General features: G+C 38.1%; 2 protein-coding genes across 10 annotated transcripts; one reads left to right on the plus strand and one right to left on the minus strand.

Moving 5' to 3' along the window:
* Positions 1–3,581: 3,581 nt before the first annotated feature.
* ATG12 (autophagy related 12) lies at positions 3,582–22,539 on the minus strand. 2 transcript variants are annotated; one of them, XM_065873136.1, is made up of 4 exons: positions 22,192–22,539; positions 13,841–13,977; positions 5,398–5,460; positions 3,582–4,743 (listed from the first exon to the last, which is right to left on the minus strand). In XM_065873136.1, the coding sequence occupies exons 1-4, from the start codon at positions 22,352–22,354 to the stop codon at positions 4,684–4,686; spliced, it is 423 nt and encodes a 140-aa protein (XP_065729208.1). In that variant the 5' UTR covers positions 22,355–22,539; the 3' UTR covers positions 3,582–4,683. The 2 variants fall into 2 exon arrangements, with proteins under 2 accessions (XP_065729208.1, XP_065729209.1); XM_065873137.1 differs by lacking the exons at positions 3,582–4,743; positions 13,841–13,977 and having other exon boundaries at positions 5,399–5,460; positions 22,192–22,354.
* Positions 22,540–22,695: 156 nt separating this feature from the next.
* On the plus strand, positions 22,696–93,190 carry AP3S1 (adaptor related protein complex 3 subunit sigma 1). 8 transcript variants are annotated; one of them, XM_065873128.1, is made up of 7 exons: positions 22,858–22,926; positions 47,728–47,819; positions 51,164–51,275; positions 67,404–67,475; positions 82,949–83,056; positions 90,734–90,781; positions 92,473–92,601. In XM_065873128.1, exons 1-7 carry the CDS (start codon positions 22,858–22,860, stop codon positions 92,599–92,601), a joined length of 630 nt encoding a protein of 209 aa, XP_065729200.1. The 8 variants fall into 8 exon arrangements, with proteins under 8 accessions (XP_065729201.1, XP_065729202.1, XP_065729200.1 ...); XM_065873129.1 differs by lacking the exon at positions 90,734–90,781 and having other exon boundaries at positions 22,696–22,926; positions 92,473–93,190; XM_065873131.1 differs by lacking the exons at positions 90,734–90,781; positions 92,473–92,601 and adding an exon at positions 86,198–86,233.
* The last annotated feature ends 50,989 nt before the right edge of the window (positions 93,191–144,179 follow it).

Consider the following 144,179-nt stretch of genomic DNA (forward strand, 5'->3'; position numbering starts at 1 on the left):
GAGGAGGTGTCATGGGATAGTTGAACAGGGACTGAAGGATGTTAGTGAGAAATGTAATTGTCTGGGGGAAGTTTCCAGATGGAGGAAATGGTAAGCACAAAAGCCCTGGGATGGGATCAAGTCTAGTGTTTGGATAATAACACAGATGAACACGGAGGTGGGTGGTAAGCTGTAGAAATGGGGACTGCAGATCACATAGGACAATGAAAGTCTTCAACTTTTACTCTGATATGGGAAGCCACTTGGGGATTTTGGCCAGGGAGCAGATAAAGGGAAGCCAATTAGCTGGCTATTACAGTTCAAGTGAAAGATAATGGTGGCTTGGCTAGAGTGGGAAAATAGATGAAAAATGGTTGGATTCTGAACATGTTTTGGTAAAGATGTCAGGATTTGCTGATAGACTGGAAGTGGGTTAGAGAGGGATTAATAATTAGTTGAGCAATTGGAAGGAATGGATTTGCCATGATTAATTTAGTAGAAGACTTGGGAGAACTGAGGTGGGAAAGGGGGAAAAGATATGCCTCATTGATCTAGATATATAATAGAACTGGGAAGAAATAGTTTTAGGAGGAAGGCAGAGGGAAGAGAGTTCTATAAAGAATAAATCCACCTCAAAATGGATAGGGCTTTCCTTATGGCTATCAGTAACCAATAAGTTTCAGGTATATCTGCTCCATATGAGAACATAGAAAGAACTATGGTTTATAAGGTTTCCTCTAACTCAAGATTCTAATCACACTCAATATACATACATGTTTTATCCTTCCTTCATCCATATCATATAAGAAAATACAGGAAATTCCCTGGCGGTTCAGTGGCTAGGACTCCGCGCTCTCACTGCCGAGAGCTTGGGTTCAATCACTGGTCAGGGAACTAAGATTCCACAAGCCGTGCAGCGCGGGCAAAAAAAAAAAAAGACAGGTAAATCTAATATTTGGTATCAAATTTTATCTTTTTACTATTATTTCAAAAAATCAACTTAAAGTTTCAAGAATTATTTAAATTCGTACCTGACAATCTACCTTCCAATCAGAATGAAAGTTCCAGGAGAACAGGAATCTTATGTCTTATTCCAATGCTGAGGACATAGTAGGCACTCTATGTGAATAAACAAATGGAAATTTATAGTTTCAAGGCTTTTGAAAGAGATTGCCAAAATGTCCCCTAAACTTGTAGTACCAATTCACATTACATTCACCAAGAATATGACAGGACTTATTTCCCCACAATGATGCCAATACTGACAATTGTTTTAACTATTGATACTATGAAAGGTGATACTCAGCATTTCGTAGTTTTTACTTGTATTTTTTTTTTTTTTTTTTGCGGTACGCGGGCCTCTCACTGTTATGGCCTCTCCCGTTGCGGAGCACAGGCTCCGGACGCGCAGGCTCAGCGGCCATGGCTCACGGGCCTAGCCACTCCGCAGCATGTGGGATCTTCCCGGACCGGGGCAAGAACCCGTGTCCCCTGCATCGGCAGGCGGACTCTCAACCACTGCGCCACCAGGGAAGCCCTACCTGTACTTTTTATAACTAATGATGTTCAGCACTTTTCATGTTTTATTAGCCATCTATATTTTTATTTTTTGGAATTACATTTTAATGTATTGTGCCCATTTTTCAGACGGTCTTTTTTCTTATCAACTGAAATGAGCTCTTCAATTATTGGACATCAAAACCCTGTCATATGTTGCAAACATTTTCATCTTCTGCCATACAAAAATTAAAAACATGCAAATTTCCTTTATTGCTGCTTTAAATCATTCTGCAAACCACATCATACTCAATATATAATGAATTCCTGATTATATGTGCATAAGGAAATGTACTAAGTATTATGTGTGTGAGTACCAAATAAAAAACCCCCAAACATCCTATTTTCAGGGATATTACAATGATGAAAGGGTGTTGGGCATGCTTATAAGGGAGTAAGCGCAGTAACTGCTGTAATAGTGGTAGTTTGCTGTGTTCTTATGAGGGAGAGAGTATCTCCTCCTTGAGATTCAGATAAGCTTTAAGGAAGTTAAAAAATGAATTAGGCAGAGAGGTAGGATTTGAAGGGGTGGAGGTGTAGGAAACAGAAAAACAAACAAACAATGCACGTTCAGGAAACAGCGAATAATCCAGTGTGGGTTGGACAATTTTGAAGGAGAATAGTATTTGTAAAAGTAAACCTGCTGAACTGTTTTCTGAATACTTTCCTTCCATTATGTGGTCTGTAGCTGAATTCCCTTAGTCCAGAAGCTTACTAAGTATATTACAATCCTTGAAAAATGAAGCAGAAGCTGCACAAAAGGTGATTTTCATTATCATACCTCTGAACACTGTACTTTCCCGCTTTGGGTTACACACAACTAAACTGGTTGACTAATGCTATATAATTTAAAAGCATGGTCTGCACTTCTCTTTGAGTTTTCTAATCTTATCAGAGTAGATGATATTAAATGTCCCTTCAGGGTTAAAACTTCTACAGAAATCATAGATTCCAGGAAGTATTCAATCTTATTTTGATTCCAGATAAACATTCTTAGCTTACCTTACACCCTAAATATGGGGAACTCACTGTGAAGGCCTCGGCATAGGCAGCTTCAAAGACGCAAAGCACACTATTCTAACATTATATACACTGTATGTAGAATGGGTCATCTTTGCACAGTAAGATAAAGCGTGGCATTACTGATGTTGATTTTCTCATTCATAAATATGGAAAACTTAAAATATAACCTGAGGGTTTAGTCCCCCCCCCAAGCTCATTTAAACCAGACATGTGCAAAAATATTTTGTGAATTGCGTTCTAGGTTCTAATAACCAAATAACTTATGGGATCCAGGCTTATGAGTAAATGTTATATAGTCAGCACAGAATAATGTAAATACGGTTTTAAAAAGTGTAAAGCCCTACATATTCTTAAAGGTTGTGAGTGAAAAAATCAAAGTATACATATTTAGCTAACCTCAGATTGAGTAAGTTAGTAAATTATTTAGATCAGAAAAGAATAATTAAGTTGATGACACAAACTCAAGTAGTTTTGACTGTTAAGGTAATAGTATATCATTTGAAACCTTAGCAGCAAACATAAGATACACATAGGTTAAACACATTTTTCCCATCTGTTAAATATATATGCATATAAATATATTCATATCCTTCAGTAAACTGAAAGAGCACAAAACTAGAGAACAGATCCTTTCCATATTCAACTTATTTGACCTGAAAACAACATTCTTTCCAGCTTTCAACATACATACTAATTTCTTACTTAGCCTTTACACAATTCAACCTGAATTATTTCAGTGTTAATACTAGCTGCATTAATTTATTAAACAGGGACATCATTATAAGGGGACTCAGGAATTTGTTCTCGGGCAGAAAATGTGAACTGAACAGTGATTTCATCACCTTAAACGGAATTGTTCCTTAGCATCCCTTAATGATAATGTATGGCAGATCATTAACCATAAAGTACATTCTGGGACTTAAAGGACATAAATGTAGTTCAAAGTCCTTTGACAAAATCATACCATTCTCATCACCTTTGAAAATAAACACTTAGAATTCTTGTATACACCTTAGATCCTGTTTGAACATTCCATTCAATTTATTGGAATTAAAAAAAAATGTTGCATTATAAATACAATACAGAATGAAGAAAAAAGGCTGAATTTTATTTAAAGCAATTATCAGTTTAACAGCATCAGTAAAAAATGGTACTTTTAGTCATGGCATGAAATACACATAAAATCTAGCTATTTTCCAATTATTCTTTGAGCATTTTCAAGCTGGAAAATACATTATAAAAAACTGAAAGATGCTGCCTCGTTTACTCATTGAGTGCTTTTGACACTGTAAAAATAAGAGAGAGTTTCATACCACAGTTATAACCACTGGGACTCAAGAATCATTAAATGATAAGATTGAAAAGAGTCAGATGACTCATTTGTCCAAAATTTGTAAAATTCCTTGTTTCCCAATAAAACAGTTAAACCGAAACCACGAATTTTCTCTAAAGCAATCTTCCAGTGTGTCAACATGTGTGCTCTCTTGGCTAGATGTTTGCTAGAGATTAGCAGGAATAGCTATTGTCTTCTGGCAAAGAGGTAAAACCAAACTGCCTAACTCTTTCTGTCAGCTGGGTTGCCCTCTACTGGACTATGCAAGGTAATAAAGCCAGAAGGTCAATGCAACTTTGTTTCACAAGGTAACACTGTAGATAGAAATGTAAATGAGAAAAGGCAAAACACATACCTCAAACAAATTGCACTCCCCTGAATAAGCCCCAAAAGAATCCTTTAGTAAATTGACTTTTAAGTGGGGGGGGGGGAATCAGCAGAGTGCTAATTTTTCAAGTAAACAGTTTCAGTCATTTTGAGAAGTGGTACAAAAGCAGCTTTATATAATCTTAGTCTCCTTTTCAACACTTTGGAGGCAGCTCTGAAGCAATAGTTGTAGTAATGGGTAAACCCTAATGTCAATCTTTTATGCTGATTTGTGTTTTAATACAAATCACATTTTTGTGAGTCCATCTACTCTGTGGATATTTTAAATGTATAGACATGGGTCACAGTAGATGCATGCTGAAGAGATCACATCCACAAGTCTCTTGCCACAAGATCAAAACTTTTCAGAGCTGTTTGCTTTGTGAAGATTCATTTTAAGTTATCAATATCTTTTCCTCTGTAGCTCATCCCCATGCCTGAGATTTGCAGTAATGCAGGACCAGTTTACCATCACTGCCAAAACACTACAAAAAGAAAAACGGCAATGAATTAAACTCAATTTTTGTTATTCTTAGATGAAACTAAGAAAAAAAATGTTATACTGATCATAAACATCCTCATACATGTACATGTATCTATAAGGCTAGTTCTTTCAACAGATGCAAGCTACTATTGGACACATTAGTAATCATAAATGTTTAATAAAACTTGTCCTTTAAGCACCTTAAGCATAGATAAGCAGACATTTTAACCTTGTCCCTTCTCTACATCTGACTATAATGTATGTACTATTTTCTAGTAATGATGCTGTAAGAATGCTGAATAAAGTCATTCCTACATAGTCTCCTTTTCAATTTCTTGGAGGGAGATCTGGATTACTGATTATAAAAACAATGTAGAAGATACTACATGTAGGTAAAAAAGGAGATCTTACTTTCTGGTCATATTTCATAGTCATCTTCTGTTTGTGTTATTCATTATTTAATTCTTCAATCACTGTATACTGAGATCCAACTAAGTTCAAGGTGTTAGAGATATAACAGAGAACAAGAAAGTAATCTCTTTTCTTGATAGACAATTAAGAATGGCTTATCATCTCTTTAAATGATGTGAGTTAATGATCATACTATACACAGATGAGCATATTCCATGAAGAAAATAAAGCAGTAATGTTTTACCTCATAGAGGGTTCCAACTTCCTGGTCTGGGGAGGGGGCAAAGGACTGATTCACATAAATAAACTGCAAGAAAGAAGAAAATTATGGTGATTCAGTTTTAATGGTATCCAGATTAATCTGCATTTTTCTGGGTGCCAATCAGCCAGCTATTTCAAATTATTTGTCTTCAGAACTGAAGAAAACTTCCCTAAACCCCTTCTTTCTAATTCTCATAAATTAGTCAATTAGTGAGAACTTTATGAAGAGCATGTCTTTCCTCTGGAGGAATAACAAAATTTTTGTTCCCAGCTTTTTATAACTAAGAAACTTTTGTTTTTACAAACAGCTTTTGAAGGTTTATCCAAGAAATGACATAAGTAAAAATATCAAGTTTCTCATTTATTCATAATTAAAGACAGAATTTCTCCTAACAAAATTTTACACACACAGCCTCAAATAAAAACATCTAATAATTGAGATAGTTGGTGCATTTTTCTTGAGTAAATGACATGCACGGTTGGATTTTTTTGACCATTACCACCTCTGAAAACTCTCAGAAGTACTGAATTTCAGGCTGGGTGAGACCTCTGTAAAGTCACTTGCAGCCAAATGAAGTAGCAAAAATGTAGCATAATTGAAACCTAATGTCCTTACAACCTTGTTTATTAAAGGATTCATTGTTCAATATTTCAGTTTAGTCTGTTTCTACTGAAACATTTTTAGTACTTAAAAAATTCCTGAAGATACTGAAACAAAAGATCAGTGTCCAAGTGACTTCTGATAGTTTTCTTTTTAGAAAACAAAACATTACTTGCAGGTTAACATATTCAATTTTCCTTGTCTACAATCAAATTTTAAGACAAATTTCCTGGGCTTCACATAGACCTTAAAAATATCTATCAGAATAGTTAGGTGATAGATACTATTTGGGACACCAGCTAGAACAGGAATAAATATCACTTATATTTCTCCTTCAGGCAATACAGTGTGGTAATTAAGAGTAGGGGCTCTACTGAGATCTAGGTTTGAATTTCGGCTATAAATACAAATAACTTTTCTCACACTGTGTCCTTGTTTGTAAATACAGAAAATAACAGGACCTATACTTCTTGAAGCTGCTGGGAAAAATAAAATGAGACAGTACACATCAAGTGTAAGTGCTTGATATACGTACTCAATAGACATTAGTTAGACTTATTAAATTATTTAAAAATAGTTCATGCTGGTGGCACTTCCCTGGTGGCGCAGTGGTTGACAGTCCGCCTGCCGATGCAGGGGACACGGGTTCGTGCCCCAGTCCGGGAAGATCCCACATGCTGCGGAGCGGCTGGGCCCGTGAGCCATGGCCGCTGAGCATGCGTGTCCGGAGTCTGTGCTCCGCAACAGGAGAGGCCACAACAGTGAGAGGCCCGCGTACCACACACACAAAAAAGTTCATGCTTAAATATCAACTCATTATTAAGGCTGAGTAAGGTTCTAACATAATTTCAGAAACAACAGAAATCAGTGTGCATTTTAATGTGAATTTCCTGTGATAAGGATATAATAATTTGTGTTTAGCTCCTGACAGTTTAACTATGAGTGAACATAGATTTTACTCTTTGGAACATTTTAAATTAGGAAAAGGGCTCTGGACAACAATTTAGTTTATTTCAGCAAACAATCCCTGAGTGTCTATTATGTGCTAGGAAATGCACAAGGTGTGCAATTATGAAGATTAATATGATCTCTCCTCTCAATAAGCAAACATACCTGAATAGATAAGAATATAGATGGGGAAAATGCATCTGACAAGGTCTGTAGCACAAAGATGGGGCATTAGTTTAGCCTAGCCTTTTGGTCAGGAGAGGCTTTCTGGAAAAAAAAAATGAGGAACAAATTAGGACTTAACTAGGTGCAGAGAGTACTGATTAGGACTCTGCAGGCAAAAGAAACAAAAATAAGATGTGAGTGTTGAGGGGACAGTACAGCAGATACAGTAGAGAACTATAAGAACCTGATGTAATTCTGTAACAGGAGTTAGCAACTGAAAGTGACTTTAATTTAAAAAAAGTAATTAAGGTAGTTTAAATGGAAGTTCCATGGAGGTAAAAATTTCAAAACACAATCTTTAGCTAAATGCTAGAGCTTAGGAGGATAAAATTTTAAAGAATAATGATTTCTTTTTAAATCACCAGTCTTTATATAGATGTCTCTTTAGTTACTTTGGTTGTTATAAACTTGAGATTTTGTAGGGAGGGTTCGTGGGAACAGCATTCTCTTGAGTTCTTGCACACTGCTAACAGTTTTGTGCCCTGATTAAATATCAGTTTTGTAGTAAATAAAATCCTTATCTCACACTTTCTTTGTATCTTTGCTGCTCAACTTTGATGGTAACCTAATTTCCTAAGCCATGTCCTTTCTCCCCTAGATGTCCAAAGGATTTTTCTTTTTATTTCACATCCAGTAATCTTACCAGAATGTGTCTCGGTGATTATTACACTGGGTTGGTATTCTCAGGATCTTGGTACATTTTTTTAATACGTAGTTTCAAATCTTTTTAGAAGAAATTTCCCTTGAATTATAATTTTAAGTATTTGTTTTGTTCCTTTGCTTTGGTTTTCTTCTTCAGGGACTCCTATTTCTATGTTTACTCTCCTTTGTTTATACTCAGCATTTGTCATTTTCTCAAATTCTTTTTACATTTCATTCTACCTCCCGTCCCATCCCCAAGCCTGAGCAACCAGATGCTGTTTAACATTTTTTTTTAAGTTAAAAAAATTTTTACACAATTTTTAAAGGTTACTTTCCATTTACAGTTATTACTAAATATTGGCTATATTCCCCATGTTGTACAACACATCCTTCAGCCTATCTTGCATCTTTCAGTCTGTATATCCCACTCCTCCACCCCGCAATTGTCCTCCCGCCTCCAAACTGGAAACCACTAGTTTGTTCCCTATATCTGTGAGTCTGCTTCTTTTCTGTTATATTCACTAGTTTGTTGTATTTTTTAGATTCCGTGTAAAGTTATATCACACAGTATTTGTCTTTCTCTAACTCATTTCACTTAGCATAATGCCCTCCAAGTCCATCTATGTTGCTGCAAACGGCAAAATTTCTTTCTTTTTTATGGCTGAGTAGTATTACATTGTGTGTGTGTGTGTGTACGTACACATCTTCTATGCATTTATCTGTTGATGGATACTTAAGTTGCTTCCATATCTTGGCAGCTGTAAATAATGCTGCTATGAACACAGGGGTGCACGTATCTTTTCAAACAAGTTTTTTTGTTTTCTTCAGATGTATACCCAGGAGTGGAATTGCTGGGTCATAAGGTAGTTCTATCTTTAGTTTTTTGAGAAACCTCCATATTGTTTTCCATAGTGGCTGCACCAATTTACATTCCTACCAACAGTATACAAGGGTTCCCTTTTCTCCACATCCTTGCCAATATTTGTTATTTGTGTTCTTTTTGATGACAGCCATTCTGACAGGTGTGAGGTGACACCTCACTGTGGTTTCTGATTTGCATTTCCCTGATGATTACTGATGTTGAGGATCTTTTCATGTGCCTGTTGGCCATCTGCACTTCCTCTTTGGAAAAATGTCTTTTCAGTTCTTCTGCCCACCTTACAATTGGGTTGTTAGTTTTTTTGAAGTTGAGTTGTATGAGCTGTTTAAATATGTTGGATATTAATCCCTTATTGGTTATACCGTTTGCAAATATATTCTCCCATTCAGTAGGTTGTATTTTTGTTTTGTGGATGGTTTTCTTTGCTATGCAAAAGCTTTTAAGTTTAATTAGGTCCCATTTGTTTATTTTTGCTTTTATTTCCTTTATTCTAGAAGACTGACCCAAAAAAATATTGCTGCAATTTATGTCAAAGAGTGTTCTGCCTATGTTTTCCTCTAGGAATTTTATAGTATCTGGTCTTACATTTAGGTCTTTAATATATTTTGAGTTTATTTTTGTGTATGGTGTTAGTGAATGTTCTAATTTCATTCTTTTACATGTAGCTGTCCAGTTTTCCCAGCACCACCTACTGAAGACACTGTCTTTTCTCCATTGTATATTCTTGTCCCCTTTGTAGTAGACTGCTTGACATAAGTGCGTGGGTTTATTTCTGGGCTCTCTATCCTGTTCCATTGATCTATGTATCTGTTTTTGTGCAATACCGTACTGTTTTGACGACTGTAGCTTCACAGTATAGTCTGAAGGCAGGGAGTGTGATTCCTCCAGCTCTGTTCTTCTTTCTCAAGATTGTTTTGGCTATTCAGGGTCTTTTATGTTTCCATACAGAATTTAAAAATATTTGTTTTAGTTCTGTGAAAAATGCCATTGGAAATTTTACAGAGATTGCATTGAATCTGTAGATTGCCCTGGGTAGCATAGTCATTTGAACAACACTGATTATTCCAATCCAAGAACACAGTATATCTTTCTGTTTGTGTTGTCTTCAATTTCTTTCATTGGTTTCTTATAGTTTTCAGAATATAAGTCTTTTACCTCCTTAGGTATGTTTATTCCTAGGTATATCTTTTTGATTTTGAAAATTCTCCTTTTTTCCTTCTATTTTTCTTCAGCCATTACCTGTTGTTTATTTGCTCTTATATTCCATCTAGTTTAGTCTCCATTTCTGAAATTTAACCTGTAATTCTTTTCCTGAGCTCTGTCACTTCGAGTTTTACTATTGCTGATTTATGTTGTTCTTTCGTGTCTTGTATCATCTTTCTTTTGACACTTGTTTTGACATAATAAATCAGTTACTGACCTGCTTGTAGGCACATTTTTCTCTGGCATGCTTTCATTGTCTTTAGGGATGTTACTCTGTTTATTTTGCTTCCTTATAACACTGTGCAGGATTTGACCTTGATACTTCTCTGTTGCTTACTTGTATATGAAATCAGTTTTCCTCAACTTTTAGAATGAAATGAGTTAGTGTAGTTTTGCTAACTCCACAGCGCTCCCTCTACTGTTGTTTTTTGTATAGTGTTGAACAATATGGAGGTCTGCTTGCTTTCTTTATTTTTATTATTATTATTTTTTTTGCGGTACACGGGCCTCTCGCTGTTGTGGCCTCTTGCGTTGTGGAACACAGGCTCCGGACATGCAGGCTCAGCGGCCATGGCTCACGGGCACAGCCGCTCCGCAGCATGTGGGATCTTCCCAGACTGGGGCACGAACCTGCGTCCCCTGCATCGGCAGGGGGACTCTCAACCACTGCGCCACCAGGGAAGCCCCTCTTTCTTTTTTTTAACAATTAACATTTTATTTATTTATGGCTGCACTGGGTCTTCGTTGCTGCACGTGGGCTTTCTCTAGTTGCGGAGTAGAGGCTCTAGGCATGCGGGCTTCAGTAGTTGTGGCGCATGGCCTCAGTAGTTGTGGCTCACGAGCTCTAGAGCACAGGCTCAGTAGTTGTGGTGCATGGGCTTAGTTGCTCTGTGGCATGTGGGATCTTTCCGGACCAGGGCTCAAAGCCATGTCCCCTGCACTGGCAGGCGGATTCTTAACCACTGCGCCACCAGGGAAGTGCCGGAGGTCTGCTTTCAGAGCTTTCCAGGTTGTTCCTCTCCATTTTGACCTGGTCCTTCTTTTTCCTTCCTTTCCCTGCTTAAATGTGTTTCACTTCCAGAAGTTCCTCTTCAGTGTGGGATCTTGTCTTGGAAGGGAGCCTGAGTCTGTTTTGAGAGTTCTCAGGGGCTAGACTGCTCCAGTCCCTTAAGTCCTCCTTATGCAGATATATTGTAATTGCCTGCTATTGGAGAGAATCAAACACTCTCAATTTCAGCTACTATTCTTAAATTGGCCCACTGTACTTTCCAGTGAATACCTGTTAGCTATTTCCAGGTTCTCCCTTTCTCAGTGCTATCAGATGCCAATCCTACTGTTTATTTTTTTCAGCACATTTGCTAATACAACGCAGATCCTGTGGTCATTGGTGGGTATTCCCACCAACTTGAATCTTAGGTTTCAGGATCCTTGTCATCTAAGTTCTTTTGTAAGTATACTGATCATGGGGTTTTGGTTTTGCTTTCTAGTTGACTACATTTTTGTGGGAATTCATGCCTTCTGACACCACTGCTATCTTCCCAGAATCCCCAGCATTACTTTTTCTTTTGACATTTATTTTGTGAAAATAAGGTAGGGTACAGCTCTATGAAGCCAGAAGATGTGAGTTCTAGTTTAATCAGGAAAAGTGACAAAACGACTACTTTTGTTTATGTTTCCTATTGCTTAAATGGGAAGAGTTAATCAGATTTGCTACAAAGCTTTAAAGTTGGACCATGTGAAATTGCTGAGTTTTTTTGGTTAAAATGATTGATTGATGGCAGTTTTACATGGTTCAACCTAATATATATTGACATCAACCAAGTCCTTTCAGATTACTGAATATAAGCAATACAAAATGTCAAAACTCTAACATTAACATAGAACACAGCATTCTTTCAACTTTTCTTCTATCCACAAATTTATATAAGTAATGCCTTAATTACTTGGTACTCCTCTGGTTACCTACCTCTCCAACTCTTCATGGTAGACCGTTAGTAGAGATAACCTCTGCTCATTTCTCTTAAGTGTATGTCCTCATTACCCTAACTTTTCCATTTAGACTTGGACTCTAGGCAAGGTCCTCTGCTCCTCAGGTTTTAGCTACCATATGCAAGTGGATGACACTATAATATCCTTGCCCATCTCTGAAATTTAATTAAATTCTATACGGCACTCTTATAAAACAGATCTTTTCTCGTTCCGAGTGATCACAAACAGAGATGTTCACCTGTAAAACTCAAAAATCCCCATCACTTTCCCCTTACAACTTCCTTTGGAGGAATCCCTGGTTCTATGCTATCCTTACCTCAAATAAATTCTAGTGATTAACCTATCTTGCACTTACTTTTGTAGCCATGACATGACACTTTTGTGAAAGCCACTTACGACCAAAATCTTAGATCAGAGTCATTTCCACCTCTTCATTGACAAAAAGAAATAAATTCCAACACACCTCACTTTCATAAATAATAAATTCCAACACACCTCACTTTCATAAATAATAAATTCCAACACACCTCACTTTCATAAATAATCACCCAATCCTTACACATAACTGTATTTAAAAAATACTTAGTGATTCTTCAATTATCTATCCACATATACATTACCTGAGTTAACAATGACCAAAATTGTGGTCTGAAGATAAAGGCGTTCTATGTATTAACATAACATGTGACAAAATGTCAAATACATGTAGACATTTAAATTTCTGTGGCCAAATACCAAATTAAGGGGCTTCCCTGGTGGCGCAGTGGTCAAGAGTCTGCCTGCCGATGCATGGGGCAAGGGTTCGTGCCCTGGTCCGGGAGGATCCCACATGCCGCGGAGCGGCTAGGCCTGTGAGCCATGGCCACTGAGCCTGCGCATCTGGAGCCTGTGCTCTGCAACAGGAGAGGCCACAACAGTGAGAGGCCCACATACCGCAAAAAAAAAAAAAAACCAAATTAAAAACCTGTGGCATTTAAATTTTTAATCCTAACAACTCACCATGAAATGCTTAACAGGTATCATAATATGAAATAAGTACACCTGAACCTTAAAAATGAGGGGGTTGGGGCGCCCACACTGCACAGTCAAATATCTGTGTATACAAGGCAGATTCAACCAACTGCAGGTTGTGTAGTAGTATAGTATGTATTTACTAAAAAAAATCCACAGATAAGTGGACTGCTGCAGTTCAAACTCATGTTGTTCAAGGGTCAACTGTATACCTCTTAGTTCTTCTACAGCACATGGCAAAGGTATATTGATTACCTTGAGAATGGGAAGGAAGCAACATTAATACCAAAACAAAGAAAACCCCAAAACTTTCTATACCGATATTCTATGATAGATCTTTCTGCATGGGCATTCAGTGACTTTTTGAGGAAAACAACCAATACGGTAGGTTAAAAAAAAAAAGTCAGTCCACACTTAAAAGCAAATCTAAAATTCATTTCTTTTCAGGGTTCTCCAGAGAATCCTTCAATAAAGCACAGAAATTCCACTAACAAAAGAAATAAAAGGACATTACTGAAGTAACATATGTGGTTCCATATATATTTCTATATACAACAGTTATTCATTGTTGCCTAGGAACTACAATACCCCCTCCATATCTATGGGTTCTGCATCCTCCCTCAGATTCATCCAAATGTGATGGAAAATATTTGGAGAAAAAAATTCCAGAAAGTTCCAAAAAGCAAAACTTTAATTTGCCGTGTACCAGCAACTATTTATGTAGCATTTACATTGTGTTAGGTATCATAAATGATCTAGAAATGATTTAAAGTATAAGGGAGAATGTGTACAGATTATACACAAATATGCCATTTTATATAAGGAACCTGAGCATCTGCAAAGGATGCTCCTGAAATCCCCCTTGAATACTGAGAGACAAATGTTTTGTGAATTTTTGTAGGGAAATGATCACCATTGTTTTCTTACCAACTGTTCTGAAGCCACCAGTTTAAGGAACTTTTTGATGAAGTCAATGAGTCCTTGAATGGTTCGGGTTCGCTCTACAGCCCATTTCTTTGTTTTCATTATAGGAGTGTCTCCCACAGCCTTTAGCAGGATGTCAACTGTAAAGGAAAAAGAAATACAGTTGACACAATCAAAACAGGAATTAGGGGCATCCATGTCCACACAGTCGAAAATCCACCTATAACTTTACATTCAGCCCTCTGGATCCACAGTTCTATATCGCGGATTCAACCTACAACAGATTATATAGTATTCTAGTACGTATTTATTGATAACAGTCCATGTGTAAGTAGACCTGCTTAGTTCAAACCCATGTTGTTCAATGGTAAACTATACTAACAAGTACACTGAAACATCTAAAGAGAATGTGATATAAAATACTTCAGAAAAGTTAAACCTTCAATTAACATACAGTTTATGTATTTATGACACTGGAGGTATGCCTGAGATGATAAATGGAAGATATGAAAAGATTCACTTAGAAGAATTTCACCTTCATCAAAACATTTATTTTTATTGAAAAAAAAAAAAAGGTAAACCTAAATTTCCAACAAAGATGTTTAGCGGAGATTGGTTAAGTAAAGGATATTATACTCTATGGTAGGATGTATATACTGTAGTAAAGATATAAAGCACACACTCTGAACTCCCTGGGTTCAAAATCCTGGCTCTGCCACTTGCTAGGTATGTACACATATATATAGATAAGCTCTTTAATCTCTCTGTACCACAGTTTCTTCACTTGTAAAATGAGGATAATAGCAGCAACCTGATAAGACTGTTATGAAGATTAAGTGAATACATGAAAGTGTTTAGAACAGTACCAGATCATAACTCACTTATTAAACCTTAAGATAATTAAGCTACCATTAAAGATACTATAAAAGCATATTTAATAGTATGAAAAAATTATCAAAAAATACTAAATATAAAGCAGCATAAGATTTCAATTTCATTAAAACCATCACAGGCACATATTCACATAAATGTGGAATATGCACCAAAATGATATTTCCCAGTAGGGATATTATAGGTGATAATCACTTGATTTTACTTGTGCTTTTTGTAACCACCAAGTTTTCTACAATAAACTTTTAACTAAAGGAAAACAATAAAAATTATTAAAGAAAATACAAAAACTAGGGGCCAAAAAGGTTTCTGAGAAATCAAAGGTTTCAATAATTCAAAATACAAAGATGCAAACAGAAAGACTATGAATCTATCTCCTGAAGTTACTTCATTAAAAAGAATTAGAAAATATAAAGAATAACCAAATGGAATTGAAGAATACAATAACTGAAAAGTGCACTAGAAGGAATCAACATTAAACTAAATGAGGCAGAAGAATGTATTAGTTCTTCTGACAAAATACTGAAAATCACTGCCGTCAAACAGAATAAAGAAAATAGAATGAAAAGAAATGAGGACAGTTTAAGAGACTCCTGGGACAACATCAAATGTGGTAATATTCACATTATATCCCAGAAGGAGAAGAGAGAGAGATCGGGCCTGAGAAAATACTTGAAGAGATAATAGCTGAAAATTTCCCTAACCTAGGGAAGCAGTCACCCAAGTCCAGGAAGTGCAGAGTCTCATACAGGATTGACCCACAGAGAAATACACCATGACACATTGTAATCAAAATGACAAAAATTAAAGGTAAAGAGAAAATATGAAAAGCAATATACAAGGGAACTCCCATTAGGCTATCAGCTGATTTTTCAGCAGAAACTCTTCATGTCAGAAGGGAGTGGCATGATATACTTAAAGTGATGAAAGAGAAAAACTTACAACCAAGAACACTCTACCCACCAAGGCTCTTGTTCAGATTTGATGGAGAAATCAAAAGCTTTACAGACAAGCAAAAGCTAGAAGAATTCAGCAACACCAAACCAACTTTATAACAAATGCTAAAAGAACTTCTGTAGGTGGAAAATAAAAGGCCACAACTAGAAATGAGAAAATTATGATATGGAAAAGCTCACTGGTAAAGGCAAACATATAATAAAGGCAGGAAATCAGCCACGCACAAAGCTAGTAGGGAAGTTAAAATTCGTAAAATCATCTATATCCATAATAGTCAGTTAAAGGATACACAAAACAATTAGATGTAAAATATAGTATCAAAACAGTAATCATGATAGGAGAAGAGTACAAATGCAGGGTATCTAAAGTGCATTTGAAATTAAGAGATCAGCAACTTAAAACAAGCACGTACAGATATAGGCTCCTATACAAAAACCTCATGTTAACTGCAAAACAAAAATCTATAATAGACACACACACAAAAATGAAAAATTAATCCAAACATAATACTAAAGACAGTCGTCAAGTCATAAGAGAAGAGAATAAAAGGGGGAAAAAAAGACCTACAAAGATAAATCCAAAATAATTAACAAAATGGCAATAGGAACATACATATCGATAATTACCTTAAGTGAAAACAGACTAAATGCTCCAACCAAAGGCAGACTGGCTGAATGGATACAAAAACAAGACTCATATATTTGCTGCCTACCAGAGACACATTTCGGACCTAGACACACATACAGACAGAAAGTGTGGAGATGGAAAAAAGGTATTCCACACAAATGGAACTCCAAAGAAAGCCACAGTTGCAATATTTATATCAGACAAAATAGACTTTTAAATAAAGACTGTTACAAGAGACAAAGAAGGACACTATATAATAATGAAAGGATCAATCGAAGAAGATATAACAATTGTAAATATATATGCACCCAACACAGGAGCACCTCAATATATAAGGCAAATGTTAACAAACATAAAAGGAGTAACTGACAGTAACACAACAATAGTGGGGGACTTTAACACCCCACTTACATCAATGGACAGATTATCCAGACAGAAAATCAATAAGGAAATACAGGCCTTAAACAACACATTAGGTTAGACAGTCTTAACTGATAGTTATAGAGCATTCCAACCAAAAGCAGCAGAATACACATTCTTTTCAAGTACACATGGAACATTCTCTAGGATAGATCACATGCTGCAACACAAAGCTAGCCTTGGTAAATTTAAGAAAACTGAATTCATATCAAGCATCTTCTCCGACCACAACATTACAAGGCTAGAAATCAACTACTAGAAAAAAAACTGCAAAAAACACAAACATGTGGAAGCTAAACAATATGCTACTAAACAACCAATGGCTCACTGAAGAAATCAAAGAGGTAATTAAAAATACCCAGAGACAAATGAAACCAAACACACAATGATCTAAAACCTGTGGAACACAGCAAAAGCAGTTCTAAAAGGAAAGTTCATAGTGATACAAGTTTACCTCAGGAAAGAAGAAAAATCTCAGACAACTTAACCTTACACCTAAAGCAACTAGAGAAAGAACAAACAAAACCCAAAGTTAGTAGGAGGAAAGAAATCATAAAGATTAGAGCAGAAATAAATGAAATAGAGATGAAGAAAACAACAGAAAAGATCAAAGAAACTAAAACCTGATTCTTTGAAAAGATAAACAAAATTGATAAACCTTTAGTCAGACTCATCAAGAAAAAAAGGGAGAGGGCCCAAATTAATAAAATGAGAAATGAAAAAGTAGAAGTTACAACGGACACCACAGAAATACAAAGGATCATAAGAGACTACTTTGAGCAACTATATGCTAATAAAATGGACAAACTAGAAGAAATGGACAAATTCTTAGAAAGCTACAATCTTCCAAGACTGAACCAGGAAGGAATAGAAAATATGAACAGACCAATTACCAATACTAAAATTGAATCAGTAATTTAAAAACTGCCAATAAACAGAAGTCCAGGACCAGATGGCTTCACAGGTGAATTCTACCAAATACTTAGAGAAGAATTAACATGTATCCTTCTGAAACTATTCCAAAAAATTTCAGAGGAAGGAACACTTTCTAACTCATTCTATGAGGCCATCATCACCCTGATACCAAAACCAGAAAAAGACATCACAAAAAAAGAAAATTGTAGGCCAGTATCACCAATGAACATAGATGCAAAAGTCCTCAACAAAATACTAGCAAACTGATCCCTACAATACATGAAAAGGATCACACATCATGATCAAGTGGGATTTATCCCAGGGATGTAAGGAGTTTTCAATGTCTGCAAATCAATCAATGTGATACAAAACTACTAGAACTCTTCAATGAATTCAGTTAAGTTGTTCAACACAAAATTAATGTACAGTAATCTGTTGCATTTCCTTTTTTTTTTTTTAGGCTGCACTGTGAGGGATGTGGGATCTTAGTTCCCTGGCCAGGGATCAAACTTGTGCTCCAGCACTGGGAGTGCAGAGCCTTAACCACTGGACCGCCAGGGAAGTCCCATCTGTTGCATTTCTACACACTAACAACAAAATATCAGAAAGAGAAATCAAGGAAATAATCTCATTTACCATTGCATGAAAAAGAATAAATTACCTAGGAATAAACATACCTAAGGAGGCAAAAGACCTGTATTCCAAAAACTATAAGACACTGATGAAAGAAATTGAAGACAACACAAACAGATAGAAAGATATACTGGGTTCTTGGATTGGAATAATCAGTGTTGTTCAAATGACTATGCTACCCAAGGCAATCTACAGATTCAATGCAATCTCTATAAAATTTCCAATGGCATTTTTCACAGAATTAAAACAAATATTTTAAAATTTTATATGGAAACATAAAAGACCTTGAATAGCCAAAACAATCTTGAGAAAGAAGAACAGAGCTGGAAGAATCACACTCCCTGCCTTCAGACTATACTGTGAAGCTACAGTCATCAAAACAGTACAGTACTGGCACAAAAACAGATACACAGATCAATGGAACAGGATAGAGAGCCCAGAAATAAACCCACGCACTTATGTCAAGCAGTCTACTACAAAGGGGACAAGAATATACAATGGAGAAAAGACAGTGTCTCCAGTAGGTGGTACTGGGAAAACTGGACAGCTACATGTAAAAGAATGAAATTAGAACATTCACTAACACCATACACAAAAATAAACTCAAAATATATTAAAGACCTAAATGTAAGACCGGATACTATAAAATTCCTAGACGAAAACACAGGCAGAACACTCTTTGACATAAATTGCAGCGATATATATGTATATATTTTTTTGGATTAGTGTCCTGGAGTTATGGAAATAAAAGTATATGTAAACAAATGGTACCTAATGAAAGTTAAAAGCTTTGGCACAGTGAAAGAAACCATAAACAAAATGAAGAGACTGGGAGAAAATATTTGCAAATGATGCAACAGACAAGGGATTAATTTCCAAAATATACAAAGAGCTCTTACAGCTTAATATCAAAAAACAAACAACCCAAACAAAAAATGGGCAGAAGTCCTAAATAGACATTTCTCCAAAGAAGATATAGACAGCCAAAAGACATAGGAAAGATGCTCAATATTGTTAATTATTAGAGAAACGCAAATCAAAACTACAATGAAATATCACCTCACACCAGTCAGAATGGCCATCATTTAAAAGTCTACAAATAATAAACGCTGGAGAGGGTGTGGAGAGAAAGGAAGCCTCCTACACTGTTGGTGGGAATGTAAATTGCAGCCACTATGGAGAACAGTATGGAGGTTCCTTCTCCTGGCCATATATCTGGAGAAAACCATGATCGAAAAGATATATGCACCTGAATGTTCATAGCAGTACTATTTACAACAGCCAAGGCATGGAAGAAACCTAAGTATCCATCAACAGATGAATGGGTAAAGAGGATGTGGAATATCATTCAGCCATAAAAAGAATGAAATAATGCCACTGGCAGCAACATGGATGGACCTAGAGATCATCATATTAAGTGAAGTCAGAGAAAAACAATTACCATATGATATTACTTATATGTGGAATCTAAAAAATGGTACAAATGAACTCATTTACATAACAGAAATAGAGTCACAAACAGAAAACAAACTTATGGGGGGGATTGGGGGATAGATTAGGAGTTTGGTATTTATATATACACACTACTATATATAAAATAGGTAAACAGCAAGGACCTGCTTATAGCACAGAGAACTATACTCACTATCTTGTAATAACGTATAATGGAAAAGAATCTGATTAAGAAAATATACACGTATGTATAACTGAATCACTTTGCCATACACTTGAAACTAACATAACATTGTAAATTAACTATACTTCAATTTAAAAAAATTTAAAAAAAAGACATCCACAATCAAAGGAAACACTGAAAGCAGAGGTGTTCTGCTGCCCCCTAAAGTCAACTCTATTCTATTACAACCTTCCTGTCCCATTCCTTGGTATTAAAAATTGGGTCCCAATGAGGTTACTGAGATCAATTTACTGAAGTTTACCCCTGGAATGAAGCCATCTAGAACACATAATGCACAGTTTATCTTCCTACTAAAGTTTATCTTCCTTCTTCCATTTAGTAATCCTACCCTCAGTTATCTAAGCAAAAGAGATGAACTGGGAGATAGCTAAGGAGATTTTGGTTAACTCACCTTCCATACCTCCCTGTCCCTGTTCCTTCAATCCCCTGGGGCTATCAATCAGTCAACTGCAACTGGGCATTGCAAGAAAGTGAAGAAGAAAATAGTGAGTTGTACTACTGAAGAAGAGAGCGACAGCAAGAAGCTACTCGAAGGAAAAATATTTATTATGATTATAGCTGTACTTTATTACTAATTTTTTTAATTCTAAAGGTGATTTGTTTGTAGTTCTCCACTCTAGCTACACAGGAGACTCAACTGGGGGAACATGTATAAGAAAACAGATGTCTACATCAACTAAATCAGAATCTTCTGGAAATAGGGCCTCGGCACTGCTATGTTTAAAAGCTCCCTCAGGTGATCCTAAAGTGCCGCCATAACTAACAAGCTTGGTCAGCTTCAGTAATATGTAGATTAAACCAAAGGTGGAGCATATGAAATAGTTAAGCTTTTTCCATGAGAAAAGGTCCTCAAAAAAGGATGACAACTTCAGGGTAGACATTAAATAGCTAGAAAGTAAGTTTTCTATCACAGAGGCTAACTCAAATGCTCACAGGAGCCAGAAGATGAAAATTCGATTTTTAAATGATAGTTAAAAATCATAAATTGTGCAGACTCAAGAAAACATGCCATATAACCTCAGGCCATATCTGGGAATGTGGGCCTTATTTTTTAGCCACAGTATTACACAGCAATCTTCAGGGTCAAGTACGTAGTTAATTGTTGACTAAGACTGCTAGATATTAAGACAAACTCTTTGAAAGTCTGTTTCTGCTTATAGTAAATTGCAAGGGAAAAAAGGGAACAACAGTACTGATTCACTTCGCTGTACAGCAGAAACTAACACAACATTGTTAATCAATTATACTCCAATAAGAAAGAAAAAGAATCTCAAACTCATGGGATTCATCTGAAGAACGAGTCTAGTGGTTACCTACAGAAATAATTATAGTTTTTTTGTTTATCTATTGGTGAATAATGTGGAAATGACAGAAAAGATTTCCCCCAAATGTAGAGGCAGTCTGACTTAAAAGGGGGACAGTGCTGGGAGAGACCATTATCCTCCACAGCAGCAGAAAGTGAAGATGGATGAAAGGGCATGATATCACTGAGCACAACATGAGAAAACGAATTCCTGATTTTCTCATAGGCAACTCTACATAGAGTGCTCCACTTAGGAATTACTGTATTTTACAATGGCGAATTAATTCTCAAGAAATAAAGGGTTGAGGACTAATTCTCAAGCAATAAAGGGTCCAGTTTAAGCAACGAAATGATTCATTTACAAAGATTCCAAAACAGTGTTTTTGTTTTTTTTTTTAAAAAAGGCGATGCCTCTGCCTTTAGTTTTCCCTTAGCAGTCTTCATACTGGGTAAAACCCCAGTTTTTTGGTCCAAGGTGTGAATTCACACTCATTTGGTATAAAAAACAGCGACCTAGTCGGAAGGTGTGGATGCTAATTCAGATTTGCCACAGACCATCCTTATCAGCTAAAATCATTATAAGTACTTGGAACTATCCAGATCCCACAGAGTTCCCACCTTCAAAGAGCTCTCAGTCTGGTCATTTCAAAGGAAGATAAGAGTACAGCGTAATAAATGCCGTGACATTCAAAAACTGGGTACCACACCGCGAAGGTGCGTCCAGAGATAGCTTTCTTTCGAGGCACTTAACCCAAACGTCTTAAAAGCCTCTCTCCTCTCTCCTGACTGGTCAAAAACCTCGTCTGGAACCGGCCCTCCTCTAAATTTTGTTTCTTTATTAGCCGCCATCCCTATTCGAAGACAACCTCAACCTCCCGTCTCTGCCCAGAGTGAAACTGCTCTGAAAATTACTTTTCTTCTTGGTGTCACCGGCAGGTTCTTCTGTTCCCGGAGAGACTGCAGCGGAAGAAGGGGGCTCCGGAGTGGCTGTTTCTGGGGAGACCTCCGTGGGTCCTTCACCTTCAGCAGCAATTGAGGGAGGAAGCTGCAGCGAAGACTCCGGTTCCTCAGCCATCTTGCTTGGAGGGAGGTGAGGGCGGAAGTGGTGGCTCAGCGCATACAGTGGGCGTGCTTTGCGCCGAAGAGCGGCGCTAGGGAGGTGCCGGAGTAGGGGCGGGGAGAACCCAAACCACCACTGAGAGTCGGAATTGCAGGTTGGTCCTCTGCGTCGAACCTGTTGCAGTCCCCTGACCGCTGATAGATCAACTACTGTTTCCCCGCCCCCCCAACAGCAAGTTTCCGGAAAAGGTCGGTAGGCAACGTCCCCGTGAGCCGCCGGGAGCGCAAGCGCCCCTATGCTTCGAGCTCCGGCCTGAAGCTGTTTCCGCTTCCCTCCGCGCCGACCCCGCCCAGGCCCCGCCCTATCCAAGCCCTGCCCCGCAGCTCCGGGGCGCGCGCGCGCGCGCGTGTGCGGGAGGGGGCGGGTGGGGAAGGATCGCCAGCGAGATCCCGAGGCGAGGCTCGCGCGCCCGCCCCCGCCCTGGCCCCCAGCTCCCACCCGGTCGGCCCGGCTCAGCCATGATCAAGGCGATCCTCATCTTTAACAACCACGGGAAGCCGCGGCTCTCCAAGTTCTACCAGCCCTACGTGAGTACCCCGCTGCAGCCGATTCGGGCTAGGGGGAGTCGCTGGCGGCCGGCGGCGCCCTCAGGACGACCCCCTCAAGCGCGCCGCGGCCCTTCTCGCGCCCCGGCCGTCTCGCGCTCCGGGCTGTCAGACTCCCGGTGGGTGTGCCGGGTGCCCACCTCCCGCCGCGCTCCCTTCCTCCGACGTGGCTCTGCCCAGGTGGCTCCTCCGCCTGTCTGTGAGCTGGGTGGCTTCCCGGCTGCGCGGGCGAGGCCCTGGAGACTTCCCTGTGCGGGGCCGAAGCCAGTCGGTCAGCCGCAGCCCCCCTGCGCCCGCGAGCCCACCCGGCGCTCTCGCCGATCTGCAGCCCGCGGCTTCTGTTAGCAGCCGAGGGAGACGGCGCGGAGCCGGTAGGTCTCGCAGCTCCACCTCCGTGACTCCCAGCCTTTCCTGGTGGACTTCTTTCTCTTCTCCTGTGGACGGATGGGCTACTGTTTTTCGCTGCCATCCTGTCGTCACGCAGGAACTTTGGTTTCCTGCGTTTGGAGACATGCACGCTCAGTACAGTCTCTCCAGTAGGTTGCCTTACGGGATCTACTGCCCCTGTGACTTTCAGGTGTCTCCTTTTTAACGAAAAAGATAAGTGAGGACCTAACGTTTTTATGTGGCTTTTCCCCCAGTGGCTGCAATTTATCTACTCCTGCAATAACTGGCGAGGATTGTAGTTTGACCAGTTAGAACTGTGATGCTATACCTGAAAGTTACCATTTCAGCGGCTGGTTTGGCATTTTTCTACGTAAGGGAGTTTGTCCTAATTTATAGTTTTTCTTTCTCCTTACGAAGAATAGTAATATCTGTTAAACTCTTTTAGAAGTGTAAATATTGTTGAAAAATGCAGAAGATTTTAAGGTAGTGAAGATAAGTAATTTATCAGTGTTTGAGGGAGGGTTACAGACAGATGTGCTTATCTGAGGGCAAAATTCACCACTATGTAGAACACAATATTAGGCTCTCAGTGGTGGGATTAATGTAATGTAAAGAGATAATACCTATTGCGTAGTATTGGGCATTTTGCTTAGAGCCAAAAAATGAGCTTTCAGCTAAATACTGAAAGTGTGGAAATCATTCCTGCTGTTAAAAATTAAATGTGAAATGTCACTTTGCCTAAAATGATAATGCAGTCTGTGGAGGTGTTAGCTGAAGTGAGAAATCTTGAGCTCATTCCTCATTTCCTTAAGTAGTTTTGCTTTTGCTGGCGATAAAGAATATTTTCTACTACTCCTGTTTGGTTTTAGTGTAGCATAATTTAAATACTAATGCTCTAAGAATTCTACATCATTCTTTCATCCAGGATAAAATTCTAGTTGATTCTTCGGAGTGGAAAAAATCCCCTTGACTTTATATTGCTACCCATTTGCCTAAAATATAGTACTGTGCTAGCCTTTATTGAAGGAATCTTTCTTTTAGCCATTTTGCCTGTGCCATCCATTTGCAGTGTAGAAACAGTGTGTTCCAATGGTGAAACAATTTTAAAATGTGTTTTTCCATATCTCCACTTAATAACTAAGCACTAATCAAAGTAGAAGGTTTCATGGCTATTCTTTAATATCAGTGTAACCACTTCTGTAGTGTAGAATTTAACCACGTACAGAAAAATGTATTGAATTTGGAAATCCAGGAATACATCTTTCTCTTGTCCAACGATGGCAACAGAAATATCTTTTACTTTACTCAGTAGGTAGCAGTGAAGGTTAATGTGGGAAGAGACAGTTGTTGCAGCAGTGGCAGCTCTGGTGTCATTTATGGTCATTGCTACATGACAGTGTTACGGGGGTGGGGGCAGGGAGCTGAGAGATGTAAAAAAGAAGAATCTAGTGGTTGCTGGACATGTGGAAGTGGGGATGCTAGGAACTGTTACTGGTCTTTTATAAATTGAGTTTTGCTAACTGTGTATTTACTTTTGTCATTCAGGAATAATTTAAGATAATTTATTTATTTATATATTTGCTTTCTCTGATAGATCATAACCTGTTTGAGGGCAGAAATCTTTTTCATTCAGTCAGTTCGTTTATTCACTCTTTATTCCATTTGTTTGTCAGCAAATGTTCATGTCATGCCTACCATGTGCAGGCAGTGTTTTAAAATTTGGAGGTGAACAAAGAGATAACTTCTGCTCTTTCAGCAGGGGCATAGACAAAGCTAATAAGTAGAATATATACCATGCCAGATAATAATAAGTGCTGTGGGAAAAATAGAGCAGGGAAGCGTGATAGGGAATGCAAGGATGACACTTTAAAATAGGATAGTCAGGTAAGTTTTCACTGAGAAGATGATATTTGAGCAAAGACTTGAAGGAGGTGAGAAAGGCAGCCTTGCAGGTATCTGGGGGAAGTTCTTTCCAGGCAGAGGGAGCAGCAGATGCAAAGGCCCTGAGGAGGGAATGCCTGTTTGAAGAACCTGTCTTATTGGAAGAATAGGTGCCAAGATGACTGGCAAAAGCAGACTATGTAAGGAAAGAGGAGTTGGAAATGAAGTCTGCATGTACAGGGCATCAGAGTTTATTCTATTCTCACTGCCTGGAATGTCCTTCCCTTCCACTGCCAAATGTCTAGATTCCATGCTTAACTCAAACATCACTTAAGCATCCACTGAATCCTTTTATCTTGCTTAAAGACTTCTCTTGGTTCTTAGGATTTTATTTTTATCTTTATTATGGTATAATATTCTATTTCGCATCCCAAAATTCCTTGGAGCATCATATAGATTCCTTAAAGGAAGGTATCAGGTTTTAGATATACTTGTGTTACCCCCAGCAATCAACATTCAGCTTTGAATATAAAGAACTCCATACATCTTTGCTAAATGCATTCATCAGAGTTTCCTAGCTTGAGATGGAGTGTGGATTAGAAATGATTTCCTAAGGTTCCTTCCAACTCTTTTTTTTTGGCTGCGTTTGTCTTCATTGCTGCACGCTGGTTTTCTCTAGTTGCGGTGAGCTTGGGCTACTCTTTGTTGCTGTGTGCGGGCTTCTCACTGCGGTGGCTTCTCTTGTTGAGGAGTGTGGGCTCTAGGCGCGCAGGCTTCAGTAGTTGCAGCGTGTGGGCTCAGTAATTGTGGCTCGCGGGCTCTAGAGCGCAGGCTCGGTAGTTGTGGTCCATGGGCTCAGTTGCTCCACGGCATGTGGGATCTTCCCAGATCAGGGCTCGAACCCGTGTCCCCTGCATTGGCAGGTGGATTCTTAACAACTGTGCCACCAGGAAGTCCCCCTTCCAACTCTTAAAATTCAGTCCTTTATTAACTAGAAGTTTTAAGAATCCATGCCTTTAGGACAGAAGTAATGATGAAATAGCTGTAACTGCAACTGTTTGTTTTTAGTTGAAAGAAGTCTTTAAGAAGTAGATATCCAATAATATTGACAGTTTTTAGTTTAATTTATTAAGGGATATCTAGGTGTGTGGCTGGGGTACCAGTTCTGTACTCTGATAGGATGCTGAGATTTGAGTCCAACAATATTGATTTGACACTGAGGAGTTTGAAAACTGTTTAACCATTTGCGAACCAGTTTCCCTTACTGCATTGTATTTCCATTTCTTATTTATCCTCCCTCATGATACGACAATTTATATGTTCATCTTTACCCTTTAATAGTACATATTTCCAGTTCCCGCTGTAATAGATTTTTAGGTTTGATTGTGCCTCCAACCTGCTGTTATGTGAGGGACATACGAAGTCACACCAGTTTTTCTAAACTGAAGTTTTTGATTCATTCAGCTAGAGTCAGACGTTAAGATTTCAAGGGTGGACTCAGAATGCATCCACTTTTCTTTTTTTTTTAACATCTTTATTGGAGTATAATTGCTTTACAATGGTATGTTAGTTTCTGCTTTACAACAAAGTGAATCAGTTATACATACACATATATCCCCATATCTCTTCCCTCTTGCATCTCCCTCCCTCCCACCCTCCCTATCCCACCCCTCTAGGTGGTCACAAAGCACCAAGCTGATTTCTGTGTGCTATGCGGCTGCTTCCCACTAGCTATCTATTTTATATTTGGTAGTGTATATATGTCCATGCCACTCTCTCACTTTGTCCTAGCTTACCCTTCCCCCTCCCCATATCTTCAAGTCCATTCTCTAGTAGGTCTGTGTCTTTATTCCCATCTTGCCCCTAGGTTCTTCATGACCTTTTTTTTTTTTTCCTTAGATTCCATATATATGTATTAGCATACGGTATTTGTTTTTCTCTTTCTGACTTACTTCGCTCTGTATGGCAGACTCTAGGTCCATCCACCTCGCTACAAATAACTCAATTTCGTTTCTTTTTATGGCTGAGTAATATTCCATTGTATATATGTGCCACATCTTCTTTATCCATTCATCGGTTGATGGACACTTAGGTTGCTTCTACGTCCTGGCTATTGTAAATAGAGAGGCAATAAACATTGTGGTACATGACTCTTTTTTTTTTTTTTTTTGTGCGGTACGCGGGCCTCTCACTGCCGTGGCCTCTCCCGCTGCGGAGCACAGGCTTCGGACGCGCAGGCTCAGCGGCCATGGCGCACGGGCCTAGCCACTCCGCGGCATGTGAGATCTTCCCGGACTGGGGCACGAACCCGTGTCCCCTGCATCGGCAGGCGGACTTTCAACCACTGTGCCACCAGGGAAGCTCCATGACTCTTTTTGAATTATGGTTTTCTCAGGGTATATGCCCAGTAGTGGGATTGCTGGGTCGTATGGTAGTTCTATTTTTAGTTTTTTAAGGAACCTCCATACTGTGCTCCATAGTGGCTGTATCAATTTACATTAGAATGCATCCACTTTTGTTTTTACCTTCTGTATCCTTGAGCTATGACTGCAGAAGTTCAAATGTTTTTCTTGGTTTGTTTCTTTAATTGATATTTAGCCATAGCACTTGGCAACAGTAAACTTTAGTGTTTTTATGTTTGCTTGGCAATATTTGTGTATTACTATAAATGACTAATGAGATTTATATTTCGTAAGCCAGATATATATATATATATATATATATATATATATTTTTTTTTTTTTTTGCGGTACGCGGGCCTCTCACTGCTGTGGCCCCTCCCGTTACGGAGCACAGGCTCCGGACGCGCAGGCTCAGCGGCCTTGGCTCCCAGGCCCAGCCGCTCCGCGGCATGTGGGATCCTCCGGGACCTGGGCACAAACCTGCATCCCCTGCATTGGCAGGCGAACTCTCAACCACTGCGCCACCAGGGAAGCCCCACCAGATATATTTTTACATAGCCATCAAGCAAGCAAAAAAAAAAGCTCTTGGGTTATGATTCTCATGTTATTAATGCACCATGGCATATCCTTTGGTGAATATCTGTAATAAAATAAAAGTGTTTTTTAATATTAATTATCTTAGTTGTGTCTACACATATAAAAAATTGTGTATGTATAAGCATACACACAAAGTGCAACAAGAAAGTTTTCAAACTCTTACATACACGAGTTGTCTCAATATTCTTATAAACTATGTCTGATTATTAAGTTGTTTGTCAACCAAATGCAAGCCCTAGAAGGAACTCTCAGATTGTTCTTTCCTTTTTTTTTTTGAATGTATTTACATAAAAAATATAAAGTGTAAGTATGTATAACTTTTTTTCTTTTTAAAAAATCTTTAAGAAAGATGCATTGGTGTTTACTGATGTCTTTTTTTGGCAGCTATTAAGGCAACGTGACATGGGATACTTAAACTTATTTTTATGATGGAGACGTAGTTGTCAACAGTTCTAAGTATTAATTAAGGTATTAACACATATTAAATTTGACTTTTGTTAACAAGATAATTCAAAATGATTTGATTTCCTTCCATATGCGTTAGGATGCTTTTGGCTAGTAAGTTGGGTTTTATGTAACCTGACTCAAATTTGCTTAAAAAGAACTTTGTTAGGATACAGAATAGGAAGTGCAGACTAGTAGACAAACTACAAAATTATTTGATTCAGCAAATCAATGACTTCATCATAGATCCAGTTTCTTTCTCTTTCTCTGCCCTCCTCTTCACAAAATTGATGTCCAAAGACTGATTTCCTCCTTGAAATCAGTTGTAATCAATAAAATGCACAAGGAGAGAGTGATCTGTTCCTGTAATCCTGGGCTGTGTGTTTCCCTTCAGCCTGATTAGTTCTACCCAAGACCAGTAACAGCTTATACGGATGGGGATCCATCCACCCTTGCAGCTGAGGAGGGTGGAAACATGAAGAAAATTGGTATTCTGTTGGAAAGGTGGAAGAGAAGAGTGGATGTGGGTAGGCAAAGAAGTGTCCACTATTCTCTCTTCATTAGCTCACGTTATTTCTTTTGAATAGGTAGTTTTTTCCTCTGTAATTTTAGATTGCTTCTGAGGATGTTACTATCAGGAATGGTTCTTGATAATACGTGGTTCTGAACATGTGCCACAAAAGATCTTACTTAGTTCAAGGTATTCCTTACACCAATGGATCATTGAAAAATTCAAATATAATCACAATTTTTCTGGGTAGTATGCTTGAAAACTTGCTTTAAAAAATTAAGTTTAATAAACCTGTTGAAAATTGTGTTGAAAGGAAGAAATAAAATGTTCACGATTACAGTGATTTTTTTATTGGTTTGGGGGAAAAGGTTATAAATAGGACAGTGTTATAGTTCATTCCTCTGCCTTTCAGGACTGAGAAAGGTCTTGTATAATGTGGCTGTATTATGTTTCTTTGGTAAAGTTGATTGTTCAATTATTTATTGTTTTAATTTTTAAATAAGTTTCTTTATTGTGATTACATGGAAAATATTTAAGTATTAAGTTAACTGGGGGACTTCTATGGCAGTGCAGTGGTTAAGACTCCGCGCTGCCAATGCAGGGGGCACAGGTTCGATCCCTGGTTGGAGAACTAAGATCCCGCATGCCACATGGCGTGGCCAAAAAAACAAAAGATCACTAGGGACATCCTTGATTTCACCACCCATTGATAACTATTGATAGTGTATTTCTTGTTTATTTTTTCTTAAATATTTTCTGTCAGAATATTCCGATGAAGAGTATATACCTTTTAGACATTACTAACACAAAGAATGCATTGAAGCTGTTGTTGGATTTATGGAACACTTGTGGCTTTAAGATAACCAAATATCTGGTTAATGTCTGGCTGTTCTATTGTTAAATGTTTAAAAATACAATAGTGTATGTTAATTGCACTTTAATAATTTGCATGTATTTTTTTCTCTGTGTATATCTTTTTTTTTTCCCCACATAGTTTAACTTCTGTAAGTAACCTGAGTGTATCAGGGCCCTTCCCTTTTTTGATCCAAAAGGGCAATATTTGCTAATTTTTGTTATAAAGTCAAAGAATTCATTCTTTAACACTTGGAGTTGTCTTTGTGCTTTTTGGGTTATGGATTTCTTCACTGCTGCTGCTAAGCCAAGGTGATTCTGAGTTGTAGACCACCTAGAGGAGCCAGTCCCCTTCTAGTTTCTTGTTGTGTAAAACTCTCAAATTAGGATAAATTACACATTCAGCCTTATGAGCCTTCCTCTTACCAAATCCTTTGAACTGCAATATAGATAAACAACTTTATTTACTGAAGGATCAGGCAACGCTCAAGAATACTGCAGTGTAGGAGGAGTAAAGGCCGGTATACTAGCCATCAGGTGTTAAGTTCTTAAGTCTCCAAGGGGAGGCACATATGGACCTAGTCCTTTGAAAGTAGGAGTGGCCTTTTTGGATACTATCTGACCTGTCCATTGCACTCTCTATGCTCTCTTCCTCTGCCCATATTCCTTCAACAGATATCTATTTGTTGTTTGTATGCCCCTGTTCTAAGCACTGCTAATATTGTAATGAGTAAGACTCATGTCCTTCCTGCCCTGTGAGTTTACATTCTAGTGATAGGAAATAGGCAATAAACAAATTATGTAACAACTGTGATTAGCCTATAAAAAAAATGAAAAAGTGTAGGGGGATAGAGAATGATGGAGGAGAGGCTATCTTAAATAAAATCATCAAGGAAAGCCTCTTTAAAAACGTGACATTTGAGAAGAGAACTGAATGAGGTGAGGGAGTGTTTGAGAACAGCTGAGGAAAGAATGTTTCAGGCAGAAAGAGGTTCAGGATCCCTCACATGGGTCTGAAATTTGTGTTGAGGAATAGCAAGAAGGCAAGTTGAGTGATCACAGGGAGGAGTGGCAAGAGATGAAGTCAGAGAGAAAGACAGGGACAGATCATGCCCATATGCCAAATCACACAGTCTCTTCGAATCTTTCAGTCTGATGACATCATCCCTAACATGCTCTCCACAAGAAGTGGTATTTCTCCTTGAATCCTACTTGTATTTTGCACAATTGAACAATGCCTCTGGCCTCTGCAGGAGAGTCAGTGATGCTCAGTAATGAGACTCTGCTCAATTATTTTCTTCTCTACCTGGTTTGGAGAGGTAGGAGAGCTAACACAGTGAATGAAGGTAAAAGTGAGTGCTCAATTCTGTGCAACCTCTATACTAATGAGACCAGTGGTCAAGCTGGTTTCGTTTCCTAAGTAACCTGTGAAGTAATACAACTCAAGAAAAAAAGTATTTATTTTTCCCAGACACCTCACAGCCTTGATTATAGATGAGCAAAGTTTATGTGAAGCCACTAAACCACCTCTAATATTGTGCGAAGCATCTACATCTTTCCTGCCTTGCTTTGAGCCTTGTAATTCAAAAATCAGTAGCTGTCAGTCATTGTTCCCTTTGTTACCCAGAAGGAGAGGGCTCTTTATCTGTGTGTCAGACCCACTGAATTGTTTTGATTACTATGTGCTGTCTAATTAAGTGGGTAAGATTGCTAGTGTATCCCACCACACATATATTCTTCCATTTCCTGTCATCAATATATCTTAGTGTGATTGTTACAAAATAATTTTTTATGGTGCTAAAATATATGTAATGTGAAATTTACCATTTTAGGTAGTATATATAGCTCTGTGGCATTAAGTAAATTCTCAGTGTTGTGTAACCATCACTAACCCTCCATCTTCAGAACTTTTTCATCTTCCCCACTTGAAACTTTGTACACTGTTAAACACTTAACTCCCCATTCTCCCCTTCTCCCAGACACTGGTAACCACCATTCTCCTTTCTGTCTCAATGAATTTGACTACTCCAGGAATCTCATGAAAGAGGAATTATACAATGTTTGTCCTTTTATGACTGGCTTATTTCACTTAGTATGATGTCTTCAAAAGTTTAACTATGTTGTCGAATGTGTCAAAAGTTTAACTATGTTGTCGAATGTGTCAAAATTTCATTCCTTTTTAAGGCTGAATAATATTCCATTGCATATATGTATGTGCCACACATTGTTTATCCATTTATCTGTTAGGGGATCCTTGGGTTGCTTCCACTTTCTGGCTATTGTGAATAATGCTGCTATGAACACGGGTCATAGGATACATTTCTCTACTGACTAGTAACATTGAGCATCTTCTCATGTGTTTACTGATCATTTGTATAGCTTCTTTGGAGAAATGTCTGTTTAAGTACTTTGCCCACTTTATAATCTGGCTGTTTGATTTTTTTGTTGTTGAGCTGTTCTTTATACATTCTGGATATCAATCCCTTATCAGATATATGATTTGCAAATATTTTCTCCCAATCAGTGGTTTGCTTTTTCACCCAAGGAATGGTATCCTTTTTCAAAGGATAGTGTCCTTTGATGCACAAAAGGTTTTAATTTTGGTGAGGTCCAACTTACCTTTTTTTTTTTTTCTCCTGTGCTTTTGGTGTTATATCCAGAAAATAATTTTTTAATGACCACATAATAGTTTGTTGTATAGTGTATCATAATTTATTTAACTAGACTTCTACTGTGGACTTTTATTTTGAAAAGTGTTTTTTAAATGAAGATTGAATAAGAAAATACTTATAAAACCTGATGCATAATAAAGACTCAATACTTTACCTAAATAAATAATAACTTTGATTACTACTTTTATTATTATTACTTTTATTATTACTACTTCTTTCTAATTCCTATCCTTAGTTGGAAAATTATATAACTTAGGGACTGTAGAACATTCCAGAGCTTGTTCTCAGATACTCTATTTCCTCAAAATGAATTGTAGACCTTGTTTTGGAATGAACTTCCTTCTTATTACAAAATACAAAGTCCTTCAGGATTCTTCCAGAGAAGAGTTTCATTGAGAGATGTTTTAAGGAGAAAGCTAAAAAACTTGCCCATCTTTTTTTTTTTAATTTTAAAGAATTACCTAACATTTAAAAAAAACTTTAAGATATAATTTATAATTCACATACTATAAAATTCACCCATTGAAAGTGTACAATTCAATGATTTTGTTTTTGGTAATCATGGTTGTGCAACTATCACCATAATCTAAGTTTAGAACATTTTCATCAAACCAAATGAAACCTCATACCCATTAATAGTCACTCCCCAATCTGTACTCCCCCCAGCCCCTGGCAACCACTGATCTATTTTCTGTGTCTTTAGATTTGCCTATTCTAGACATTTCATATAAATGAAATCATGAAATATGTAGTCTTTTGTGGTTGGCTTCTTTTCACTCAGCATGAAGCTTTCAAGATTCCCTCATGTCACAGCACATATCAGTACTGCATTCTTCTTTATGGCCAAGTAATATTCCATTGTATAGATATACCACATTTGTTTATCCCTTTATCAGTTGATGGATGTTTGAATTGTTTCTACTTTTTGGCTACTATGAATAGTGCTGCTGTGTACAAATTCATGTACAAATTTTTCATGTACAAATTTTTCTGTGAACATATATTTTCACATCTTTTGGGTGTGTATCTAGGAATGGAATTGCTAGGTCATACAGTAACTTTGTTTATTAATTGTTTAAAGAACTACCAGACTGTTCTCCAGACTGTCTGTTCCATTTTACATTCCCATCAGCAATGTATGAAGGTTCTAATTTCTCCATATCCTCATTAACTCTTTTTTTAAAAAAATATTTGTTTATTTATTTTGTTGTGCCAGGTCTTTATTGCAGCAGGTGGACTCCTTAGCTGCAGTTTACCGGCTCCTTAGTTGTGGCTTGCCAGCTCCTTAGTTGAAGCTCACGGGCTCCTTAGTTGCAGCATGTGAACTCTTAGTTGCAGCATGCGTGTGGGATCTAGTTCCCTGACCAAGGATTGAACCCAGGCCCCCTGCATTGGGAGCACGGAGTCTTCACCACTGCACCACCAGGGAAGTCCCTAATTAACTCTTGTTATTTTATTATATGTCTTTTTGATTCTAGCCATGCAGGTGAATGTCAAATGGTATCTCATTGTGATTTCGGTTTGTATTTTCCTAATGACACTGACAGTGAGCATCTTTTCGTGTGCTTATTGACTGTTTGCATATCTTTGGAGAGAAGTCTTTTCAAATCCTTAGCTCATTTTTAAGTTGGGTTATATGTCTTTTTGTTATCGAGTTTGTAAGAGTTCTTCATATACTCTGGATGCAAGTACCTTACAGATGTATGATTTGTAAATATTTCTTCCTGTTTTGTTGTTTTCACTTTCCTGCTGATATCATTTGCAGTGCAAAGGTTTTTAATTTTGATGTCGTCCAATTTATGTATTTTTTCCTTTGCCTGTGTTTTTTTGCACATCTAAGAAAGATTTGTCGAATCCAAGGTCATATAGGTTAGTACCTATAATTCCTTCCAAGAGTTTTGTAGTTTTCTTACACTTAGGTCTGTGATCCTTTTTGAGTAAGTTTTGTGCAGGGTGTGAGCTAGGGATTAATATTATTTTTATGCATGTGGCTATTCAGTTTTCCTAGTACCATTTGTGGAAAAGACTATCCTTTTCCCATTGAATTGTCTAGATACCTTACTCCAACTTTCCTCCCCAAATTTTACTTTGTTTTTGAGTTTTCAGACCTTTCAGCTTCCACCACTGTTCAGGCTTTCTCTTTAAATATTTCAAACTCTCAGTCTATCACCTTCTCAGCTGTTTGTTATTTAAATTAAATAATAAGGTTTTGCCACTGAAAGTGGGAAACATTTTAGTGTGGTAGATGTTAATTTTAGAGTGTTAATAATAGCTGTCATTTATTGAGTGCTTTCTTTCTTGTGCTAAGTATTTTTAACACAGTTTTATACATTGTGGGGGAAAATGCCAGAGAGTTCAAAGAAATTTAATGAAATATCTGGGCAAGTGTTAATATAATTTCTGTTGCAGGTACCCTCTTCCCTGCTTGTTGTTTGGGATTTAAGGGTAGCCCCATGATGACTGTTTTTTATACACTCAGGCTAAAGTGAAGCCTACTCACATATATCAAATCTTCAGCCAGACTTCCTACTTGGGAGAGGTCTGGCAAAAAAACCACTGAATTTTCTTTGCTGGGGCCTTCTCTTCTTCATGATTCCTAAATGTTGGAGTGCTCTGAGGCTTAGTTTTCAAACTTCTCTTCCTTTTAGGAAAAACAGTCCTCTTCCTTTTGCAAAATTAACTAATTATTATTCCTCATATATGCTGCTTGCTTTCTTGATTCCATGCTTTGGCCCAAACTTTTCCTTCTGCCTCCAATATCATGTAACTTCACATTCCCTCTTCTCTGCATTTCTGAATTCTATCTGTTCTTTAAGGCCGTTCCTAGATATCTGTCACTTTTCTTTGAAAATAATCTTACTGCTGAAAATCATTTGTTCCCCTTCTTATAGTATATTATTTGTGCTGTTCTTATGTCAGGGATTGCCCCCTTTTATTATAAAGACATCTATTTCTTTTTTGAAATATAAAAAAGGCAAGATAAAGAACACGAAATAAAAATATTAAGTAGTTATATTCATTTTATTTCTTGCTTTAAGCTCTTTGGGAAAAGAAACTTTCTCTTTCATCTTGGTAATTCTTGATATTCCAACATTCAGTGGAGTGAATGAATGCATTTTTTTTTTCTTTTATTGGCTGTATTGGGTCTTCGTTGCTGCTTGCGGGCTTTCTCTAGTTGCGGCAAATGGGGGCTACTCTTCATTGCGGTGCGCAGGCTTCTCATTGTGGTGGCTTCTTTTGTTGTGGAGCACAGGCTCTAGGTGCGCAGGCTTCAGTAGTTGTGGCATACGGGCTCTAGGCACGCAGGCTTTAGTAGTTGTGGCTCACGGACTTAGTTGCTCCGCGGCATGTGGGATCTTCCCGGACCAGGGCTCAAACTTATGTCCCCTGCATTGGCAGGTGGATTCTTAACCACTACGCCACCAGGGAAGCCCGAATGAATGCATTTTAGAAAAAATTTCTTCGTGTTTGGGAGGGAGGGAAGAGAATAATGACATATTTACTGTTTGATTAGAGGAAAGTTTGGGTTTTAAAGTTGCCTTTTATGATATATGTGTAGGAACAAGGAAGAAACATAGGAAAAGATAAGGTTTAGTGGGATACTGAATTTTTAAAATTTAATTTTCAGTATGCATTAAGAAGTATTTAAAATAATAAAAGTTGTTACCTTTATGTAACTCTAGTTGTCTTTAGACTGATGTAATCTGGGAGTTGTGACTGACTGAAATATATGTTTGTTATGAAACATAGTGTTAGGAAATCTGATCAGCCTGAGGCAAGCTCCAGGCTTCTTTATGAAAGCTGTTAAATTAAATTGATTTTTAAAGAAAGGGAAGTTGTCTTATGTAAGCAGAGACTTAATTTGTTTAATCTTAGTTTAGACTAGTTATTTGATTAAAATTTCAAGACTTCTTACCAGTATTGATTTTCTTAGTTGAGTATTGCTTGGTATTTTAAGAAAGATGATTCCAAGTAGCAGTCTTGAAGTTCATATGAGAAATTCTTTTCACTGTTAAAATAGTGAAACATAATTAAGGTTCAGCATATTTAACCTGTTATTTGTTTATAAACAATAATATAATGCAAAAAGATAACTTTCCTTAAAATAAAACTCTAAGACCTTTACACTATCATTAGAATTCTAACAAGGCCTGGAGGCAGATTTTCTAAAGTAAGTAGGTGTTAATCCATACTTATTATGTGCCAGCTGTTTTTTTTTTTTTTTTTTTTCAGTACGCAGGCCTCTCACTGTCGTGGCCTCTCCCGTTGCAGAGCACAGGCTCTGGACGCGCAGGCTCAGCGGCCATGGCTCACGGGCCCAGCCGCTCCGCGGCATGTGGTATCTTCCCAAACCGGGGCACGAACCCGTGTCCCCTGCATCGGCAGGCGGATTCTCAACCACTGTGCCACCAGGGAAGCCCCAGCTGTTGTTTTTTTGTTTTTTGTTTTTGTTTTTTTTTTGCGATACGCGGGCCTCTCACTGTTGTGGCCTTTCCCGTTGTGGAGCATAGGCTCCGGATGCGCAGGCTCAGCAGCCATGGCCCACGGGCCCAGTCGCCCCGCGGCATGTGGGATCCTCCCGGACCGGGGCATGAAGCTGCGTCCCGTGCATCGGCAGGCGTACTCTCAACCACTGCGCCACCAGGGAAGCCCCAGCTGTTGTTTTTAAGAGCTTTATATATATTAACTCAATCTTCACAACAACTCTGTGAGGTAGATACTGTTATTCTTGCTACAAATGAGGAAAACTCAGGCACAGAGAGGTTAAGTAACTTGCTCAAAGTCACCCAGTTAATACAGACCATATTCAGGAATAAACCCCGATAGTCTGGTTGCAGAATCCATACTCTCCTCCCTCCCTTTTTTATTTTTAGCTTGCTTATCAAAGTTATACATTAGCATAGGTTAAAGAATATAATAGTTCTATAAGGTTTATAATGAAAAAACAACATGGTCTCATTTCCCCCTTCCCACAGGTATGTACTTTTATTTGATAATTCAGTGATTATTACATGTCTCTAAATAACATGCTTGTTTTGTTGCCTGATTTTTCACTTGTGGGCGTGATCTGTTGACTTCTGCTATTGAAAATGATTATTTAGCTCCTTTTCCACCCCTCCCACCCAGCTTCTGTATCCTACCAGTCCTTTCATAGTTACTTCATAATTTTGATTAGATCAGTATTTGGTGTTTATATTAATTTCTTGTGTAAACATCCTCAGCTGAACCATGTTGTAAACTGTGCTTAGTTTTTCCTTTCCTGACATTTCATTTTCCTTGCAGATACAGTCGCCTTTTCCTTTGATCAAGTTTTTTATTTACTTATCACTAATTCATGTCTTTGCCAGTTGTCTCAGTCATATACATCTTCTATCAGTTTCATGTTCCTGAAGAAATCCCTCCTGGAATCCTTTGACCAAGTCCAATCTGGACCTGTTTTATGGCAGTCATATTAGGATCTTTGTTATCTTAGGTATTCCTTTTGCCTATTCCTGTGTTGGATCCCTTGTTGCTTGATTTTTTTGGTTTATTACCTTACCATGGTGGAGCTTACAGGAGTTATCCTCCAGTAACTTCTTGAGAAAGGTCATGGGAGGTAGATTATTTTTGAGATCTTGCATGTCTGAAAAGAGTATAACTTTACATTGACTGCCTGTAGAATTCTTGGTTGGAAATAACTTTTCCTCAGAATTTTGGTGGCATTGCTCTATTACCTTTTAGTTTCCAGGATTGTTATCGAAAAACCTGATGCAATTCTGATTACCTGTTCTTTGTGTATGATCTGTTTTTTTTTTGTATGATCTGTTTTTACTGTCCAGAAAATATGTAGAGTCCTGTTTGTCAGCAATTTCTAAAGTTTCATAGACCCTTGCTATGAGTCTGTTTTCATTAGTTGTGCTGGATCCTTGATGGGCTCTTTAATTCTGGAAGTTCTTGTTTTCTTTCCTTGAAAAATTTCTCAGTTTGCTCTCTTCTCTTTTTGAATCTCCTTTTATTCAGCATTCCTCTGGACTGTTGTTCTACTTTTGTTATCCTTTCTCTTCTATTTTCTGTCTTTCCACCCTTTGGTCCTATTTTTTGAATGATTTTCTCACTTTATTTTCCATCCTTTACCCCAAATTTTAAAATTTCTCTGTATATTTTTAATTTACGTGAACTCTTTAAAAATTTTTTCTGAATGTTACTGTTTTGTGTTATGCTGTTCCTGTTTCCTAGTTGGATTATCTTTTCTTATCTCTCTGGTATTAATGATATATACTTAAAAATTTTCTTCTTCCTACTTGGTTTGTTTCCTCTCAGTTGCTCTTCTCCCCTACTTTTGTCCTTAGCTTTTATGTTTGAGCTGTCTTCCGATGTCCACTAATCTTTGGTTGACTTCTGTGTAAAGATAGGTTACTGAAAACTAATTGGAAACGCTGAATCCATGAGTAGAGGTTATCTATATGAGCTTTACTTGAGACAGTGTGGCTAGGCAGTTTAGCTAGGGTAACAATTGCTGTAACAACAATCCCCCCAGTCTTAGTGCCTTAACACAATAAAAGTTTATTTCTCACTCACATAAAGTATAGTATTGGTGTTTCTGATCAGCTAGAACCTTCTTTGTGGGCATTTATTTGTCATTCTTGAGATGATGTTAATGGAACTTCTGCATCTAGTTAACATGGAAGATTGTGCAGGAATTTTTATGAGTGAGGCTTAAATGGTGCATTGTTTTCTTTAATTTATTTTATTTATTTATTTTTGGCTGCATTGGGTCTTCCTTGCTGCATGCGGGCTTTCTCTAGTTGCAGCGAGCAGGGGCTACTCTTTGTTGCGGTGCGCAGGCTTCTCGCTGCAGTGGCTTCTCTTGTTGCAGGGCACAGGCTCTAGGCATGCGGACTTCAGTAGTTGTGGCATGTGGGCTCAGTAGTTGTGGCTCGCGGGCTCTAGAGCACAGGCCCAGTAGTTGTGGCACACAGGCTTAGTTCCTCCGCAGCATGTGGGATCTTCCCAGACCAGGGCTTCAACCTGTGTCCCCTGCATTGGCAGGCAGATTCTTAACCACTACGCCATCAGGGAAGCCCCTAGATGGTCTATTTTTAAAAAAAAAAAATTTATATTTTTAAAATTAAAAGAAGTTTTTTTTGACGTATAGTTGATTTACAGTGTTGTGCCAGTCTCTGCTGTACAGCGAAGTGACACAGTTAAACACATGTAGACATTCTTTTTCTTACATTCTTTTCCATTATGGTTTATCACAGGATATTGAATATAGTTCCCTGTGTTATACAGTAGGAGCTTGTTTATCCATCCTATATATAGAAGTCTATCTGCTACTAGTAGTATATCTGCTGCTAGTAGTATATCTACTAATCCCAAACTCCCAGTACTTCTCTCCCCCACCCACCTCCCCCTTGGCAACCACAGGTCTGTTCTCTATGTCTGTGAAACTATTTCTGATTTGTAGATAGGTTCATTTGTGCCATACTTTAGATTCCACATATAAGTGATATCATATGGTGATATCATTTGTCTTTCTCTTTCTGACTTCACTTAGTATGATAATCTCTATTTGCGTCCATGTTGTTACAAATCGCATTATTTCGTTCTGTTTATGGCTGAGTATTTTTCCATTGTGTATATGTACCACATCTTCTTTAGCCATTCATTTGTCTATGGACATTTAGGTTGTCTCCATGTTTGGGCTATTGTGAATAGTGCTGCTATAAACATACGGGTGCATGTATCTGTTTGAGTTATAGTTTTGTCCGGGTATATGTCCAGGAGTGGGATTGTTGGATCATATGGTAATTCTATTTTTAGTTTACTGAGGAACCGTCATACTGTTCTCCATAGTGGCTGCACCAGCTTATCAAAACATTGGTACCAACACTGTAGGAGGGTTCCTCTTTCTCCACACCCTCTCTAGCATTTGTTATTTGTAGACTTTTTAGTGATGGCCATTCTGACTGGTGTGAGGTGGTACTTCACTATAGTTTTGATTTGCATTTAAAGAAGACATACAGATGACCAGTAGGTACATGGACAGTGTATTTTTAACAACTGGCTCACCTGGGAGGAAAGAACTCTATTTTGTAGTATTGGCTACATGACGTAAGTACTCCATTATGGTCAGTTTCATGCTACCAGCATGATGTAGTGACATCATGTGACTGAATGCAGAAATGGGAAGAGATAATGCACTGTTGTTTTCAGTTGTGCCAGCTCTGGTATACCACTGCAACTGCCTACCACATCACGTTGTCCAAAACTGAGATGTATGGCTCCCTTAAATTCAAGGGAGGGTGGAAAATATTCTTGAATTGTGTGCTTGGGAAGTAGAGTTTGGTGAACAGATAACAGTTTCTGCCGAAGTTGAAACCTCCAACATCATTGACTTTAGATCTAGGTACAGTTCCTGGAGAAGTTTGTTCCAGGCTTTAGCCTGGAGGCTGATGAAGGCCTAACTGTAGGAATTCTGGGAACTGATTGAAGAAAAGGACTAGGGATTTCAACATCTGGCTTGTTGACATTTTCTTAACCCCCCCTGTTTTCAGTATGGCCTGGTATTCACTTATACTGCTGCTCTAACAAATGACCACAAACTCAGTGACTTAAAAACAACACAAATTTGCAGGCATACCTCATTTTATTGCACTTTGCTTTATTGCACTTTACAGATACTGTATTTTTTACAGATTGAAGATTTGTGGCAGCCCTGCCTCAAGCCAAGTCTATTGGCGCCATTTTTTCTAACAGCATTTGCTCACTTGTGCCTCTATGTCATATTTTGGTAATTCTCGCAATATTTCAAAAGTTTTCATTATTATTATCTTTGTGATAGTGATCTGTGATAGTGATCATTGATGTTACTGTTGTAATTGTTTTGGAATGCCACGAACCACACACATAAGAGAGCGAAACAAATGTGTGTGTTCTGACTGCTCCACTCACCAGCCAATCCCCTATCTCTCTCCCACTTCTTGGGCCTCCCTGTTCCCTGAGACACAGTTAATAATCTGACAGTGGCCTCTAAGTTCAAGTGAAAGGAGGAGTTGCATGTCTCTCACTTTAAATCAAAAGCAAGGTATGATTAAGCTTAGTGAGGAAGGCATGTTGAAAGCTAAGGTAGGCTGAAAGCTTAGCCTCTTGCACCAGTTAGCCAAGCTGTGAATGCAAAGGAAAAGTTCTTGAAGGAAATTAAAAGTGCTACTGCAGTGAGCACACGGATGATGAGAAAGTGAAACAGCCTTATTGCTGATGTGAAGAAAGTTTAGTGGTCTGAATAAAAGGTCAAACCAGCCATAACGTTCCCTTAAGCCAAAGCCTAATCCAGAGCAAGGCGCTAACTCTTCAACTCTATATGAAGGCTGAGAGAGGTGAAGATGCTACAGAAGAAAAGTTTGAAGCTAGCAGAGGTTTAAGGAAAGAAGCCGTCTCCATAACATGAAAGTGCAAGGTGAAGCAGCAAGTGCTGATGTAGAAACTACACTGAGTTATCCCGAAGATCTAACTAAAATAATGAACGAAGGTGACTGTACTAAACAACAGATTTTCAGTGTAGACAAAAGAGCCTTCTGTTGGAAGAAGATGCCATCTAGGACGCGCCTGGCTTCAACAATTCAAAGGATAGGCTGACACTTTTGTTGGGGACCAATGTAGCTGGTGACTTTGTTGAAGCCAGTGCTCATTTACCATTCCAAAAATCCTAGGGCCCTTAAGAGTTATGCTAATGTTATGCTAAAATTGTGCTACTCTCCTTGTGTTCTATAAATGGAACAACAAAGCCAGATGACAGCACATCTATTTACAACATGGTCTACTGAATTTATTTTAAGCCCACTGTTAAGACCTACAGTTCAGAAAAAAAAGATTCCCTTCAAAATATTACTGCTCATTGACAGTGCAGCTGGTTACCCAAGAGCTGTGATGGAGATATACAGTGAGATTCATGTTATTTTCATGCTTGCTAATACAGTGTCCATTCTGCAGCCTACAGATCAAGGAGTCATTTTGACTTTCAGCTCTTCTTCTTTAAGAAATACATTTTGTAAGGCTATAGCTGCCATAGATGGTGATTCCTCTGATGGATCTGAGCAAAGTCAGTTGAAAGCCTTCTGGGAAGGACTTACCATTCTAGATGCCAGTAAGAACATTATGATTCATTAGAAGAGATCATAATATCAACATTCACAGGAGTTTGGAAGAAGTTGATTCCAGCCTTCATGGATGACTTGCAGGGGAGGGATTCAAGACTTCAGTGGAGGAAGTAACTGTAGCTGTGGTGGAAATAGCAAGAGAACTAGAATTAGAAGCAGAGCCTGAAGATGTGACTGAATTGCTACAGTCTCATGATAAAAAACTTGAGTGGATGAGGAGTTGCTTCTTAAGGATGAGCAAAGAAGTGATTTCTTGAGATAGAATCTACTCCTGGTGAGGATTCTGTAAAGATTGTTGTTATGACATCAAAGGATTTAGAATAATTCATAAACTTAGTTGATAAAGTATTTGCAGGGTTTGAGAGGACTGACTCCAATTTTGAAAGAAGTTCTTCTGTGGGTAAAATGCTATCAAACAGCATTGCATGATTCCTTCTTTATGAAAGGAAGAGTCCATCAGCGAGGCAGACTTTACTGTTGTCATATTCTAAGAAATTGGCACAGTCACCCCAACCTTTAGCAGCCACCACCCTGAGGAGTCAGCAGCCACTGAGGCAAGACCCTCCACCAGCAAAAAGATTATAATTCATGGAAAGCTCAGATGATAGTTAGCAGTTTTTAACAATAAAGTATTTTTAAATTAAGGTATGTACATTTTTTTAGACGTAATGCTGTTGCACACTTAGTAGACTACTGTATAGCTTAAACATAACATATACTTGCTGGGAAACCAAAATATTCATGTGACTCCCTTTATTATAATATTTGCTTTATTATGGTCTAGAACCAAACCTTCAATATCTCCAAGGTTTGCCTTTATATACATCACATTTTATTTTCTTTACCCATCCATGGACACCGTTGGACACTTAGGTTGTTCCCATATATTGGCTATTGTGTGTAATGTCCTAATGAACATGAGAGTGTTTTTATCTTTTCAAGTTAGTATTTTCATTTTCTTCAAATAAAAACTTGGAAGTGGAATTGCGGGGTCATGTGGTAGTTCTATTTTTAATTTTTTGAGGAACGTCCATACTGGTTTTCATAGCAGCTGCACCAATTTACATTCCCACCAACGTACACAAGGGTCCCATTTTCTCCACCTCCTCGCCAATACTCATTATTTTTAGCATCTTTATAATAACCATTCTAATAGGTGTGAAGTGATACTTCATTGTGGTTTTAATTTGCATTTCCCTGATGATTAGTGGTGTTGAGCATCTTTTCATGTACCTTTTGGCCATCTGTATGTCTTCCTTGGAAAAATCTCTATTTAGATTTTCTGTCCTAATTTTTTAAATTGGATTGCTTCTGTATTTTTGCTACTGAGTTGTATAAGTTCTTTATATATTTTGGATATTAACCTCTTATCAGGTATATAATTTGCAGATATTTTCTTCCATTCAGCAGGTTACTTATTTGTTGATGGTTTTCTTTGCTATACAGAAACTTTTTAGTTTGATGTATTCCAGGTCTTACATTTTGCCAAGTCATTTTTCTATTGGGATGTTTATCTTTTTCTTACTAGCATTTAAGTGTTCTTTATGTATGCTAGCAACTATTCCTTTGTAAGTTTTTATGTATTGCAGATACGTGTGTCATGTTTGTAGCTCTCTTAATTCTTTTTTCTGGTGTCATTTGAGCATTAAAAGTGCTTACTGGGCTTCCCTGGTGGCACAGTGGTTAAGAATCCTCCTGCCAATGCAGGGGACATGGGTTTGAGCCCTGGTCCAGGAAGATCCCACATGCAGTGGAGCAACTGAAGCCTGCACGCCTAGAGCCCATGCTCCACAACAAGAGAAGCCACTGCAGTGAGAAGCCCATATACCGCAACAAAGAGTAGCCCACACTTGCTGCAACTAGAGAAAAATCCACACGCAGCAACAAAGACCCAACGCAGCCAAAAATAAAATAAATAAATAAATTTAAAAAGTTTAAAAAAAAGTGCTTACTTTTGATGTGATCAATTTTGCCAACCTTTTCCTTTATGGTTATCGTTATTTGTGTCTTATTTGAAAGTCCAACACTATTACAATGTTATAAAGATATTCTTCTGTATTATATTTTTAAATTTTTGTAGCTTCACCATTGACATTTATTTTTAATCAATCTGGGATTGATTTTTGAGTATGTGAGAGCTAGAAGTTCATTGTATTAGAACAAAAAGAAAAATTTTTATCCTGGCACCATTTATGGAAATGCCCTTCCATCCTTGCTAATCTGCAGTGAGTATTCTGTTTTAAATTAAATAACTATATTTATATGTGGGTGTGTTTCTGGTTCCATCAGTCAATTTCCCTATTTCTGCACCAATATCTTGCCTTAATTACTGTGGCTTTACAATAATTCTTAATCTGGTCAGCAGGTCCTCTTATATTCCACTTGAGAGTGTCTTGTTATTCTAGTCCTCTGATTTCATATGTAAGTCATGAGAGGAGTCACATTTGGAGTCATAATCTGGTTTTCAAGTTCTCCCCCTACACCCTTGTTGGGATTTTGATTAGAATTGCCTTAAGTCTTTGGAGCATTTTGGGGAGATTGAGCATCTTTATAATATTGAATCATTCAATCTATAAGCATTGTACATTGTTTTATTTACTTAGGTATTCTTTAATTTTTTCAGTAAAGTTTTACATTTTCTCTTGCATTTTTTTTTGTTGTTTCCTTTATTCCTAGGCACTGCATGGTTTTTGATGTTATCTTTTTAAAATTATATTTTACAACTCATACTTGCAGAAGGTTAGAATGGCAGTAGAATTATATATAATGTCTTTCTTTGTGTTCTGATTAAAACCTTTTACTAATTACAACACTTCTGTGTAAATTATGCTAGATTTTCTATGTGGAAAATCTTTTCATCTGTGACTGACAGTTTTGTTTCTTCCTTTGAAATTTGTTAATCATTTCCATGATTTTCTTTATAGTTTTATTTTTATCACCCCCAAATTTCTGTCACTACGTAAAATTTAGTTTTGCCTGTTTTTGAATTTTATACTAATGGAATGATTACATATCATTCTGGTACTTACTTTTTACCCTGCTGTAGAGTGAATTGTGTACCCCCCAGATCCACATGTTGAAGCCCTAACCCTCAATTTGATGGTGTTTGGGATTGGAACTTTGGGAGATAATTAGGTTTAGATGAGATTATGAGGGTGGGGCCCTCATGATGTGATTAGTGCCCTTACCAGAGAACCTGTTCTTGCTGTTTTTCCCCATAAGGACATGTAAGGACACAGTGAGAAGGTGGTCCAGCCAAGAAGAGATCACTCACCAGAACCCAACTATGCTGGCACCTCAGTCTTGAACCTTTAGCCTCCAGAATTGTGCAAAAATAAATTTCTGTTAGTTAAACCATCAGTCTATGGTATTTTTTTAATGGCAACTTGAGCTGTGGTAACTCCTTTTTTCCACATTAAACTTTTGAGAATCATTCATATTGATGGGTATAATATACTGATTTAATTTTTACTGCTTATAGGATTCTATTTTATAAGCATACCACAGGGACTTCCCTGTTGGCACGGTGGTTAAGAATCCACCTGCTAATGCAGGGGACATGGGTTCGAGCCCTGGTCTGGGAAGATTCCACATATCGTGGAGCAACTAAGCCCGTGCACCACAACTACTGAGCCTGCGCTCTAGAGCCCACGAGCCACAACTATGGAAGCCCGCATGCCTAGAGCCCATGCTCCACAACAAGAGAAGCCACCACAATAAGAAGCCCATGCACCGCAATGCTCGCCGCAACTAGAGAAAGCCCGCACACAGCAACGAAGACCCAATGCAGCCAAAAATTAATTAATTAATTAATTTAAAAAAAGCATGCCATAATTTATATGTCGTTGGTGGACATTTGGGTTGTTTTCAGCTTTTTGTTGTTGTTATGGTACTTTTATGAACATTCTTCTTTGTGCTTCTTGGTATACAGGTTAAGAATTTATTATATATATGTAGTTGGCCAATTTTCTATTGTTTTTGACCTTCAAAAACAACGGTTTCATATGGATTATCATTGTACCTAGGAGTGAGTGCTGGATTGTAAAACTTTTTGCCCAAGTGGTTATACCACTTACCTTCCCACTGGTAGGATGAGTTTCTTTGACTCCACATCTTTGTCAACATTTGATAGTGTCATAATTTTACATTTTTGCTAATATGGTACATGTGGAGTTATCTCATTGTTACTTTAACTTGTGTTTCACTTCATTACTAATGAGGTTTACCATCCTTTTATTTGTTTATGGACCATCATATTTTCTTTCCTGTGAAATTCCTGTTCATGATTTTCTATTTTCCAGTTTTCTATTGCAGTGTTTGAGAAGCTGACTCTTTTTTACTGGGATATGAATTGCTTGGTGAATTTAATAAATACTAGTGAATCAATTCTTGGTTTTAGGCAGCGCTTATATATAAATGAGTAAGATGGATAGACTCTTACTTCAATTTGCATTTAGTTAAACTTACTTAATTGGAAGCTCCAAACTTCTGTACTTTCTTCCATTAAAATATAGATTAGCTATGTGAATTATTTATAACTTCATCTCTTTATTTCAGTTTACTCATTTGTAAAACAATGGGCTTTGACTAGTTAATATCTAGTGTCCCTTTTACTAGTGTCTATAATTCATGTGTCTGATATTTTTCTTGTTGGTTTCTGAAGCTGAGAAATAAGTTTTAGTGAAGTGGTAAACTATAAACTGCTGATTTTTTGTTTTGTTTTTAATTTTAAAATGTTGGGTTTTGTTTCTTTTAAGGTATGATAGGTTAGTTCTCCAAGGACTGCACTCTTAGATGAATTTCCCAGACAGATACTACTACCTTTTATTTTTTTAATTCTTATAATGCTGTTAAACCTAGAAATTAGATCCTAACATATATGAATTATTCTTTCTCAGAGTGAAGATACACAACAGCAAATCATCAGGGAGACATTCCATTTGGTATCTAAGAGAGATGAAAATGTTTGTAATTTCCTAGAAGGAGGATTGTAAGTAAAGCATTTAATGGACATTTCTAATCTTTGACTATATGAGTAAAATATATACTGTTTAATCGTTTTATCTTAAAATTTCCTAATTTGATTAATTGGATTGGGGGAATTAATTGCCATTTATGTTAACTATAAATCTAACTTAAATAATTTTTTGAAGATATTTAATCTTTTTCTTTTAAAAATTTATAAAAGCATTTTATATAAAGGTAATATATTCATATGGCAAAAATTCAAACATTACATGGAAGTATAAAATGTAGACCAAGTCTTCCTCCTCCAGCTTTAGTCCTTCTTCCCAGTTTCTTGTGTATCCTTCTAGAAAATTAATTTTGCACTAACGTATAAAAGTATAACCTTAAAAATTTTTACTTACGGGATCACACATGTATGCTGGTTTTCGTGTTGCTTGTTTGCACTTATACTTTGAAAAACTCTGCATATAAACCCATCTAAAGCAAACTCATTCTTTTTAATGACTACAGAGTACTCCTTAGGGTGAATGGACCTGTTTTCATAAGAATTTAGATAACGCCCTTTATTTTATATTATGATCAATTCTGACGTCTGCTTTTCAAATATATATGTGTGTCTAGATAGACAGATTCGAATTCATCTAAGACTTCTCTATTTTTAAAATGAATAAATAAAAATTGCTTATGATTAGTTTGCCAACTATTGTAAATAGTTTTAAATTAATGGGTTTCATGAAAATAATTTGTTCTCAAATAGTTTCATAAACATTCCTTCCCATATTTATATGTTTAATTTCTTAACAAGATATTTCCTCAGTGACAATTCAAAAACTAAACTTTAGCTGAACCTCATTATGAATAATCAGAGATTAGTCTGAGAAACGTACACTTTTCTGTATTTTTAAGGTGTATGATGCATATTATGAAAAACAGTTTTCATAATACAGAATTCATTCTTACCTGACTATAAATTACTTTTTATGATGTAGAAAGTTTACTTGCGTTTCTTGAAAGGTTATGTCATGCTGCTCTTAAATTTGCAAATACACACCTATGATTTGTAAATTTTGCTGTTAACGCGAGGCCTCCAATTTAATAGTTGAGACAGATGTACTTGCTTTCTGTTTTTGTATTTTAATTGTACTTTACTTATCTCTCTTAAACTGTAGTTGAGTTGTGTTTGCCATTACCATCGTTTCCCTTTATCTCAGTTCCTTAATCTTCTAACCTCACAGGAAATTAATCACCCAGCACAGTGCAAGAAATTGATTGGTCTAACCAGGGCACTGTTTGAACTAAGAAGTATGACTTGAGTTTGTAATTATTCTTTTCCAACCTTACAAAAAGTAGAAAGCAAATATTGCATCAGAGATGAGGCTACACATCTGGTTTAGTCCTAGTTTTGTTACTAACAAGCTGGTTTTCTTGGTTAGGTCACTTAAATTCTTTGTACCTCAGTTTTCTCTTCTTATGTTAAATAAGATATTTGGACTAAGGATTTCTAAAATTCTGTAGCTTTTATGTTGTGTATTGCATTCTATACAAGAATTTGAATCAGTATTGTACTATACTGTAAAGATGAAATTATAACATAAACGTGTACTTATATTAATATTTTGTTTTCTTTTAATAACTTTAATTGCCTTTTTTTTTTTTTTTTTTTTTTTTTGCGGTATGTGGGCCTCTCACTGTTGCGGCCTCTCCTGTTGTGGAGCACAGGCTCCAGACTGCGCAGGCTCAGCGGCCATGGCTCACGGGCCTAGCCGCTCCGCGGCATGTGGGATCTTCCCGGACTGGGGCACGAACCCGTGTCCCCTGCATCGGCAGGCAGACTCTCAACCACTGCGCCACCAGGGAAGCCCTAATTGCCATTTTGCAGCTTACAGTTTTCAAAAGTTTGGTCTTCTTTTAAAGCAGATCCAAACAAAAAATTAGATAATCACTAAATTGCAGATTTAGGATGATGTAAAGTCTGCTGTTGCTGCTTTTTGTCCCTTTTAAGGAACAGTTGCAATGATAGTCTATAAATACAACTCAGAGAATCTTTAAAGTGCTTGTACATATTTTTAAATTGCATACTTTTTCTAGATAGTAGGAGTTTTTAATTCTTGTCAAAGATCATTTTCACTTTTGGTATTAGAGGATATAAAGTAATAAAAAATAATGAGTGTATATGTAGAGAAGTTGTTTCTACAAAACTTGTGAATTTAGTATTACTTTTATTGAGTGACAAATAGGGACTTCCCTGGCGGTCCAGTGGTTAAGACTCCATGCTTCCACGGCCGGGGGCATGGGTTTGATCCCTGATCGGGAACTAAGATCCTGCATGCTGCCCAGCACAGCCAAAAAAAAAAAAAGAAATAGGTGTTATTTTCCTTTGTCTTGTTTGAATGTTCAGTTAGCTCTAATTACACTTAGCCTTGATTTTTTTTATGTTTCGTTAGTGTTAAAGGGTCTTTTGAGAAGGTGAATGAATTGTTGTAAACTTAACTATGGAACAGTGAAACTGTATTTAGAAAAACGAAAGGTGTTTGTAATAATTCCTGAATTATTATTTTTAAAATGCTGAAATTCCAGTCAACATAAATAAAAATATTTGGCAAAAGGATTGAGTATCTCTTAGCTCAGTTTTCTTGCATTTATATTCCAAAACAAAATGTGTTTTTGGAGATCTTGATGGTAAATATGTCCAAAACTTATGAAGAAATGTCACTTTTTTTTCCTAGTTGATAATCAGTGTTAAGCTGTGTAACTTACTGTGACCTATGGAGTTAAATCTAGTAAGCTCTTAAAAATGCCCTATGATCTCATTTCTGCCTACTTCTCTGACCTAATTGCTTACTAATCTTTCATTGATCGCAGGCCTTTTTCTTTCTTGAACACAGATATTTCTTTCTTGATGAAATTGCCTTTTTATTAGTTTACCTTTGCCTGAAATGCTCTTCTCTAACATGGCACGTTCCTTATCATTAGATCTTAGCTTAAACATCAACTCTTTTAACACCCAATAGGAAGTAGCAAATCCATCAATGTGGCATCATCCTCTTTTGATTCTCTGAGTAGTCCCTTCCACTCTGATAATATTTTCTTTGTTTGTTTATTGCTCCTTACCCACTCTCAGTACCTGGCACATAGTAAGTACTCAGTAAATAATTGAATGAATGAATGAACTAATATTAAGCATCGGCATCTTTTACTTGACTTCTCTGAAGAAAACAACCATCTAGTTCACTTGAATGCTGTGTCATTAAATGTTACCTTTCTTTTTATAGAAGGTTTTAAACAAATTGTCAGTTTTCTTGAACTAATGAAAATGTTTTTTATTTTGTAGCTATAACATTCCAATTGTTTTGTTTTGTCATTTAGATTAATTGGAGGATCTGACAACAAACTGATTTATAGACATTATGCAACATTATATTTTGTCTTCTGTGTGGATTCTTCAGAAAGTGAACTTGGCATTTTAGATCTAATTCAAGTAAGTTAACACTTGCCTCTTTCTGTCTTAAACAACAATTTTGGCATTTCAATTTTTTAAAACTTCTGTGTTCTAAATTTTCTAAAATGATGTTTTGTTTGGTAAGAAATAAGTGTTCCATAGTAGATGCTGGGTGGATAAAAGAGGGATGAGGGATGTAGCACAGAGTCATTTAATCTAATTAAGACTAACTGCAACTAATTTCCTCATGCCCTTTTTTCCTGTTCATGTAAGTCACCACAAGAACCCCAACACTCATAGGTCTTTTACCATATGTATCCAGATCTAACCCCCAAACCCACCCCTTTCTATCTCCTGAAAATCTTTCATAATGGCCCTGGAACTCAAGGTCAGTCATCAGCAAATTTCTCCTTATCTTCAATCTCTTCTGTTAATATTATCTTCACCTTTTTGCTGTAGGTTAAATCTGGCTTCCCCGATGAAACTACCTGCCACCCTCTCAAGTAGCAGCAGTTTTCTCTTTCACTTTCTTCATACCATTGAGGCTGGAGGGTGTTCTCTTTGCTTCTCATTACATTTTCCAGACCTTTTTCTCTTCTAAAACATCTCCAGACTTTATCTCATATTCTCAAACTATACCTACTTCTACCAATCCGGTTGCAGTAATCTCTCATTCCCACTCCCTATTCATTGGAGATTTTGTCAAAAACTTTCAATAGTCTGAGATTTTACTCTATCTGCAAGCTAACAAGTTAACTACCACAGTTTCATGGATGCTGACAGAAGATGGGAGATTTCGGGGCCAGAAACAAAGGACTTTATTTCTGACAGCCAAAGCAGTAGTCAAAGTGACAGCATTTGCTTACACTGGTTACTCAAGTCCCAGTTCCTAAAGTGTGACGTGATAAGGTGCAGGTAAGACCTGCACACACAGTGGATTGAGTTATAGGAGAGGAAGCCCAAGCTTAGTGAACTGGAATCTTTTATAATGAACACGAAGCATATCTGCCCATGTCCTGGAGGAAGAGAATATCTTCCAAGCAAAGTATAGATAAACTTACCCTTTGCTTTGGAGGGAAATACTATCTATTTTCCAGGGCTGTTGGCTATACGAGCTTGCTTGAAAAGATAATCCACAATAAAGGCAGTCAGTACCTCTGTTCACATGGTGTGCAGGAATGGAACACCCATGAAGAATTGTCTCCTAACAGATTTTAGTTCTTAGTTCACTGACATTCACTCCAGTACTACTTGTGTTATAATTCTTGGTTATTTCAACGTTCATGTGGATAGTTCATTCAGTACACTGGTATCTTCAAACTGGAATTCCTCTTCTCCAATGAATTTTGCCCGTTACCCCACTTCACTGTTCATTTCTAGATCATGTCTTTATCCAGACTTAAGTCCCTCCATCATCTTAATTTCACAGTTTCCACTCTCTGCTACCATCTCTTATTTTTTCTTATCACAATTACTGTTACTCCAACAGTTCTTTGAGCCCATTGGGACCTTCAGTCCCTTTTTTGTTGGTTTTTTTTTTTTTGAGGATAAAAATTTTTATTGACAGTTTTCTAGGTATAGTTGTACATTTTTGAACTGTTCAATGTTTATTAATAGATAAATGGCAGCTTTAGAAAAATAGACATGTTTATATCCAGAATCCTGTATTCTCTTCCTGTGTTCCTTATATCTTTTCAGTGTGTCTTTGGGACCTTCTGTCTTTTAAATCTATTTTCTCACTGTCCCTGATCCTCCTGATGTCTTACTCTCCTTGCCCAGCTTAAACTCCATGGTCAATCATGATAATCATAGGCTTGTATATACTCAGCTCTTTGCCTGAATCCACACATCTGAACATATGTAGAGAAAAAAAAGATAACCATACATGCTGGCCTCACTTTAAATTCATGATCTCTGACCTCAGTGATTCCTTAATGCTACCCAGTAATCACATTATATTTCCCTGGTCATTTCACTTTCCCACACTCCTAGACAACTGCTGATACATTCTCCTTCCCTCTCAAACCTGTAGCACTTCTAATGTGTAGCTTCCAAGTTCACTAGGCAATCAGAAGCAATCAGAAGGGAACTTCTACAGACTCTGTATCTGTGTCCTTGTACTCTTTTCTATAAGAGATGAATGAACTTTGCTCTTAGCTAAGGCCAACTCACCCACTTATATACTAGTTTACTTCTTCCTCATTGCTCTAGCATTTTTCTCTCTTCAGTATCATTTTTTCCTCTCTAGATCATTCCCACTAGTCTATAATATGTTAATATGTTCTTCCATCTTAAAAAAAAAAAATTCTGTCCCTACTTCCTTCTCCAGCCACTGCCTCATTTCTTTCCCTCTCTTTATAGCAAAACACTTTAAAAACATTTTCTGTATGCAATGTCTCAAATTTTTCTTCTCCCATTCTTTCCTGAACACATTTTAATCAGGTTTTTCAGCTTTACTGTTGCTGAATCCAAAGGTTCTCATCAGTCCTCCTTTATTTGATTAAGATTGTTTATTACTCTCTTCTTCATGAAGTATCTTCTTCACTTGGCTTCTAGGATACCTGGTTTGCATGCCACTACTTCAGTTGCTTCATTTTAGTTTCTTGATCTCCCTTACGTCTTCTTCTTTGGCAAATCCTGTTGATTATGCAGAATCCACTTACTGCTCTGCACTGCCTCCACATGGGTCCACCCCACCATCAGCTCTTGCCTGGACTATGTCAGTAGTTTTCTGACTGGTCTTCCTGCTTCCACTGTCCTTTCCTTTTTGTCTTTTCTCAGTAAAACAACCGGAGTGATACTATTCAAATATGTTACATTTTATACTTTTCCATTTTGAGTTCTTCAATGGCTTCCCTTCTCACTAAGAGTAAAAGCCAAATTCCTTATAAATGACCCATGAGGCCTCACATGATCTGACTCCCCTTGCCGAACCCTACTACGTATCTTACTTCATTTTCTACTCTTTTCCCCTTTGCTCCATCGACACTGGCCTCCTTGTTGCTCAGATATACCAGCATGCTTTTACCTCAGAGCCTTTGTACTTGCTGATCTTTCTACCTAGATTGTTCTCCCCTCATCGATTATTATTTTGATGCTGTTGCTGGTCTTAATGGTTATGATAGCATGGTTGTTATGTCTTAGAAGGGAATTATATGAGGAGTTGTCAAAAAACAAATATCCTACATCATATCTGAAGTAAATTCTATCATGTATTTGTGGAAAATGGAAACTATGTCTTGTGTTTTGCAAAAGTTTTTAGCCATTATTATTTGAAATGTTGGTAATTTGTCTTGATATTAAATAAGATACAGAAAAAAGAATTTCAGGAGGATTTTCTTATTGTCCCGTTTCTAACGTAGGCTTGAACAGTTTTTATAAGAAGATCCCATTGAGTTATTACATGTTGATCTATCATGTCACAAAAAAAGAAACTTTCTGTAAGTTTTATTTTTTACCTTACAAGGATGAATTCTGTCACTACCTTGAACATGTTGGAAGTTCTGTAGTTGCTGTCTTTCCCCGGTGGTTATTACAGATCATTAAATACTTAAGAGGGAGTGCTGAGCATGCATAAGTCAGACACTTTAAAAACATTGGTTGAGTGAACAAAGATGGAAGGGAGTAGCTTATTGTTTCTGCTTCTGTTTCATGAAACAGCTATTCAGAGTTTACTTAGAACTGGTTTTCTTGCTTTGTCCATCCTCTAGTTTTGAGAAATATAATAAAAGTGGAAAATTATAAATCAAGAGAGTTTAGACCAAAGCCTCTTGGTTTTGTATTTTCTTTAGGGAATGGGTCAAGAAAACTTAGTAAACATCAACATGTGATAACTAAACACAGTTTCATTTGTTTTTTTTTTTGAATGTTTGTATTTTACTTTTATTTACATTTCTAGAACTGTTTAAAATACAGAAAAACACAAAGGATAAAACAATAAATACCTATATTCCTGTCATCCAGAATTAAAATTTTTTAAAAACTTTTTTTGAATTTTATCATTTTGGTTTTTTGAACATTAAAAATGATATAATTCAAATGATCATTAGAAGCTTATATTTTTATGCAAAGCTTTTGTGTTTCTAAGGTATGTATGTATTATCCCAGATTTGACTTTTTACCTTATATAAAATCTGAGAGAAGGAATTCTTAGTAAATTCCATGTGAGAATTATACTAGTATGTCACCAGGTTGAATAATCAGCTTCTGTTTTGTTTTCTTTTAATTCTTTGTTAGTTGGGAGAAAAAGGTGATCTTTTTTTGTTTCTGGTGTGTACTATTTTAATGTGATATTGATTACAATATAAGCTAGTTTCAGAGTTGATAGCCTTTTTTGAAGTCCTTTCTGTTATAGCATGTTGTCATTGGAAGTGTTAAAATATTTACAGAGTGAGAATAGAAGTTAATTAAATATTAATGTTGGTTGTTTGAGTTATTTATAAGCCGTCATATTGCCCTCAATTAAGTTAGTTGCCACGCTGATATGGAGGCATAAAATTTCACTAGATAATTCCAAATTTTGTAACAGTTTTCTGTATCACATGTAACAATTATATCAGCATCAGCCTTGTTCAGTTATAGTTAGGAAAAAATTGAGGACTAACAACTAAACTTATCTTTAGGTTTAGAAAGATATGTTTTGACCATGGTGTTAGAATATGTATATAAATTAGAACTGTTATGTATATAGCATTTGTCAGTACTACAGTACTGAGCGTTAGACTGAGTTTTGTGAAGTTATTTTACTTATTGCTATTAGCGTTAATTTAGTATGATACTGAGCAAGTCATTTAATGTTAATAGACCTTGCATTTTTTACCTGTAAAGTATGCCTGTTTCAGTATGCTGCCTATAGACCTCATGAGTTGTTAGAAATATCAGTGAATTAAAGCAAAGTAGTAGTGGTTAAAACCATTCAGGCCCTTCTCTATACTGGCTATATAACTTTGGGCAAATTAGTTAACCTCTTTGACCCTGATTTTGTTCATCTGCAAAGTGGAGGTAATAATAATAATACCAACTCATAGAACATGTGAAAGCATTAAAAAAAGATGGTGTATGTGAAGCCTGTCGCTAAATGACTGACCTGAAATAGTCAGTGGTTTTTAGCTAACATTATCGTTAAAGCATGTATTTTATAAGGAAGGCGTATAATTTCATCAGTACACAAACTGAATTGGGTAAAGAAGTCCTTTTATTTTTCTTTTTCATTTTTACAAGAATTTGTGAATCTATTTATCCTATATGTTCTTTGATGGCTTTGAAGGAATTCTGCATTGTGATAGAATTATGTGAAAGAATAGGCTTAATTGAGGAAACTTGTAAGCCAAGAATACTTAAGAAAGATCCCCTGATCTTTCCACTATCTCATAGGAAGCTGTGCTGATGTATATACTACTAAACATAGAATAATTTGCCAATAGAGGCCTCACCCCTCCCACTCCACATCATTGTTTTCTTTTATTACAAGAGTAGGCTCATTGAAAGCATCCTTGTCAGTGGGGTGGCATATACATTACTTAAGCTTTGAGCTATACACGTTTAGGTGCCACTTGTCTTTAAGAGTTGCCTGGGAAAACTCCCTGACCAGCTCTTGAGAACTGTGGGAAGTTGCAGCTCACCTATTGGAGGATTGAGTGGGATAAACCCCTGGTCCCATGGAGAGATGAGTTCTGGTGCAGTTCCTCCTGCTGGAGAAAGAGAGCGCCCAGACTCAATTTGTTTATTTTCCAGGCAATCCAGAGTGAATGCCCAGGATCATTTTAGGAAAATTCTATAGTGTTTACTACACCATACTGTGTTACCAGAGTATTAAAAACTTCTGTTTTTAATAATATTTGTTTCTTACATATGAAAGAAACCAAAAAATAGTTCTATAAACAATTTGAATTGGACACTGTTAGAGTGATTCAGCATTCTTTTTTTTTTAATTAATTTATTTTATTTATTTATTTTTGGTTGTATTGGGTCTTCATTGCTGCGTGTGGGCTTTCTCTAGTTGCGGCTAGCAGGGGCTACTCTTCGTTGCGGCGCGTGGTCTTCTCATTGCGGTGGCTTCTCTTGTTGCAGAGCACGAGCTCTAGGCACGCAGGCTTCGGTAGTTGTGGCACACGGGCTCAGTAGTTGTGGCTCCTGGGCTCTAGAGCACAGGCTCAGTAGTTGTGGCACATGGGCTTAGTTGCTCTGCAGCATGTGGGATCTTCCTGGACCAGGGCTCGAACCCATGTCCCCTGCATTGGCAGGTGGATTCTTAACCACTGCGCCACCAGGGAAGCCTGATTCAGCACTCTTAAAATCCTTTTCCTATCTTATTTTCATTGTTGAAAAGTCTGATTTACAGTCATTGGAAAGGTAATAATTCACTTTTCAGTTATTTACATTGCTTCTTCTTAATGATAAACCCAGGTAACAATTTGATGATACTTACCATTCTAATTTACATGTTCTTTTGACCTCTCAGCAGTCCTCTTGGGAGGCATTATTGTGTTTGGAGTTAGGTGGTATGGGTTTAAATATTGGCTATGTCATCTAACAGTTCTATATCTTTGAGCAAATTACTTAGGCTTATTCATCCCCAATTTTCTTGTCTGTAAATGTTGATATTCATACCTACCTTGCCAGCATTGTTATAAGAATTGGAGCTAATGTATATAAAGCAGTCAGCACAGGGCCTAGAAGATAGCAGACACATTGTTATTACTTACTTTATAGTGGTGAAGAAAGTATTTTGGAACTCAAGTACTTAAAGTCAGAATTTTGGAGCTAGAAGTAACTTAAAATTTATTTTTTTCCCCTTCAAAGTAGGTTTGAGAGAGTGAAAAACTCAGGTTATGTTGGTATTTTTCTTTGGTTTAAGGTGAATTCCTTATTTCTCAGTGTAGAATAGTAGGTTTCAGGGAGGGATTGGATATAGAGGAGAAGAGTTCCTTTTGAGCTTGGTTTTTCAAACATTTTTTTCTTTAAAAATTAAAAAAAAAACTTTTCACATTGAAATTATTTCAGACTTAGAAAAGTGGCAAATATAATGCAAAGAATTTTTGCATACTGTATCTTCATCCAGATTCCTCAAATTTAACATCTTCCATAACCTCAAGTAGGTAATTAAAATCAGGAAATTTACATTGATAGAATACTATTATCTAATCTGTAGATCTTATTTAAAATTTGCCAGTTGTCCCATTAATGTAATTTTTCTTGTTTAGAGTTCAATTCAGGTTACATAGAGTGTTAGTTTTCTTATCTCCTAAGTTTCCTTTACTCGGTTATAGTTCTTCATCTGTCTTCCATTCATGTCTTTCTTACCTTGATCCTTTGAAGAGTACTAGACAATTATTTTTATTTTTATTTTTTTTGCGGTACGCGGACCTCTCACTGCTGTGGCCTCTCCCGTTGTGGAGCACAGGCTCCGGACACGCAGGCTCAGCGGCCATGGCTCACGGGCCCAGCCGCTCCACGGCATGTGGGGTCCTCCCAGAGCAGGGCACGAACCCGTGTCCCTTGCACTGGCAGGCAGACTCTTAACCACTGCGCCACCAGGGAAGCCCGTAGCCAGCTATTTTGTAGAGTATTCCTCAGTTTGGATTTGATGTTTCTTAATGATTAAATTCAGATTATGTATTTTCGAATATCACAAGTGATGTTATGTCCTTCTCAGTGCATCATATTCAGGAGATACATGATATCATTTTACCCTATTACTTGTGGTATTTATTCTGATTCCTTGGTTAATGAGGTGGCTGCCAGGTTTACCTACTTAAACTTCCATTTTCCCTTTGTGCTTAGAAGTATCCTATGGGGAATAATTTTGAGTATATAAATATCCTTTTTCTAATCATAATTTGGTCATTACTTTTAGCATCTGTTGATGATTCCTGCCTGAAAGAATTATTGTGGTGTTTGCCAAATAGTGATTTTCCCATCATGATTTCTATACTTATTAGTTGCTATTCTGTAAGAAAAAGCTAAGATTTTTATTCATTTTATTTTGTTTTAAGTCTGTTCAAGATACCAATTGTACCATATTCAATTATACACAAGAGAATATCTTTCAAGGCCAAATACCATTAAAAAAATCAACTTTTGCTTGGAAGTTTAAATGGAGTTCTAACAATTGATGTCAATATGAGTTTTTTAAATGTTCTTGGAGTAGCTTCTGTGCACCAAAAGAAATAATGCAGAGGCTACTTTCATTTTCTAAATTAATATTTGATATATTAGCCTTATAAATTCAAAACCCTACTTCTTCCTTAGATGTCTAAATCCAACATACAAATCATATTAAGTCACTTTAATGGAGAGACTACAATGTAATTAAATTTCCTATAGTACAAGAAGTCTTTGCACAATACTGTTGTTAATTTGAGTGATAAAAGTATGGACAGTTAAAATTTTTGCTTTACACTTTTATGTATTTTCTAAATTTTCTGAATAATCACCTCTTACTACATTAAAAATAAAAGATGATTTTTGTTGTTGTTGGAGGGAGTATCTCTAGTGAATAAGAGTGTGGGTTCTGCCATGAGACTTTCTGGATTTTAGTGAAGACTCTCCTACCTAACTGCTAGTAGTTAGTTAACTTTGTACTTTAACTTACTCTTCTGCAGATGGTTGATAAAAAGTACCTGCCTTATGGGATTACTGTGAAGGATTAAACAAAATAATCTATTTAAAGCACTTGAAACAATAGCAGTGCCATAATAGTATATACTCAATAAGTGCTATTATCATTGTTAGCTTTTAAATTTTTAAAAAAATTTTATTTAAAAAAATAGAAAGAAATAAATCACACAATATGAATCATTGAGTTCTTTAAGAACTCTTAAAGAATCATTATGACATCAATATAGAAGACAGTCCTTTCATCAACTCTTAATTTTTTCATATTGAAGTCAAGAGTTTAATATGTCTAAATTAATTGGTACATAATAAATGCACAATAAATGTCTCTATTTTTACTGTTAGAAAAATATCCGTCCTCATGGGCACATTAGTGTCTAGGTCAGGTTTAGTGGAAATCCAGTTCAGAATCCAGTCATAGGCTAGCCCGAGTGCTACTTACACACCTTAAACACCATACATTAAAAAGATTCTGAATATTATATGCCACAGTGCTGTATTCATAGTTGTTCTTCAAAGCTAATTAATCTGATTTTAAGTTCAGTCTGTATTCCCTAGCTTTCTTGGTACATTTTTGGTGGTATTTTTTGATTCCTTACTTAAGCTAAGCCAGTATCTCTCTAGAACATCTTGCTGCTGACTGAAAAACAATTTTTTTAGATCTCATGGCATATTCCTAAATTTATGCCTTCTATTCTTGGGCTTAAGACTTTTCCTGTCTTATAACATGTCAGTTTAACATTTACGTATTTTATTTAATATTATAGATTAGAAACAGTAAGAGCAATTCCTCCTGAAATTTAACAGAATTCCCCAAACCCAGAAAAAAAAAAATTTTTTCCCCTAGAAACTCTAAAGGAGAGCCTGCCAAATAAGTGATATTGCTTAAGGATATTTTTGTGGAATTTATTTTATCTAGTGCACATTTTTATTTTTGCATCTGTGTATAGTATTATAATACTAGCTAAAATATATTGAGTACTTTTTTTGGTGAGATACTGTTCTAAGCCATTTATATTTATTATTTAATCACTAAAACAACTCTATGGCATAGGCACTATTATTATACCCAAATGAGGCTTAGAATTAAATAACTTGCCCTAGATTTCATAGTCAGAGACTAAGCTGGAATTTTAGTAGAATACTAAGTACTCTTAAGTACTAAGCTGCTTTGGAATAGATTCCTGTTACCCTTTGTGATCCAGGCATATAAATTTGTAATTAAAGGTAAAGGAAACACAAGGAAGTTTTGTTGATAGAAGGGCACAGGGAAGGGAAACTCTGTTTATATGTGGATATGGCATTTTTCTGAATATCTCTATCTTTTATATTTACTTTTGGAAAACTATGTAATTATTAAAATGAAGGAAAACTTAAAATATTATTCTTAATAAATTAAAAGTAATTTTTCTTCCACCAGCCTTTGAATTCCCAAGGCCAGAGATTAATGAGTAGCTACTTAGTAGATAACAGTTATATTGAAATTGACTTTAAACTTTTATCATTTAAAAATAAAACACAAGAGGGTGCCATGTACCATGTTACTTCTAGTTTTTTAGTCTTTTTATCTTTCTCTTTGTGAAATATAATGCAACAGCAGTTTTATTATTTTTTTGGTTGTCCTGGCTAGAACCCCCAAGGCCCATTAATTTGTTTTTCTTAATTTCTTAACTTCAGTTTGTAGATTATTAGTTTTGTATTGACCTTGTCCATGTAACGAATCAGCAGTGTATATCTACCTTGGGGCTCTAGATTCTAATTACGTTAAGTAATTCTTGCTAACTCAAAAGAAAATTAATGGAGAGTTTTTTGAAGTGGGTTTTTAAGTTTTCATCCAAACTTAGCATTTGAATGCCTTAAATCTTAAGAATTCTTTCCCTAAGTTAAGAACATGTAGTTGTAATGATATTTTGCTGCAGGGCACTTTTTTAAAAAGTATTTACATTTTTCATACTTGGTATTGTTCTGTTTTAAATATTGACAGCCTTTTTTCTTTCTAAGTTAGTAAGCAAATCCCAAAAACTTGGACACCACAGTATGTAGTTACCTTGCTTTTATATCAGTGTTTATTAGTAGAATTAGAATGTTCTCTTTCTGTTTTAATTTTGTAATCATACGTTTTGAACAGCCAGGTAAATAGTACTGGCTTTTGTTTAGTTGATGTGTTTTGGGCAGTGTTCAGCACTTTATCTAAATTATTTAACTAAATCTTTAAGATAATCCAGAAAGGTAGATAGTTGTATAACTATTTTATAGTTCTGATATTTGGAGGAGTTGAGTGACTTAGGCTCACATAGCTAGGTAGTAGCTAAGGAGGAATTTGAAGTCAGGTCTTTGTGGTTTCCTCACCGCTTTGTTATACTGCCTCTATAGACAGCTCATATTTTTTGTACATTATAGTTCACCAGTGGCACATTCAATGCTACCAAGAAATTTTTTTCTCTCTTTGTCAGATATAGTCTATGTTCAGTGGGTTCCACTGATCCTTCATAAGTAACACATAAGTGAAGGGAAACTATTCAGACAGCATTTTCACCAAGATAGTCATCTTCTGATGGTTAAGAAAGAATGGCTATAGTATATGGGTAATCAAACCAGTGGATCTGGAAAAAGTAAACATGAAAAAATAAAGCCATACTGGAAACTTTATTCTGAATAGTAAGTTTAATAATAATTTTAAATTAAGAAAGACCACTCACACCACATACGAAAATTAATTCCAGATAGATTTGGTCCAAACGTGAAAAATAAAACCATGAAGCTTTTGTTTTCTTCTGGGAGAATATCTTCCTGACCTTGCTATAGGCAAAAATTTCTTAAATTGGACCAAAAAAAAGATTAACCATAAAGGAAAAAAGCTGATAAGTTGGACTATATTGAAATTTAAAGCTTCTGTTCTTCCGAGAACATTATTAGGAGAATGAAAAGGCAAGTCAGAGTAGGAAAAGGTATCTGTAATATGTGTGTATGACAGGACTGTATCTAGCTATGTAAAGAATTTCTATACATCAATAAGAAAAAGACAGGTAATGAGCAGAAGTCTTGAACAGAAAAATGAGCAGAAGTCTTGAATAGACATCATGAAAAAGGATATCAAAATGGTAAATATGAAATGGTGGTCCATCTCTTTAGGCTTCAGGGAAATACAAATGAATATCACAATGACAGACCACCACACACCCATAAGAATGACTAAAATTAAAAGATTGACAACATACAGGGTTGACAAGGATGTGGCACTGTGGGAACTCCCATATACTATGATTTGGATTGTAAATTTTTTTTTTTAATGGCTGTGCCACACGGCTTGCAGGATCTTAGTTCCCTGAGAGGGATCAAACCCGCACCCCCTGCAGTGGAAGTGTGGAGTCTTAACCGCTGGACTGCCAAGGAAGTCCCTGGATTGTAAAGTTTTATAATTGCTTTGAAAACCTATCTGCTCCATGGCCCAGTGATTCTACTTTAGGTATACATTCAGTAGATATGTGTATATATGTTCACTAAAAGACTTATATAAGAATTAGTATCAGTACTAATTGTAATGGCCCCATGCCGGACCCGAATTTCTGTCAACCATGGAATAGATAAATACATTGTGGTATATTTCTGCAATAGCACACTGTATAACAACAAGAATGAATGAACTGTTATACTCATATTATGTAACAAAATAAATAAATCTCGCAAACAAATCAATGAATAGAAGAAGCCACTCATATGGTTCCATACTGTATGATTCCATTTAAATACACGGTTGTCCCTTGGTATGGTAGTTGGTATCTGCCGGGAATTGGTTACAGGACCTGCTGTGACCAGAATCCGTGGATGCTCAAGTCCCTTACAGTTGGCCTTCTGTATCTGTGGGTTCCACATCCCTGGATTCAGCCAACCATGGGTAGTATAGTACTATATTTATTGAAAAAAACTTGTTTCTAAGCATGCGCGCAGCATTGGACCCACACAGCTCAAGCCCAGATTGTTCAAGGGCCAATAGTAGTTCAGAAATAGACAAAATATATCTTTAATGTTAGAAAGCAGGGTAGTTACCCTTGATGTTGATAGTTGCCTAATGGAGTATGAGCGGGCTTCTACAGTGCTGGTAATAGTCTAACACCTGAATATTAAGTGCTGGTTACACAGGTGTACTTACTTTGTGAAAATTCATCAGGTTGTACATTGTTATGATTTGTGTACTTTTTTTATTATTGAGGTATACTTGGCTTACAATATTACATTGGTTTCAGGTGTACAACATAATGATTCACAATTTTTATAGACTATACTCCATTTAAAGTTATTATAAAATATTGGCTATTATAAAATATTGGCTATATTCCCTGTGCTGTATAATATATCCTTGTAGCTTACTAATTTTATACATAGTTGTTTGTACCTCTTAATCCCCTACTCCTATCTTTCCCCTCCCCCTTCCCTCTTCCCACTGGTAACCACTAGTTTGTTATCTATATCTGTGAGTCTGTTTCTGTTTTGTTATATTCATTCGTTTGTTTTATTTTTTAGATTCCACATGAAGGTGATAACAGACAGTATTTGTCTTTCTCTCTGACTTATTTCTCTATGCATAATACCCTCCATGTTGTTGGAACTGGCAAAATTTCATTCTTTTTCATGGTTGAGTAGTATTCCTCTCTCTCTCTCTCTCTCTCTCTCTCTCTCTCTCTCTGTGTGTGTGTGTGTGTGTGTGTGTGTGTGTGTGTGAGAGTGTGAGTATACCACGCCTTTATCCATTCATCTGTTGATGGACACTGAGGTTGCTTCCATATGTTGGCAGTTGTAAATAACGCTGCTATGAACATTGGGGTACATGCATCTTTTCAAGTTAGTGGGTTTTTTTTCTTCAGCTGTATACCCACCCAGGAGTGGAATTGCTGGATGATATGGTAGTTCTGTTTTTAGTTTTTTGAGGAACCTCCATACTGTTTTACACAGTGGCTGCGCCAATTTACATTCCTACGAACAGTGTGGTGTACTTTTCTGTACGTATGTTATACTTCAGTAAAAATTTACTGAAGGATAGAACTTAAATGGTTTTATTTCCTGTAACTTATTTAACTATGAGTTTATAAATGTATTCAGACCACTTCCATGTTAGAGATACTGTGTCAAAAATAAATTCATCTTTCTCAATGGGAAAATTTTCTCTTTTGGACTCCTCAAGAAGCCAGTATTTGTTAAATGCTTATTCTTTGTTCAAGCAGCGTTATCCCATTCTATCCTCATAACAAGAACGTGTTATAAGAAGAAGAAAAATGAGTCAGAATTAGAAATAGAATGAATAAAGTCATTTCATGGACCACGTCACCAAGACCTTGAGGAGAAATAGATGAAGTTGGGAGTTTGGATAGGTACTCAACAATATATATTTTCTACTTATCACACAATTGAAACAAACTAGGCACTCACTTGAGGATTACCTTTGTATGCCCCACACTTGGTCATCTTAATAACTTGCCTTGTCATAAATGAAACTATGTATAAAACTGTATATTCTTGGTTACTACTGATCTTTTATTTCTCCTGATCTAAGTCAAGGATCAACAAATTACATCCTGCAGGTCAAATTCAGCCTGCTACCTGTTTTTATAAATAAAGTTTTATTGGACTAGAGCCATGCTCATTTGCTTATGTATTGTCTGTGGCTGCTTTTGTGCTATACTGTATGGCCCACAAAGCCTAAAATTAAAATCTTTACTCTCCAGCCCTTTGCAGAGAAAGTTTGCCAACCCTTGGTCTAAGACAATGTTGATCATGGTCATATAGTTAAATACATTGTTTCACCTGTCTTATTCATCTACATTGATGCCAGGAAGGAGCCTTGGATTGTGGATCTGTGTAAATTGGCCTCAGATTGGAGTAGTTATAGCAAGAAGCCTGTTGTTTAGATTCTATTCTGTCCGGTAGGATCACCTATGAATACAGTGACCATACATTTCAGTTTGCTTGGAACAGTCCTGGTTTACATCTGTTGTTCCAGGTTATTATTATAGTACAATAACATTGCATACTGTTATTATAATATAATAATTAGTAGATGCTCTCTTTTACTCGTAATACCCCCCAGTTCGAATGATAAACTTACGGTCATTCTATCTGTGAAAATTACCACTGAGAAGGGTAGTGGATACAGAAATAGTGATAGAATCGTGACAACCATGCAAAGTGGAATTTAAGAGATTAATTTTTTTTTTTTTTTTTTTTGCGCTACGCGGGCCTCTCACTGGTGTGGCCTCTCCTGTTGTGGAGCACAGGCTCTTGACGCGCAGGCTCAGAGGCCATGGCCCACGGGCCCAGCCGCTCCATGGCATGTGGGATCCTCCTGGACTGGGGCACGAACCAGTGTCCCCTGCATCGGCAGGTGGACTCTCAAACACTGCACCACCAGGGAAGCCCTAAGAGATTAATTTTTGAAAGTTTGTATCAGAGGTCCCCAAGACCATCTCAGTGATTTGCTAGGAATCACAGGACTCAGAAGTTGCTATGTTTATGGTTAGGGTTTATTACAGTGAAAGTATACAGAGTAAAACCATCAAAGGCACATGAAGGGAAGTATGGAGGAAACCAGGTGCAAGCTTCCAGGTGTTGTCCCTTTCTACTGGAGTCACACAAGATGTGCTTAATTCCCCCAGAAGTGATATGTGATGACATGTGCAAAGTGTTCCAAACTAGGCAACTCACCCTAGCCTGGGTTTCCAGGATTTTTATTGGGGGTCAGTCATATAGGCATGTGACACCTCCATGACTGACCTTGGTTACTTAAGCTCCAGAACCTCAGAGAAAAAATATGTTCATTGTAAATCACACTGTTAGTATAAACTGTCTGCTCACACTGGTACTGTGTGGCCCAGGGCCTCAAGCATGCAGAAACACTCTTATCAGACAGAACTTTCCAAGGGCTCAGAGCTCAGTTCCCAGGAACTAGCCAAAGGCTCGTCTGAAAACAGGCCATTTTGGGAAACATATAGGGATTGAACAACCCAGGCTTACTGAGTTAACCCTTTCCCACACAAGGTCGTACAAGGTGCTTGAACCAGAGTTTGAGTCCAGGTAAGTCTGATTCCAGAGTCTGTGCTCTTTCCGTAAGTTTAATTTTTAGTGATCTTTTATACTGATTTGCTAATTAAAAATTATTGGCTATATTAGATGTGCTTGAGACTTGGACTGTGCCCATCTAGCTTGATAGATACTTATGACAAGCTTTCTTGTTTCCTCATATGAAGATAGGGAGCCTGATTTGAGTATTTTTCAGTATTTTTGTAAGTAATGGTGCTAACAATTTTTAGGTCTTAGTACTTTTCAGTGAAGTTTATTTTGTTTATTGTATTTCATTTATTAATGTATTGAAAAATAGTTTAGATGTACAAGCTATAATTATTCCTTTTGCACTTAATACAGTTTTTAATTTAAAAAAGAAATGTGATAATAGAGTTAGAAGTTTTAATTCACAATTAAGAATTGTCTGCCTTATAGGTAATAGATTTGAATGAACTTATTCAGTTCTCAAAAGCTTTTAACCTTTTTTCTTTTCTTTAGGTATTTGTGGAAACATTAGACAAGTGTTTTGAAAACGTCTGTGAACTGGATTTAATTTTCCATGTAGACAAGGTACAGTTTCTACATTATCAAATTTTCTAAGCTTTTTATCTTAGAAAAAAATGTTAATTTGTTAAAGTAAAAATAGATTTAGTGAATAATACTGTTTTTATTCCTTTATTCAATTCATAAGTATATTTACTCTGAGCCAGGCATGGTGCTTAGTGAAGAAGGTTCAGACCCTGGCCTAGAGGAATTCACATCTAGAGGAGGACAATGGGAATGGAGGAAATTATATTTAAACTAGATTTTTTTAGGGATTAGTAGATATTTCACAGACAGAAAAGGAGAGGATGACTCTACAGGCAGAGATATAAAATACATGCTTTTTGTGAGGGAAGGATTTGATATTGATCATGAGGCCTTAAAGTACCTTTAGTGACATGGATTTTGGGCTTCATTCTGAAGCAATTTAGTTTTTTAAAACAAGTTTCTATTAACATTATTGTTGCTTTGTTTGTTCATTTTTTGCGGGGGCAAGATAATTGTTTTTTTCTGTGTTAAGGATTTTGGATTGGTAGGTGGGAGATTAAAGTCAAGGAAATCAATTAAAAGTCTATTGCAGTAGTCCAGAAAGAAATGAACTAAGGCAGTAGAGTAGGGATGAAAGAAAGTATATAATTGATAGGACTTGATGGCCTATTGAAAGGAGGTGAGAGAAAGGAAGAATGCCTGAAATTCTATAGCCAGTTTTACTGGGTATTGGGGATAGGAAATTTACGAGGAAGAGATTCCACTTTTGCTATATATAGATTTTTTTTTTCTCTATAAGTTCATATAATGTAACAGACTGTTTTGAATGGTTAAGCCATTGAATAAAATTGTCTGGAAATAATCTGAAAATTTTAGCAAAAAATTGTGATTTTTAAAAATCAGCTTTATTGAAGTGTAATTTACACACATGAAAATTCAGTAGCTTTAAGCATACATTTGCCTAAGTTTTGGCACGTGCATTTAGTTATGTAACCATTACCACAATCAAGATACAGCACAAGGAATGCATTATATTATTTGTGAACATCAAAAGAATACATTTACTATTAGCTGGTCCTTTAGATCATATTTCTCATTTACTAAATGATTTAATTTCATATATTGACTCATTTTGGATATAGAACTTAAACTTGATACTGTAAGAGAATTATTTTAGTTTTCTACTGCTTTTCTCTATTATCTGTCTTATGCTGTTCGCACTTACAAAGACTCCTGTTATTTTTAGGCATTAAGGTTCACAATATTCTAAAGTATGTTTTGGTACATGGTTAAAATGTTTAAAATTCTATTTTTAAAATGACTGCTCAAAGATCACTAGATTATATGTTGCATCTAGCAATTTTTTGAGAAAATTGAAGATTCTATTGTAAAATATTGTAGCAAGAGTAAAGTTGTCACATTTGTAGCAGAGAATAAAAGTTTTCCTTAATAGGAAAATTAAGCTCTACATATATACAACTTCCATACATGATACACAGTGTTTTTAAAACTTCTATTTTATGTTAATATATGTCCATTTTAGAAAAATCAGAAAGTATAAATAAGAGGAGAATAAATAGACACTATCTCAATTTCAGAGATTGACTAGTATTAAAAGATAAACTGAGGCACACTAAAAATTTTAAGAGTTTATTTGAGTAAAAATTGATTCAGATTGGTCAGCACCAAACCAGAAATGGTTAGGAATACTCCGCTGACAGGAGCTAGGGGAAAGACGTTTATAGAGAAGAGGCAGAAGCAAAGCAAGGGAATTATCTGATTGGCTATTGCTTAAGCACCTATATTATTTGGGAAAGCCAAGTTGGCTGTTTGTGATTGGTTGTTCTTATGTGTTGATTTCTTAACCTTGAGGCATTTTAGGCTGAGGTTGGGCTTTGCTTATGTATTAGAGCTGCCTCAGTCTAATCGCCTCCTTTTTTTAATTAACACTAGTGTTAACATTTTAGAGTATGTGTATTTCTAGACTTTTTTGTACAAATGAGTACTGAAACAAATATGTCTTTAAAAAATCAAAAATAGGACCACATATGTAGTCTGTATAGCCTGTTCATTTCACACAACAGTGTATCACTGTTTTGAAACCTGCTAGAATTAGCTGGCCTAAACTCTTGTTTTAATTTTTTTTCAATGCAATGAGAAAAAAACTTCAGTATAACAAGAGTTAGAGACCAGTAAAATAGACACTTCCTGTCCCTGTACTCTCTGTCTAAAACAATGCTAGTCTTGTTTTCAGCCCTTCTATGAAAGTAGGCTTGTTTTCAACTTTCAAGCAGCCCTGGACCTTCCAACAGTCAGAGATCTCCTAAATAGCTCAACTCATTTCTTCCTAGGAGCAAATACAGAGTTTTGTACGCAGTCCTCTGTGTGCTGTTATACTACACTTGGATAGAGGGAAGGAGGAAGTTGTAAAGAATACCCCTTTTGTTATCAGTCAGGATGGGCTAGTTTATGCTGCGGTAACAATATCAGAGTATTTCTGATTCACACAGTATGTTTATCATGTCCCACATGCTGTCAGTCTGGAATCCATGGTGACAAAGCTGCCAGTATCTGGAAAATCATCAGTTTTTATGTCAGAGAGAAAAGAGTTTTCATGGGTAAATTGATCTGCTTTTCAGACTATCACACGTGATAGTTTTGCCAAATGTTTTGCCACTACAAGCATGGATCACTAACTTTCTAGCCTGCAATATAATAGTTTCCATGTGGCCTACTGCCCAACCCCTAAGTCAGTGTCTTTTCCTTTATTGTGATTGTTATCAGTTTCTCATTACAAACCTTCAAGTACTAATTTGTGTATCAGTCACATAAGCTAATATTTGTAGTCACCCTGAAGTAGTGGAACAGCACCCCCTGCCCAAAATTGATTTGGATGTAGAGACTGAAGATACCACATGTACACCAAGAGGATCTGATCTGAAAAGGTTTATCATTTACATAATAAGCTTTTCGGGGGAAAACAAGGAACAGCGACTATCTTGGGGTTTTATGTGGTTAGGGGGTAGGGCTGGGTTGAGGGTTTCCACATTCAGGCCAGGTCTTGTGTAATTTAAACTTCCCGCCAGTGCAAAGGAAGGAGCACCTGGACTTTCTTATCAACTTGCCCACATGTGGGCAGAAGAGGAAGGGAGAACAGTGGGATTTGAAAGCTGTCAGCAGGCAGGCATCAAAAATGGAGTCAGACTCTATTACAGCTAAGTTATGCTGTGGTAATAACACCTAAAATATGAGTAACTTGGTTTATTTCTTACTTATACTGCATGGCCACTGTGGGTTTGCTGGGAAGATCTGCTTATTTGCGCAACTGTGTTTCCTGCCCATTTCCTGAACACTGTGGCTTTAATTGGGCAGCCCCAGGTTGTCACCACTACTGCAGCACAGCATCAAATCCCGGGGCAAAGATGAAAGAGCTAAGGATTTATAAAGAGCTTGGTTTGGAGCATGTATGACATGTATGGACAGCTATAGAAGTGCTCTGTCTACTCCTCCCTGCATTCCCCCCATCCCCCAAAAGATCAGGGTAAGGGAGATCTGATTGGAGGCCTCAGTGTCTTTCCTACCCTCCAGGCCAGGAGAATGAAGAATTAAGAGTGAGAGTGGAGAGGTTTCTTCTAGCCCAGTCCCTCTTAAGGAGTTTGATAGCCTATCCTTAAACCACAGGATACAGAGTGAGAGTCTCCTTTTCCTTTCACCACCTGAAGAACTCTAACCATTAAGAGTATCTCAGCAACCACACCTAAGTACCAGTGAGCCAACAGAGAAAAAAGAATGCCATCTCAACAGAGAGATGAGGAACAGGCTGAACAATCAGAACATATGCTCCGTGAAAAACAACTACTACAGGAGATCAGTGAACACTTGAAATTTTAAAATGGTAAAAAGTGCTTAAGGAGATGCAATCCGAAAAGGTCTTCCTGGGGCTTAAAAATGTGTTTTCAAACTACAGAGTTTAAAGAAGAGAATGGTCACAGTTGAGGCTTGAATTACAGATAGAAGATGAATGCAGGAAATAATCTCAAAGCATATAATTGAAAGATTAAGAGATAGAAAACATGAAGGAAAAGGTAAGAGAATATGAAGTATTTAGCATGTATTATAAAAGTATTTTGAAGCTGTTACCACCTGGGGGAAAGGAGAGTAGGGAATAACAGAGCATTTAGTAGGAAAACAAGGCATCTCAGCGGTAGAAAGACTTGATATTTTACAAATAAGAATAAAGTCATATTTGATTAAAAGAGCAAGGAAAGAGATAGTTTTCATTAATAAAAATTATAAACAGTAGAATCTCTGATTTAAAAGGGGGAAATAATATAAATAAAATCTGATCAAGACAACCAATTTTGGGGGAAAGGGAAATTATTTAAAATAAATGTATTATTCAGTATAGTAAGTGTGAATTGAATGAAACAATCCATTAAAAGTCGGAGATGATGAGTTTAAAAAGGTACAGCTTTGGGGCTTCCCTGGTGGCGCAGTGGTTGAGAGTCTGCCTGCCGATGCAGGGGACATGGGTTTGTGCCCCGGTCTGGGAGGATCCAACATGCTGCAGAGCAGCTGGACCCGTGAGCCATGGCTGCTGAGCCTGCGCGTCCGGAGCCTGTGCTCCGCAATGGGAGAGGCCACAACAGTGAGAGGCCCGCATACCGCAAAAAAAAAAAAAAAAGTACAGCGTATATAGGAAAGACAGGATAAATTCTAGAGTATTTCCCTTTATTAACCAGTTTCCATAACATTTGGTTCCCCAGTAGTCACCAGAAGTGATCATGGAATTTCTTTTTTAGTACCCTTGTGACATACGAATTTTAACATAATTGATTTGTTTTAATCCACTGTGGATATTATTCTTTTTGATGCTCAAATTGCCCTGTCTTTGGCCAGTGGGGGAACCCCTTCACGTTGTCTTCTGGGTTCTTTTGACATGACCCCTCTCCCCCTCCATGACTTTGATAGTTGCTTTGTGTTCTGGTACAACTAGGTGTTCCAGATTCACTTTATTTATTTCCGGCTCTAGATATGTTATCAGTCATTCCTTCTAGGAGCCCTGATTTTTTTTTTTTTAAGTGGGAAATGGTATGGAGAAATCATAGTCTGGATGGAGGTGCTTGTAATTATGAGGTTGATCATTGTTTCTCCACCTTTTCTATGGGCAGAGCATCTTATATATTTTTTGCCTTAGCCCTCATGTTAGTGTTCTCTCTGTAAGGTTCCTTTTAGTGGATGATGATGTATAGAAATGACAGTCCTAGCAACATGTATGCTAGTTGGTAGAGGTGTGATTATTACTTCTGGTTCTCAGTGAACCAAGCTAGGAAATAGATGTATGTACACACACCTGCCTATTTCTATATCTTTATATATATTAAAAATCATTGAGTTCTTCTTAATACCCCAGCGTCTAGTGCAACTCTACAGAATTTATTCTAGCCTTCATCTTTTCCATATCTGCACTTCTCTGACAGTGAGAGATTATTCTCATTCCTATTATTTGTATTATTGTTGATGCATTTACTTAATTTGCTTAATCCTTCCTTTCTATAACCCAGCTCCTGGCTGGGCCATTCAAAGCCAGACATGCAGGGCTTCACCCTCACCTGCCAGCACTAGTCAAATGCTTGGCACCCCCCTTCTACTGAGCAAGTTGTTAGAAAGTCAAACCTGATAAAAAAAATTGCAGTAAATAAAAGTACTTTTTAAAAACTTAGATGATTTGAAAAAGAAATTAATGAAATTTCTAGAAGAGAAAAATGTCAAAATTAAAATTTTCAGTGGATGGGTTTAAACATAAATATATCTGAGTAAATAGAAAGGTAGAATACATTGTCCATAATGCAGCATAAAAGGACAAGAAAGCCTGAAAATGTGAAATATAGTTTACAGGTCAGGGAAGATAGAGCAAGAAATATCTAATGAAAAAGAAAGAACGAGGCATATTCAATATCTAAGTATCTAATGGCCGAGAATTTTCCAGAATTAATGGAAGATGCCAATCCACAGATAAAAGAATCACAAGCAGAATAAATAAAAAGAAATCTACACATAGACTAATGATAGTAAAATTGAATAGCAGAGAGAGAGCTCTTAAAATCATCCAGAAATAAAAGACATATTACTTTCACAAGAGCAGTGGTCAGACTGGGAAGTGAATTCTCAACAGCAACCACAGAAGTTAGAAGATGTTGTGTTGAAAGAAAGTAACTGTCAACTGTAGTTCTAAAATTAGCAAAACCATCTTTCAAGATTATGGGTGAAATACAAACATTATTTGAGAAATAATGAGGGAATTTGCAACCAGCAAGCCTTTGGACTAAAGGAAATTCTAAAGAGGGCAATTTACACGGAAAGAAATCTGAAATATAAGGAGTGAGTTGAAGAGGGAAGAAGAGCAAAGAAAGAAGTAAATTTGTGGGTAAGGATAAAAGAACATTGACTCTTAAAGTACTTATGAGATTAAAATGAAAAAAAATTGTAGCATTAAAATACAAGTCAACAATAACACGTAAGCCAGGAATATTTTAAGGTCTTTTTTCTTTTTTTTTTTTTTTCGGTACGCGGGCCTCTCACTGTTGTGGCCTCTCCCGTTGTGGAGCACAGGCTCTGGACGCACAGGCTCAGTGGCCATGGCTCACGGGCCCAGCTGCTGCACGGCATGTGGGATCTTCCCGGACCGGGGCACGAACCCATGTCCCCTGCATCGGCAGGCGGACTCTCAACCACCGCACCACCAGGGAAGCCCCTAAGGTCTTTTAATGAGCATTCATGACCCTTATGATAAGCAGCCTTTAAAAAGGATTTCTGTATAATCAACCCAAAATATAGAATAGCAAGTAGAACAGCTTTCTAGTTTTTCAGACTTGAATATTTTGAATTTTCCGATTTGAAACATTCATATTCAGTGTGAGTATAAAATGCATTGTGTAACAAAATAGAATCACTCTTACCTATTACTCTATTTATTTATTTTTGTTTTTTTTTGGCCACACAGCACGGCTTGTGGGATCTTAGTTCCCCGATCAGGGATTAAACCTGTGCCCCTGCAGTGGAAGCACTGCATCCTAACCACTGGACCACCAGGGAATTCCTTTACCTGTTGCTTTAAATTACTATACCACTGTTGCTTTCCATTGGTCAGCAATTAACAAATGCCTCATTATTATTAGTATATTATAGTATGTTAAAGTATGTTATATACTTAACCTTTCTATTTTGTCTTGAAAATTTTATCAAAATTTTGATGGCTAACAAAATATACTCTTAATTCCTTTCAAAATTACTTACAAAATTGTCATACTTTAGACTTCTCTTTCATGATATAATATTAAAGAAGAGAGAAGTTTGTGTGGGGATTATGCTCTTTAGCAGGAGAACCTGCTCAACTGCATCAATCTCAAGATATCCACATACCTGTAGCACTCATTATTTCCTTAGCAAACACTTTCTTCAGGTTAATGATATTATCAAGTGAAAGTTTTGTTTTGTTTTGATTTTTTGGCTGTGTTCATTGCTGCATGCGGGTTTTCTCTAGTTGCAGCGAGTGGGGGCTACTCTTCATTGTGGTGCGCGGGCTTCTCACTGCAGTGGCTTCTCTTAGTTGTGGAGCACGGGCTCTAGGTGCACAGGCTTCAGTAGTTGCGGCACACAGGCTCAGTAGTTGTGGCTCGCTGGCTCTAGAGTTCAGGCTCGGTAGTTGTGGTGCAAGGGCTTAGTTGCTCCGCAGCATGTGGGATCTTCCTGGACCAGGGATCGAACCTGTGTCGCCTGCATTGGCAGGCGGATTCTTAACCACTGTGCCACCAGGGAAGTCCCCAGGTGAAAGTTTTGACTTATATAACACTTTGATATTTCAGCTATCCTGTTGGAGAATAATTATACAAAAATTTAATATATTTTTAGATTTAATGAAGTTCTGATAAATATATTTTGAGAGGATGTATTTCTGAAGCTAAGCTTCTTTTTTTAAATGTTGGTAGTGACTCCAGTAAAACCCAAAGACATCCATTTTCTTACTTAAATTTTTTCATTATAGCTTTTATTTATAAATACCCATAGAGCTAAAGCATGACAAGAAAATATCATACTTTGTTGATTCTAAAATGCTGATTTTCTTTCACATTTTAACATTTTTGAGATCAGTATGCATTTACAATTCTATAGCTTGCCATAATTTTTTTTTACTTTTTCTGGTAGTTACATTTTATTTTTTTAATTTATTTTCTTTTGCCACATTGGGTCTTCGTTGCTGCGCACAGGCTTTCTCTAGTTGCAGCAAGTGCGGGCTACTCTTTGTTGTGGTGCACGGGCTTCTTCTTGTGGTGGCTTCTCTTGTTGCGGAGCATGGGCTCTAGGTACGCGGGCTTCAGTAGTTGTGGCACGAGGGCTCAGTAGTTGTGGCTCATGGGCTCTAGAGCGCAGGCTCAGGAGTTGTGGTGCACAGGTTTAGTTGCTCCACGGCATGTGGGACCTTTCCAGACCAGGGCTCGAACCGTGTCCCCTGCGTTGGCAGGCGGGTTCTTAACCACTGCACCACCAGGAAAGTCCCTAGAGCAGTGGAGTAGGTCGCTCTGTCCTCCCACTGGTCTGGCAACAGCAGATGGGTAGGAGGCAGGCATCTGAAGACCCCATGCGTACCTTGCCCCCAACAGCCCTCTGCTTGGCCGCTACCCTGGCGGGGTTGAGGCAGTGAGGTTGGCTGCTTGTCATAATTTAATTGTCAGCACTTTTCCTTTTCAGTGGTATGTAAAGTAATGATGTTTTTTATGATCAATTGTACTTAGATTTGAAGAAATATCAAAATATGAAGTGAGGTTTAGACCATTTAGAATTATAAATACAGGTATTAATAGATTACTTGAGGTACATTATTTAAATTTTTATTAGAAAATACATGTATTAACATTTTATTATCAAATTAGTAAGAGTATGACCCACAGGTACATAAATGGAAATTTGCTAACATATTTAAAATAAGGTGTCATTTCATCAAAATCGGTTATTTTCTTAATAATAAAAAAAACATTTCTTACAGTATTATGGTCTTTAGAGTAGACTTATAACTCTGCTTTGCCTCCCCTTCAACCCCTTTTAAAACTCCTGTTCAGTGTTCTTTTTCAAGAGGAGAAGAGGGAGGTGTTCCTTGCAAAACACATTTTACAAAATATTTATTGAGTGCTTAACACTTTGCAGGGTTATGTGAAGAATATGTCCTTACCCCAGTCCTCAAGTAATTGTTTTAGGAAGATGTGTGGTGTCTGTCTGCCTGTGTCTGTGTCTTTGTCTGTCTCACAGACACAAACCATTAACATTACAGTGTTATTCATATATTTTATTATTTTAAAATTACAATAATAATACTTAAATTTCTTGAAACAAAGAAGTCAAATAGTACTGAAGGCTATATGATTAAACATGAAAGTTCTTCTTACCTTGTCCCCTTCCTTATACCTATTAACCGCTACCCCACTTCCGTGAAGTAATTTCTCTTAATAGTTTGTCTAGGTAGGCTTCCAGACTTTCTTTCTATATGTTTCCAAAGATATGCATAGTTCTCTTGGTTCAGTGAGTGATAAAGCATGTTTTTATTTCACATAATGTTCTATGCCTTGCTCTATTAACTTCATCTCTCTTTAGATCCTTCCATATCAATATATATGTATCAGCTTTATTCTTAAGTGAAATATTGTGTAGAACGTATATGCCATATTTTACTTGACCACCCCTGTAGTAAGATATTAATGTAGTCAAATTAAAAGATGTTTGGTGCAAAGGACCTCATTTCTAGCATAAATTATAGCAAAGTAGCTTTATTCTTTGAAAACAAGTGACAATCCATAGAAAGGGCTCTATGTAATTTGACTTCCTTTCATTTTTTTGTTTTTAGATGCTCGGTTCTGCCTGGTTGACCTGTAACTGTTAAAAAGTGAAATGTAGGACTTCCTTGGTGATCCAGTGGTTGACTCCATGCTTCCAATGCAGGGAGGGTGGGTGCGATCCCTGGTCGGGGAACTAAGATCCCACATGCTGTGCAGTGTGACAAAAAAAAAAAAAACAAAACAGTAAAAAGTGAAATGTATTTGATTTAATCTTCATTTACTCTCCAATGATTATGTAGGCTTTACTCAACTAAGATGCTGCTGTCTCTAAGCACTGTATGTAAATATTTAATAAATATGGTTTACTGATGGGGTAGTTAGACTAAGTACAAAAAATGCCGTGTTCTTTTAACTTTTGAATTTTAAGATAATTGAGATAAATGATTTTGAAGAAAGAAGTGTTGGCATCTAATATTTATTAGATGCCAACTGTGTGCATTATAATATTTTGTAAATAATAATAAAATAATATAGAGACCACTTAATCTTATGTGTTACAGTAGTTTTAAGCCAAAGTCTCAGGTTCTGCATTGACACATAAAAAGACTTCTTGTTTAACACATGTAAAAAGTGGCGTGCTTCTCTTATCACTAACAAATATTCAACACCTTTGAGCTACCTCTTAAATAACTTAAATAGGGGCTTCCCTGGTGGCGCAGTGGTTGAGAGTCCCCTGCCGATGCAGGGGATACGGGTTCGTGCCCCGGTGCGGGAAGATCCCACATGCCACGGAGCGGCTGGGCCCGTGAGCCATGGCCACTGAGCCTGCGCGCCTGGAGCCTGTGCTCCGCAACAGGAGAGGCCACAACAGTGAGAGGCCCGCATACCGCAAAAAAAAAAATAATAATAAATAAATAAATAAATAACTTAAATAGGTACATGGCCATTGCCTTTAATATTGTTCCCTGAATGATCTCTCTTACTCTTTAGGAAGGTGTTTTTTTTTTAAGTAATATATGCTCATGTTAAAAGTTTTCAAAACAAATAAACAAACAAACAAACAAAAACTATGAAAGAAAGCTAAGTCTCCTTTCTTCCTCAGTCCTCCAATCCCATTCTTTAGGCAACTACTATCTATTAAAAAATATTTGCAGCACATTATATACCTATTGGAATGGCCAAAATCCAGAATACTGACAACGCCAAATGCTGGTAAGGATGTGAAGCAACAGGAATTCTCATTCATTTCTGGTGTGAATGCAAAATGATACAGTCACTTTGGAAGACAGTTTGGCGATGCCTTAAAAAACTAAACATACTCTTATCATGCAATCCAGCAATCGTGCTCTGTGGTATGTACCCAAAAGAGTTGAAAACTTATGTCTATACAAAAACCTGCACATGGATGTTTATAGCAACTCTTTTCATAGTTGCCAAAACTTTAAAGCAACCAAGATGTCCTTCAGTAGGTAAATGGACAAACAAGCTGTGTTATATTCAGTCAATGGAATTTTATTCAGTGCTAAAAATAAATGAACTATCAAACTATGAAAAGACATTGAGGAACCTTAAAATGCATATTACTAAGTGCAAGAAACCAATCAGAAAAGGCTATGTACTGTGTGATTCCAACTATATGACATTCTGGAAAAGGTAAAACTATGCATATACTGAAAAGATTAGTGGTTGTCAGGCTTGGGGAGGGAGGGGGATGGGTGAATAGGTGGAGCATAGAGGATATTTAGGATACTCTGTGTGATACCATAATGGTAGGTATATATCATATTTATCCAAACCCATAGAATGTACACCACCAAAAGAGAGCTCTTGAGGTAGACTATGACTTTGGGTGATTATGATGTGTCAGTGTAGGTTCATCAGTTGTAATATATTTACCACTCTGGGTAAGCTGTGCATGTCAGAGGCCAGGCTGTATGTATGGGAAAGTTTCTGTACCTTCCTCTTAATTTTGTTGTGAACCTAAAACTGCTCTTAAAAAAATAAAGTCTTTTTTTTTCTAATTATTTTCGTGCTTTCCAAAATTTTTCTGGGTATATCCAAGTGTGTGTAATTTTTTTAGTATACCTCAGTGGGACCATATTATAGATATCGTTCTGTTCCTCTCATTTGTTCATTTAATAACTTACCAATATTTCTGAGGAATCTGTATATTTCTCATTTTTAGGTGTGTGATAATAGTGTAGATTCACCGTTTTAGTTTTGTATTTTTCTTTGCTCTTACCAACAGTTTCATTGATCATTCTTATTCTTGTACATATATCTGCCTCCAGTAACTTTTATTATTTTATTAACTCATAATGCTCATTTTCTCTTGCCTCTAACTTTCAATTCAGTCGGTTTTTTTGTCATTCTTTTTTTTTCCCCATTTAACATCTTTATTGGAGTATAATTGCTTTACAATGGTGTGTTAGTTTCTGCTTTATAACAAAGTGAATCAGTTATACATATACATATATCCCCATATCTCTTCCCTCTTGCGTCTCCCTCCCTCCCACCCTTCCTATCCCACCCCTCTAGGTGGTCACAAAGCACCGACAATTCAATCTTTATTTTCTTGTAGAACTGTGGGAATAATGTGTGCAATGTGATCTCATTTGTGTACATTAGATATATACACACACACATATAACAAGTATATGCATAACAAGTTTTCTAGAAGGATATATAAGATACAATTAACTGTGATTATCTTTAGAGGGACCTAATAACAGAAGCAGAGGATGGTAGAGACTATTTTTATATATAAGTTTCTGTATGGCTTATATTGTGATTTAAAAAAATAAAAATGAAATTTAGAAGTTACGGTCTATGTCCAGAAGAAAAAGGCAAAAATACAGTTAGTGTGGTATTTGTCACTTTTTAAACACTTAAATACCTATAAAAATTCATAAGAGAGAGTGAAAACTCGTTGAACTTTTTGGTGAACATCAAAGCAGTTTAGTAGATGAGTTGTATTATAAGCAAATTGTTACCCTTTTATTTCCATAAAAATCTGTTTTAAGTAAAATTTATAAATACTGAAATATGTCAACCATATGAGTTAGGGCTAAGCTAAAAGCAGAGCTTTATCATCCTCTTTCTCATATTAAGTCTGCCAAAAATTCTTCTCAATTGTTGGAACATGAATTTTTCTATCAGTAGACATGTTCACCTTCTTAATTTCCCCTCCTCATGTGACATACCTTACTTTGGACACCATAACCTGAATAGTATTGGAGTAGCCTCCCAATTAATAGTTCTCATTCCCACGATGTTTATCTCCTTAAATTTCTTATTTATTTATTTCAATTTATTTTATTTATTTATTTTTGGCTGCGTTGGGTCTTCGTTGCTGTGCGTGGGCTTTCTCTAGTTGCAGCGAGCAGGGCCTACTCTTTGTTGCCTACTCTTTATGTGGGCATCTCATTGTGGTGACTTCTCTTTGTTGTGGAGCATGGGCTCTAGGCATGCAGGCTTCAGTAGTTGTGGCATATGGGCTCAGTAGTTGTGGCTTGCAGACTCAGTAGTTGTGGTACACAGGCTTAGCTGCTCTGCAGCATGTGGGATCTTCCCGGACCAGGGCTCGAACCCGTGTCCCCTGTATTGGCAAGCGGATTCTTAACCACTGTGCCACGAGGGAAGCCCTCTCCTTAAATTTCTACGTAACGTGTTGTACCTCCTCACTGAGAATACACTCTTTAGGCATTTATTATCTTTATAATAAGTGAGATTATGTTTAAGAATTTAGCTCACAGGCCCTTCAATACTAGTTTCTGTGTCTTCTGGATCTGAACTGGCTTTCATAGGAATTATTTTTACTTTAAGGACAAATTTACATTCATTTCTTAGAATTTCTTACATACGACCCACATTTGTAGGCTGCCCATATTTTGTTACCTCTAAAGTTGGTAGATATTTCAGTATTACTGAAATCTGTAGTTTCCACCAATCTAGTGCTTGTGTTCTGAGATGTTTCGAAAGGCAATAGTACAATGTATATGTAGGGATGAACCCATAAGAAAGCCTGAGCAAAACGGGGGTGGTGGAGTTGTTACACTTCTATCAGCATATAAGTCACGCTATTGCATAAGAATTTGTTTTAAAAAGGAAAGAGGAATTTCCACTGCTAAAACAGAAGTTTTAATGAATCTCTGTCCCCTAGCCATGGCCTTTCTTTCTGAACACTTTTTATGCATACAGTACCTATTAGCTATTATAAGGGAATTTTATTTTATCACCTAGTTATCTTCTTGACCTTTAATTGAATTTTCGTAGATTATGATTTGCTGTATCAATTTCATTTATTATTGTTAACAGAAGAAAGCAAAGTATTGGACTTGGATCACTCAGATTTAGGTTTGAGTCATTGATTTGCCACATATTAGCTTATGCGTCTTGAGTGAGCTGGTTTATTCTCTCAGCTGTAACAAAGGTTAATGTGAGAATTAAATCAGATACTGTAAGTGCAGCATCAAAACAGAGTTTTAATAAATGGTATCTAGTAACAGAAAAGATAGTAGTAGAAGTGATGATATTTAGCACTATTGTTTAAAACAATTGTAGCTTCTGGTTTTGTTTGCTAAGGAAAAGTAATTTCTGTAATTCTTCAAAATTGGTATGTGAGGTGTCCATCTTTCCAAAATGAAACATTAATAAATAATAGGAATTTTAAAAATCATGAGTACATTTGCATGAAAACTTAAAAAGGAATGAAAATCAAACAGTATAATTATATATTTAATTTTTAAAAGTTTTTGTTTAAAATACCTATTAGGTTTTATTTTTTAAGCACCTATTAGGTGCTTCACTTGAATTTATTTAATCCTTATGATAATTCTATGAGGTACCCATACTATTTCTACCTCTCTTTTACAGATAAGGTAACAGAGAGGTCAAGTAACTAACTTCTGAAGGGTATACAACTAATAAGTGATAGAGTCAGTATTTATACCTTTCTAATTTCAGAGTCTCCATTCTTAATGCTGCCACATTGCTTTTTAAAAATTATAGCACAGTATACTGTTCTGTGACACTCCAGCTTTGACTTGGTGATTTTTGATCCAGTAAAATACCTTATGACAAAACACCTGGGTTATAGTTTTTCTCCCCAATGGAAAATGTTGTTTTTTGTCATTGTAAGATGTATTTGATCATAAAAAATCTGAGTAATTAGATATATAGAGAGGGCTTTGGGGTAAAAGCGTTATTAAAGTACCTATGATATAATGAAACTTTTACTTCATTTTAAATCTAGAGCTTGTAGGAATGCCACATAGCCTCATTGAGTACCTTGAGCATAAAACAACTTAATAATTACAGACTAAGAATCAGGTATAAAAGGCCCTTATGGGTCATTTTTTTTTTTTAGCATTAATCCTGATACTATCATGGTAGCTAATGTTTATTGATTATTTACTTTGTTTTGCGCACTTCCATGGCCACTGACCTCACTTAATCTTTCCATCAGTCTGTGAAGGAGATACTATTATTATCTCTGTTTTACAGCTCATTAAACTAAGATTTAAAGAGGTTTGTATAATTGCCTAAGGCTTCACAGTAGTGACATAAGTGTATTATGAGTCTTCACTCCAAATTATTTTTGTTTTACAGCTCATAAAACAGCAGTATTTGAAAGAAAAATTACTGGGATCATGAAACATTCTTATAGTGAATTTTCTTTCTTAGGTTCACAATATTCTTGCAGAAATGGTGATGGGGGGAATGGTATTGGAGACCAACATGAATGAGATTGTTACACAAATTGATGCACAAAATAAACTGGAGAAATCTGAGGTAAGAATGGAAAGTGCTTTAGTTAATGAAGGTAGTAAGCATGATCATAAATTATGCATGATTTGTAGCTTTCACTGTTTGTCCTTCAGTATCACCCTTTAGGTACAGCTGGTATGCTTATTCAATTTTAAAAAGAAGTGGAATATACACATTTTAGTATGTTAAATGTTCTGTGACCACTACCCACCAAATAGTTTTGTGTATTCTTTTAGCCACAGTCGTAATTGCTTTGGGTAATGAATAAAATTCCCAATTCTTGTTGCTTAAAAAAGAAATTATGAATAATGCAATCAATATTTGTTATTAAACCTTAATCATTAATTATCAAGGAGGTCTTAGAACTGGTTTTCTAAAGATATATAAATTTAGTGTTTTATAAAACTATTTCTGCAAAAGGAAAGGAGAGAAAATGGAATTCTCATAAGGAAGTAATGTTATAATGGGTGCTTAGTAGGCCTGAGTGCACATTGAAAAAAGAAATTCAATGCTCTAATCTTTTAATTCTGGATCCTTCCCAAAGGTCACTGACAAGTTAGCTAAATCATACATTCCATATAATGATACACGTTTTCATGGCTTTTATTGCATTCTAGAAGAGAAAGATTTGGTTAGTTATATACAGCTAACTTTGTGCTGCTAAATTGAGTGAATGAAGACCAACCAGCAGTTTAGCCTTTTGTAAAACTCTACTTTAGAATTGTATGACTCTTCCCTCAATAACAAGGCTGAATATCAGTACCAGGTGCTGTAGCTGAGCCTCTCAAGTTTACATGATTTTGGTTGTTTCTTATTGCTATACAGAAATTTAGAAAGATGAATAGTCTTGATATCTCATTCAATACTACACATGTTTGAGGATATTCTTACCTTTGGTATTTATAGTCATAATGCAGAAAACTAATTTTATTTATAATTATTAGTACAGTTATTTGGTTGATCTAAAGTAAATATTACTATAAAAGCAGAAAGATATTAAAAATATGCTAGCATTAATTTACAACAGGTGAGTTCTGAAGAATTTTTATCTTGTTGGCTTTTCAAAAGATCAGCTTAAAATGCTGTGCTCATTGGAATGGAATGAAACACAGGATGGTGGATAAATCTGAAATCTGAGGATTAGAAACAGTTGAAGTTTTGTATAAAAACATTTTCCAATGTTCTGTTTTAAATTAAAATAGTCCTTAATTTCTCTTTATCTCAAGTTATCATCCTCCTTGGTTTCCCAAAGGAGAAGGTTGTAATGGGGAAGAGCTTAAAATTATGACTCTTTTTAAGTAATTGTATATATTTTGTGTGTTCTACAGCCAATTTTTAAAATACTGATTTTTGAAAAGGGAAAACAAACTAGATTAATAGAGAAAATCTTGTTTTAGGACAAGGAAAAGGGCTAAGAATATTATTTACTAGAGTTGGCTTGCAGTGTATTGTTCAATATGGCAAAAGGTTTACCATAAACACTAAGCTATAGTTTTTAAAGTCTTAAAATGATAACTTGAAATTTATGTCTGTTGAACCTTGCTTTACAAAACTATATGGTTATAGATTTTAAATGCCAAGAGACAGACAGTGATACAATCCATTAATAATTAGTCTAAAATGAGTGGATATGTGGTAATTTGTGAATTCCATGTAATCATCTGTAAAAATATATCGACCTCTTGTCTGGAATTATCACATTTCCAGGTATTTAACTCCTTTCCATTGGTGGTGCCCTTCCTCCCGCCTGCCCACCTTTTCCTCCTTAGGTTTGCTGTATATAATATTGACAGAAGTCATGAAGGACCTGTAATAATTACATAATGGATATTTGCTTTTTGATTGTCCAGTAAAACTTTGTTAATGAGCCAGTTTTTTTTTTATCTATAAAGAGCAGTAAAATAAAGAATTTACATTCTTAGTGGAAATAGTTATAAGAACATTATATCTTAAAGTCCTTTAACAGAAACATGCTATTTAAACATGCTATTTAAAATGGTTTTGAATACTGGTGAATATTTGTTTTTCATCCACTGATTGTCTTTTAACATGTATAATCAATTGTTATCTGCTACCAAATTAGTTTTTCTTTTTCTCCTTTACAAAAAAAGTATGTTTTAAATCTGATGGATAAACTAACATATGTTTATCAAGTGTTTCTCTATGTGTGATGTCTGCTAATATTTTCCTCATAAAGTAGGATTTTGAGTCACGGTGAAGCCATACAGTTCTGATCATACTTTAAGAAATTGTGTTGAAATAATGTTGATTTTATGTAATTTTTCAGAAATTTTCATATATATTAAGTGTGTTTGGAAGGCTACCAGCTTTATTCCAGATGCAGTGAAATGTCAAGAGTTTTCATATGGGTTCCTTTTCCATGTTATTTAAACTGGTTATATCTACCAAATATATGACTGCAGAATAATCCAAAATTATTTGAGAGCAAGCTATAAGCTTTTATTAATCTTACTCTTACAAAATTTTAGTTAAAATGTATTATGTAAGCAAAAAGCTACAAAGCAAATCTTAAAGTTCAGAATACCATGATTGATGAAAAGACCTGTTTATCATGTTTTAAAAATTAATTTAAGTAATGTTTAGAATATCATTTATCTTTTAAGAAGCCTGGATATAATTAAGATACAGCTTTTAAAATATAACATGGATGTATCGAGTCGCCTTTACTTTGTCAGAAATCAAAGATTTTATTATTTTATCTTAAAAGTAGTATATTTCTGGTAACAGTCAAAAGTGAACCAGTTTAATTCCCATTACCTAGACAGGTAGAAGCAAAGATCACCCAGATCTTTAAAGAGACGAGAAGCAAAGATATGCGCTGAATATATTTTCATCTATCCTGCTTTGATAGATAAATGGTTTACTATAACATTGGGATCTTGGGAAAGGAGGATTTAAGCTGGGAGGTTGGTGGGATTTGGGGGAAGTGTAAGAGGCACTCAGGAATCTGCCTAGGAGTAAAAGGACTCCCTGGGGGTGGAGGTAGAGGGGTGGGGTTGGGGAGACTTGGTAGCCTTTATGTATTTCATGTGATTTTCAAGATGAATAAATGGGTCTGAATTTAGTCACTACTTTTTAAAAGTCAGTCCTCTTTTTTCCGAACATCCTGATCTTTCTAGCTCTTTCCATTCTTCTCTCTTACAGACCTTTATCTTTCAATCTCCCAGACAGGACAGGTAGACAAGGTATTGCTGACTTTGAGAAAAATGTATTTTAACAAAGGGAAAGCAAAATGATGTCAAAGGCAATTAATTATTTAGGCCAGACTCAAAAATTCTTTGTGTTAATGAACCCATATAGTCCCTGTAGCCTATTTTCCATTCTAGTTTCTCCTTGTAGTTTATTCATCTTTTATTGGACTTAGTGTATTTTACTAGTATATCATTGATGTCATGTTTGTTCTGTTTTGTGTGCCTGCATTGTAAAAGGAAAGTTTAAGTTTTTTTGTTCTTTTTTTTAAAACATTGTCATTTAACTGACAAATTACATTTGTAGAAATGACAATTTACTTTGTATGTAAATCAGAGTTTATTTTTAGCATCATATGGCAGAACCTTAATTTAACTCTCACAGATTTTTTTCCCCCATGTTTCTAAATTAGGATTCTAACATAAAATTGTATGCTGGGTTTTGGAAGCTGTGAATTTAAAAACCAAAAGCTGAGCCTTTAGAGATTAGCATACAAAGTGGGAACTGGTAAAGGCTTAGAACAGTGACTGTTAAATAGTCCCCTTCCCCGGACCTAATGGTTTTCAGTTCCAAAGTCTTAACAATTGCTTTTGCAGTTTTGACTAACAGGTGAATATTAGAAGTAGCCAACAAAAAGTAAGATCAGAAATCTTCTAAAATAGAAATAAATACTCTAAAACATGGAATTAAATATATTGACCAAAATAAAATGTATTTTCACTGTAGCAACCTTCTGATATCCAAGCATATCATAGTAAGACTCAATAAGGTATTGTAAACCCTGAAAATTTTTGCAAAGCGTATTGGCAAAACTTGGAAATGTTTTAAATAGACTCCTAGCCGTACAAAACTAAATTTTGTCTGCTAGTTCCTGTGCATTTTTCACACCATAAGTTACCTGTGTGAATTACTCTTTAAACATTTCCATGTAGAGACGGTGATGAACAACTTCTTTGTACAAAAACATTTCAAGAAAATGAAAATGTTCATATACTTCCATTTAAAAATTTCAAAATGAGAATACTTTATTGAGTGCCATGCAAGGAAAAAATGTGTAAACTTAACAAGTTAGGTTAACCACTTTAGTAATTAGAAAAATGCCACTGGGAATTTGGCATTGCTTCTTAGACACTAAATTACTACGTTCTGGATGTGTTTAAGAAGCAGCAACATACAGGTAGCTTTACAATTTCTTATCCCAAGTTAGTGGGCTATGTATCATGAAGCTAGGGACACCACTTTTGGACCCTGGATCTGTATTACTTTATCCTGGGAATAGAAAATATGTAATGGTCTCATTTACTCCATTGATCTCAATCACTGCTAGTTTCTATGTTCCAGTCTTTAATTTATGTTAAATTGCTTTTTCTAAGAACCATCAATCACTTAGGTCTTATAACTTCCATCACTAGAACTAGTAATTTGCTTTTTTTTTTTTAATCAAGTATCTATTTTCAAAGATAGATAACAAGAAAAGCAGCCCTAAGATACAGATGTTGGAAAGTCAGCTTGTGAGTTGGTTCTGCCCCTCTACTTTGACACACAGTTACTCTCTTATTCAAAATTATGATGAGGACCCTTGAGGTCACTTGTGAGGGTCAAAACTATTTATATTAAATCCATAAATGACATCGGTCTGCTATATTTATTTCACACAGGTAAATCCTATGCTAGAAATTAAAACTGTAATTTAAGATTACATAAAATGACTAGTACTGAAAGGTTTAAAAATTTTTTAATATTCTCATTTTGATAAAAATTTTCATAAAATGCCATAGTTCTTGCTTACTAGAGGACCGTCATCAGCATTTCTAATCTGTTTATAATTGCAGTATTAAAGCACTGCCTTTAAAGCAAAGAGCAAGCCTGTCCCCAGTTTAAAAGTTATTCTGCCTTAAATTCAGAAATTCAAATATTGACATTTTCTATTCTGCTCAAAGCATGCTTTCAAAACCTGCCATTATTTTGTTAATGATTTTGAGTCTGAAACCATTTAATACTGTGTTTATTAATGTTGATGTTCTTTCACTTTGCTGTTAGGTCAAAATTATGAATGTGCATATAGCAACTTCCAGCAGGATGGGTGGGTAAAGGTTTTAGTATGTACAAATTATTTCAACTACCATCTTATTATGCTATATATCAAGCTTGAAAAAATATTTTAAGATGGTAGGAAATTTTATGTGTTAGATGAAGTAAATATCTAGGTTCTTTCCTTTTCCCTTGGAGAAAGCTAATTGCTTATTGCATGAGGAAAAGGGAGTCTTCGGATTCTTTGAAATATGTTTTAGTAATGCTGCTTTTTCAGTTTCGCTTGCACATATTTTGTTTATTTTTGGGTCTGGCAATTTAAAAACAAAATCAAAACCAAATCATATCCATCCATTACTATCTTTGTGATTCAAGTGCTTGAAATTTCTGAGAGTATGTCTGTATAAGTCTTCTGTTTGGCCTCATTTTGGTATACTTGCAGACTTCATTTTGTTTTCTTTCTCTTAATTCTGTTAATTTATTTAATCTCATGGGAGAGAAAACATGACCATTCTTTTATATGCTGTACTTCATTCTTCCATCTGATTCATACTCTTAACTGCTTTGGATTCATGTATTTGTTTTTGTTAGTGGAGTTGCTGCAGTTTACCTGCCATGGTGGTGCTCAAGTATAACAACATAGATGGAAACAAGTTATTTCTCCAGTAGGGTTTCATTCTTTTTATTTCTCCTTTATGTCAACTGTGTAATCTTAAATCTATAAGAACTATGCTGTACTGTCAGAAGTATCTTATTTTTACATTTAAAATTTACATACCACCAACAAGTCAGGTAAACTTAATTTCTGTAAATTTTAGTGTTCAAAAAAATTGTGTTTAATGAAAGTTATCTTGTTTTGAGTATATCCTACTAAAAAGAAATCTTAACTAAGATGAAAATTCCTTTATACCTTTGTGTTGGCAAACTGATTTCCTAATGGCAAATTACCTCTTTTACATTTTATTCTTTAATAAAAATGTTTCAGACTTCACGTTCATGGAAGTCTGAAACTGAAATGTGTTTTATAGCAGTTCTGGTGTTAACTACCTGAGTGACATGAAGTCTTTTTTTTTTAAGCCCTGAGTTTTTGTATATAAACATGGACAGCTCATTTAAGCATCTGAATAGCGATCAACAGTCCTTCTCATATTTTTCTTTACATTTTATATTCTAAAGAATCTGATTTCTTAAAATGTTAGTTTAATTAAAACTTAATTGAAGTACACATTACAATTTTTAAATTTACTATCATTTAAATTTGTGACATAACTACACAAAAGTATTGAACATGCTTGAGAAATAATTTGATTCTCTTGATTCATTTGCGTGTTCTGAGTAGTTACCATCCTTTGCATGTCTATGGCTTGCTGCTTATGTTTAGAGAAATTGTAGTTTGTTGACTTAGAAACTTCTTTTGGTTTTACATAATATGAATTTGGCACATGTATGCTGTTGAAATCAATTGCTATATTGACTTTATGTATTCTCATTAGCAGCTAACAGTCAACACCATCTGTGGTCACAAAGAAACGACTTAATCTAATGACATTTAACAGGATGAAGTTTTATTCTTTAGTTTAGCTGCTCATGGTATAGGGTATTATGGAAAAGAAGGCTTCTTGACAATGACATTTAATACTAAAAAAAGTATTTTTACTACTTATAAATGTTAACCATAGCATCCAGTAAAACAAACAGATGGACACACACATACACACCCTACCTTTTCTCTCTTTTTCTCAATAATAAAATCCTCTAATAATTCATGCCTTTTAAAATGTTTATAGTTAAATACCTTGTCATTACTTTTCTATAGCCTACTCATAATTAGCACCCTGTATAGAAATTCCAAAGTAGCAATAGTGGCAAATTGATTTTTTAATCAGAAAAATTATAAAATCCTTCTACTGGAAAAATGATACTTAGTTCCAGGTTATCTGTAAGTTTGTAAAATAATTTTTGTTCCCTTGGCAAACAACATACTTCCTAGCAAAAGGAAGCTCTTTGAATTAGTCTTCTCTGATCCTAAACCATTCTAAATTTTGGGAGTTAAACACTGAACTTGAAAAGATCAAGTTAAAGATCCTTTTGAATATGATTCATGCTACCCTAAATAATATTCATCTATATCTCCAACATCTTTTGGGGGGCAGTTGGAGAGAGGTGGGGTATAACAAAAACTGCATTGCTTCAGGTAGGTATAAATGTAGAGGTCAGTCAAATTTTTAGTTATACATCAAAAACAACTACACTCCATTAAATTATAAAAATTGAATTCTCCAACCCTATTCAGTCTTTAATTGGGTATGGAGTTTTTCATCCATATCACCCTTATCATTGCCTGTGTGGACTATATATTATTAAATACTATTTTACTGATTTTTCTATTATTTCCAATTCTAACTTGATAATCTATGGCTTTTATTTCATTGCTTAACAATGTTTGTATCCTTTATTCAGCATATAGTTTACACTGGCCTATTTTGTATCAGTCAAGATTTTTCTCAGGTAACAGCTTTATTATTATTATTTTTTAATTAACAAAAGAGGTAGGATTACGTGAGAGAAAAAAACTAAATTACAAAAAGGGACATTAAAACTAATCTTTCTGATTCCATGGACACTGTCTCATATATGTAATCTAAGCAAAGTAGAAGATTTGTTTTTGTTACTTAATTGCTTTTGTGCAAGATAATGTATGACACTGAATTCACATGTGTTTGTTGGCTTTATTACATAACCTGAATAAAAGTTGCTGAAATCTAATTGGTATATAAATTAAGTCATAAAAATATGAAGACTGTTGATGTAGCTATTTGAGAAAAGTGATATATATGCATTTTTCTTTATTTATTTATTATTTTTTTATTTATTTATTTATTGCGGTACGCGGGCCTCTCAACTGTTGTGGCCTCTCCCGTTGCGGGGCACAGGCTCCCAACGCACAGGCTCAGCGGCCATGGCTCACGGGCCCAGCCGCTCCACGGCATGTGGGATCTTCCCGGACTGGGGCACAAACCCGTGTCCCCTGCATCGGCAGGCGGACTCTCAACCACTGCGCCACCAGGGAGGCCCCATTTTTCTTTATTTTTAAGCATATTTTCCCTCAAAATTATTTCAAAAATTATAAATTTTCCAACTAAGATGAAAGCCAAATATTGTACACTAATGGTATTGGAAATTTTAGAATTCATTTATTTATATATATCCTACCTTTTGCATTTATGCTCTTCTTTCTCTAAATTTGTATATTGTAAACTGAACATATGTTGAATCTACTTCATATGACAAAATTTTTTTAATCATTATATTTTTACCAATTCATTGAAGGGTTGGATTGATCCTGTTCTTGCAGTTTCATTTTTAGGCAGAGCCGTTCTCTTTGGATTGAGGCTTCACTTTATTATGTTTTTTTAATCTTTATTGAATTTGTTACAATATTGCTTCTGTTTTATGTTTTGGTTTTTTGGCTGCGAGGCATGTGGGATATTAGCTCCCCGACCAGGGATCAAACCCGCACCCCCTGCATTAGAAGGCAAAGTTTTAACCACTGGACCACCAGGGAAGTCCTGACGGCTTCACTTTAAAAGCCTGATTTTTTTTTTTAAATGTCCTAGAACTTTCCTAGAAAAGTTTAGAAGAGCCTCTACAATTTTAAAAAATAATTTTTAAAAACTTCATTGTTTTGAAATGTTTTAAGGGTTTAGCCCTAAGAAACTAAACGAACATGATTTATTACTTTCAGTTTTTATTTCACAGCATATATTAATAATAAATGACAGTTGAAAAGCAAAAACCCAAAATCTATCAGAGTTGTTGCAAGAGATGTCTAATAAGGAAACTAATGTAAAATATGCTTTATGCTTATATCATAAGTCAGTTAAATCAAAATATAGGTGAAGATCTAGCTTTGTCATTTGAATATTGTGTGTGATGTTTCCGTAGCACAGGTTAATTTGTATTTAAATCTTTACATTGTTATCATTGCATGTATTCACTGTATTTTTTAAGGTGTCAACTGTTTTCTCTTTATAGATTAGTATTTCAAAGTAACCATTCCATACCAATTCAAACTACCATCTGGTCTCTAAGCTTGTTTTATGAAACTCTTTTATCATTGTCCTCCAGTTTTAGTGTTTTTTGATGGGCTACACCTGAGCTGTACATTTTCTTTTTCTTTTATTTGCTTCTGTATACAGGCTGGCTTAGCAGGAGCTCCAGCCCGTGCTGTATCAGCTGTAAAGAATATGAATCTTCCTGAGATCCCAAGAAATATTAACATTGGTGACATCAGTATAAAAGTGCCAAACCTGCCCTCTTTTAAATAAAAAATTTAAAAGGCCACTCCCAGGTAAAATCCGGGGGAAATGTCATCTAAGTTTACCATGCAGTTGTTTACCAAAAATAGAGGAGGAGAGGCTTAACTTTTGCTCTTGGATTTAAGTCAAGGTACTGTATAGAAGTTATGTAAAATCAGTATGGAAGTTCATTGTTGCTTTTCTTGCTCAGTGATTTTGAAGAATTTGAGTAGTTACAGTGTGATTTTTTCCTTTATTTTCTAAACTGCATTCCTATGGCCACCTAAGGCATGCCTCTATGTATTGGCTACTACAGTATTTTGAAAAGTGTTTGGGACATTTCTTTAAATTATGTATAACCCAAAATGTTGGTGTTTTGTATGGATCACAAATACAGCATTCCTTAATTCTTTCTGTTATTTGTCAGAATTGTTATTTAAAGAACGAAGTATGTATTGCATGAAAACATTATGACCTTTTTCTCTTAGTTTAAATAAACTCCAAGGTAACTGGACTTCTAAAGCACCATTCTGTTTGCCTGGTATCTACTTTAGCAATAATTTTTTTTATGACCCTCTGATTCAACGAAGTAAATAAAAATATATTTTATCACTGTTAAGCAGCTGTTAATGTTGATTTATTTAATTTATACTTACATTTTTAATATTCAGAACCTCATTATTCTAAAACTCAATTATTTCACAAGTCAAGAGTAGTGTATCTCATAGTATATTGTGTAGGATGAGATCTGGAGGGGGAGATGACAAATCTTTTTATAAAATCCATATTGAGAAATTGCAAAATCTGTTTTACACACATAGGTTTAAGTCTTGCATCTGATCCCTTCTTGCTGAGATGATGAAAAATAATTTCATAGCAAATACTTAGTTGCTTTTGAACACAAAACCCTTTGGGGCCCCACTTGTTTCATCCCAAAGTCAAAACTTTCTTAAGTCCTAATACTCTCATATTCTGGTTTCTCATAATTTGCCCACATTTTCTTATTTAATCTTATCTTGGGATCCATGAGTGGGATTCTTCTTCCAGTTGGACTAAGGTTTTCCTTCTAGTTCTAGTCCTCCCTCCCCAAATATTATTTTTTGAAACATTTCCTTAGATGTGTGGCATGTATGAATTTTACTCCAAGCTCTGGGGTGTAAGAAAAGTCATTATTTGTTCTAAATAAAATTAATCTGACGCTAAGCCCCATCCTGCTGAGGCAACAGGAAACTCAGTCTGTGATTATTGGGATTTCCATCAGTTCAGAGATGTATAAAAGTCCTAGAGGAAGGTTATACAAAGCAGAAGGGAGGTCCCTGGTCTTCAGTCATTTGAATGTGCCAGGTGAACAAGTCCCTGTCCTCATGGACATATATGCAGTACCACACTTTTCTCTTTTCCCTTTTTTTGGGGGGTGGGGGTGGATTATGGAAAGATTTAAGTTTTGATTTGGTTAGAATGTACCAAAATTAGGGAAACTTCTGGGCCGGATCATACTTTAACCTCAAGAAATAGTCAAAAGGGTTTCATCTTTTACTATATTCTAGTATGAAAAAGTAAACCCAGTCATGTGCAGATGACAGAAGTAGGCAAGTCATAGAAAACTAAATCTCAGTGACCACTAAATATGTAGAGATGCTTAATCTCACTAGTAGTAGCCAGGGAATGCAAGTTTAAAGGACAATTAGATTTTATTTTCACCTGTCATATTAGCAAAAATTAGAAGGGGTGACAGTATCCAGTGTTGGAGAGGATGTGAGGAATTAGAACTGTCATACATTGTTCGTGGGAATGTAATTTACTGTAACCTAAAAAAAAAAAGAATGTGCCAAGTTCTGTGAAAATTTTTAAAAATCAAAAATACACATATCATACATACCCTGTGACTCACTTTGGGAACTCTCTATTCTCTTAGCATTACTGGATATCTTTATATACAAAGGTAATTATTTCATCAACTTTTAAAAATAAAACAATAATAAACTGGAGATATCTTAAATGCCCACCAGTAAGGAAATGTTGAATAAATTATTGTAACTACCACACTAGTTGTAATAGCAAAAGACTGGAATGACCCAAATGTCCATTAGAAGGAGATTGGTTGAAAAGCTGGATTACATCCACATTATGGAGTCCTATGAAGCTATCAAAATGAAAAATATCTCTCTATATTGCTGAAAATTGATCCCTAGTATAAAATGTTAAGTGAAAAACAATCAAAATGGAAAAAAGTATATTGATGGTATGTGTATTAGGGTTCTCCAGAACCAGTAGTAGTAGTAGTGTGTGTGTGTGTGTGTGTGTGTGTGTGTGTGTGTGTGTGTGTGTGTAATGAGATTGACATTTAACTCAGTAGACTGAGTAAAGCAGATTGCCCTTCTTAATGTGGGTGGGCCTCATCCAATCAGTTGAAGGCCTGCATAGAATAAAAGGGCTGACCCTCATCCAAGTGAGAAAGAATTCCTCCTGCCTGACTGCCTTCAAACTGGGATGTTGGCTTTTTCCTGCCTTCAGTCTTGAACTGAAACATGGGTTCATCCTGTGTATCAAACCTGCCAGCCTTCAGACTGGAACTATACCATCAGCTCTCCTGGTTTTCCAGCCTTCAGATCTGGACTGGAACTCCATCTTAGGCTCTCTGGGTCTCCAGCTTGTCAACTCACCCTGCAGACCTTGAGACTTATAAGCTTCCTAGCTTGAAGGCAGTCAGTCAGGAGGAATTTCTCATACTTGGACAGAGGTCAGCCTTTTAATACTATTCATGCCTTCAACTGATTGTGTGAGGCCCATCCACATTATGGAGGGCAATCTGCTTTACTCAGTTTACTGATTTAAATGTTACTCTCAACCAAAAACACCCTCACAGAAACACCCAGAATGTTTGACCAAATGTCTGGGCACTCGCGTGCCCCAGTCAAGTTGACACACAAAATTAACCATCACAGTATTCTACCAGTTATCTAAGAAAAAGGGAGAGTGAGTGGTGTGTGTGTACTTCTAAATGAAAGGATAAACCATATATATATATATATACACACATACATACATACACATATATACAACATATATATATAGTGAGAAGGAGGAAACGGCAGAAGTGTGGGGATAGAAGATAGACTTCTTGGAATGTACCTTGTTTTGAAACCTTGTAAATATTTTAAGTAATTAGTGATCAAACTTAAATTTTAAAAAAGTAACCCCTAAAAATTAAAAGCAAAGCAGATAAATTGAACTATGTGATGAGTTGGTGGCATAATCACCCAAAGGGGAACTGCTTCACATGACTTTAAAACTCTTGACTATACACCACTCAAGACTAAAAGACCTTCCCTGCCCACCCCCCAAATTAAATTGTTTTCTGTAATCCTGGTATTGGTGATATTTTAAAATTCCGAGGCTGTGCATGTGGACTCTGGGGTAAAGCAGAGGAGAAGGTGCCTCGGTGCCTGTAGTGGATGCTCTGGCATGCATCCTTTAGGACTGAAGCACTCATTTCCTCAGCTGCTGGCAATGTTGGTGGCTAAGAGCGCTCAGCTGAGTTGCTGAGAATTGCCACCAGCTGAAGGGAGCTACTTCACCTGAAGTCACGACTCCTCAACAAAGACGTCCTACATCCAAGTTATAAAAGCCCAACCCACTTGGCTAAGGCAGGACAACTCGGAAAGGCCATCCCAGCTCCAGTGCTACCCATGGGATCAGCTAAAGCCTTTGTCATGACTGCATTGCAGTTTAACTCTTCCCTCTGCCTCATCCTACTTCCTTTAGATTTCAGGCTTTGATCCCAATGGCATATCACAGTGATTAGCTTGCATCCAAATCACTGTCTCAGTCTGGTTTTCAGGGAAGCCCATCTAAAACAGTTAGAGCCAAGAATGGTCTGAGGAAGCAGATTCCAAAATGAGATTTTGGAGCTGGACCACCCACTGGCAGGCTGGCAACAGAAGACCATGTTACTGGTGGCAGGTGGAGCATGGTTCACCACTAGCATGCCATAGCAGTGTAATTGTTGAAACTTTCACTGATGGTGAACTGGGAATGCCTTGGTAGGGACAGTGTCCAGGCATTTGAGAAATATAAGAGAACTAGTAATTATGAAGAGTATGGAATTGGATGGCTGTTCTTACAGGCATTCATTCCATTAGAGAAATGCTGAGGGTGATTAATTACCAATTAAAGGCTATGTATGAAGACCAGAAGGGCTTCTTAACAACATATAAAAAGACTTTCATCTCTTGCAGCTGGAGGACAGAAAAAGCTGAGGATCAGGCCCAGGCCTTAACTGTAAGATTGGCAAAGTTCAAGAGAAGATTGGATTCCAGCCTCATCATGTCTGCTAAGCCAAGGTCAGGGCAAAAGTCTTGGATACGGACCTATAGAAGTAGCCCACTTCTTCCCGTTAAGCTACCACTCAGTCCCTTCCTCCTCCTTGCTTGGAGAGGATGCAGAAGCTTCTGCCTTGCAGGTTAACATGCACCCTCCTCAGGATTTGCCTCCCCTGCTCTGATCACCAAGCCAGTCAGGTCGAGACACAGCATAATTGGGCCAGGGAAGTGCTAGGGCTGCCAAAGTTGTTGCAGAACCTTGCCAAAATAAACCTGGAAGAGCCAAGAGAATATATTTGGGCCTGGATCCTGAGGGTTCTGGCTTAAGGGGAGAGGAACATAAAGCTGGATGAGGGAGTGTTTTATATGTAAGCTCTCCAATGAGAGAACATTTAACACTGGCGGGGACCTGAGGAGACGGTGCTGACACACTGCTAGGGTAGTTCTTGGAAGCTTGGAGAAAGGCTGAGCCACTACACTTGGCCCAGCTAAGTGAAGTATAACAGAACCTCCAGGCAGACAAGGGGAAGAAGAGATTACAAACCTTAGAGAAGCGTGTGGGCTAAAGTGAATATACTGTGTAAGGCAAGACAGCCTGGAAGTTCCTCCATTTACCAAAGCAGTAAGGAATATGTCACTGTTTATAGGGACACTGGCATCATTTAGGAACTCGGTAGTGACTATCTTCTGAAGGCCAGGACTTAAGGTGCCCTGATAACAGTGGGGATGATGAGATCGTGAAATAATAGATGCCAGGTTGTGGCACTTAACCAGGAGGTGCATAGTGGGTTAATTATCTTAATGAACTGCAGGGTCAGAGTGGCAACCAAAGATCCTGATCCACAGAGAGCTGTAGAGGTGGTTAATGGAACGAAGCTTCAGTAGGTACAAGGTAGATGGTCAGCCAGTAAGGGTGTTGCCCCATCTAGATAATCTAAAGAAGTAAAAAATGGATGATCAGGAGGTTGAGAGCAGCCACCACAATAAAGTCATTACTTTTGTTCCAGTTTCTGGTCCTGAGCCAGTTCTCAGACCCAGAACTCATTGATTGACAGAAGGACCAAATCTCCAGGAGGAAGGACCCTGCACACCATGGCAAGTGCATAATATTAATGATTTTTCAACTACTTCCTTAAAGGGACTTATTTACTTGGATAACTACACTGGGAAATGGAAAATACCCAATGTTTTGAGGATTTGGGGGCACAGTTTCCAAGCTGACACTGTTAACTAGGGACCAAATATCATCATTTGGTCCCTGCCCCCATTACAGTGGGAGCATATGGGGGCTAGGTAATAAATTTAGTCCTGGCCCAGATATAGTGAGTCTGCCAGGTCTACAAATCCACCTATTGGTCATTTTTCCCATACCCGAATATAACTGGCATGGACAGTTACCTGTGACATAAGAGCTATTATAGAAAGAAAGACTTAAGTGGAAGCTTTGCAATTGCCCCCATACTCACAGCCAAGATACGAAATAAATAATGATATTGCGTCTTGGGGAGGAGAGAGATTAGTATGACACTTAAAGACCTAAAGATTTTAAAATGGTGGCCTCCATCACATACCCATTTATTGACCAGTTCCCTACAGGTGGATCCTGGAGGATGACAGTGGACTACTGCAAACTGGACCAAGTTGTAGCTCTAATTGTAGGTGTTGTACCAGATGTGGTATCTTTGTTAGAGAAGATTAACAAGGTCTCAGATAGATGGTATATGGCCGTTGATCTGGTAAATGCCTTCTTCTCCATCCCTGTTAGGTGGGAGGACCAGAAAGTTCACATTATGGATACACAGCAGTGTACTATGAATATTAACTCGCCCTCAGAACATAACATAGTCAGAAAGGATCTGGGTCATCTGGATATACTATGACATTGGTCCACATTTTGATAACATTGTGTTACTTGAACTGGATGAACAAGGAGTTGCAAGCACATCAAAGCCTTTGGTAAGATACATGCCCTCCATGGGTGGATGATAAGCCCTGTGAAGATTCAGGGCCCTACCACATCAGTGAAGTTTTTAGGGATCCGATGATCTAGGATATGCCAACCTATCCCTTTCAAAGTAAAAAACAAAGTATTGTATTTCACAGCTCCCCCACTCAGAAGCAAACACAGAGGTTGGTGGGAGTCTTCAGGTTCTGGAGGCAGCCTATTTTATACTGGGAACACTATTCTAACCAATTCATACAAACAGCTTCTAGATTTGAGTGAGACCCAGAGCAGGAAAGGGATCTGCAGCAGGTCCAGCCTGCAATGTAAGTGTCCCTCCCCCTTGAGCCATACTCCCTGACAGACCCAATGATATCAGAGCTGTTAGTTATGGCAAAAGATGCCATGTGCTGCTTATGGCATGCCCCAGTTGAACAATGACAACATAAACCCCATTGCAGTCAGACAATGCCACCTGTAGTGGAAAACTACACGTAATTTGAAAAACAGTTCCTCGGGTACTCCTGGGCCCTGGTTGAGACAAGCATCTGATCATAGAAGTGATCATACATCCAGAACTGAGCTGGGTTCTGTCAGAGTCACAAAAGCATAAGGTTTGGCAGAACTAGCAACAATCTGTAGTAAGATGCAAGTGATAACATGGGAAAGAATGGAGCCAGAGGGCGTAAGTCAGCTGCACAACTCCTGATTCCAATTTCATTCTCCACTGTTGACCACTGCCTCTCCTTCAGCTCCAGGGAAAGGTAGTAGTGTGGAGAAATCCAGTGGGCAGAACTTTGGGTTATATACGTGGGCATCCACTCTATGTGAAGATAAAAGTGGCCCAAGGACTCACAGGGAATACCTAATGACTTGGTTGGTTAGCCAAAGTCTTGGAAGGAGAAAGATTGGAAGATCAAGGACAAGGTTTGGGGAAGAGGCATGTGGATAGACCTACATAGGAATAAGCATGAAAATATGAAGATTTTTGAGTCACGTGTTACCTATAGAAATCATCGGAAGAGACACTGTACTGCCGAATAGAATGACTCAGCACAGTGTGATTGTGCTTCTGTTGTTGGCCTCAGTGTTGATACAATGGGAGCCGGAATGGAGTATCCAGGGATTGAGGGCTACACGTGGGCCCAGCAGCATGAACTCCTACTCATCGAGGCTGATTTAGTTACTGCTTGTGTCAAATGTCCTAACTACCAGTAACAGAGACCAATGCTGAGACCCTGATACAGCACCTTCCCTTGAGGAGACCAAGCAGCCACTTGGTGGCAAGTATTTAATTTTGGGCCCCTTCGATTTTAGAAAGAGGAGTGAATTAATCCTGATCGAATTGACACATATTCTGGATATGAGCTTTTGTTTCTTGGCTGCATGACCTCAACCAACATCACTATGGAAGGATTTACAAAGGGTTTGATCAACCTACATGGGAGCCCACATAGCATCACAAAGGACCAAGGAATCTACCTTCCAGTAAAGGAAGTGCTGCAATGAATGCAGAACCATGAGATGAACTGACCTTGTTATATGCTGCCCAACTGAAGCTGCTGGACTGATAGGGAGAGTAATGGTCTTTTAAAAAGGCGTACCTGAGGCACTAGGTGCCTAAATTGACAACCGTTATATGGTGCTCTGTTCCCAACAAGTAGACCACAGGGGTCCAGGCACCAAGGGGTAGAAGTAGGAGTGGCTCGACTTACACCACTCCCAGTGACCCACCAGGGGAATTTGTGTCACAAACTCTAGGATCTATGGTACAGAGGTCTTGGATCCCAGAAATGCTTCCTCCAGGGGTGCAACAAGAGTTGTATTCACCTTTAATCTACAGCAGCCCTCCATTCATTTCAAGATGCTCATATCAAAAGATCTTGTTGGCAAGGAAAAGAGTCCTTATCCTCCATTCCTCCGTAGCTTATTGAAGTCTGACCAAAATAAGTGTCTTTCAGAGCACCAAAAATAATAGCTGTCATGACTCCTGTAGTGAAAATCACAGCTATTTGGGAGATAGGTTTCATTAGGACTCTGTTGCTGGTGTTGCAGCTGCTGACTTAGCACAGCTCACTCAGTGTGACTGCAAAACCAGATGTTAAAATATATATATATATTGTGTGTGGAGAGGGAGAGAGAGATCAAACTGAAGAGTAACCAGTTATTGCAGGTGAAGAAGAGGTGTGGTTACTACCCATGTAAGATCACAGAAATTGGAGAACATAACTTCTGTCAGAATTACCTTCTGTAATAGATCGATACCTAAGAATTGATAGGGAATGACGTCAGCATCATAGCAACGTAAGATGTTGCTGTTTTCTCTGCCTGCTTTTTAGCAATTAATTAGACATCTCTCCATGAACAAAAGTGCCTCGTGGGGAGCTGTGGGACCTACTACCCTACACCAAGGAACCTGGGAGGACTTTCACCTACCTGTGCTTCCAAAAATAGACAAACAGACATGGTAAGGGCTGCAGACCCAAGGGAGTCAGCGAGCCTGCCCCACACCCTGTTCACTCCAGTAGGGGAAAAACTTGGAGAGTACTGGCCTATTCAGATACCCAGGAGCAAGAGGATTTTGTACAAGTCCAGCCTGCCTGAGGGGAGATACCAGTACACCATTAAGACGGGAAGGATAAGAGTTTGTACACAGTGGAGAGGAAGGGACTCTCCCAGAGCCCCCTTCCCCATGCAGGGCAATGCCTACATAGGGCTAAGCTGTCAAGTATTGGTGACCTCTCCTGTGGAGGAGGTGGAAAGCTGTGAGTGAGTGCCCAGCTAGCCCAGTTTTGTGGGTTACAGCCGGAGAAACCCATTTCTCTCCAGCAGCACCCAGAGTACTGAGGTGGGACCTCCATGACTGGGGAGAGGAGGATAAAGGGAAGGAAGCAGATAAGAATATCAAAAGGCATTAAGGAGGTTCCTGCTGACTACTTCAGCACTTCAGCAGGAAGTCACCCTCAAGCTTTCAGGATTATCCCACTGGAAAATCCTACCACTGGGTCCATGGGCACCCCCATCACCTGGAGTGCTAAACCCACACTCCTACCCGTGCCCCTCCTCCCCCCGCCATTCTGTGGCTGGATCCTTATGGGTGCTCCAGAGTACAGAGATGAGAGAGCAGGTCCAGTAATCAGAGTGCTCTTAGAAAAATGGACCAGGGAGAAACTACAAACTAGAGCTGTAGCACCACCTTCTGGAAGACATAAGAGGTTTCCAGCGGTCAGCCTGGTGAGTTATAAGAGTAAGAAAAGATGTAAAATCTTAAGAATTCTGCCACCTCAAGAGGGAACAGGAGAGTTGAGCAGGTCTACCCTCAAAAGTTGAGGAAACCCCAGATATAGCAGCACCAGTGATTACTGCCCCATCTGAAGGCAACCAATAAAGATTTAAGGAGTTGTCTTCTACTTCAGATGGAAAAACAGCAACACAAAAATATAAGGAACCTGAAAAACCAAGAAAATATTTCACTCCTAAAATGAATAATTCTCCAACAGCTGAGCTCGCAGCTACAGCAAACTGTGATCTAGCTGATAAAGAATTCAGAATAGCTGTTTGAAGAAATTCAGTGAACTACAAGAAAACACAGAAAGATAGTTCAGTGATATTAGGGGGAAAATACATGAACAAACAAAATGAAATCTTGACCAAAGAGATAGAAATCATAAAAAACAACCAAACAAATTCTGGAGCAGGAGATTGAATGAAAAGATTACAATAAAGAGCATGTGTAGCAGACTAGGTGGAAAATAGAATTAGTGACTTAGAAGGTAGGAATTTAGAAACAACATGGAAGTGAACAAAGAAAAATAATAAAAAAAAAAAGAGCAAAGAAAGCCTGAATGATCTATGGAACTCAATCAAAGGGCAAATATTAGAATAGTAAGTGTTTCAGAAGGAGAAGAGTTAGAGAAGGGGACAGTTTATTTAAAGAAGCAATAGCTGGAAAAGTCCCAAATGTGGGGAATGACTTGGACATCCATGTTCATAAAGCTAGTAGATCACCAATTTACAAATGTAGGCATAAACAGAAGGAAAAAAGAAACAATGGAAATACAAAACAACCAGAAAGCAATCAATAGGATGGCAATAGTAAGTCTTTACATATCTTTAATTACTCTAAGTGTAAATGAATTGAATTCACCAAGCAAAAGACACAGAGTGGCTGAATGGATAAAAACACAAGACCCAACTTTATGCTGCCTACAGGAGACTCACTTCAGTTTTCAGGACACACATAGGCTCAAAGTAAAGGAATGGAAGAAGATACAAGGAGAAACCCCAAAGAAGTAGAGTAGCCATAGTTATATAAGACAAAGCAGACTTTAAGCCAAAAACTGTAACAAGAGACAGGGTCATTATATAATGATAAAGGTGTCAATACATCAAGAAGATATAGCAGTCATAAATATACACACTAAACATTGGAGCACCTAGATATATTAGCCAAATACTAAAAGGTCTGAAGGGAGAAAGAGACAACAAATGCAATAATAGATGTCAATACCCCACTTTCAGCAGTGGCTAGATCATCCAGACAGAAAATCAATAAGGAAATGTTGGAATTGAACCATATTTTAGACCAAATGGACCTAACAGACATATATAGAACATTCCATCCAGCAGCAGAAAATACATTCTGGTAAGTTCACACAGAACATTCTCCAGATAAATCATGTGAAAGGACAAAAACAAGTCTTGGCAAATTTAAGAAGATTGAAATCATACCAACTATTTTTCCAACCACAGTGGTATAAAATTAGAAATCAATAACAAAAGGAAAGCTGGAAAATCTACAAATATGTGGAAACTAAACAACACACTTCTGAACAGCCAATGGGTCAAAGGAGAAATCAAAAGGGAAATAAAAAAATATCTTGAAACAAACAAAAAGGGAAACAAAACATACCAAAACCTATGGGATGCTGTAAAAGCAGTTCTGAGAGGGAAGTTTATAGCAAGAAATGCATACATTAAGAAATTAGAAAGATCTCAAATAAATAACCTAACTTTACATCTCAAAGAACTAGAAAAAAAAGCAAATTAATCTTAAAGTTAACAGAAGGAAGGAAATAATAAAACCAGAATGGAAATAAATGAAATAGACACCAGAAAAAACAATAGGAAAGATCAATGAAACTAAGTGCTGGCTTTTCAAAAAGGTAAAATGTACAAAACTTTAACTACACTGAAGAAACCTTTAGCTAGACCAAGAAAAAAAAAAGAGAGAGAGAAGACGCAAATAAGTTAAAATCAGAAATGCAAGAGCAGATGTTACAACTGATACTACAGAAATACAAAAGGTCATAAGAGACTACTATGAACAATTATATGCCAACAAATTAGACAGCCTAGATAAATTCCTAGAAACACATGCCTCCCAAGACTGAATCAGGAAGAAATAGAAAATCTGAATGGACCAATTACTAGTAATGAAATTGAGTTAGTAAAAACAAAAACAAAAGAAAACAAACAAAACAAAACAAAACAAAAACCCTCCCAGAGGGCTTCCCTGGTGGCGCAGTGGTTGAGAGTCCGCCTGTCGATGCAGGGGACGCGGGTTCGTGCCCCGGTCCGGGAAGATCCCACATGCCGTGGAGTGGCTGGGCCCGTGAGCCATGGCCACTGAGCCTCTGCATCCGGAGCCTGTGCTCCGCAACGGGAGAGGCCACAACAGTGAGAGGCCCGCGTACCGCAAAAAAAAAAAAAAAAAAGAAAAAAAAAAGATCAAAAAAAAAAAAAAAAAAAACCCTCCCAGCAAACAAAACTCCAGTACTGGAAGGCTTCACAGAGGAATTCTACCAAATATTTAAAGAAGTCTTAACACCTATTCTTCTCAAACTATTCCAAAAAATTGAAGAGGAAGGAACACTTCCAGACTCATTACATGAGGACAGCATTACCCTGATACCAAAGCCAGATAAGGACACTACAAGAAAAGGAAACTATAGATCATTATTCCTGATGAATATAAATACAAAAATTCTCAACAGAATATTAGCAAAGTGAATTCATGGACACACTGAAAGGATTATACACATGATCAAGTAAGATTCATCCCCCTAGGATGTGAGGATGGTTCAACATATGTAATTCAATAAATGTCTTACACCACATTAATAGAATGAAAGATGAAAATCACATGATCATCTCAATAAATGCAGAGAAAGCACTCGACAAAATACATCTTTTCATGGTAAAAATCCTCAACAGATTGGTTATAGAAGGGACATACTTCAGCATAATCAAGACCATATATGACAAATCCACAGGTAACATTGTAATATTATACTCAATGGAGAAAAATTGAAAGATTTTCTTCTAAGTTCAGGAACAAGACAAGTATATCCATTCTCACCTCTCTTGTTTAGTATAGTACTGGAAGTCCTAGCTAGAGCAATTAAGCAAGATAAAGAAAGAAAAGTCATCCAAATCAGAAAGGAAGAAGTAAAATTGACATTATTTGCAGATGATATGATTTTATATATAGAAAATCCCAGAGACTCTATGAAAAAATTGTTGGGACTAATCAACAAATTCAGTTAAATTGCAGGGTGTAAGATTAACATACAGAAATCAGGTGCATTTCTATACACTAAAAATCTAAAGAGCTGAGAAAGAAATGAAAACTATCCCTTTTACAGTAGCTTCAAAAACAATAAAATGCCTAGGAATAAATTTAATCAAGGAAGTCAAAGATTTGTAGAATGAAAACTCCAAGACTTTGTTGAAGGAAACTGAAGAAGACACAAACAATTGGAAGTTTGTGGATTGGAAAAATGAAAATTGATAAAAAGTCATCTATGTTCTGACTGTTTATTTTTCACCATTGCTAGAGTATAGTGCACTTTGATTTACTTTTATGTCACTAATTAGCATCTTTTTTTTTTTCTTGGCTGTGTTGGATCTTTGTTGCTGCACGCGGGCTTTTTCTCTAGTTGTGGCAAGTGGGGACTACTCTTCGTTGTGGTGCATGGGCTTCTCATCGCAGTGGCTTCTCTTGTTGCAGAGCACGGGCTCTAGACGCACGGGCTTCAGTAGTTGTGGCTCACGGGCTCTAGAGTGCAGGTTCAGTAGTTGTGGCGCACAGGCTTAGTTGCTCTGCGGCATGTGGGATCTTCCCGGACCAGGGATCGAACCCATGTGCCCTGCATTGGCAGGAAGATTCTCAACCACTGTGCCACCAGGGAAGTCCCAGAATCTTTTCATTTCAACTTGAAGAATCCTTCCAGCATTTCTTATAAGGCAGGTCTAGTGGTGATGAATTCCCTCAGTTTTTGTTTGTCTGGGAAAGTATTTCTCCTTCATATCTGAAGGGTAACCCCTGGATAAAGTATTCTTGGCTGGCAATTTTTACCTTTCAGCTCTTTGAATATGTATTTCACTCTCTCCAGTCCTGTAGCATTTCTGCTGAGAAATATGCTGATAGCCTAGTGGGAGTTCCTTTGTAGGTTACCTTCTTTTTTTCCCCTGGCTGCCTTTAAGATTCTATCTTTATTGTTGATTTTTGACAATTTAGTTATAATGTATCTTGGGAAGTTATTTTTGCATTGAGATAATAGGGTGTTCTATTAGCTTCTTGGACTTGTATGTCCAATTCCTTCCCCAGGGGTTGGACATTCTCAGCTCTTATTTCTCTAAATACACTCTCTGCTCCCTCCTTCCACCCTTCTCCTTCTGGTAGACCAATTATTCTTTTATTTGTTTTTCTCATCATATCTCATAGTTCTCATAGGGTTTCTTTACTTTAAAAAAATCTTAGTTTGTCTTTACTCTTCTGATTCATTTCTACGTTTCTATCCTGTGGGTCGCTAATTCCTCTTTGATCTTTCTGCATCTTTTCCTAAATTCTCTAATGTATTCTTTATCAGATTCATTGACTTTTTCAGCTCCAGAATTTTTGTCTGGTTCTTTTTTAAAATGTCCGTCTCGTTGGTAAATAACTCCTTCTATTCATTCATTTTACTCCTGAGTTCATTTAATTGCCTTTCTGAGTTTTCTTGTAGCTCATCGAATCTCTTCATAACAGCTGTTTTGAATTTTTTATCAATTAGATTGCAGTATTCTGTGCCTTTGGGTTCAGTTGCTAGAGAATTATTGTTCTTTTTGTTATACCATATTACCATGATTTATCTTAGTGATGAAATGTGCCTCTGCTGTTGCATTTGAAATACCACACACCTTTCTTGTTTACTTTGTTCAGTTTAACAGATGGGCAATTAGAAACTTCTGTTTTCCACACGGTGGCGCCGTTGGTCAAGCTTTTGGCTCCCTTTACCTGAACTAGCTCTGGGGTTGCACTTGGGAGCACCTGGTTAAAACAAACAAACTGGCATGGAAAAAGCTAGCAGCAGAGTAGGGTGTAGCGTGGGCTTAGCCCCTGGGGCTTTCTGGGTGCCCATTGCCCAGTAGGAAGTTCCTCAAGTTGGGGTTGAACCTCCTGCTGAAATCTTGAAGCCGGCAGCAGGGCACTTGTTCCTTTAATGGCCTTTGATATACTTGTCTGCCTCTTTTCCTTTCCTCCCCTCCGCCCCCCTCAGTCACAGAGGTTTTTCCTCAGAAATCCATGCTGCTGGAGAGAAACAGATCCATCCTCCTGTGACCCGTGCAGCCCCCTGGTCAGTCACGCACACCCTTTTGCTCTCCACCTCCTCTGTGAGGGAAGTCACTATTGCTACTGCTGGGAAAGCCCAGAGCATGTCGAGTCACCCTGGGGAAGGAGGGCTGACTTCTTGAGATTCTCCTCCTCTGCCTCCAAACTGGTCTCTCTCCTGGTCCAACGGCATGCCTGATTCTCCTGCTAGCCCGTCTGGACTTCCACAAATTCTCTGTCTCCCTTGCATGTCTGCCTTGTTTTGCATTCACTAGTCTCCCCTCCCCTCCTCCACCCCACCCTCTGTGTTCTGGTGTAATGTGAAGAAGCACGTTTGTTTCGTTGTGAATAACTAATTTGTTGCAAATAAAAGGGGAAAGAAAAAAGGGACAACTCATGCCACCATGATGCTGACATCAACCCCCAACCCCAAAGCCATTCACAGATTCAACTCAATCCCTATTAAAGTTCCAATGACATTTTCCACAGAAATAGAAAAAAAAAAAATCCTAAAAGTTGAGTGGAATCACAAAAGACCAAAGCAATCATGAGAAAGAAGAACAAAAGCAGAGGCATCACACTTCCAGATTTCAAACTGTATTACAAAACTATAGTAATTAACAGTATGGTACTGACATAAATATAGACACATAGACCAATGCAACAGAATCAAGAGCCCATAAATAAAGCCCTGCATGTACAGTCAACTAATATTTGACAGGGGAGCCAAGAAAAACCAGTGGGGAAAGGACAGTCTCTTCAACAAATGGTGCTGGGAAAACTGGATAAGCACATGCAGAAAAATGAAACTGGACCCTTTCTCCAACCACTCACAAAAATTAAAATGGATTAAAGACTTAAACATAAGACATGATATTATAAAATTCCTAGAAGAAAACACAGGGAATAAGCTCCTCAGTGTTGGTCTTGGCAATGGTTTTTGATACCAAAAGCACAAACAACAAAAGTGATAATTGACAAGTGGGACTACAACAAATTTTAAAGCTTCTGCACAGCAAAAGAAACAATCAGCAAAATGAAAAGGCAACCTACAGGATAAGAGAAAATATTTTCAAACTACATATCAGGTAAGGGGTTAATATCCAAAATATATAAAGAATTTATACAACAAAATAACAACAAAAAAAAACACCTGATTAAAAAATGAGTAGAAGAACATTAAGTATACATTTTTCCAAAGAAGACATCCAGATAGCCAACAGGTACATGAAAAGATGCTCAGCATCATTAATCATCAGGGAAATGCAAATCAAAACCACAATGAGGGAGAAAGTGGCCAAGATGGCAGAGTAGAAGGACCCTAAGCTCACCTTCTCTCATGAGCTCACCAAAATCACAACCATCTGCAGAACAACCATCAATGAAAAAGTCTGAAACCTACCAGAAAAGATCTACAACTAAAGATATAAAGAAGGAACCACAGCAAGACCAGTAGGAGGGGCAGACTAGCAATATAATCAAATCCCATATAACCCCCCCACCGCAACCCAGTGGGACAGCCACAAACTGGAGAATAATTATATTTCAGAGGATCTCCCACAGGAGTGAGAGTTCTAAGCCCCACATCAGGCCACCCCCAGCCCGGGGGTTTGGGGCTCTGGAAGAGGATCCCCCAGAGCATTTGGCTTTGAAGGCCAGCAGGGCTTGATTGCAGGAGCTCCACAGGATTGGGGGAAATAGAGACTTCACTCTTAAAACACGTGCACAAAATCTCATTCACACCAGGACCAAAGGCAAAAGCAGTAATTTCATAGGAATCTGGGCCAGATCTACCTGGTGGTCTTGGCGGGTCTCCTGGGGAGGCAGGGGGTTGGCTGTGGCCCACCCTGTGGGCACAGGCACTGGTGGTGGATATATCAATAGTGGTTATCTGCATGAGCTCCCCTCGAGGCTGACATCTTACTTGGATCGTTAGCACCAAGATCTGGCCCCATCCAACAGCCTGTAGGCTCCAGTGCTGGGACACCTCAGGCCAAACAATTAACAGCCTATAGACCGAAACTGCAAAGGCAGGCCAGACATTACCCTGGGACCAGCTGGCCCCTGACCCTTGGGTGACAAGAGGAGAGTGCACTGCTGGGATGCATAGGACATCTCCTACAGAGGGACACTTCTCCAAGGTAGAGAAACATAACCTGCCATGTACATAAAAATACAAATAGAAATTTAGACAAAATGAGGCAATGGAGGAGTATGTTCCAGACAAACGAACAAGATAAAACCCAGAAGAAGAACTAAGTGAAATGGACATAAGCAATCTACCTGAGACATATAGATCAGTGGAACAGGATAGAAAACCCAGAAATAAACCCATGCACTTATGGTCAATTAATCTACAACAAAGAAGGTAAGAATATACACTGTAGAAAAGACAGTCTCTTCAATAAGTCGTGCTGGGAAAACTGGATAGCCACATGTAAAAGAATGAAATTAGAACATTCTCTAACACCATATACAAAAAAAAACTCAAAATGGATTAAAGACCTAAATGTAAGACCAAATAATAAAACTCCTAGAGGAAAACATAGGCAGAACACTCTTTGACATAAATTGTAGCAATAGTTTTTTGGATCCGTCTCCTAGAGTAATGGAAATAAAAACAAAAATAAAGAAATGGGACCTAATTAAACTTAAAAGCTTCTGCACACAAAAGAAACCATAAATAAAATGAAAAGACAACCTACAGAATGGGAGAAAATATTTGCAAACAATGCTACTGACAAGGGACTAATTTCCAAAATATACAAACAGCTCATACAGCTTAATATCAGAAAAACAAACAACTCAATCAAAAAATGGGCAGAAGACCTAAATAGACATTTCTCCAAAGAAGACATACAGATGGCCAACAGGCACATGAAAAGATGCTCAATATCGCTAATTATTAGAGAAATGCAAATCAAAACTGCAGTGAAATACCACCTTACACCAGCCAGAATGGTTATCATCAAAAAATCTATGAACAATAAATACTGAAGAGGGTGTGGAGACAAGGGAACCCTCCTACACTGTTGATGGGCATGCAAATTAATGCAGCCACTGTGGAGAACAAACAGTATGGAGGTTCCTTAAAAAACGAAAAATAGAGTTATCATATGATCCAGCAATCCCAGTCCTGGGCATATATCCAGAAGAGATGAAAACTCTGATTCAGAAAGATACATACTCCCCAATGTTCATAGCAGCACTGTTTATAATAGCCAAGACATGGAAGCAACATAAGTGTCCACTAACAGATGAATGGATTAAGAAGATGTGGCATATATATATACACATATGTACACACACACACATACACACACACACACACAATGGAATATTACTTGGCCATAGAAATGAATGAAATAATGCCATTTGCAGCAACATGGATGGACCTAGAAATTATTATTCTAAGTGAAGTAAGTCAGACAAAGACAAGAATCATGTGATATATATATATAAATATAACTGAATCACTTTACATCTGAAACTAACACAACATTGTAAATTAACTATACTTCAATTAAAAAAAGAGGTTAAAGAAAACCACAATGAGTTATCAACTCACATCTGTTAGAATGGCTGTCATCAAGAAGACAAGAGGTTAAGTGTTGGTGAGAGTGTGGAAAAAAAATAATACACATACACACACACAATTATTCAGCCACAAGAAAGAAGGAAACCCTGCCATTTGCAGCCACATGGATCTTGAGGTATTACGCTAAGTGTGATGGGTCAGACAGAGAAAGACAAATACTAGGTATATCACCTGAATATAGAATCTAAAAAAAGCTGAATTCATAAAAACAGAGAAAATGGTGGTTACCGGTGCACGGTCTCAAGGCGTGCGGGTTTCAGTAGTTGTGGTTCATGGCAACTAAGCCCATGCGCCACAACTACTGAGCCTGTGCTCTAGAGCCCGCGTGACACAACTACTGAAGCCTGTGCGCCTAGAGCCCATGCTCCGCCACAAGAGAAGCCACCGCGAGGAGAAGCCTGCGTGCCGCAACATAGAGTAGCCCCCACTCACAGCAACTAGAGGAAGCCCGTGCGCAGCAACAAAGACCCAACACAGCCAAAAAACACACAGATGCATACACACACAAAAAAAACATGTTTTTGCTCCGGCGGAGGAAATACCTACAAGTACAGAAGAAGCCTGGCTGGCTAGTAAAGAATATTTTTCACTTTCAAGGGTCTGTTCTGCTTGGAACACTGCCTTCTGGAACTTTCTCTTTTGGACACCTTCCTTAACTATTCAAGCTCCTGAATTTTGGTTTGCTAAGACCTCCTGGCTACTATTTCAACCTCCCCTGGGGTTGGGTAAAGTCTGCATATTGCAACACAGAAATTAAGATCAGAGTATTTTCCACAGTAAAGCTATCTTAGTTTCAGAAGGCAGGAATTCTAATTATTATGTATAAATCCCTCTTTGTAATGTATCGTCCACTTCCTGGAGTTTATTTTTGTAAGTGCTTTCATGTTTCTATGGAACAAGAAGAGACAATAATACTCCAGCCACGGAACCATTTGTTCTAGAATTAACAATACATGTGGTATTTTTTTCCCTAAAGACCACCCCAAATATGAAGGCTAAAATAGATTATTTTCACAATCCACCGTTTACACTAAACACAACCACTCCCTTCTCTATGTGTGTCACCACTGACCTCTATCCCAATGAGCTGGCCCTGTGAATGTGGCCTGGGCCTCCCTTAGAAAGTTAACCACTATTGGCTTTAATTAGATGTCCTTTCCTAAATATATGGTGTATTTTATACCAGTTCCTTGTAGAAACAACAGAAGGTAGTTATTGACTGTTCGTTCTACCCTTAAGCTGCTTTCTGGTGCCCCACCATGGAACTTATAGAATTAGGGACACTTAAATCACGTTTAGAGTGAAAAACTTCTTAAACAGCTTTATAATGTGGAAGTCATTATCTTTTCAACTTTCAGTAGACCAATGCTAATTGTGTCCCATTCAGATGATTTTCAAATGTACTTTAACTCTGACTGTAGTAAAATCTAATAAAGCATAAAGATGACCAGATGAGCTACTTTGTAGTTTGGAAAGTTTGAAACAATTTGCAGGTGTGGCTGTTTAATTCACTGAGAGCAGCAGCCTAGAACAAGCCGCTGTGTGCCAAGAAGGTCTGGTGCACATTTCACCAGTCACTGCTTTCCATTAATAAACTCTTCTAAATGCAGCTGTCATTTATCCCAAGCTGCTACGGTCTGAATGTGTCCCCCGCAAAACTCACATGTTGAAATCTAACCCCACCCCCCGCCGTCTTCCGCAAGGTGATGTTATCGGGAGATGGTCCCTTTGAGAGGCACTTAGATCATGAGGCTGGAGCCTTCATGAGTGGGATCAGTGCCTTTATAGAGGAGGCTCCGCAGGGCTTGCTGTCCTCTTCCGCCATGCGAGGATACAACGGAAAGTCTGAAACCCGGAAGAGGAACCCCTCACTCGACCATACTGGCACTTTGATTCAGACTCCTAGCCTCCAGAACAGCGAGAAATACATTACTGTTGTTTATAAGCTACCAGTTTGCAGTATTTGTTACAGCAGCCCAAATGGACTAAAACATAAACGTAATTCACAAGAGTTTGTGAATGTTTTATGCCAGGTAGGAAAGGCATAATTTTGGACCACAGGACATGGTAAGGGAGAATAGGCCTGGAAAGGGCTTCAAAAGAGACTGACACAGCCGGTTTGGACACAGCTGACTAAGATGCAACCGGAGCTTGGTTTCTCAGCCTCAGGACTATTGGCATGTGGGGCTGGATAATTCATTGTTGTGAGGGCTGTCCTGTGCATTGAAGACTGATTATCAGTATCACCCCTGGCCTCCACCCACTTGATGCCAGTAGCTGCCTTTCTCCCAACTGTAACAGCAAAAATGTCTCCAGACACTGTCCAATGTCCCCTGGGCTGCAAAATCACCCTCAGTTGAGGGTGATTTGAAGTAGGAAATTTGCTCAGAGTTCCAGAGAAAAACTTTGCACTGTCTGTAGTTTGTTTAGGTCCCTGATGGCAGTGGCACCAACTATGAACTACTAAGAAGCATTTGTCATATGCTGTCAAGAGGTTGACCTTTAAAGCCCATCTCAGTTGAGTTCCAGTCTACCCTTCTTAGGTGGTAGTCTCTTCCCTGAACACCAGTGTTTTCCAAGATACTCATTAGGAGATTATGAAATCTATTTAGTGGGTCCCAGCCAGCATTTAAAAAAACAAGAGGGAGAAGAAGAATGGAATGGAATAAAATAGTACAGAAAATGTCAGGGTAATACTTTAGGGAATAAATATTTCTTTGTAAAACTTTGGATTATATATACAACTGTGAATCCTTGCTCATATTGGATATTAATGTAAAATGTATTTCTTACCAAGAGTTGGCAGTCAAAAGAGTTTGAGAATCCCTATTCTATTTAATATATCCCTTGGACATACACTTCTCTCCTAATGTGCGGTGTAGTAGTGTCTCACTAATACTGTAACAAATTACCACAACTTAAGGGATTAAAACACACAAGTTTATTCTCTTACAGTCTGGGAGGTCAGAAATCCGAAATCAGTTTCGCAGCACTAAAGTCAAAGTGTTGGCAGGGCAAGAACTTCAGTCCTATAACTGCAAGGAACTGAATTCTGCCAGCAGTGAGCTTAGAAGAGGATTGTGAGCCTCAGATGTGATAGCAACCCAGACTGACATGTTGACTGCAGCCTTGTGGGACCCTGAATCGAGGACTCCTTCAAGCTGTGCCTGGACTCCAGACCCATGGAAACTGTGAGTTATAAACTGATGTTTTAACTTCCTAAGATGGCACTGATCTGTTATGTAGCAAAAGGAAACTAATAGAGGCATTCAAAGGGTTCACTAGGGCAAAAATCTAAACTATGCTGATATAGTACATGGATATTAAAATTATGTGATTTTATGTAATAATATGGAGGAATCTCAAATGAATTTTTGCTAAGTGAAATAAGCCAGACCCAAAAGGCTACCTGCTATATGACATTTTGAAGAAGACAAAGCTATAGGGATGACGAACAGGTCAGTGGTTAACAAAGATGGGGGAGAAGGGGAGAGTGTTGACTATAAAGGGACACAGGAGAGAACTTGCAGGGTGAGTGAACTGTTCTGTATCATGACTGTGGTGATAGATACACATCTCTATATATTTGTCAAAATCCATGGAACTGTACATCACAGACAGTGACTTTTACTCTGTACAAATTTAAACATAAATTTTTAAAACTAAGTAAGTTACAAATCCTTACTTGGAGCTACTTGCCCTGGAAGAGTTTTTTCCCTAGTTGGACAATAAGAGAGGCCAAAGAGAACTCTTTGTCCTAGGATTGGAGCCACCACCATGGGACTTAGCCTAGAAGTTGTGGAGAAGGTGGCTTCCTTGTCTTGTCCTCTGAACACTTCTGTCCCACTCATGGAGCCAGGGTCCAGTCAAAATGATCAAATCTAATGTAGGGCCTGGTAAAGTTACTGAATGTCAAAGATAAGCAGAATTGCTAGGAAAAGTGAGTTAAGTAGAAGAAGGGAAAAAATCAGGTTGGCTTTATATTTCTCCGCAGTTGCAATATTTTAAAAATGTATGGTAATGGACTAGACTTGGAGACGTTAGTATGGACTCATGTTTGTCGTAATATAGAGACAGATGGAGGCATATAGAAATATAGATATGTGTATATACACTGGGTAGTATACACAGAAATATTTCTTTACTCTGAGAGAGTCTAGAAGAAGAGAAAAGGAAAGAAGTGCTAAACCCCAGTGGCAAAGAGCACACCCAGCACCCAGATCTTCGATTCTAAATACCATTCTTCAGTAAAGGGGAACAGGACTCACTGGAGAAATGGCTGATCCTAGGGCTGGGACAGGGAATATACAAGATGAACCCGGAGCATCTTGTGGTGCCAGAAAGCAAGGAAATGCTCAAAAAACAAGACAATGGATGTATGTCAAAGGGACTCACGGGCTATCCAAAAGAGCTCTCACTGGCCAAAGCTGAAACATTTTGAGCAACAAACTAAATGTAGTATTGGATTATAACCCAAAGTATAAAATAAATATCTTTGAATCCATATTGACACAAATAAATGAGTAGGTAAATAAATAAGAACAGACAAATCTCCTGTACAAAAGAATTTCAAGGGAATTCCTTGGCAGTCCAGTAGTTAGGACTCCGTGCTTCCACTGCAGGGGGCCCAGGTTCGATCCCTGGTTGGGAAATTAAGATCCCGCATGCTGTACAGTGCAGCCAAAAAAAAAAAAAAAAGAATTTCAAATAATTTATGTAGGTGCTATACTCTGAAATCAATACAGCATAACCCTCTAACCCTTAAATGTGGGCTGCCTATAGTGACTTCCATCCAAAGAGTACAGTATGGAAAGGAGGACAAGAGTGGAAAAATCTGACAAACACTGCCACAAGTGTACAATCAAGTTTAACATCATCAGCGTTGAGTCATGTTGATAGCATGTACCCTGGACATGTTGCGGTAAGAATGGCACTTTACCTTTGCAGTCTTCCTCCCAAGCACCCTAACCCTAATCACGAGAACAACATCAGAAAAACCCAAATTGAGGGCCAGGCTACAAAGTATCCTGACCTGTATTCTTCAGAACTCTCAAGTTCATCAAAAACAAGAAAAATCTGAGAAACTGTCACAGGCCAGAGGAGCCTAAGGAGAAGCGATGACTTAATGTAATGTGGTATCCTAGATGAGATCCTGGGGCAGAAAAAGGACATGAATTAAAAACTAAGGAAATTTGAATAAAGTATGGACTTTAGTTAATAATAATGTTCATTAGTCTTGACAAATTAGTTCATTAGTTTTGACCAATGTATTGTTGGGGCCCAGGGCAGGCTGCCCCAAAATATGCCTCAATGGCATATTGATTGTTTTGAACTAAAGTTACTTGAGAAGCAGCTGGTGAAAAAAAATATTTTAAAAAACCCACTCTGACCCTGCTGTTTCCTGCTGAAAGCAGGAAATAAATCTCCCAAGTGAAGGTATCCTCCCTGTATCAGGAGGATAGAAAGCATCCTTATCACCAGTTAGGGAATTCAAGGCTAAGAAAGCTGTATAAACAAACTGTGTTCCTTCTCCATTAGTCTGCTACCCCAAGCACGAGCCCCTTTGTTTTGTTAAACCTTCACAAATAATTGTTTCTTTGTCTAAAAATGATACATAAACAGCTTGCTTTTGTCACTTTGGGGATTCCATTTCTATAAGAACTCCATGTGTAAGAACTAAATTGTTTTTTTCTCCTGTTTTATCTGTCTTGTGTCAATTTAATTACTACACCAGCCAAAAGAACTCAAAAGAGAGGTAGGCGGGAGATTTCCCCCTCACGGACAGTATCCTTCTAATGTAGGATATTAGCAGTGGGGACAACTGGACACCGGGTATAAGGGAACCCTCTATACAACCGTTGCTACTTTTCTGTAAATTTAAAGCTATTCTAAAATTTAAAAATACATTTTAAAAATCCCAAAGCATGTATAGTGTGATTTTCTTTCCTTCCTTTCTTCTTTCCATCCATCCATCCATATATCCATCTGTTCTTCCATCAATTCTTCTCTCTGTATTTGTACATAGAGTGTTGCCTGTAATGCTGTCCACCACATTTTTGTTTTTCCTGCAGGGTATGGATCCCTTTTTTTAAAAAAAAATTGAAGTAAAGTTGATTTACAATGTTGTGTTAGTTTTGGGTGTATAGCAAGTGATTCAGGTATATATATATACACACACACATATATTTGTGTGTATATGTGTATATACACACACATATATATGTATTCTTTTTCAGATTCTTTTTCATTCAGTTATTACAAGATATTGAATATAGTTCCCTGTGCTATACAGTAGGTCCTTGTTGTTTATCTATTTTATATATAGTAGTGTGTATAGTGGTGTGTATCTATTTTATATATAGTAGTTAATCCCAGACTCCTTATTTATCCCTCCCCACTCCTTTCCCTTTGGTACTATGATTGTTTTCTATGTCTGTGAGTCTGTTTCTGTTTTGTAAATAAGTTAATCTGTATCATTTTTTAGATTCCACCAACAAGTGATATCATATGATATTTGTCTGACTTGCTTCACTTAATATGATAATCTCTAGGTCCATCCATGCTGCTGCAAATGGCACTATTTTGTGTCATTCTTTTTTATGGCTGAGTAATATTCCATTTTTTATATATACCATATCTTCTTTATCCATTCATCTAACCTAAGTGTCGATGGACACTTAGGTTGCTTCCATGTCTTGGCTATTGTAAACAGTGCTGCTATGAACATTGGGGTATATGTATCTTTTCAGATTAGAGTTTTCATCTTTCCCAGATGTATGCCCAGGAGTGGGACTGCTGGATCATATGGTGTCTCTACTTTTAGTTTTTTAAGGAACCTCCATACTGTTCTCCATAGTGGCTGTATCAATTTATGTTCCCACCAACAGTGTAGGAGGGTTCCCTTTTCTCCACACCCTCTCCAGCATTTATTATTTGTAGACTTTTTGATGACAGCCATTCTGACCAGTGTACCACATTTTAAAAAACTGAAATATAGTTGACTTACAATATTATATTGGTTTCAGGTATACACCACAGTAATTTGATATTTTATAGATTACACTCCATATAAAAAGTTGCTACAAAGTATTGGTTGTATTCCCTGTGCTATACATTACATCCTTGTAATAGCTATTTTATACCTAGTAGTTTGTACTTTTTAACCCCCCTCGCCATTTTGCCCCTCTCCCCCACCCCTCTTCCCTCTGGAAAACACTTTATCTATGAGGCTGTATATATAATACTCTGTATCTGTGAGTCTATTTCTGTTTTGTTGTATTTGTTCATTTGTTTTATTTTTTAGATCCCCCATAAGTGAAAACATACAGTACTTGAATTTCTCTCTCTGACTTATTTCATTAAGCATAATACCTTCCAGGCCCATCCATGTTGTTACAAATGGCAAAATTTTTTTCTTTTTTTGGTTGAGTAATATTCCATTGTGTGTGTGTATATGTGTGTATATATATATATATATGTGTGTGTGTGTGTTTATATGTATGTCACTTCTTTATCCATTCATCTGTTGATAGACACTTAGGTTGCTTCCATATCTTGCCTATTGCAAATAATGCTTCTATGAACATGGGAGCACATATACCTTTTTTTGAATTAGTGTTTTCATTTTCTCCGGATAAATACCCAGGAGTGGAATTGTTGGATTGTATGGTATTTCTATTTTCAAATTTTGAGGAACCTCCATACTGTTTTCCATCATGGCTGCACCAATTTACATTCTCACCAAGAGTGCACAAGGGTTTGTCCACCACATTTTAAGGATTACTGTATCTGACTAGTGAAAGTTGTGGTGATGTTCTGAACTGCTTGAATTACTTAATAATCGTGTTATTCCTATCAAGATATTAAAGTCACTATGTTGTTTTAAATGGAGTTGGAGAGAGACGTGCCAATCCTCAAGAACTTGATAATATTCTAGTTATGATAGGAACCAACATACGTTTTCGTTTTGTAAGAATTTACAGGATATTTGGCCCAAGAGAGAGCTTGCTAAATTACCAGAATCCATCAGTACATTTAAATATCGTTAGTTATATAATCTTAAAAAAAATAGCATGTTTAAAATTTTTTTCCTGTGGAAACTCCCACCAAAAAAAAAAAAAAAAAGAAAGGATCCTAATTGTGTGATTTTGCTTTTAAGATGCATGTCTTTTACAGTCAGCCACTACAGGGGGGAGGAATGCTCAATTGTTCCCTCTTCAATCCAGTAGAGCTCATTTCTTCTGTAGCCAAGAAGTAAAGCACATCTAAAAGCAAACAATGCATTTAATCCAGAGTAGAGCTCTGCCTAATAGGAGAGGTAGGGCTGGGATCATACAAATAATTATTTCAGGTGAATATAATTGCAATAAGGAGTTGATTGTGAATAAATGAAGACAAAACTTGAGAAGAATCACTTGACTTTTTTCTCCCTATCCCCCAAAACAGAAAAGACAGCCAAATCTCTCAATTTCTAAAATTTAATGTTATTCGGAGGTAGGTTCTAAAACCTTAAAATTTTAGCACTGGAAGAAGTATTCAATAAACAGAAAAATATTCAAAGTCACTGAGTCCAACCCCCTCACGTTGCAGGTGAGGAACAGAGGATCCGCACGCTCAGTTTTAAGGAAACCTGATAAACACAATTCTGTTTACGAAACAAATCAGGAGGTGATACTAACTTTACAAAATGATCTAATGCAGTATTCCTTTAAATGTGTTCCCCATATATTCTTAAAGTATGATTCAACTTATAAAAATGGAATTTACCCACAATCTTTAGGAATTCATGTAAATTTAGCAAATACACATTCCTGGAATGTCTTCTGTGTACAAGGCTCTGTGCTAGGCACCACAAGCAGTGTAGCAACAGACCCCAGCTCCACTGTGAAGTAATAGAAGTTCTTGAAGAAAACATATATCCTGGAAACTGACGCTCCTCAGTAAATACAGAAAGCGGAAACATTTTTCAGAAATCATCAGAGTCGTGACAAGCAGCAACCACCCCAGTCTGAGTCTCACTCTTCCATTCCCTTGTGCCCTCATCTTCCTCCCCAGCTTTCTCCCCATCACTGCTTTCTGTATACCAGGCCAAGAGCCCACAAACATCTGGCTAGAGCAAATCAAGTGTTTACTTTGGTAGATTTCCAAGGAAATAAACCAACCTACACAGAAATGAACTAGAAAGGAGAAAATATTAAAATTCTTCTAAATCTTTTACTCTTCAGTTGGCCTTCATTTTGGAGTTCTACTTTTTGGTAGGTATGTGTCTTAGTGCTTTAATTCACCCAGATAACTGAAGTTGATACATTCTGGATTTAAACATGAGTCTGCTGTTTGTCTTCTTAGAAGGAGTATGTTAAGATTTGACTAGAAGTGTTAAAGCCTACCTAAGTATCAGTCAACACTTTTCTGAAGGCTCCACCCTGGAGAAGGTATTTGCCTGTAGACAGTCACAGGTTGACAGAGTTCTTGGAGAATTTGTAACCAATAGTACAACTCTAGGACTAGGACTAAAATGAAAAGGAAACATAATTTAATCCTTTGTTTATAGCAGCGACACAGCCATGTGTGCCTCAGTGTTATAATTTGTAAAGCGTTGATAATTGGGGTAGAGACGATAAAAGTAAAGCGTTACTTATACCACACCAGTGTCATCCCTGAGGCAGTTATGGTAATGGAAGGATCCAGACAGATCCAACAGGAGTTTCATGGAGATTCAATTCAAATGTTTAGAAAACACCTAGATACGTTTCTAAATAACAGATATTCAAAATGCGTCTGTTCCCAGTTCACTTCTGAAAGCTCCTGTCTCCCAGCCTCACAGAATCTGCAGTGACAGCATTTTTCTTTTTGAGTGGGTGTCCAAGTTTAAAGTTTGAAGAAGTTATGAACGAAATCAGACTGGAAGAAAAACAAAGCCCAATAACAAAAACAACTTAGGAAAGGGAAGAAAAGTCAAGGTGAAGATACTGTGTTTCTGGCCAGAGGAAATAACACATTTGGCCGGTTGGCTTCGTGGACTCCAGACTGGGCCCAGAGACGGAGCAGATATTGAAGCTTCTTCCTGGATTGTGTGGCCAGACTTATATCCCATAGAATCTCCAACCATAGTTCTCTGAGAGATGGGAACTTGTCCATGTCATCTCCATTCACGCACCTTCTCATTCAGAGGTGATGATGCTGAGGCTGTGCTCTCTCCTGGTGTAAATGGGGCTAAAAAGGGCACCGTGTTCATGGCAGGCCTTGGGCCCCAGGATGTCCCTTGGCAAATTCTGCCACTTCTGGGAAGACCTGTTGCTGATCAGCCTCGCCCATTCCCTCCCTCTTCCTGTCAGTCAGACCTGCTTTCCTCACCACACGGAGAACTTTCCCCTGGCTTTTTCTAGAAAGGGTCTGTGCACAGCTCTTATTTGTGTGTCTGGCCCACATCCACATGCCCTAAGCAGACTAGAAATCTCCATACGCTTGAGGGCAGGTTAATGAAACACAAATTAACCACCCTCACATTTCACAACCAGGATGGACACAGAAACCGAATGTAAAATGAACTAAAATCAAGAATGAGACTAAAAAAATTGTGAGGAGAACATTGACATTATATGTGGAAAGCATGGGGATCTGTTCCAATTCTTTTAGAAGGAGCCCACAATCTAAGAGAGATGCTCACATCTCAATGTTTGGAGCAACTTGTATGCTGGAGCAGGGGGAAAAGATGTGAGCTATCCGTCTGAGCATTTCATAGCCATTCATCTCACAGAAGAGCTCTCGGACTGATGGGGATCTTTAATTTAGTGTAGTCATCTGAGCTGGTTCTTAAAATAACTATAATTATTAGTAATCGTAAGAAAAACAATTTGTATGTGTCATATTGCACTCTAGTTTTGATTGCTTTATATAAGCTTCTCTTTCGAGGGACATAATCCTGTCCTTCCAGCTAGACTGTAAATTGTAGGTCAGAGACTGAATCTTAGACTTCTCTTTCCTCTGTCAATGCTTCTTAGGCCACCTAAGCAACTCATAGTAGGTACCCAACACAGAATGGAACTTGAGGTACTCACACAGCTAAGATAGACCTAAATAACAATCTTCTTCTCCAGCCCCCTATTAAAGCAGGTGCATTCTCTAACTCTCCTGAACAGATAGTTCTCTTTCCTCTTATACATCACCGGAAGTGACAGGCAGTGAGCGCCCCACCATCTAGTCAGGCCTGGTAATCAGTTTGTATGTAAACTGATGCACAGCCACACTGATTGCTCAGATACTGAAGTGCTTCCGTACCCACTGGAAAATAGGCACTGCCGCAAGCCTTCAAATGTTCTCCCTCTGCCACCCAGGCTCCGCCCCTGGAGCTCCCAGGCCCTCTCACCATCCACATCAGTTTGGTAGGACTGCTATAACAAAAGACCACAGACTGGGGCTTCCCTGGTGGCGCAGTGGTTGAGAGTCCACCTGCCGATGCAGGGGATATGGGTTCGTGCCCCGGTCCGGGAAGATCCCACGTGCCGCGGAGTGGCTGGGCCCGTGAGCTGTGGCCGCTGAGCCTGTGCATCCGGAGCCTGTGGTCCGCAAGGGGAGAGGCCACAATGGTGAGAGGCCCACGTACCACAAAAAAAAAAAAAAAGACCACAGACTGGGTGGCCTCTACAACAGAAATTTATTGTCTCACAGTTCTGGAGGCTAGATTCAAATTCTGACATCAAGATATTGGCAGGGTTATGCTCCCTCTGAAGGTGCTCAGGGAAGGGTCTGTTCCAGGCCTCTCCCCCAGTTATTGGGAGTTTGCTAGTTTGCTGACAGTCTTTGGTGTTCCTTGGCTTGTAGGCACGTTGCCCTGATCTCTACCTCGTGACACATGGTGTTCTCCCTCTGTGAGTGTCTGTGTTCAAATGTCCTGTTTTCATAAGCACACCAGTCATATTGGATTAGGGACCCACCCTTCTCCAGTATAATCTCATTTTATCTATAATGACCCTATTTCCAAATAAGGTCACATTCTGAGGTACTGGGGGTTAGGATTTAAACATATGGATTTTGGGGAGGACACAACTCGACCCCTAATATAACTTATCAACTAAAAGTCAACACCTGGCACAGCAGGAGGACTCCAGGACTCACTCCAGTCCCTCACCCATTCTGACACGTCCATTCATGCGAGGTAGTACTTGGTAAATAATTTGAATATTTCCTTGCTCCCAAGAAGTTCATTCAGTGCTGACAGATTGACTGACTTCCCAAGAAGTGTGTATAAAAGTTTTGTTCCACATTTGGATAACACTAAGAATGCTACAGATTAGTATATTAGAGGTTCCAAGCCAGCTGCATGCTTAGAATTCTACCTGTATTTAATATCAGCTGGTGAATGAACAGCAGCAAATGTTTCTGCCTAACCCCTTCCCCAGGGTCTAAGGAAAACCAGACCCTCAGAAGCTAATGGCAGCATGCTGAAGGAGTTTCTTACAGGCTAGAGATGTTTGACATCCAGCTATGAGGGTCTCTGAATTCTTGATCTGTTGGGATGAGCCAGGATGGAGTGAAGGTGTATTTAATGGTAGAAAGGAGGCCTGCAGGGACTAAAGAACTCTCTTGCAGAGCAGGGAAGACCTTGGTAACCCTCTAAGGCTTGAGCAAACTAAGGATCTCGACTCTAGGGCCATTTATTGGGATCCCAGTTCCTCCCAGGCAAATCTAGGATCTACCAACCAGGACAAAATTCCTCAACATATTTTCTCTTCCAGTTCACTGAGGGTTGTTCCCATTTCCAAATAACTGTCACAAGTGTGGCCCAGATCCTTTTTCATCTACCTTCTTTTCTGCCAGAACATAATAACAATTCTGCTCTTTGAATATCACTTTGCAACTTTAACATCCCTCAAGGGAATTTCTGCTGCATGTGTGTGGAGGACAAGACATCATCTGTGTGGGGTGAACGTGCAGGGCGTGAGGGAAGAGTACTGAGGGCATTTTCAGTCAGGGCCTTCCACAATCCTTTAGACCAGGAGTTTTCAATTGTTTCCAAGTTTAGCGAGAGCAGTTCTTTAAAAAAAAAAAAAAGTCTGTTTTGAATAAAGAGTGTTATGCTTCACAACAAGCAAGCTTGAAAATCTCTGATATAGGCTAACACCCTCCTTCTCAGAGATGAGAATTCTGTGGTTCCAAGAGGTTTGGGCCTTACTGGGGCACTTGCAGATGTCTCTCCCTGGGAAGCAATGGACTGGGTGCAAGTGGCTTCTTCCTTAGCCCAGAACTCTTCCACGCCACACTGTCTCTTACTCCAGCCCCACTTAATTCAAATTGAGCTAGTCCTCTTCTTTTTCATTTTATCTTTTTATTTCTTCTACCTGTTTGGCAGAGCTGTCCTTTCAAAATAAGGTTCACAGAATCCTGCAAGTAGCTGTGGCTGCAGAAGAAGAGCGCACAGGGAAGCCCAGAGTAAAGAGACATCTAAGTTCAAACATCTGGACAGCTGTCTCAGGCCTCTGCCTTCGTGCAGTGGCAGCCTAAGATTCTGACAAGCTCTCATGATCACTTATTATTTCCTCTGAGCCTCGTGCTGAGTTCTCTGGGGAAGCTTCTGTTTCTGCAATGTTGGACGACTGCAGGGGTGGCTAACAGAGCTTAAGGTTTGCATAGCTTCAGGCCGTCCTGATGAGTCCTGCTCTCTGTCCCTTGGGTCCCAGCTCATCCCTAGAGTACAGGCTCCTGACCTCTGGCTGAGGGGAGCAGCGGGTTCTAACCAACCCCCAGGTGTCCAGGTGCCTCAGGGGCTCATGGGACCTGGAGGTGGTCTGGTGTGTTCTGGGAATGTAACAACCTTGGACACCAAAAGGCTGATCCTGCTCTCGTTTCCAACAATAGGACCCTACCCTGTTCCAAGGAGAGCTACCCCAGAACTTCCCCCATTTTAAACGTGAAGAGGGGAAAAATACATACGAATATGTCCCCTACACACGAACGAGTTCTGTTCCTAAAGTGCATTCGTTAAGTCCAATTTGTTCGTAAGTCCAACAGAGTTAGCCTGGGTACCCAACTAACACAATCGGCTATATAGTCTGTACTATAATAGGTTTATAATACTTTTCACACAAATAATACATAAAAAACAAACAAAAAATAAAGAAAACATTTTAAATCTTACAGTACAGTACCTTGAAAAGTATAGTAGTGCAGTACAACAGCTGGCATACAGGGGCTGGCATTGAGTGAACAGGCAAGAAGAGTTACTGACTGGAGGAGGGAGAGGAGGTGGGAGATGGTAGAACCAAAGGATCGCCAGCAACAGGAGACGGAAGGCAAGCTGCAATTTCACTCACGCCTGACGTGGATGGCACAGGTCCTGGTTCCTCGCTGGATTCAGTTCTATCTACCCTCTTGAAAAAATGATCCAGTGATGTCTGGGTAGTGGCCCTTTTTCTCTCATCATAGATGACATGCTAGCACAGGATTCCATCCTGAATGGCTGCTGCAACCTTCGTGTACCTTTCTACATTCAGATCCTGTGCCTCAAAAACTAACAGTGCTTCCTCAAATAAGGAAAATCCCCTTGCCGTTTCCTTGTCGTGAATCTCTTCAGTTCTTCAGTTACTTCTTCCTCTTGTCTCTCTTTGTCCTTTCTCTGGGTCTCCAATTCCATCAGGTCTTCATTAGTAAGCTCCTCATGTTGCACAGCAAGGAGTTGAGTGAAGTCGTCCTCTGGCAGATCTAGCTCCACCTTCTCGTTGAGGATTACTAAGTTGCTGAAGACCTCTTTGGACTTCTCATCTGCCTTCTCAAATCCACGAAAATCATGAACAGGCTGTACAGTAAAGTACACAAAAGCACAACCACTTGTAGAGGATGCATGCCCATGACAATGTATGCCAGACACATGAACTAACTTATGTGATTAGACATGTGAACGCACCATTGGCATCATTGAAAGTTTGCAACTTGAAGGTTCGTACGTAGGGGACTTACTGTACTTAATCTGTAGCAGGTGATTCAGCTACATTATTGTACATTTAGATGCAAATCAACTGTGGAGCTCTGAGTGACACTTGAAAATAAGCCCTGTTGCCAAGAGGCTTCATTTGGTGCATCACATCGGTCTGGTAATAATCTGTTTGGAATTGTAAACTGCACTGCTTGGTATAATAGACTTCAGTTTTCCTTTGGCCCAGTTCCACTGTGACCCCAAGGAATTTCTCATAAAGACACATCTGAAAGTGCTCTTGTAGGTGTGTTGGAGGCCGGACATTCGACTCAGCAATGGGAGCAATGTTTCTGTATTTGACACCAGATACCAGATGAAGGTTCGGGACATAGAAACGTTTCTTACTCTCTATCTTCTTGATTTGAGTTCCCCACCTTCAAAGAAGAAATACAAGCACACTCAATAGTCCCAGCCTTTTGAGTTGGGGAAAAAAAATGACATAAGTACTTCCCTGAATTTTTTGGTTTTTGGTCATAGGGAAAGGCAAGGGATTGGGGCAAATTTGCATGTGTTAAAGCTCTAATTACAAGGGGAAGTGGGGAAGGGGCAAAATTAGAATCTACGTTTTTCCTTTGATGGGTGGGGGTTAGGGTGGGGAATTTCTTTTTTTTTTTATTTTATTGAAGTACAGTTGATTTACAATGTTGTGTTAATTTCTACTGTACAGCAAAGTGATTCGGTTTTATATATATATATATATATATATATATATTCTTTTTCATATTCTTTTCCATTATGGTTTATCACAGGATATTGAATATAGTTCCCTGTACTATACAGTAGGACCTTGTTATTTATCCATCCTATATATAATAGTTTGGATCTGCTAGCCCCAAACTCCCACTCCATCCTTCCCCCACCCCTCCTCCCCCTTGGCAACCACAAGTCTGTTCTCTTCTCTATATCTGTGAATCTGTTTCTGTTTCATAGATATGTTCATTTGTGTCATATTTTAGATTCCACATATAAGTGATATCATATGGTATTTATCTTTCTCTTCTGACTTACTTCACTTAGTATGAGAATCTCTAGGTCCACCCATGTTGCTGCAAATGGCATTATTTCATTCTTTTTAATGGCTGAGTAATATTCCATTGTGTGTGTGTGTGTGTGTGTGTGTGTGTGTGTGTGTGTGTGTGTGTGTATGCCACATTTTCTTTATCCATTCATCTGTTAATAGACACTTAGGTTGCTTCTCTGTCTTGGCTATTGTAAATAGTGCTGCTATGAACTATAGGGGTGCATGTATCTTTTAGAATTATAGTTTTGTCTGGATATATGCCCAGGAATGGGACTGCTGGATCATATGGCAACTCTATTTTTAGTTTTTTGAAGAACCTCCATACTGTTCTCTGTGGTGGCTGCACCAACTTACATTCCCACCAACTGTGTAGGAGGGTTGGGGTGGGGAATTTCTACACAGCAACAGTCTTGAGGTCCTGGACCAGCCATGTCATTTGCACATGACTGGCAGTTTTGCTGCATGGTAAATTTTGATACTGAGACATTTTGCCCTAACCTAAGAAACAAATCATCTTAGCCTGGGTTCTTCAATGAGTGGAGCCTGAGGTAGAAGCTTATGTGCTTTGTTAGCTAGAGCAATCCCAGGAAAGGAGTTGGGGAAAGGACTGAGATGGGGAGGTGTGAGATCCAGTATGATAGTGCATTATCAGCTCCACAGCTGGTGCCAAATACAACTGATTGCTCAGTCTCACAGGACTGAACAGGATAGAAGAATTTATATTCTGCCTCCTACTGGTCAAATAACACATTAACTGCCCACCTCCTTAACATCTCCCCCTTCTGGATTGTACAAATGTGGGCACTGAGTGGTCCCATGCCTCATCAACATTGAGGAGATTGAAGCCCAAGCCAAGAGCTGCAAGAGGCACAGCCTGTCAGGTTGTTGAAGACTCCATGGAGTTGGTCATGGCAGTGGAGGCTGGAAGTGGACACATGACCTCTGACTCCAGGTCTTCGCAGGCCCAAGACTGGGAGTGGATTTGACCTCAAGTAGGTGGCTCCGGCTTCTTCACTCCTTGGGCCATTTACATCTTTTTATCTTCTCATCTCTTTCCTCTCCTCCCTGATTTGGAGTAACCCATCATTATGGTAGACAGTGATAGGGACCATCGAGATCTCTTTTCAAGGAAGCATTTGCTGACCAGCAGTGAAAAGTGCAATCAGTAAATAGCCTCCAGCTGTCAGCTGCTTTAGGCTCTGCCTTAGCTTCAGAGACTTGCTTTGAGCAGGGTCATGCCCATTCAGGGGCAGGCTGCATCTGGTAACTGAACATGGGCTGGCCATTTGTTTCAGGGATATAAAGCCCCAGGTATTTGTTTTGGGTCAATTTTGAAGGGCCGTTTTCAGTCCAGAGCTCCCCACTGGGTTGGCCTGTGCCACAGCTTGACTTCTCCCTCTGCCCAATCCTGCCTCATCCCCCTTCCTGTCACAGGTTTTATTCCTAATAGATATCTTGCATCCCAAACCCTATCTCAACATCTGCTTCTGGAGAACCCACCCACCCAGCTTACAATATCGCACGCCCAGCATGTGTCAAGTGTGTATGATGAACTGGAAAATTTCGGCCATTCAAGAATGTGCAACTTGTCTTTACAACCCACCCCTGGCCCCCACTGGCCTCAAGGGACCTGGTCCTAAGTCTATTCCAAGAGCAGTGGTGTTGGTGACAGCAGTAAATTTCTGATTCATATTGGCAACACCACATGTAGACATCTGGGGCCAAAGAACTCCTGGACAGAAAACACTGGAATTCCTGCTATTAAGTGTACCAAACAGTGTCTTTGGGGCATTACCATATAGGTGACCTCATCTGTATCTAAAGATTGGCTATATCTAAAGGCCAGGACATATAGGTACATTTATATTCAGTATTTGATGGCTGTAGAATACCTGAGCCCTTGTATTTCCTCTCTGGGTTACTTACGGATGCCCTGGCTTCCATATGTGTTAGGCCAGGTAGGAGGCAAAGAGCCCCATGTCCTTCTTTCTGCCCCGCCCCTCTCTGCTCTTTCAGGGTGACCCCATTTAGCATTACAGTGGCTTAGGGAGCAGTGGGAAGCTTTTGTGGTGGAGGTTGAGGAGATAGGCAGTAATAGACTATTTTCCCCGACAATCCCTAACACTGTTTGCTCATGTTGGACACTGTAGGGTGGCATCAGAGGGGGATGCCCTGTGCAGCAGCACAGCCTGCCTTCTTCCATGAATGAGACTCACGCAGAACATGTAGGGCGTGTGTATGTGCCCTTGCACCCATATACCCCAGCACACTCTCCTTAGGAGGTTCATTCTTCCTCCCATCTAGCTGTACCTGGAGCCTCTTTGCCAGTCTACTCTCCCAATCAAAATAATATATCCTTCTTTCAAGAAGAAATGGAAAGGGTGATTGAGAATTGAGCATCTGTTAGAACCATCTCCTTTCAATTTCCATGTTGCTTCATCCAGAAACAGCGTAAATGATGCAGACACACTGACAGGAAGCTCCCTGTTTGCTCCATATCAGAGCTCAGACCTGATGTGGTGTGTGTACTTCCAGTATTGGAAATTCCTTCCATGTCCTGCCCTAACTGTTGACTCATTTTGTGGAAATGAGAATTGTTGGGAGATCACCGTCTTAACTCAGTGAATTGACAAGAAACTAGGCCAGTGAGACCCAAAGGAAGACAAAGTGCAGGCGCGGGTAAGGTAGCTGCTTATGGCAGCAACAGATGGGGCTCATCAATGTAGAATTTGTCTATGAGACTGTCATTTCATGTTCTCCTATGTCACCTGTGTCTCCGTGAGGCTCATGATGTCATGGAAGAAACCCATCACGCATTTTTTTTTTTTTTTTTTTTTTCCATACACAGGCCTCTCACTGCTGTGGCCTCTCCCGTTGCGGAGCACAGGCTCCGGATGCGCAGACTCAGCGGCCATGGCTCACGGGCCTAGCCACTCCACGGCATGTGGGATCTTCCCGGACCGGGGCACGAACCCATGTCCCCTGCATCGGCAGGCGGACTCTCAACCACTGCGCCACCAGGGAAGCCCCATTTTTTAATTGTTACTTCCTCCCCTAGTCCTTTAGCTAGGAATCATGTAATTTTAATTTTTCTCCAAGAGAATGCCCATCTGGTCAGATTTCATACAGTACTTGGTCTTTGTTCTCTATTATCTACAATTAATTATAGAAAATATTTACATTTCAACAATTTTAAGAAAAATTCATTTACTTTTTTTTTCAATCTAGTCAAATTTTATTTCCATTTTGTGATGTTTATCACAATTGAGAAAATCCTTGGTCCTTTCTAAATCAAGATAAAAAGAAACACATAATAAGGTACTACATTATATAGATCTCATCAAGAGAGTTACTGTTTAATCCACTGACTGTGAAAAATTAGCTTTACATACTTTTTTACCAGTATCCCAGCAGAAGTACAGACCTTTTCATATGACCTTTGAACAAATAAGAGCCTCAGAGCCCAGCCACAGATTTTTGGTTTTATATAATATATGGATCTAAGTCCTAGCTCTGTTTCCGACCACAAATTCCCTCATGGCTCCTGGTGTGTTCTTCTGGCTGCTGATTTCACAACAAGAACATCAGCACTTCAAGGACATAGTGTCTCCTGGATTCGTCAAGGGACCCTGCCCTGGCCTGGCTTCCTGATGGCATCCACATTGGTCACTGTCCTCGCATCGGTCACTGTCCTCTCCTCTCATTCCACTCCACCCCCCCTTTTCCAGATGTTCATGTATTAATACTTGCCAGATCCTTGCTATTATTGCTCTTTGGGGCCCTTTCAGAATATGAAGTGGGCAAGTTTACAATTTAAACCTTATGGGTTTTGAATTTTCAAGTTGTGAACTTAAACCTTTTGGTGATTACTCTTGTCCAAATGCAGCTTCCTGCCCTCATTGGAAAAAAAAAATCGTCTCCAAGGACATTTGGACATGAAGTAGCTATTGCAAAAGAACATATTGTTGGTGACTTGAGTGTAAAGAAACCAGAACCATATGGATTACATTTGCTTTTAAATGAGCATGGTCTTTAAAATGAAGGGAGTGAATGAATTATTTGGTAATATCCAGTTGAGAGGTAGTCAATATTAAAGTATTTGAACAGTAAGGCAGAGCACCAGGCCTGCTTTCAGGATTCTCCATCCCCAAGCAGCAGGGAGCTTCTGTATTTGGTTCTGTTGAGGCCAATCCCCAGCTGTGAGACCTGTTGTGCAACGCAAATACTGGCTTCGGTTGGGAGACCGCCGCTGTCCAAAGACATTATTGAGTGGATTGAGTGGTGGGTATTAAACATTCGAAGCAATTGTAGTATATTAGCTGCCAGCCAGTCTTTGTAAATAGAAATCCTACCTAAGTGACCGTGAGCAAATCCCTTTGCTGTTCTGGCCTATCTCCTCATCTGAGTGAACATTAAATAAGAAAATGTACATGAAGTGCCAGGTTCAGACCTGAAACATTTATGACTGTGCAGATTTATTCGATTCCTCAGTAGAGAGAAAAGTGAGTTTTTAATCACTGCAGCAGAAAGAATGACCATAGACTTTCTTGTATCAGGCCCGATCTGACATAGATGTGTGTTTTCAAGTTTGACACCATGTGTAGAGATCGGTCAGTGATCTGATTTTAAAAGCATCTTCAGATCATCAGGTGGGGCTTACCAGCTTTCTCTTTAGGTATCATCAATTGTTAGTTTTCCTGGGATTTTTGTCACCAAAAAGGCAAACCAGAAACGAGGGAAGAAATGCCAGAAATAGGATGAAGTCATCCAAAATACGTGATACTGTTTCACAAATACAAATATCTTAGAATCAACAAGGACAATCTTCTAGAGGATGCAAAATCACAAAAAGGCAATCAAAACATCTGTGCAGAGTTCTAAGGGGATGCAGACGGACCTGGGGTGGGTATGGGCTGATGATATGGACTATCTTTACGTTTCAAATGTTTGGTAGAAGTGAAGTGAAAATCTAAATTTGAAATTACTAAGAATTATTGAGTAGTCCGTAAGTGCAAGACAGTGAGCTAGCTGGGGTGGGAATGCAGGCACTGAGAGGAGGCAGCCAGGACCTGTAGTCAACAGACAGAATTCAAGCCAGTACTGTAATAACAGCAACATTATATTATTCATAACCTGCCATCTAACCCTGTGAAGAAAATGAAAATCTTTCTTCTATGTCTAAACTTGTGCAGAGTTTGCAGCCTTTTTGAAATCTGGTCTGATGCATTCCTCTGTCATTCTAAAACAAGCCCAGGTCCCCAGGAATAGGGACTTTAGCTGGCCCAAGAGCATTCTCGCACCCTTTGTTTCTTGGTCACTTTCATAACCTCCATGGCTCTTTCACAGTCACTGCAGACTCAGCATGTGTATCAGGTGATGCAATATTTCTTTCGGCTACCCAACCAGGTTCCTTCTGTCTTCCTTCTCTTTGTCATTATACTACAGTCTCCCACTGACCCAAGTAGGTTGCCTTAGAACTATCGTAGATCATTCTTCTGCATCATTCCCCATTACACTAAATTGCCACATCCTGATGACTTTTTTAAAAGTCTTTTATTGAGATATAATTTACATATTGTACAATTTGCCCATTTAAGATGTACAATTCAGAGGTTTTTAGGATAGTTGTATATGTGTGCAACCATCACCACAGTCAATTTTAGAACACTTTCGGCACCTCTAAAAGAAACTGTTCTCTTAAGCTATCACCTCTGTACCTTCCCATTCCTGTCCCTCCCATCCCTCAGCCCTAAGCAACCACTACTCTTTGTGTCTCTATAGAATTGCCTATTCTGGACTTTCATATGAATAAATCATGCAGTATGTGGGTTTTTGTGACTGGCTTCTTTCACTTAGTCTAATGTTTTCAAGTTTCATCTGTGTTGTAGCATATATCAGTACTTCATTCCTTTTTATGGCCAAATAATATTCCATTGTCTGGATATACCACATTTTGTTTATCCATTCATAAGCTGATGGACATTTCAATTGTTTCCACTTTTTGGTTGTCATGAATAATGGTGTTATAGACATTCGTGTACAACTGTTTGTGTGTATATATGTTTTAATTTTACTCAGGCATATATTGAGGAGTAGAATTGCTGGGTCATATAGTAACTCTGAGATTAATCATTTGAGAAGCAGCCAGACTATTTTCCAAAGTAGCTGTACCATTTTCCATTCCCACCAGCAGTGTAGGAGGGTTCCATTTTCTTTACATCCTCTCCAACTCTTGTTATTGTCTATTTGATTCTAGCTATCCTGTTGACTTTAAAACATTGTTTTTCTCTGAAAAAAGGTAGCATATTTCTTGCCTAGACCTTTTTGTCCCTTCCCAATATCACCACCCTAGTCTAGAATTTCATCACCTCATGCAGAATTCTCGAGTCTAAACTGCTTTCTTTTCTCCCCTTTCCGAATTACACTACCTAACCCTGCCAAACTCTATATGAGAAGTGTACGTTAACCTATGTTCAATCTTCCTCAAATCCCTTCAGTGACTTCTAAGTTCCTGTCACACCAACTCTGAACCACTCTTGTTGGCTTTCCAGGTACCCCTGAAAAATCTGGCCCTACCTATTCACCTCACCACAATCTCCCCTCTCCCTGACCACAGCTTTAGGCAGATGCCACCCTCCTACGAGCAGTGATGTTGCTGCTCAGTGTTGCCACCTGGGCCTTAGAGTTCTCACTGTGAATGTCCTCTTTTTTCTTCCCCTTGACCAAGAAATACCTCAGCTTCTGAGAAGTCTTCTCTGAGTCTTTACCCTTCCTTCCCCTGTCCAAGAGGTGGGTGTGGCTAGTCATGTGTCCAACATGTAGGCCAGAAATGTACTTTCTCCCTGGAATCTGAGCCAAGTGATATTAGGATTGAAAAATGGTGACAGTGGTCTCCTACAAAGACTCTTCATTCATTCCTATTACGTAGATCCCTGACTCAGCCTTGAATTCCTGTCCCATGCATGATCTGATTCTCTCTTTTCTTTTTCTTTTTCTTTTCTTTTTTTGTTGCAGTACGCGGGCCTCTCACTGTTGTGGCCTCTCCCGTTGCGGAGCACAGGCTCCGGACGCGCAGGCTCAGCGGCCACAGCTCACGGGCCTAGCCGCTCCGCAGCATGTGGGATCTTCCCAGACTGGGGCACGAACCTGTGTCCCCTGCATCGGCAGGCAGACTCTCAACAACTGCACCACCAGGGAAGCCCTCTTTCTTCTTTTTTAACATCTTTATTGGAGTATAATTGCTTTACAATGGTGTGTTAGTTTCTGCTTTATATCTAACTCTTTTCTTGAAGCTATAAGCTATCCCCTTAAATTACCAACACATTCCTTTTCATTTGTTTATTTGCCTATATTAGCCAAAGCCACACTTTATTGATTAAACCTGATACTCCTAATGGGTACATCAAGCATAATAGCACTAGTATGAATGTTTCTTCAGCCCTTGCTATGGACCAGGCACTGTGCAAATCTCTTCATCTAGATGATTTCAGTTAATCTTCGCCTATCACCCTCTGAAGTAAGTAGCATCTTGTCTCCTTTTTATGCATGAGGAAATTGTATCTTTGAGAAGGCTGAAAACTGTCCCAGGGAGAAGCTGATTAATGGAGGAGCCAGGTTGGTGCTTGAATATGTGCCCTTCGCTATTGTGCAGTAAGCCGTCTCACGCCATCGGCCTGGCAGCCAGTGAGGGCTCTTCTCCGCTGAGTGCCTTGTACATTTGTACCTTCTTTGCTTTGAGGAGAGTTCACATTTCTCTGATGGCACTTCATCACCTTCTATCTTGTATTATAATTATTTGGGTATGTGTCTTAAACTTCCTTAGCCCAGAATCTAGTATGTATAAGAGGTAATCAATAAGTATTTCTGAAAGGATAAGTAAATGTAGAGTTGCATCTAAAGAAGATCTAGTGAAATTTCCAGTTCTAAGGAAAGAAGGAAACCGCTTTAGAGAGGTTAGTAGAGGGAACTTGCCCTGGCAAAGACGGCAGCAGCTACCCTTTTCCCATATTTATAATTTCTTCTTTTAAAAAGTATGTTATTATAAAATACTGATCTCCGTTCCAGTACTTTACACACAAACCTTTAATAGTAGACTGTGGTTTTGGTCACCAAGGTTACTTTAATTAAATTCAGTAGTTAGCAAATGCTTGTGGCAAAATTTCTCTCAAGCTATACCATTGGCCAGTGGAGCAAACTGCTTTTTACCAGGGTCTCTCTGCTGAGATGTTTTCTCCTTTTTTTTTTTTTTAAGAAAAACCCAAAAAACATTTTATTTTTCTTATTTTCATCTTGCTTCTCCTAGACTTTCATTATGGTCCAGCTGAACCAGCTGCTGCCCCTCTCCTTGTAAACTTCACGTTACATCCCCGGAAGAACTGGAGGAGAATCAGTTTCCCATGTAGCAGCTATTGGAGGATGGGTAAGAACAGAGGGAGGGGAGCAGCCCTGTTGGGATAGAATGATGCCAGGCTGGCTGGCTGATCCTGGGTAGAATTAAGCAGGATGGCAAAGACCAACATAAATGATGTCAGTAGTAACATTGTCATGTTCTCACAAACTGCATGAGTTGTCTAATTGAGGCAATTTTTTAAAACTTCCACAGGAAAGATGCAAAAATCTAACTTGTCCTTTTAAATATCATCAGTTGCTACTGTTTACTGTCTAGGCTTCAGTGGTTAAGACTACTGTCCCCCTTATAAGGGCCAAGGAACACAACATTTGTATGTTTCTTGCCCCCTGTGGTAATATAGAATACTGTAAGCTGCCCCTTTCAGATGAACTATGTGATAGAAAGCCAACTTGACCCCTGCAGATAGTGGAGCTGATTCTGTAACTGGAGACAGAGGAGAAAGGCTGAGACAGACCATGCAATCAGATAACTTCAAGGAAGGATGAGATCAGTTCAAGAAGATCAACATGGAGAATGAAAGAATTGAAAATAAGAAGTTACCTTCATTTCAAAAAGTGAGTATATTCTGTGCACTTGAAAATTTTTATTTGTTTCATTGAAATGTTCTTTCCCAATATTAATAAATAAGCAGAATGGTTCTGAAGATGCAAAGAGAGATGGTAAAGGAAGTTAAAAGATTAGGTAGAAAGGCTTCTGTGACAAAAAAGGTTTTTTTTAAAGACAACATATTTCTCTAATGTAATGTGTTCGTGGCAACGCAGAGGTATCTGAACATCTCTTTTGTAAGATTGGATGCACCTGCACCTTTCAAACAGCATGGCAGACTAAGTGCCTCAGTACAGCTCTAACAATTTTAATTCTTGCTAACTCAAGCCTGTCTGAACAGTCAGGAAAGCTAACCTGAGTCCCAGAAAGAAAAAGACTGTTGGACGCAATGGTGAATTTATAACTATGCTGAAAATGGGGTAGGGTAAAGTGAACCTTACTATCTAAACCCAAAAGCTTTAATAACCTGCAATGTCAGTCAACAGTCAGCCTTATAATAGGAGTTATAAAGCCACCGGATAATAGTTGGAAAACTGGTTACATAGTCATAGCCAAAAAGCACAGGAAGTCATAGACCTTTGGTTTTATCTTGAAAGACAGATTTGATTTGTATTTGAATGTGTCAGTTATATACAATAATTTCATCTTCCCCAGCTTTCTAGTTTTTGGAAATTATTCTTGATCTTAGTAATAACATTCTTGAAGCTGATTCTATGCTAGTGGATGTAATTTCCATGGAAATAGAGTGGAACATAGAGGAAAAAGCAGAACTGTTTAAAATTGTTCATCAAATTTGCAGTTCTTTTCTTTAAACAATACCTTGTAATTTATCGGGTATGGCCGGAAAACAAGCTGCTCTACTCAAATTTTGTAGGCAAGAACCAAGAAAACTTTTTTTTTCCAAACTCTTAACTATTTCCGTGAGGAAATCTTAACATTTTCAGCTTCCTTAAGCCAAGTAGACAGAATATAGCTAGATCTTTTTTGACTTGGATGTGGATGACTCAGGGTAATCATGTTGAATATCTGGAAGGTAGAGTAGTGATATATTAGAAAAAGCACAGGATCAGGAGATCTGGTTATAACAAATTAACTCTGTTACTTCGACAAATCACTTCATCTGGGTCTTGATCTTCTCACATTTAAAATTAGGGGTTGATTTCTAAGGTTCTCCAAGAACTGAAATCCTTTACTTCTGAAGTCAATTATGGGATTATGCTCAGAAGCTATGTGCTGTAGCTAAATCCATGTCCTTACCTGCCTTAAGCCTTCAGCACATCTAACACAGCTGTTCACTCTCTCCTTCTCAAAACACTTCATTACTTGGGTTCCAGGGCTCTACACTCATCTTATTTTCCCCTTCACTGACATCCTCTTTTCTGTGTCCTTTGTTGAATTTTCTTCATCTTACAAAAGTCTGAATACTGGAGTGTACAATCTCCTCTCCATGCATACATCTTTCCTAGATTATTTCACACAGTTACATGGCCAAAGCCATAAAAAGATCCCAACTATTGATAACTCCCAGATTTATATGTATAATCCTCATGTCTCCCCTAAATTCCAGACAGCCTACTCATTATCTCCATTTGAGTATCCAATGGGCATATCAAAATCGATGATTTAAACAGAACCCTTGATTTTCCTTCACATGCCTAATCCTTGCCAAGAATTCTGGTTGTCAATAAATGGCTCTTCCGTTTATCCCGTTTCTCAGGTCAGAGCTTTGGAGTCAGTCTTGGCTCGTCTCTTTCACTCATATTCCACACGTCCTCCATTAGCAGATCCTTTTGACTCCACTTTCAAAATCTAACCAAAATCTAACCACTTCTCAGCACTTTCAACTGATACTATCGTAGTCCAAGATACCCTCATGTGTTGTTGCCTTGAGATGGTCTTCTAACTGGTCTCCATCAGCAGCGGAGTGATCCTTTCAAAACAGAACCTGATTACATCCTTCACCTGCTTGCAACCTTGCACTGGCTTCCTGTCACAAAGAGAAGAAAATCCGGAGTCCTTACCTTGCCCTGGATGATCCAGCCCTGGCAGCCCACTGCTGCATCTCCCCTCGCTTCTCACTCTATTCCAGCCACATTCCTTGCTGTTTCTCAAACTCAGTGAGCACACTCTTGTCTCAGGGTCCTTACTGCTCCTTCTGCCTGGAATGCTTTCCTCCCAGATCTTTGTACGGTTGCTCTCTCACTTGTTCGAATGTTACTTCTTCAGAGAGATCTTCTCTAGCTGTTCTAAAATGACAGCTGCCCCACTTCCACCACTCTCTTCCTTTACTGACTTCCTATTTCTCTAAAACATATATTACTACCCCATATTATTGATTTGTTTGCTTGTTTACTGTCTATTTCCCCTGACAGAATGTCATCTTCTTGAGGTCAGGACTTTGGCTGTTCTATTCACTGCTACGTCCCTAGCGACTACAACAATGCCTGACATTCAGTAGGAGCTCAATAAATATTTGTCAAATGAATTATGAAGGTATTGAACTGTTTGCATGTAACTTAATTTGTTCCAGAATATTTGCAAGCATGATGTTTGATGGGTCTGTAAACTCCTTACTTCTCAGGGTGCTAGCTTCTATTCCCACCCCTACCATTTCATAATCTGCTGTTCCTCATGAACTATGGTTATAACCTACAAAAAATTCCAGGGTTTCCAGGGGAAGCTAGATAAATAAACTTGTTAGGACAGTGAGATTCATTTTATGTACGATGCTGTGTTAATGGGTCCTGTCTGCGGCAATGTGGAAAAAAGTGACTTGAATGGGAGCCAGAAACTTGGAGCTCTAGTAATTACTCCTCCACCAACCAGCTGTGTGATGCAGGCCAGTCACATGGCTTCTCGTCCCCTCCTCTGTCTCCAGGCCCTGAAGATATCTTCATATGGCTGCTGGCTAGCAGAGCACCTAAATCTGTGACACCTATTTTTATCACAACTGGGAGATAGTTTTCTTGCGTTTGGATTTTGCGCTGAGTGAAAGATGTGTTGGCTTGAAGTGATGTAGTAGTTGATTTTAGTTCAAGAATCTTATATTCCTTCACTAATTTTATAAAAGATTTATTAGGCATATACTATGCCAAGTCATAAAATAGGAATTGTAAATAAAGTAGTGAATAAGACAGTCTTTATCTTTGCCTTTATGGAGTAAACAGTCCATCCAAGTGGATAAAATACGCCTCAAACAAGCAATCACACACCAAGAGACCAGTTAAGAGGCTTTTGCAATTCTCCAGGTCAGAGGTGACGTTATCCTGGCCGGGAAGGGTATATATAGAGACAAAACTAGAGAGCTGTTTTGGAGGCAAAACAGATAAAACTTGGCAATTGCTTGGATGTAAAGAGTGCAGAAGAAGGGAAAACATGGATAACTACCCAAATTTGGTGACTGATTGGATGTGAGAGATGAGGAAGAGGGAGGCAACATGGCTAACTCCCAATTTTCTGGCTTGAACAACTAGGGGTGGGAGTGGTGATGTCATTTCCCAAGACAGGAAACACTGGAAGAGGAGCAGATGTGGGAGCAAGAGGTTGGGACAAAGAACGAGACCAGTTCAGGCTGTGGAGCCTGTGAGACAGTTAGTGAAGATGGAGCAGGTGGGGACATGGATCAAGATGACAGACACTGGACACAAATGTAGCTTTCATCAAAGATGTGGGATCTTTGGACCTATGGGGCAGAGTGACATCACTCTGAGAGGCAGAGCACAGAATCAGAAGGCAATAGGGCCCAGGACCAAGGCTTGAGGAACTCCTATAATTAATATTTGGAGAGAAAAGAAGGTTGAGCAAAGGTATCAAGATGGGCCACAGAGGAAGAAACCAAGGAGAGCTAGCTGGGTCTCAGGGGTCAACGGAAGAGAGTAGCCGACTATGACGACTGCTACAGAGAGGCCAAGTGAGGTGAGAACTTTAGATTCAGCACTACGCACATAATAGTGACCGGAGAGTAAGCAGTTTCAGGAGATGATGAGTTTGGAATTTCAAATGAGGTAATTTGGAGAGTGAGTAACAGGTGAGAAAATACAGACAGCACATAACTTTTTAAAGAAGCTTTGCTCTAAGGTGGAGGAGATAGCATAATAAATGCAGGGGCACAGGAAGCCAAGGGAATAGCTCTCTTTTTTTAAAGTGCAGACTTGAGCATGTTTAAATGGGAAGAAAAATGATACAGCCAGGGCGAGGTAAGAGAGTGGGACCGAGAGAATGAGATTAATAGATAGCACCAGAGTTCCAAGGAAACATGAGAGAGTAAGATTCAGAGCATAAGTGGATGGACTGACTTTAGATCAGAAGCACATGTTATTTGCTGTGTCTGGAGGGAAGAGGAAAAGATGAGTGAGGACGCAGGTAAGTCAGGCTGGTATGGAAAGTTGAAGCGGTTCCCAGGTGATCACTTCTATTTTCATGGTAAAGAAGGCGGTACCGGGGAGGAGGAGGGTTGAAAGTGAGGAGAGTGGAGACTGTGTGAAAATAGTTTTGGTAGACAGTGACCATGCAAGACAGAGAAAAATGGTAGGACTGAGGATCCAGCAGAAGCTGGTCATCATGAGTTTATAGTGTTACCAACCTGCCCAGCCATGTTACCTTCTCCTGTTTCATTTTGTTTAATGGTAACAAAATGGTAAGATAGAGATAAGTATGCAGAAGAAAATACAAATCGGCCATAATATGTTGGGGTGTTTCTTCCACTGCCCACGACCCCGAGTACACCCCTGAGCTCCCACTGTGTATTCCTTGTACCACATGGCGAGTCCACAAAGCATCATGAATCCAGCCACCAGCTGTCTCTAGGGCTGGAGGCCAGGGAAAGAGGCCTTCCTGGGAAGAGGAAAGGCTGAAACGGCTGCTGTTATCTTGCAACTATGAGGAAGAACCAATTAAGAGCTCACTACGAGAGCAAATGTTGCTGAGGATGGAGAGAAAGAGAAATCCAGTCCTGACGATGTTGTTTGAGCCCTGCACCTAGCAGTGCCTGGAGTGATACACCACCCTTTCCAGTTCCATGAGCCAATAAGTTTCCCTTTTCACTTGAGCTAGTTTGGATTGAGGTTTCAAACGGGCTGTTCCCTGTTGCAAGATCTTAATTTTTAAAAAGGAACCCCCTACTCCCTCAGTCATCTCTTTTTTCAAGATGTCTTTGCTGTCCATGTGAGGCCTAAGAATCAGTAGGGATGCAGATCAGAGGAGTGTTACGCAGCTGGTAAAATTGTTGGTAAAAATTGCTTTGGAATGATATAAAGTAAAAAAAGGGGGGGCAAGATTTAAATTGTATAAAAATATAGTTATAATTCTCTTTTTATAAAAGATGAAACAAATACAATAGTCTTACAGTGATTGTTTGGGGTTATGAAATTATGGTTGATTTCCCCACCCCCCTTTTGGCTATTTTATACACTGAATGAGTATGCATCACTTGTATGCATTTATGTACTTACTTTTGAAATTAATTCATATTGTTACCAAAGTAATGTGTACACATTAGAAAAAAAATCAACCAATGTGAAAAACTTATCATATAAAACAGCAATCTTCTACCACACCCTCTCCACCCATCCCTGAACCTGCTTTAACTTTTCCTTCTTGACTATTCTTCCGTATTTCTAAATATTATGCATAGACAGCTATTTTCGATTATCAATTTTAGAAAGTATCTTTTGACATTCTATTACACCGAATTAGGAATTAAGCTGCCTTCTACAGTATCACCTTTCAGTCTCTTTCTTCCCATCCTCGTAATATGGTTACGCCACAGTTAAATTTATATCAGCAACGATTGACATGCACATGATTCACTGCTAAACCGATAGCGTAGTCGTGAATATATTTCTGTTCTAAGATAATTTTTTCCTTCTTCCTGGTGTTAATAATTGCCTTGTTTCTCTTCATTGTTAGTATCCATTTGTTGCCATATATGTGTTGCAATTTTCTTAAAAGGATCCAATGATCAGTCAAACTTGTGGCAAAAATGTTTGTCAAAAAATAAAGTATCTCAGATAATCCCACCATCACTCCCACATCTCACCTTAGCCTGGGAATAACACAGCCCCCCACCCTCCTGGACAGCTTTCTCTCTAGGTCTGCTGCATAGCTCTCACCCCCAGGGATGACAGATCCATGGTTTATTGAGTCCCATGTCTTTGTCTTTCTTCAGTGTGTGGGAAAGCACATCTTTCGTTGGCTTCCTAAGAAAGTACATGGGAGGTGAGTTTTCTAAGTCATTGCATATCTGAGAGTTTTAGATATTTAGTTTGCTCTCCTACTTGATTGACATGTTGGCTGGGCAAAGAATTCTAGGTTGAAAATAATTTTCACTGAGAATTTTGAAGCAACTCACAATGTTGTGATAAATCTGATGCCATCCTGATTCCTGTTTATTTGGATTTTTCTCTCTGGAGGCTTTTTAAGATTGTCCTTTTTAGATGCTCTGAAATTCACAATGAAGTACCTTGGTGGGAGTCTTGAGTTTTTGTTTTTGTTACTGTTTTCCAATTAATTATGCTGGTCACACAGTACAGTCATCCCTAGGTATCTGTGGGGACTTGGTTCCAGTATACCAAAATCCATGGATGCTCAAGTCCCTTATATAAAAAGGCATAGTATTTGTGTATATATATCACAGAATATCTGGGACAAGGCTGAAGAAGACTAGTTGCAAGGAACTGCCAATGCAAAGGCCCTGAGGTAGAGGCAGGTCTGTCATGTTAGAGGAATAGCAAGGAAATCAATATAGCAGCAGGAGAGAGACTGAGGAGGAAATAGAAGGAGGGGAGATCAAAGAGGTAAAAAGAAGGTCTTGTGGGTAATGGGAAGCTTTTACTGAGTACAGAGGGGTGTCATTTAAGGTTTGAAGGAGAAGAGTGACACAGTCTGACTTCAGATTTTGAAGAATCACTCTGGCACTTGTGTTGAGCATAGATTGTAGGGAGCAATATTGGAAGTGAGAGGACGAGTTAGGAGGCTGTTCCAGTAATCCAGTAGAGAGAGAGAGATGGTGGCTTTCACCAGGGTAGCGGCAATAAATGTGGTTAAGAGTAGTTGGATTCTGGATTGATTTTAAAAATAGAGTCAACAGAATTTCCTGATAAAATGGATGTCAAGTGTAAAAGAAAGTGTCAAGGAAGAATCTCAGGTCTGTGAACTGTGTAACTGGACGGAAGAAATTCCCATGTGCTACAATTAGAGGAATGTCTGGAGTTCAATTTGGTTGTGTTGAGTCTTCCTGTGGCTTACCCTTGCCTTCTGCTGGGTGCAGTGTCTTAAGTCAGAGCCACTTCAGTTCAACTCTTCCAAAGAATAAACCTGCAGTTCCTTATGTGTGTGTGTGGAGGTGGAGTGGGGACAGGAATGTGAAGTCTTTGGGCTGTAAAGAGTGAGTGAATGGATGTGCGGGGAGTTGAATTGTTCTATCTGTGTTCAACCAAGCCCCCTGATTTTATTCTCACATCATATCTGCACCTTCCATGGAAACAGATACTTCCAAATCCTAAGCCTTTCTGGGGTTCTGTGGAGGTGGATTCCCTGGCTTCTCATGACTCTTCTCTTCTGCAGGTTTTTGGGTTTTTGCTGCCTCAGCTTCTTGAAGTGTTCCAAAAATTTGTTGAAATTTTTCATCCACTCTTCCCTTCTCTCATTCTTGTGTATGTGTGTTTGGAGAACAAGAAGATATAATGTGTATGATCAGTTTGTGCTACTGAACTGGTGGTGTGCATCAGGGGGAAAAAATCCTTTTTTCAAGCCTACATGATTTTGATATCATCTCAAATTCTAGCCTCCAGAACTGTGAGAAATAAATTTCTGTTGTCTAAGCTACCTAGTCTGTGGTATTTTGTTGTGGTAGTCTGAGCTGACTAAAAACACTAGTCCAATGTCACTTAGCCATAGTTTGAGGAGCAAAACCCCTGTCCATCTAACTTCAGAGGCTGCTCTCTTAACCACTGTACAATATGGCCTCTCTGATATGTAAATAAAATATTAGGACTCCAATAAGTAAATGTGCAAAGAAATGGAATGAAGAGTTAATTTCTAAAAGAATCCGTTTGGAATGAGGAAAAAAAACTTCAACCTTACCAATAAGGTTGAACATTAAACATTAAAATAGTATTGATGAAAAAAAGATGAGGGATCTCTCTTTTTGGTTAGAGGTTTTTAAATATATAAATGGTAATAATGCTGTTTAGGGTATAATTTGGT

The sequence above is a fragment of the Phocoena phocoena genome, chromosome 3 (genome assembly GCF_963924675.1).
Source record: "Phocoena phocoena chromosome 3, mPhoPho1.1, whole genome shotgun sequence".
In the NCBI taxonomy this organism is placed as follows: domain Eukaryota; kingdom Metazoa; phylum Chordata; class Mammalia; order Artiodactyla; family Phocoenidae; genus Phocoena; species Phocoena phocoena.

What these genes read in the sequence shown, in the direction of transcription:
- ATG12 (XM_065873136.1), bottom strand. Translation starts at nt 22,354, where the DNA reads ATGGCTGAGGAACCGGAGTCTTCGCTGCAGCTTCCTCCCTCAATTGCT. An exon ending in TGGTGGCTTCAGAACAGTTG is followed by an intron (nt 5,461 to 13,840) that starts GTAAGAAAACAA and finishes TCTTTCTTGCAG; the next exon opens with TTTATTTATGTGAATCAGTC. An exon ending in AAGTTGGAACCCTCTATGAG is followed by an intron (nt 4,744 to 5,397) that starts GTAAAACATTAC and finishes TTCTTTTTGTAG; the next exon opens with TGTTTTGGCAGTGATGGTAA.
- AP3S1 (XM_065873128.1), top strand. Translation starts at nt 22,858, where the DNA reads ATGATCAAGGCGATCCTCATCTTTAACAACCACGGGAAGCCGCGGCTC. An exon ending in CCAAGTTCTACCAGCCCTAC is followed by an intron (nt 22,927 to 47,727) that starts GTGAGTACCCCG and finishes ATTCTTTCTCAG; the next exon opens with AGTGAAGATACACAACAGCA. An exon ending in TCAGTCAAGATTTTTCTCAG is followed by an intron (nt 90,782 to 92,472) that starts GTAACAGCTTTA and finishes TTCTGTATACAG; the next exon opens with GCTGGCTTAGCAGGAGCTCC.